Below are 144,179 nucleotides of genomic sequence, written 5' to 3' on the forward strand. Positions count from 1 at the left end.
TAACTTCTCTATATGTTGTAAGTTTATCATGCTTATTGATAATAAAAAGTAATAGAAAACGATCAGGTTGTACCATTCGGTCATTTGTCACGAAGTACATCTATTCTTATCAAGTGTGGAATACATGATACTGTCAAATACTTTATATTCATTTGCAACTACGGTAATTTTCGCTGAAGGAATGATTCAGTGAAAATAAAATCCAGCAAATATACTTTTTTTCTTATATTTTAGATTCAACTCCTCAAAAATCAGTAAAAATGTATTCCATACAAATAACCCAAAAAGTCTTTTCATCGAAAAAAAAGTATTTTACAGTATAATATCATAAATATGTGTTTGATAATTAATGTACTGGTGTAGAATGCGGTGGCCCTGGAACATGTACACACATATTACTCTATTCTGAAACATGCTGACACACTTAAGTTGATTGGTAAGTTTGAAGTTTATACGTATTAATACTTAATAATTTTGCTCATTTGTCTTAATATGCTTTTTTTGTTTACGTCACAAAGCCTACAATACTGGAAATGTTGCATGGTTTGTCATTGCTGAGTCTAACTTAACAATGTTATGCAGGTTTAGGGCCAATGAAACAAGACAGAATAATATACTCTATCATCTGATAATGTACATAATGCAACGTCCAAATATGGACAATTGTTATAATAGGTATTTAAATCTGGGGTGATGTCACCTACTTTGTTACAGTGGTTCTTGGAACGATTTGGACAGTTAGTTAGCAAGATGGCATGTAATGTTGCAAAACACTTTGCTTTTGATTTTGATTTAAAGTCTTCACTATTTTATGGGGAATGTCAACATCGTGATTTGCTAATCAAGTGTATGCATTCAAAACTATCCTTCCTTTCCTGAGTATCAGAACTTGAAATAAATAAATATGTTATGATGTATATACTCGTATAAAGTTTGAAAATGATTGGTCAAGACATATCAGAAATATGGCTCTTGAACAGCAAAAAAATTACCTCGGTAAATGCCCATGCACAAGTCGGCCATTTTTAATCTGAAAAATCAAACTACATGCATCAAGATTCCATAATGTCCGGTGTATGTAACTAGTTTGTAAGTTTGATTGAAATCAAGATCTTTGTCAGGAATGGCAGAAATACTCAATTTAGATGAATATTTCAGCCAAAGTCAGATTCAAATAGTTTGCTCGGTAAACTAGATCCAAACATGGAATACTATGACACTATAAAATTTGCAAATTTCAATCATTTGCTAAATTCAAACCAAAGAAAATATACGTTTAAGATAAAACAATCAGACATAAATACTTAGAAAAGAAATTAAGTTTTTATTGAAGAAAACAAGACCAGCGTGTTCATACATAAAAGCTTTTATAGTTTCTGCCGCCATTATCAAAGCAAACTTTGTTAAATACATGCTCCTAGAAAACAACCCCAGTAAATATCGAAATTTCACATCTTTAAAACAAGTGCCAAGCATATTGCACAGTTTATCTTTACATGCCGACACTTGGAACCAACATCTGGTAATGAGCCAAATGCTGCATATTTTGGCACATTCTTTAAAATATGTAAAACTGAGACAAATTGAACATGTCTCCACCAAATAAATAAATTCTGAGTACATAGTCACATATGCAAATAGATAGAAACTAATAAACGATTCTTCTAGCAATGTTCATTGTACTGCATTTAGTACGTACACAAACATCTTTTTGGTTCAGTATTACATCAATTAAATAATGTGAAGAATTTAGCAATAAATATATCTCATTGCCTTTTAATTTTTATATTAAGTACCGGTAATACATTTTGATAGCTTTTCAAACCTTGTAATAAATATGCAAATCATTTATAAGATTCTGCAATGCAAAATGTACAAAATCTGATTTGAATTGTAGTAGTACAGACATACGCACTGTAGAGCGACAAGAGGTCCCTAACGTGCTCCACACAATACGTAGTATGCAGTATTAATACATAGTAGAAATAAGTCAATAATACAGTCCTTGTTTTAAACAAAAATCATATACATGTGTTCTGCAGGCATGATTGACAAGGACTGAACTCATAAATGTACAATGAATGTAGTCTTCTCATCAAATCCAAACCTATTGTGCTTTTAGGACAATATGGGTCACCAGTCGGCCATATTATCAATCAAAACCTAATGGGTTTCTAAAACAATAAGGGTCACCAGTCGGCCATATTATCAAATCCAAACTTGATTGGTTTTTAGGACAATAAAGATCACCAGTCGGTCATATCAAATCCAAACTTAATGGTTTCCAGAACAAAAGGGTCAACAGTCGACCATATTATCAAATCTAAACCTAATGGGTTTTTAGGACAATGAGGGTCACCAGTCGACCATATTATCAAATCTAAACCTAATGGGTTTTTAGGACAATAAGGATCACCAGTCGGCCATATTATCGAATCCAAACCTAATGAGGTTTTAGGACAATAAGGGTCACCAGTCGGCCATATTATCAAATCTAAACCTAATGAGGTTTTAGGACAATAAGGGTCACCAGTCGGCCATATTATCAAATCCAAACCTAATGAGGTTTTAGGACAATAAGGGTCACCAGTCGGCCATATTATCGAATCCAAACCTAATGAGGTTTTAGGACAATAAGGGTCACCAGTCGGCCATATTATCAAATCCAAACCTAATGAGATTTTAGGACAATAAGGGTCACCAGTCGGCCATATTATCAAATCCAAACCTAATGAGGTTTTAGGATAATAAGGGTCACCAGTCGGCCATATTATCAAATCCAAACCTAATGAGGTTTTAGGACAATAAGGGTCACCAGTCGGCCATATTATCAAATCCAAACCTAATGAGGTTTTAGGACAATAAGGGTCACCAGTCGGCCATATTATCAAATCCAAACCTAATGGGTTTTCGGAACAAGAAGGGTCACCCAAAAAAACAAGTATAATGCAATTAATAGAAAAGTTAGAGGCAGAATTGATAGCCCCAGTGCACCAGCCATGATGGAAGGCAGCTGTACAATGTTAGCATGCTAGCCTTAACAATTAATGGCAGTAAACAATAAAATACTGGTTTAATCAAATCAAATAAATAAATATATAAATTTGGTAGTCAAATCATAATAATAAAATGTGGTCACATAATATTATCATAATTATGTCACTTGATATCAATATAGTCACTGACAATATCAATACAATGGTCACATGATATCAGTGCAATATTAATATGATCACAACATTAATGTGATCACAACATTAATGTGGTCACAACATTAATGTGGTCACAACATCAATGTGGTCACAACATCAATGTGGTCACGACATTAATGTGATCACAACATGAATGTGGTCACAACATCAATGTGGTCACGACATCAATACAATGACCTCACATGAAATCAATATCATGTGGTCACATAGTATCAACATAGTTTGGTCCCATGATGATATAAACCTGTCACATAATATCAACATAATGCAGTCACGTGATATGGTCACATGATAATGATATCTTATATTCAAGAACACACAAATGTAATGGTTTTGGTAGTAAAAGTTGAACTGAAAAAGCTGGTATGAAATTGGAATTAAAAAACAACACTGAGTATATTAAACTGCAATGCATATATTAAATATAAATAAAGAAATACAAAGTTTGGTTGTAAAGAGATAAATTAAGTGTCAAATATATGGAATATTTAATAACTTAAGCTGACAATGTACATGCTTGTTCTGCACTAATTTGGCTTCTCAAAATCTGAATATTTAAACTATCCACCACCAGTTCCCTTCTTTTTATCAGAAATTTACAAAATAGTCTCATTTATAGTCTGCACTTTCCTTCAGAAAATTGGCACAAAAATAGCAAAATTTTTTGAATGAAAACTGAATTATGATCTGATCTTTAAATGTAGGGCATTAGACCAGCAAGTCAAAATTCTGTTAAAAAACTGTTATTGTACAAATTAAATGGCGCAGACATATCTCTGCGCTATCACACAAATATGTCATATTATTATTATTATCATCTTTTGATAGGAATGATGTCTATTTGGTCAAAGATGATAGCATTGCAATTATTAACAAAAGATTGAATGCATAAAAAGTTATGCGATGATCACATCAACTAACCAACCAGTCATCAAACATGGCGACGAAAAATAATCTGCAAAATATTGCATTATCACAAACAAAATCCAAGTTATTTCTGTTTATGTTACACCCTGTTGGGTTGTTCTACATCATTGAAATATGTATTATGTTTTGCAAAGAGCACATCAACGCAGCAAATCATGCCATTAGGGATGTACTGTGAAGGAGGGTTGGAAATTGTTTCTGATCTCAAAATACACTATACAAATGATCTCGTTCATGATATATATTTTTTTTATCTGTAGATCGTGTGATTTTATGCATCACATCACTAAAATGAGACAAATAAAATCCATTGTGAAAAAAACATTCCATAAAGACTGTTTTTAAAAAACAATCCAAGCCAAGTTGTGAATGTTATGTTATCTGTACTGTCCAATCAAAATCTTATTATAATTTATTTCCATAGAAACATTGGAGATTACAAGTTTTGTGTTGTCGACCGCTCACGTTCTAAATCAACACCTAGTAAGCAGAGATAATAATGTTCCACGAATGAGTATATTCTTTGAAACAAAGTCCCAAAGAAATTCATTTGAGAAATCAAAATAAACACAAAAACTTGGCTTGTAAAAATGTAAAATGTAAAAATAATATTATTTCCTTCTTTCAGCTAGGTAAAATACTTGTGCTGTAAAAGCCATAAGAATAGTCATCTTTAACTTGTAGTACGATGTTACCCGTAATCTAGGCATTATATTCACATTTCTCACTCAGGTGTCCACGTTTCTCGGTGAACTGGGCACACTGAGAAACATTACTTTATAAATTCATGCATTTAATATTCAAGTACACCCCATTGATGACGATTGTATTTCTAAGTGTTGAATTTGTTTTTCCTCAGCTGAACGAATAAAATATTAGGGTATAATATAAATAAATAAGATTTTTTACATCAGAGAAATGAAATTCTATTTAACAATTGATTCCATCTCTTTGTAGACATTTTCACACTTGATACAAACTCATGATTACAGAACTCACATGATTTTACATTCATCATCTTTAAATATTCCAGTTTCGCAGACTATAAAATTCATTCACAAAAAAGTCATAATTATCATTAGTGACAAATATTTTCAAAAATTCATCCATTTTCAATTACTCAAAGTCAAAGATTCTGGTAGCAAATCTGAGAGTTGCTGTAAATTCCTGTCCAGAAAGTACCAGGATGTAAAAGTACCAAGATGTAGAAGTACCAGGATGTATGACCTTTGGTGCTAAAAATAAGTTAATTGACTACATTGTGTATGTGACTGAAATCAAATATTAGTATTTTTATAAAGTACCAGACTATGAAAAATACTGAAGTCAGCCTCTTTAAGTAAGATGACATATGTACATCATTTCATAAAAAAGTCCAGGAAAATGTACAAATAACTTACCACCAAACATTTCTTAAAATGCATTTAAAAATGGTTTGTTTATATATTAAAACACTATTCTGTAAGTACATTTATAGACAAATTATGAATCTATTCTTGTTTTTCTATGTCACTCTAGCAGGGGACGGAAGGTGTATCTTTTGCCCCCAAAATGACTGGGGCTTACCTCTTGTCCCACCCATGACTGGGGATTATCTCTTGTCCCACCCATGACTGGGGCTTACCTCTTGTCCCACCCATGACTGGGGATTATCTCTTGTCCCACCCATGACTGGGGCATACCTCTTGTCCCACCCATGACTGGGGCTTACCTCTTGTCCCACCCATGACTGGGGCTTCCTCAAATCCTACCCAAGACAGGGAATTGCCTTTTGTCCCACCCAAGACTGGGTGATACTGTCCCACACAAAACTTAGGGTTACCTCTGACCCACTAAAGACAGGGGGTTATCTGTGGAGTGACATGTTAACAACATTAAACAGTGAAAATAACTTAAAGTGAAAACAACAAAAGTTAAGAAAACAACATGGGTTACAGTGAAAACAACATTGTATAAAGACAAATTTGTATCACTGTTATAAATAAAATGAAGATGAAAAATTTGACTGCCCCTGAGTTCCCTCTCTTCATAATTCTCATACGACCTAAAATTCTGAAAATAAACAACATATTTTATAAATGTTAGACATATGGTATAAGGATATTGAAGCAGCAAGTCTCTAAACATGGTGGAAAAGTAGACACACAGCACTTCAGTTTGTGAGTAATTGGACACTGAGCCAACCAAGCACCTCAGTCTGTGAGTGAGTGGATACTGAGCCAACACAGCACCTCAGTATGTGAGTGAGTGGACACTGAGCCAACACAGCACCGCAGTCTGTGAGTGAGTGGATACTGAGCCAACACAGCACCTCAGTATGTGAGTGAGTGGACACTGAGCCAACACAGCACCTCAGTTTGTGAGTGAGTGGACACTGAGCGAACACAGCACCTCAGTCTGTGAGTGAGTGGACACTGAGCCAGCCCAGCACCTCAGTCTGTGAGTGAGTGGATACTGAGCCAACACAGCACCTCAGTCTGTGAGTGAGTGGACACTGAGCCAACACAGCACCTCAGTCTGTGAGTGAGTGGACACTGAGCCAACACAGCACCGCAGTCTGTGAGTGAGTGGACACTGAGCCAACACAGCACCGCAGTCTGTGAGTGAGTGGACACTGAGCCAACACAGCACCTCAGTCTGTGAGTGAGTGGACACTGAGCCAACACAGCAGATCAGTCTGTGAGTGAGTGACACTGAGCCAGCACAGCACCGCAGTCTGTGAGTGAGTGGACACTGAGCCAGCACAGCACCGCAGTCTGTGAGTGAGTGGACACTGAGCCAACACAGCACCTCAGTCTGTGAGTGAGTGAACACTGAGCCAACACAGCACCTCAGTCTGTGAGTGAGTGGACACTGAGCCAACACAGCATCTCAGTATGTGAGTGAGTGGACACTGAGCCAACACAGCACCGCAGTCTGTGAGTGAGTGGACACTGAGCCAACACAGCACCTCAGTCTGTGAGTGAGTGGACACTGAGCCAGCACAGCACCTCAGTCTGTGAGTGAGTGACACTGAGCCAACACAGCACCTCAGTCTGTGAGTGAGTAGACACTGAGCCAACACAGCACCGCAGTCTGTGAGTGAGTGGACACTGAGCCAACCCAGCACCTCAGTCTGTGAGTGAGTAGACACTGAGCCAGCACAGCACCTCAGTCTGTGAGTGAGTGCCACTGAGCCAGCACAGCACCTCAGTCTGTGAGTGAGTAGACACTGAGCCAACACAGCACCTCAGTCTGGGAGTGAGTGTACACTGAGCCAACACAGCACTGCAGTCTGTGAGTGAGTGGACACTGAGCCAACACAGCACCGCAGTCTGTGAATGAGTGGACACTGAGCCAACACAGCACCGCAGTCTGTGAGTGAGTGGACACTGAGCCAACACAGCACCTCAGTCTGTGAGTGAGTGGACACTGAGCCAGCCCAGCACCGCAGTCTGTGAGTGAGTGGACACTGAGCCAACACAGCACCGCAGTCTGTGAGTGAGTGGACACTGAGCCAGCACAGCACCTCAGTCTGTAAGTGAGTGGACACTGAGCCAGCACAGCACCTCAGTCTGTGAGTGAGTGGACACTGATCCAGCACAGCACCCCAGTCTGTGAGTGAGTGGACACTGAGCCAACACAGCACCGCAGTCTGTGAGTGAGTGGACACTGAGCCAGCACAGCACCTCAGTCTGTGAGTGAGTGGACACTGAGCCAGCACAGCACCTCAGTCTGTGAGTGAGTGGACACTGAGCCAGCACAGCACCTCAGTCTGTGAGTGAGTGGACACTGAGCCAGCACAGCACCTCAGTCTGTGAGTGAGTGGACACTGAGCCAACACAGCACCGCAGTCTGTGAGTGAGTGGACACTGAGCCAGCACAGCACCTCAGTCTGTAAGTGAGTGGACACTGAGCCAGCACAGCACCTCAGTCTGTGAGTGAGTGGACACTGAGCCAGCACAGCACCCCAGTCTGTGAGTGAGTGGACACTGAGCCAACACAGCACCGCAGTCTGTGAGTGAGTGGACACTGAGCCAGCACAGCACCTCAGTCTGTGAGTGAGTGGACACTGAGCCAGCACAGCACCTCAGTCTGTGAGTGAGTGGACACTGAGCCAGCACAGCACCTCAGTCTGTGAGTGAGTGGACACTGAGCCAACATAGCACCTCAGTCTGTGAGTGAGTGGACACGAGCCAGCCCAGCACCTCAGTCTGTGAGTGAGTGGACACTGAGCCAACATAGCACCTCAGTCTGTGAGTGAGTGGACACGAGCCAGCCCAGCACCTCAGTCTGTGAGTGAGTGACACTGAGCCAACACAGCACCTCAGTCTGTGAGTGAGTGGACACTGAGCCAGCACAGCACCTCAGTCTGTGAGTGAGTGACACTGAGCCAACACAGCACCTCAGTCTGTGAGTGAGTAGACACTGAGCCAACACAGCACCGCAGTCTGTGAGTGAGTGGACACTGAGCCAACCCAGCACCTCAGTCTGTGAGTGAGTAGACACTGAGCCAGCACAGCACCTCAGTCTGTGAGTGAGTGCCACTGAGCCAGCACAGCACCTCAGTCTGTGAGTGAGTAGACACTGAGCCAACACAGCACCTCAGTCTGGGAGTGAGTGTACACTGAGCCAACACAGCACTGCAGTCTGTGAGTGAGTGGACACTGAGCCAACACAGCACCGCAGTCTGTGAATGAGTGGACACTGAGCCAACACAGCACCGCAGTCTGTGAGTGAGTGGACACTGAGCCAACACAGCACCTCAGTCTGTGAGTGAGTGGACACTGAGCCAGCCCAGCACCGCAGTCTGTGAGTGAGTGGACACTGAGCCAACACAGCACCGCAGTCTGTGAGTGAGTGGACACTGAGCCAGCACAGCACCTCAGTCTGTAAGTGAGTGGACACTGAGCCAGCACAGCACCTCAGTCTGTGAGTGAGTGGACACTGATCCAGCACAGCACCCCAGTCTGTGAGTGAGTGGACACTGAGCCAACACAGCACCGCAGTCTGTGAGTGAGTGGACACTGAGCCAGCACAGCACCTCAGTCTGTGAGTGAGTGGACACTGAGCCAGCACAGCACCTCAGTCTGTGAGTGAGTGGACACTGAGCCAGCACAGCACCTCAGTCTGTGAGTGAGTGGACACTGAGCCAGCACAGCACCTCAGTCTGTGAGTGAGTGGACACTGAGCCAACACAGCACCGCAGTCTGTGAGTGAGTGGACACTGAGCCAGCACAGCACCTCAGTCTGTAAGTGAGTGGACACTGAGCCAGCACAGCACCTCAGTCTGTGAGTGAGTGGACACTGAGCCAGCACAGCACCCCAGTCTGTGAGTGAGTGGACACTGAGCCAACACAGCACCGCAGTCTGTGAGTGAGTGGACACTGAGCCAGCACAGCACCTCAGTCTGTGAGTGAGTGGACACTGAGCCAGCACAGCACCTCAGTCTGTGAGTGAGTGGACACTGAGCCAGCACAGCACCTCAGTCTGTGAGTGAGTGGACACTGAGCCAACATAGCACCTCAGTCTGTGAGTGAGTGGACACGAGCCAGCCCAGCACCTCAGTCTGTGAGTGAGTGGACACTGAGCCAACATAGCACCTCAGTCTGTGAGTGAGTGGACACGAGCCAGTCCAGCACCTCAGTCTGTGAGTGAGTGACACTGAGCCAACACAGCACCTCAGTCTGTGAGTGAGTGGACACGAGCCAGCCCAGCGCCTCAGTCTGTGAGTGAGTGGACACGAGCCAGCCCAGCACCTCAGTCTGTGAGTGAGTGGACACTGAGCCAGCACAGCACCTCAGTCTGTGAGTGAGTGGACACTGAGCCAGCCCAGCACCTCAGTCTGTGAGTGAGTGGACACTGAGCCAGCACAGCACCCCAGTCTGTGAGTGAGTGGACACTGAGCCAACACAGCACCGCAGTCTGTGAGTGAGTGGACACTGAGCCAGCACAGCACCTCAGTCTGTGAGTGAGTGGACACTGAGCCAGCACAGCACCTCAGTCTGTGAGTGAGTGGACACTGAGCCAGCACAGCACCTCAGTCTGTGAGTGAGTGGACACTGAGCCAGCACAGCACCTCAGTCTGTGAGTGAGTGACACTGAGCCAACACAGCACCTCAGTCTGTGAGTGAGTAGACACTGAGCCAACACAGCACCGCAGTCTGTGAGTGAGTGGACACTGAGCCAACCCAGCACCTCAGTCTGTGAGTGAGTAGACACTGAGCCAGCACAGCACCTCAGTCTGTGAGTGAGTGCCACTGAGCCAGCACAGCACCTCAGTCTGTGAGTGAGTAGACACTGAGCCAACACAGCACCTCAGTCTGGGAGTGAGTGTACACTGAGCCAACACAGCACTGCAGTCTGTGAGTGAGTGGACACTGAGCCAACACAGCACCGCAGTCTGTGAATGAGTGGACACTGAGCCAACACAGCACCGCAGTCTGTGAGTGAGTGGACACTGAGCCAACACAGCACCTCAGTCTGTGAGTGAGTGGACACTGAGCCAGCCCAGCACCGCAGTCTGTGAGTGAGTGGACACTGAGCCAACACAGCACCGCAGTCTGTGAGTGAGTGGACACTGAGCCAGCACAGCACCTCAGTCTGTAAGTGAGTGGACACTGAGCCAGCACAGCACCTCAGTCTGTGAGTGAGTGGACACTGATCCAGCACAGCACCCCAGTCTGTGAGTGAGTGGACACTGAGCCAACACAGCACCGCAGTCTGTGAGTGAGTGGACACTGAGCCAGCACAGCACCTCAGTCTGTGAGTGAGTGGACACTGAGCCAGCACAGCACCTCAGTCTGTGAGTGAGTGGACACTGAGCCAGCACAGCACCTCAGTCTGTGAGTGAGTGGACACTGAGCCAGCACAGCACCTCAGTCTGTGAGTGAGTGGACACTGAGCCAACACAGCACCGCAGTCTGTGAGTGAGTGGACACTGAGCCAGCACAGCACCTCAGTCTGTAAGTGAGTGGACACTGAGCCAGCACAGCACCTCAGTCTGTGAGTGAGTGGACACTGAGCCAGCACAGCACCCCAGTCTGTGAGTGAGTGGACACTGAGCCAACACAGCACCGCAGTCTGTGAGTGAGTGGACACTGAGCCAGCACAGCACCTCAGTCTGTGAGTGAGTGGACACTGAGCCAGCACAGCACCTCAGTCTGTGAGTGAGTGGACACTGAGCCAGCACAGCACCTCAGTCTGTGAGTGAGTGGACACTGAGCCAACATAGCACCTCAGTCTGTGAGTGAGTGGACACGAGCCAGCCCAGCACCTCAGTCTGTGAGTGAGTGGACACTGAGCCAACATAGCACCTCAGTCTGTGAGTGAGTGGACACGAGCCAGCCCAGCACCTCAGTCTGTGAGTGAGTGACACTGAGCCAACACAGCACCTCAGTCTGTGAGTGAGTGGACACTGAGCCAGCACAGCACCTCAGTCTGTGAGTGAGTGACACTGAGCCAACACAGCACCTCAGTCTGTGAGTGAGTAGACACTGAGCCAACACAGCACCGCAGTCTGTGAGTGAGTGGACACTGAGCCAACCCAGCACCTCAGTCTGTGAGTGAGTAGACACTGAGCCAGCACAGCACCTCAGTCTGTGAGTGAGTGCCACTGAGCCAGCACAGCACCTCAGTCTGTGAGTGAGTAGACACTGAGCCAACACAGCACCTCAGTCTGGGAGTGAGTGTACACTGAGCCAACACAGCACTGCAGTCTGTGAGTGAGTGGACACTGAGCCAACACAGCACCGCAGTCTGTGAATGAGTGGACACTGAGCCAACACAGCACCGCAGTCTGTGAGTGAGTGGACACTGAGCCAACACAGCACCTCAGTCTGTGAGTGAGTGGACACTGAGCCAGCCCAGCACCGCAGTCTGTGAGTGAGTGGACACTGAGCCAACACAGCACCGCAGTCTGTGAGTGAGTGGACACTGAGCCAGCACAGCACCTCAGTCTGTAAGTGAGTGGACACTGAGCCAGCACAGCACCTCAGTCTGTGAGTGAGTGGACACTGATCCAGCACAGCACCCCAGTCTGTGAGTGAGTGGACACTGAGCCAACACAGCACCGCAGTCTGTGAGTGAGTGGACACTGAGCCAGCACAGCACCTCAGTCTGTGAGTGAGTGGACACTGAGCCAGCACAGCACCTCAGTCTGTGAGTGAGTGGACACTGAGCCAGCACAGCACCTCAGTCTGTGAGTGAGTGGACACTGAGCCAGCACAGCACCTCAGTCTGTGAGTGAGTGGACACTGAGCCAACACAGCACCGCAGTCTGTGAGTGAGTGGACACTGAGCCAGCACAGCACCTCAGTCTGTAAGTGAGTGGACACTGAGCCAGCACAGCACCTCAGTCTGTGAGTGAGTGGACACTGAGCCAGCACAGCACCCCAGTCTGTGAGTGAGTGGACACTGAGCCAACACAGCACCGCAGTCTGTGAGTGAGTGGACACTGAGCCAGCACAGCACCTCAGTCTGTGAGTGAGTGGACACTGAGCCAGCACAGCACCTCAGTCTGTGAGTGAGTGGACACTGAGCCAGCACAGCACCTCAGTCTGTGAGTGAGTGGACACTGAGCCAACATAGCACCTCAGTCTGTGAGTGAGTGGACACGAGCCAGCCCAGCACCTCAGTCTGTGAGTGAGTGGACACTGAGCCAACATAGCACCTCAGTCTGTGAGTGAGTGGACACGAGCCAGCCCAGCACCTCAGTCTGTGAGTGAGTGACACTGAGCCAACACAGCACCTCAGTCTGTGAGTGAGTGGACACGAGCCAGCCCAGCGCCTCAGTCTGTGAGTGAGTGGACACGAGCCAGCCCAGCACCTCAGTCTGTGAGTGAGTGGACACTGAGCCAGCACAGCACCTCAGTCTGTGAGTGAGTGGACACTGAGCCAGCCCAGCACCTCAGTCTGTGAGTGAGTGGACACTGAGCCAGCACAGCACCCCAGTCTGTGAGTGAGTGGACACTGAGCCAACACAGCACCGCAGTCTGTGAGTGAGTGGACACTGAGCCAGCACAGCACCTCAGTCTGTGAGTGAGTGGACACTGAGCCAGCACAGCACCTCAGTCTGTGAGTGAGTGGACACTGAGCCAGCACAGCACCTCAGTCTGTGAGTGAGTGGACACTGAGCCAACATAGCACCTCAGTCTGTGAGTGAGTGGACACGAGCCAGCCCAGCACCTCAGTCTGTGAGTGAGTGGACACTGAGCCAACATAGCACCTCAGTCTGTGAGTGAGTGGACACGAGCCAGCCCAGCACCTCAGTCTGTGAGTGAGTGACACTGAGCCAACACAGCACCTCAGTCTGTGAGTGAGTGGACACGAGCCAGCCCAGCACCTCAGTCTGTGAGTGAGTGGACACGAGCCAGCCCAGCACCTCAGTCTGTGAGTGAGTGGACACTGAGCCAGCACAGCACCTCAGTCTGTGAGTGAGTGGACACTGAGCCAGCCCAGCACCTCAGTCTGTGAGTGAGTGGACACTGAGCCAGCACAGCACCTCAGTCTGTGAGTGAGTGGACACTGAGCCAGCACAGCACCACAGTCTGTAAGTTAAAATAATGCTAGTCTGGTAAACTGTGCCATAAATAAAATGTACTTACTTGTTAATGACTATAAAAAGAACCACTGATATAAATGTGAACTTCGATACCAGCATAAAAACACTATTTTTCCTGTAATAAAAGAGAACATGGTTGTTATGCAATTAATTTCAGTTGAATTCATCTTACTCAAAATTTACATTAATGACAGAATGCGACCCTGTGCATTGTACGATGGGATCAAACCCAATGCAATACATGATGGGATCAAACCCAGTGCAATACATGATGGGATCAAACCCAGTGCAATACATGATAGGATCAAACCCAGTGCAATACATGATGGGATCAAACCCAGTGCAATACATGATGGGATCAAACCCAGTGCAATACATGATGGGATCAAACCCAGTGCAATACATGATGGGATCAAACCCAGTGCAATACATGATGGGATCAAACCCAGTGCAATACATGATGGGATCAAACCCAGTGCAATACATGATGGGATCAGACCCAGTGCAAGACATGATGGGATCAGACCCAGCGCAATACATGATGGGATCAAACCCAGCGCAATAGATGATGGGATCAAACCCTGTGCAATACATGATGGGATCAAACCCAGTGCAATACATGATGGGATCAAACCCAGTGCAATACATGATGGGATCAAACCCAGTGCAATACATGATGGGATCAAACCCAGTGCAATACATGATGGGATCAAACCCAGTGCAATACATGATGGGATCAAACCCAGTGCAATACATGATGGGATCAAACCCAGTGCAATACAATGATGGGATCAAACCCAATGCAATACATGATGGGATCAAACCCAATGCAATACATGATGGGATCAAACCCAATGCATTATATGATGGGATCAACCCAGTGTATTGTATGATGGGATCAACCCAGTGCATTGTATGATGGGATCAACCCAGTGCATTGTATGATGGGATGAAACCCAGTGCAATGCATGATGGGATCAGACCCAGTGCAATACATGATGGGATCAGACCCAGTGCAATACATGATGGGATCAGACCCAGTGCAATATATGATGAAATCAAAATATAATAACTTACTTGTTTTCACTGGCACCATTTATTTGTTTTCCTAGACCATCAAGCACATTGAGTCTTTCGTCTCTGTTACCCATTGCCCGCCGCACCCAAGTATCTGGATTGTTTGCAATGTCTTCATTTGGCATTTTATGTAAATAATTTCTTTTCAAGATATGAACTCCTCCCTCATTTCCATAGTTATCATCTCCTGGCATGTTGGCTACTGCAACATCATTGCCATAAAAATCTTCAAAGGGTTCAAGGCTTGTGTCAACGTCATAAAATTCACCACTTTCAGGTAGTCTGGTGATCTCTTCAACATGCCATAAACTTAAAGGTGTATCTATGACAGAATTAAATGAATTTGAGTAATACTACATGTCTGATGAAAATATGATGTTTACAAGATTTCATTGTACTAAGTGGGATGTTTACAAGATTTCATTATATTAAGTGTGTACAAGATTCCATTGTACTAAGTGTGGTGTTTACAAGATATCATTATATTAAGTGTGTACACGATTCTATTGTACTAAGTGTGTACAAGATTCCATTGTACTAAGTGTGGTGTTTACAAGATTTCATTATATTAAGTGTGGTGTTTACAAGTTTTCACTGTATTAAGTGTGGTGTTTACAAGACTTCATTATATTAAGTGTGGTGTTTACAAGTTTTCACTGTATTAAGTGTGGTGTTTACAAGATTTCATTATATTAAGTGTGGTGTTTACAAGATTTCATTGTACTAAGTGTGGTGTTTACAAGATTTCATTATATTAAGTGTGGTGTTTACAAGTTTTCATTATATTAAGTGGTATGTTTATAAAATTCCATTGTATTAAGTGTGGTGTTTACAAGATTTCATTGTATTAAGTGTGGTGTTTACAAGATTTCATTGTACTAAGTGTGGTGTTTACAAGATTTCATTGTATTAAGTGTGGTGTTTACAAGATTTCATTGTATTAAGTGTGGTGTTTACAAGATTTCATTATATTAAGTGTGGTGTTTACAAGTTTTCACTGTATTAAGTGTGGTGTTTACAAGATTTCATTATATTAAGTGTGGTGTTTACAAGATTTCATTGTACTAAGTGTGGTGTTTACAAGATTTCACTGTATTAAGTGTGGTGTTTACAAGATTTCATTGTATTAAGTGTGGTGTTTACAAGATTTCATTATATTAAGTGTGGTGTTTACAAGATTTCATTGTGTTAAGTGTGGTGTTTACAAGATTTCATTGTGTTAAGTGTGGTGTTTACAAGATTTCATTGTATTAAGTGTGGTGTTAACAAGTTTTCATTATATTAAGTGTGGTGTTTACAAGATTTCATTGTACTAAGTGTGGTGTTTACAAGTTTTCATTGTACTAAGTGTGGTGTTTACAAGTTTTCATTGTATTAAGTGGTATGTTTATAAAATTCCATTGTATTAAGTGTGGTGTTTACAAGATTTCATTGTGTTAAGTGTGGTGTTTACAAGATTTCATTGTACTAAGTGTGGTGTTTACAAGATTTCATCGTATTAAGTGTGGTGTTTACAAGATTTCATTGTATTAAGTGTGGTGTTTACAAGATTTCATTGTACTAAGTGTGGTGTTTACAAGATTTCATTGTATTAAGTGTGGTGTTTACAAGATTTCATTGTATTAAGTGTGGTGTTTACAAGATTTCATTGTACTAAGTGTGGTGTTTACAAGATTTCATTATATTAAGTGTGGTGTTTACAAGTTTTCATTATATTAAGTGGTATGTTTATAAAATTCCATTGTATTAAGTGTGGTGTTTACAAGATTTCATTGCGTTAAGTGTGGTGTTTACAAGATTTCATCGTATTAAGTGTGGCGTTTACAAGATTTCATTGTATTAAGTGTGGTGTTTACAAGATTTCATTATATTAAGTGTGGTGTTTACAAGATTTCATTGTGTTAAGTGTGGTGTTTACAAGATTTCATTGTGTTAAGTGTGGTGTTAACAAGTTTTCATTATATTAAGTGTGGTGTTTACAAGATTTCATTGTACTAAGTGTGGTGTTTACAAGTTTTCATTGTACTAAGTGTGGTGTTTACAAGTTTTCATTGTATTAAGTGGTATGTTTATAAAATTCCATTGTATTAAGTGTGGTGTTTACAAGATTTCATTGTGTTAAGTGTGGTGTTTACAAGATTTCATTGTATTAAGTGTGGTGTTTACAAGTTTTCATTATATTAAGTGGTATGTTTATAAAATTCCATTGTATTAAGTGTGGTGTTTACAAGATTTCATTGTGTTAAGTGTGGTGTTTACAAGATTTCATTATATTAAGTGTGGTGTTTACAAGATTTCATTGTACTAAGTGTGGTGTTTACAAGTTTTCATTGTATTAAGTGGTATGTTTATAAAATTCCATTGTATTAAGTGTGGTGTTTACAAGATTTCATTGTGTTAAGTGTGGTGTTAACAAGTTTTCATTATATTAAGTGTGGTGTTTACAAGATTTCATTGTACTAAGTGTGGTGTTTACAAGTTTTCATTGTATTAAGTGGTATGTTTATAAAATTCCATTGTATTAAGTGTGGTGTTTACAAGATTTCATTGTGTTAAGTGTGGTGTTTACAAGATTTCATTGTATTAAGTGTGGTGTTTACAAGTTTTCATTATATTAAGTGGTATGTATGTTTATAAAATTCCATTGTATTAAGTGTGGTGTTTACAAGATTTCATTGTGTTAAGTGTGGTGTTTACAAGATTTCATTGTATTAAGTGTGGTGTTAACAAGTTTTCATTATATTAAGTGGTATGTTTATAAAATTCCATTGTATTAAGTGTGGTGTTTACAAGATTTCATTGTATTAAGTGTGGTGTTTACAAGATTTCATTGTACTAAGTGTGGTGTTTACAAGATTTCATTGTATTAAGTGTGGTGTTTACAAGATTTCATTGTATTAAGTGTGGTGTTTACAAGATTTCATTATATTAAGTGTGGTGTTTACAAGTTTTCACTGTATTAAGTGTGGTGTTTACAAGATTTCATTATATTAAGTGTGGTGTTTACAAGATTTCATTGTACTAAGTGTGGTGTTTACAAGATTTCACTGTATTAAATGTGGTGTTTACAAGATTTCATTGTATTAAGTGTGGTGTTTACAAGATTTCATTGTATTAAGTGTGGTGTTTACAAGATTTCATTATATTAAGTGTGGTGTTTACAAGATTTCATTGTGTTAAGTGTGGTGTTTACAAGATTTCATTGTGTTAAGTGTGGTGTTTACAAGATTTCATTGTATTAAGTGTGGTGTTTACAAGATTTCATTGTATTAAGTGTGGTGTTAACAAGTTTTCATTATATTAAGTGTGGTGTTTACAAGATTTCATTGTACTAAGTGTGGTGTTTACAAGTTTTCATTGTACTAAGTGTGGTGTTTACAAGTTTTCATTGTATTAAGTGGTATGTTTATAAAATTCCATTGTATTAAGTGTGGTGTTTACAAGATTTCATTGTGTTAAGTGTGGTGTTTACAAGATTTCATTGTACTAAGTGTGGTGTTTACAAGATTTCATCGTATTAAGTGTGGCGTTTACAAGATTTCATTGTATTAAGTGTGGTGTTTACAAGATTTCATTGTATTAAGTGTGGTGTTTACAAGATTTCATTGTATTAAGTGTGGTGTTTACAAGATTTCATTGTACTAAGTGTGGTGTTTACAAGATTTCATTGTACTAAGTGTGGTGTTTACAAGATTTCATTATATTAAGTGTGGTGTTTACAAGTTTTCATTATATTAAGTGGTATGTTTATAAAATTCCATTGTATTAAGTGTGGTGTTTACAAGATTTCATTGCGTTAAGTGTGGTGTTTACAAGATTTCATCGTATTAAGTGTGGCGTTTACAAGATTTCATTGTATTAAGTGTGGTGTTTACAAGATTTCATTATATTAAGTGTGGTGTTTACAAGATTTCATTGTGTTAAGTGTGGTGTTTACAAGATTTCATTGTGTTAAGTGTGGTGTTTACAAGATTTCATTGTATTAAGTGTGGTGTTAACAAGTTTTCATTATATTAAGTGTGGTGTTTACAAGATTTCATTGTACTAAGTGTGGTGTTTACAAGTTTTCATTGTACTAAGTGTGGTGTTTACAAGTTTTCATTGTATTAAGTGGTATGTTTATAAAATTCCATTGTATTAAGTGTGGTGTTTACAAGATTTCATTGTGTTAAGTGTGGTGTTTACAAGATTTCATTGTATTAAGTGTGGTGTTTACAAGTTTTCATTATATTAAGTGGTATGTTTATAAAATTCCATTGTATTAAGTGTGGTGTTTACAAGATTTCATTGTGTTAAGTGTGGTGTTTACAAGATTTCATTGTATTAAGTGTGGTGTTTACAAGTTTTCATTATATTAAGTGGTATGTTTATAAAATTCCATTGTATTAAGTGTGGTGTTTACAAGATTTCATTGTGTTAAGTGTGGTGTTTACAAGATTTCATTATATTAAGTGTGGTGTTTACAAGATTTCATTGTACTAAGTGTGGTGTTTACAAGTTTTCATTGTATTAAGTGGTATGTTTATAAAATTCCATTGTATTAAGTGTGGTGTTTACAAGATTTCATTGTGTTAAGTGTGGTGTTAACAAGTTTTCATTATATTAAGTGTGGTGTTTACAAGATTTCATTGTACTAAGTGTGGTGTTTACAAGTTTTCATTGTATTAAGTGGTATGTTTATAAAATTCCATTGTATTAAGTGTGGTGTTTACAAGATTTCATTGTGTTAAGTGTGGTGTTTACAAGATTTCATTATATTAAGTGTGGTGTTTACAAGATTTCATTGTGTTAAGTGTGGTGTTAACAAGTTTTCATTATATTAAGTGTGGTGTTTACAAGATTTCATTGTACTAAGTGTGGTGTTTACAAGTTTTCATTGTATTAAGTGGTATGTTTATAAAATTCCATTGTATTAAGTGTGGTGTTTACAAGATTTCATTGTGTTAAGTGTGGTGTTTACAAGATTTCATTGTATTAAGTGTGGTGTTTACAAGTTTTCATTATATTAAGTGGTATGTATGTTTATAAAATTCCATTGTATTAAGTGTGGTGTTTACAAGATTTCATTGTGTTAAGTGTGGTGTTTACAAGATTTCATTGTATTAAGTGTGGTGTTTACAAGATTTCATTGTATTAAGTGTGGTGTTTACAAGATTTCATTATATTAAGTGTGGTGTTTACAAGATTTCATTGTGTTAAGTGTGGTGTTTACAAGATTTCATCGTATTAAGTGTGGTGTTTACAAGATTTCATTATATTAAGTGTGGTGTTTACAAGATTTCATTGTACTAAGTGTGGTGTTTACAAGTTTTCATTGTACTAAGTGTGGTGTTTACAAGTTTTCATTGTATTAAGTGGTATGTTTATAAAATTCCATTGTATTAAGTGTGGTGTTTACAAGATTTCATTGTGTTAAGTGTGGTGTTTACAAGATTTCATTGTATTAAGTGTGGTGTTTACAAGTTTTCATTATATTAAGTGGTATGTATGTTTATAAAATTCCATTGTATTAAGTGTGGTGTTTACAAGATTTCATTGTGTTAAGTGTGGTGTTTACAAGATTTCATTGTATTAAGTGTGGTGTTAACAAGTTTTCATTATATTAAGTGGTATGTTTATAAAATTCCATTGTATTAAGTGTGGTGTTTACAAGATTTCATTGTATTAAGTGTGGTGTTTACAAGATTTCATTGTACTAAGTGTGGTGTTTACAAGATTTCATTGTATTAAGTGTGGTGTTTACAAGATTTCATTGTATTAAGTGTGGTGTTTACAAGATTTCATTATATTAAGTGTGGTGTTTACAAGTTTTCACTGTATTAAGTGTGGTGTTTACAAGATTTCATTATATTAAGTGTGGTGTTTACAAGATTTCATTGTACTAAGTGTGGTGTTTACAAGATTTCACTGTATTAAATGTGGTGTTTACAAGATTTCATTGTATTAAGTGTGGTGTTTACAAGATTTCATTATATTAAGTGTGGTGTTTACAAGATTTCATTGTGTTAAGTGTGGTGTTTACAAGATTTCATTGTGTTAAGTGTGGTGTTTACAAGATTTCATTGTATTAAGTGTGGTGTTTACAAGATTTCATTGTATTAAGTGTGGTGTTAACAAGTTTTCATTATATTAAGTGTGGTGTTTACAAGATTTCATTGTACTAAGTGTGGTGTTTACAAGTTTTCATTGTACTAAGTGTGGTGTTTACAAGTTTTCATTGTATTAAGTGGTATGTTTATAAAATTCCATTGTATTAAGTGTGGTGTTTACAAGATTTCATTGTGTTAAGTGTGGTGTTTACAAGATTTCATTGTACTAAGTGTGGTGTTTACAAGATTTCATCGTATTAAGTGTGGCGTTTACAAGATTTCATTGTATTAAGTGTGGTGTTTACAAGATTTCATTGTATTAAGTGTGGTGTTTACAAGATTTCATTGTATTAAGTGTGGTGTTTACAAGATTTCATTGTACTAAGTGTGGTGTTTACAAGATTTCATTGTACTAAGTGTGGTGTTTACAAGATTTCATTATATTAAGTGTGGTGTTTACAAGTTTTCATTATATTAAGTGGTATGTTTATAAAATTCCATTGTATTAAGTGTGGTGTTTACAAGATTTCATTGCGTTAAGTGTGGTGTTTACAAGATTTCATCGTATTAAGTGTGGCGTTTACAAGATTTCATTGTATTAAGTGTGGTGTTTACAAGATTTCATTATATTAAGTGTGGTGTTTACAAGATTTCATTGTGTTAAGTGTGGTGTTTACAAGATTTCATTGTGTTAAGTGTGGTGTTTACAAGATTTCATTGTATTAAGTGTGGTGTTAACAAGTTTTCATTATATTAAGTGTGGTGTTTACAAGATTTCATTGTACTAAGTGTGGTGTTTACAAGTTTTCATTGTATTAAGTGGTATGTTTATAAAATTCCATTGTATTAAGTGTGGTGTTTACAAGATTTCATTGTGTTAAGTGTGGTGTTTACAAGATTTCATTGTATTAAGTGTGGTGTTTACAAGTTTTCATTATATTAAGTGGTATGTTTATAAAATTCCATTGTATTAAGTGTGGTGTTTACAAGATTTCATTGTGTTAAGTGTGGTGTTTACAAGATTTCATTGTATTAAGTGTGGTGTTTACAAGTTTTCATTATATTAAGTGGTATGTTTATAAAATTCCATTGTATTAAGTGTGGTGTTTACAAGATTTCATTGTGTTAAGTGTGGTGTTTACAAGATTTCATTATATTAAGTGTGGTGTTTACAAGATTTCATTGTACTAAGTGTGGTGTTTACAAGTTTTCATTGTATTAAGTGGTATGTTTATAAAATTCCATTGTATTAAGTGTGGTGTTTACAAGATTTCATTGTGTTAAGTGTGGTGTTAACAAGTTTTCATTATATTAAGTGTGGTGTTTACAAGATTTCATTGTACTAAGTGTGGTGTTTACAAGTTTTCATTGTATTAAGTGGTATGTTTATAAAATTCCATTGTATTAAGTGTGGTGTTTACAAGATTTCATTGTGTTAAGTGTGGTGTTTACAAGATTTCATTATATTAAGTGTGGTGTTTACAAGATTTCATTGTGTTAAGTGTGGTGTTAACAAGTTTTCATTATATTAAGTGTGGTGTTTACAAGATTTCATTGTACTAAGTGTGGTGTTTACAAGTTTTCATTGTATTAAGTGGTATGTTTATAAAATTCCATTGTATTAAGTGTGGTGTTTACAAGATTTCATTGTGTTAAGTGTGGTGTTTACAAGATTTCATTGTATTAAGTGTGGTGTTTACAAGTTTTCATTATATTAAGTGGTATGTATGTTTATAAAATTCCATTGTATTAAGTGTGGTGTTTACAAGATTTCATTGTGTTAAGTGTGGTGTTTACAAGATTTCATTGTATTAAGTGTGGTGTTTACAAGATTTCATTGTATTAAGTGTGGTGTTTACAAGATTTCATTATATTAAGTGTGGTGTTTACAAGATTTCATTGTGTTAAGTGTGGTGTTTACAAGATTTCATTGTGTTAAGTGTGGTGTTTACAAGATTTCATCGTATTAAGTGTGGTGTTTACAAGATTTCATTATATTAAGTGTGGTGTTTACAAGATTTCATTGTATTAAGTGTGGTGTTTACAAGTTTTCATTATATTAAGTGGTATGTTTATAAAATTCCATTGTATTAAGTGTGGTGTTTACAAGATTCCATTGTGTTAAGTGTGGTGTTTACAAGATTTCATTGTATTAAGTGTGGTGTTTACAAGTTTTCATTATATTAAGTGGTATGTTTATAAAATTCCATTGTATTAAGTGTGGTGTTTACAAGATTTCATTGTGTTAAGTGTGGTGTTTACAAGATTTCATTATATTAAGTGTGGTGTTTACAAGTTTTCACTGTATTAAGTGTGGTGTTTACAAGATTTCATTGTACTAAGTGTGGTGTTTACAAGATTTCATCGTATTAAGTGTGGTGTTTACAAGATTTCATCGTATTAAGTGTGGTGTTTACAAGATTTCATCGTATTAAGTGTGGTGTTTACAAGATTTCATCGTATTAAGTGTGGTGTTTACAAGATTTCATCGTATTAAGTGTGGTGTTTACAAGATTTCATCGTATTAAGTGTGGTGTTTACAAGATTTCATCGTATTAAGTGTGGTGTTTACAAGATTTCATCGTATTAAGTGTGGTGTTTACAAGATTTCATCGTATTAAATGTGGTGTTTACAAGATTTCATTGTATTAAGTGTGGTGTTCACAATATGTCAAAACAAAACAATTTATTCAGAACTCTTTTCACCGGTATTTGGAAGAGTGTTTTTTTAGGCAAGACGCACTGTGAATGAAGCTTGCACACAAATAAATCTACACATTTTATTTTATCTGGTCTTGAAAAATCAACGTAAACTGTCAATCCTAAAAATATACAGCTTGAAGGGAGGGAACGAGATTGGTTTGAATCACTGTTTTTATGCAAATTCGTGCGGCCATCTTGGGACACACTGTCTATTGTCTAAACTTTAAAACCACAAAATTGGGCTTTATGCGGACGGTTTGGGTTAACATAGGTTTGCCCCAAGTGTTTGAATATGAGATCACCCCTTAGAACTTGTAAAAGATAAAATAGCACACAATATATTAATGCACAATACAGACATGGCATGTACCTGACAGCGCATACATAGCAGCAAGAACAGCAAGAGGGACACTTAAACGATTGTAGACAGCAAGAATCAAATGCTCATAAATAAGCCTGTCACTGCAGGACAACTAAGAATTAATTGTACAACCAGGAAAATATAAAATACATACTTTTCACTGTTTTTACATCTGTAGCACGAACGATATAAACACTTGCTCTGTACTGAAATGGATCAGATACTCCTTGCTGGGTGAAACTTAACGTCCATAAACCTTCTTCAATGTATCCACAGTGAGAGAATGAATTGGTGAATGTTGTGGTGTCGGGTGGAGCCTAAGAAAAAAAACATAGAGAAACTATTTAAGCCTTGTCCATCTACTAAACTATGACATAAAAAACATAGAGAACTTATTTGAGCCTTGCCCATCTACTGAATTCTGACATAAAAAACATAGAGAAAGTATTTGAGCCATGCCCATCTACTGAATTCTGACATAAAAAACATAAAGAACTTTTTTGAGCCTTGCCCATCTACTGAATTCTGACATAAAACATAGAGAAATTATTTAAGCCTTGCCCATCTACTAAATTCTGACATGAAAACCATAAAGAAACTATTTAAGCATTGCCCATCTACTAAATTCTGACATAAAAACCATAGAGAAACTATTTAAGCTCTGCTCATCTACTGAATTCTGACATGTTGTGATATGTCTTTTTTTTTTTACATCTGAGATTTAACAATTAGCGACTTCTGCTGGAAATTCAGCAGGTGTAGCAATTATTCGGTTTTCATTTTGAGAAATCATTTTTAATTGTTCCAAAATAAAAAATTTAAAACATTATAAAAATACAGTTATGAAATAAACAACATCAATTTGGACATAACATGTCTGACAAATAGAATATCTGAAATTTTGCAATAAAATGAACACATCCACTGCATGTGTAATGACGGACACAATTTGTAATTGCTTGATATGGCCATATTGTACCCACAATCCCCTGCAACTATTGCGTAATTGCCCCCATCTGAACATGAAGACAAAGAACAAAACAGACACATTTTGTTTCTAAAATACCGGTATGTCATAATGACATGCAAATTGTTCACATACTTTAGTTTTTTTGCCAAGTGTTTCCTTTTCGGGCGCCGCTCTGCTGTGTGTAAACTTCATAGTTCTCATACACCGTGCTTTGCCAGATGGCTCAATAAGGGTGGCATTAAAATCTAGGGTTTCCGTTCCAATTAGAGGAAACCTGGCATAGTTGTAGTTTTTATTGCGTGGATTGACTCCATAGCCTATAATAAAAGAAATATGTATTTCAAAGTGTAACAGTCATGACATCGCATCCAGTCAAAAAAAACGTCTCATTCATTGAGAGTGTTTGTTAGCAATGAGATATTTCTAATACCAAATAATAATATTTCTAATACAACTGAATCAAGCAAGTTAACAAGAATGAGAAGAACTGCTTGACCATCAACGCCCACTATCATATATTGTGAAAGTGTCACTTGTAGTGATAGTATGTAATGTTCAGTCACATGAACAGGGTTAAGATTGCTCAATACAGTTTCACAAAAGTCTTTGGGATATTGTTTATATTTTGCGAATAGATTGCTTACTGCCTTTCAAGATCATATGTGGAAAAAAATGATGGTACAAACATATTTTTTTGTGATCAACATAATATTACTGTATATAGATTAATACGTGGGACTCTATGGAGGGAAAAGTTAAAACATGACCTGTTTTTTTATTTTTAAAACCCAAAGTAATGAAACAATAAGTCTAGAACTCTATTTTGAAAAAAAAATTAAAAAATAGGACCTATTTATGAAAATATGATGGTTGATAAAACGTTTCTCATGCACACAACAAATCTTGCATTTCCACTTCAAACCCAACAAGTTTGGGAAAATGTATCAAGCAATCTTAATTAATAATACTATTACCCAGCTGAATCAGAATTTTTTTTTTAAATTTGTAAAAGTGAGAATTTCACCCATGTCCTTTAAACAGGGAGTCGTAACAGTAGCTGTTCACTCACAAACTCAAATTACGAAATCAAGAAAATTTCTATTGTCGACAATTTAACATTTTAATTTAACATTTCCAAATATTTGACTCACGTTTCAAGGTGTTTTCATCACTGCACGCTAGATTACGACCATCCTCGTCTTCATTCCTGGGAATCCGAAACAAAGCGTTCACGTATATGGTATCAGTGGATGAAACATCATATGGCACAAACGTCTGTGCCACCTTCTCCATCACAGATCCAACGGTCCTACGAGTGAGAACCATTATCAACGAGTATACATGTACATACATTCCAATACAGATACCCTATTTATTTTTATTTTTATTTATTTTTAGAACATCACTAAGTAGTGTACAAGCCAGAACACTTGTTTGGTAAGATATTAAACAGTGGTTGTCACGCCGCGTCCTATTCGATATGGGACCCCCATTGATTGTTTACACCAACCACCTGCCTTTCAGTTACATCAAACTCACACTGGGTTATGTGCAGACTTTTTTACAAACAGTGTAAATACTATATTGCAATCAAGCGAGACAATGCTCGAATTTCACAAATTTCGAAAGTCAGTGAAGATCAAGAAATTTGTAGCAGTAATAATTACACTGGGGCAAAAAATTCTACTGTAACTACTGTAACACTACCATATTTGCTTTACTGTAAAATACTTTATTTTCGCTTGGAATAAATTTTCACTGAAGGAATAATTCAGTGAAAATAAAATCTAGCGAATATACCTTTTTTCCTATATTTAACATTCAAGTTGTCAGAAATCAGTGAAAATAAATTCCATACAAAACACCCAAAAATCTTTTCAGCTAAAATAATGTATTTTACAGTATTAGTATGTGTGTAGTGCATGCTTTTTATGCAAATGAGAGATGAGTCTATGGTTGAAAAGTCACATTACAATAATCCAGCATACAAGAAATGTGATTTTTGGCTTATGTGTCCTTCTATATAAAGATGCGCTTCTAACATAGCAAATACGATATCTGTCAGTTGATTTATTTAACGATGAAACTGTCTCTAGTAATGTCTCTGTAAAGATTTTAACTTGAAATTGAAATTCAAAGTGCTTGGAACAGAAAACTGAAAAAAAAATGTTTGGTGTCTCACACAGCATATAAGCAGAGTCTCTATTTTTGACATTTTTATGTAAAATCAATATATACAAAGTGACATGAATACGTACCATCCGCCTTTACCAGCAGCTTTCACGACAGTAGATAACTGCAGCGCCCTCAGGTGACCATCACTAAAACATTCTGAATGTGCCTTAGGAATCTAGGAGTGACAGACACAGATTATCACGACTTAATAACTGCATGTGTGTAAAAGATGACAATGTTATTTCTTCAAGCTAGTCATTAAGTCAGGTTGCCATAGAAACATACTGACATTATGTCCTGCTGTGAAGTTTGTGAAATGATAATACGGAGAATGAAAGTTATAATACATATTGATTTTATATTTAGTAAAAATAAAATGACGTACCACAGAAGATCGAAGTAATTTTGCTGAGCCGTTAATGCTGCCATCAAACTCGATCTGAAGAAATAAAAAAAATTTATATGAAGAATTCGCATTCAATTCAAATAGCAGACACAAGTCATGGCAAGACATTACAGAGTCACTTTTTTTAATAGAGATCAAAATGTCATTCAGTCAGTCATTTTGAATGTGATGTGAGAGAAAAAAATGACACACATCAAGCTTCCAAAATGTCCGTACCAAGTTGGAACGAAATCCATCAACACATAACAGTAGTTTTTAAGACAAAAAGGACACCATTCTGCCATCTTGAATTGGATCGTATATCAATGGATGTGCATAATATACGGTATGATATGCATAAATGAAGTTTGAATATGATTGGTCCAGACATGTCCAAGATACAGGTGGCAATGCACTGACAGATGCACACACGTATGCATGCATGAACACAGAAGTCAATCTAAAGGCCTTATTTGGGGGTCTGTCTAAATGGGTTCAAATCGGCAGGTGTCTTTAGAACTAGGATTAGGATTCTCGTACAACTTTAATTAAGTGTCAATTTCAAAAATCCAAACAGTTGCAGAAAACACTGGCCACGGCATCCAAGTGAATAAAGACGTCTGTATGTGATATATTACGACATAAAAATAACACAGTGCTGACAAAAAGGTCAGTCACATTTACCAATTAAAACTGTGTTATATTGACTAGACAAGCTGCAGGAATACGTCACATGCAGGCGCTGTCTTGTTTTACAACAAACCTATCACCTAAAAATATCTGACAAAATAGTGAAAAAGCCTCAGGGAATAAACCAGCTAATGAGGGACACTAGTGATTTTTGTCATTCATACTAGTACGAAAATTGTCTCCGTGCTGACCCCCCTCCTAATTTATGGTTAGTCCCTCAGGCCCAGAATCAAATGAATAAGCAATTTGTCTATTATAATGTTCATTATGAAGTAATAAATCAATTTGTAATAAACTAATAATCAATCAAATGTTCCATTATGAAAAGCACAAATAGTAACTGACAACCCATATACATGTTTATGATCATTTAAATATTCATTCTAGAAAGCTTTTAATATGTATGTGTCTGGAATGGGGTCTATTTTTGAACAAAAGTCTCTGAAATGGGATACTTTTTTTTTGAGTCAAAGTGTCCGGAATATGTCTCTTTTTGACCAAAATGTTAGCATTTATTATTGAATTATAAATATAGACATGTAATCCTGAAAAATTGATAAAATCTGTGTTTATTTTGGCTGGAAAACATCAATAGAATCATAGAATATGGATAGGGATCTGGAGGTAATTCATTTTTCCATGGTAGTACTATTTGGTTTTAGCTATGAGACAGTTTGGAACTGTTCTGCTGAATGTTTTAGTTAAACCAAAAATACATTCTAGGAAACTACATTTTGTAGTAGATGTCATTTTAATTTTATTCCATATTTGTTAATTTTTTTAAAACAATATGAATAGTATCTATCTATGAAATACATGTAAACATACCAAAAATTATAAAATATTGATCACTCTTATGATCAAAAAAAAAATAACTAACTGTTTGTCCTAGTTTTTTTTTTAATAGTTTTATTTACCTTCCTGGTACTTTTAATGTATGATGAAAAAACTCATAATATGTAGCACTACCAAAACAACAAAATTCTATGAAATAAATAAAGACCAAAACTGACCACTTTCAAATCAAGCCAGTATCTAACTTCATGTACAACAGCATTTCTTGTACCAAATAAAGGTCGACAACAGGCGTTGCTATGATAAAACTGAGGAAAAAGTCTCCATTTCTTTATCCCTTCAAACTTGACTTTCTGCTTCCATAGGCTGCCATAGCGATGAGCTAAAGTCACTTCAACCAAATCACTGTAACAAAAATTTGAAAATATATACAATGTACTTCACTGAAGTTTACAAAGACTCTGACAATCCAGTAACTTGTGAGAATTTATTAATAAAATGAGAACGAAACATGTAGATAGATGATTTTCACAGCTGAGAAATATATTTTGAAAGTTGACATACTTATTTTGACATTGTAGTTTCACACTAAAGCATGAACAAACACTCAGTGTTATATTCATACTCATGAATGTAATTCCTTCTATTTTGCAACGAAACCTTTTGGCATACAAGAATAAATAAGCTTTGGGTTAGAGAGCTTCCAATTTCAGCAAAATACGAGCATTTAGAGGGAGTACTCAGCTGGGAAAAAACTTTTTCATTATTTTATATGTAGTTGAATCGGTTTAATTTCAGGCACATCAAACTGACAGACAGACGGATCAATGGAAACAGATCAACAGAAACAGACAAATGAACAGGCGATTGGATAGACATAAAAAAAGAATGAAAATATAGAAAAAAAGATCTACAGACAGAAAGAAGATAAAACAATCTGCAGTGACATACATTAAAATGTCTTTTCCAAGGACCGCTTGTAGATTATCGTAGAATCCATACTTTGCCCACTGTAGCGTTTGTTGCCGTACTTCATTTGTGACATCATAATCAAACTTTCTTGCAAACATTGCGTGAGTAGAGCTGGCCTGAATTTTTACCATATCAGCTATTTCAAATATTCCTGGTCCCTTCAATGTTACATAAACCATTTATGTTAAGTTTTGCATGGATGAACAAATTAATGACAGTAGAAATCAAATAGTTCACCATTGATGAAGAGTCGTATATCACGATCAGTTTTAGGTTTTTCTTCAGGAGATAGTTCCATAATTATGCGGATGTATTCTTGTTGCTAAAGAAAATGTGACACATTTTTGATAACAGATTGATACTATTTTTCAAATACTGTTTCTTACAATAACACAATATTATCTTGGATTTTACAATCTCTAATCTCTAATCATCAAATTCATTTTTTTTATAATTTAAATCTCACAGTAGTTGCAAAGAAACTCTTACAAAAAATTCTTTATATTTTCAATAGAATTTTTAGATTTCCCATATAATTCTATACATTTCTGTAGAATTTCAATAGAATTTCTAGACTTTGCATAGAATTTCAATACATTTTTTCGATGACTTTTTTTTGTGGATTTTCAATACATTTTCTGTAAATTTGTGTTGATGTTCTATGGAATGAATATAGATTCTCTGTAGAATTGACTTCTTTTCAGAATTTCAATGACATTTGGTGAAATTGGTCAGGATCGTCAATAGTCACTGAATAATATTGATCATGGTCCTAAGACAAAGCAAAGGTTACCATGGTTTCGGTTAACATACCTGTCCACAAAAATCAATATCATCTGTATGTCGACAGAATCCAAATTCATCTCGACTGTCAAAGTTCTTCAGAAAATGTAGATGACCAGGAAGATAAGTATTTCTGAAAATAATGAATAACCATGGCAACATGATGGTAAAGTCAAGACAGAAATGCTATAAAACCATTTATTTACACTGTCATTTAATTTCACTATTTCGATGTTTTGAGTAATTTCACGGAATTTTAAGTTCATGAACTTGGCTGGAAAACAATGAGTTCTATTTTTATCCTGTTGTTCACATGCATTTTACATAACAGTGAAAATAGCAAAACTAAAGCTACATGTAGGTCAATAAAATGTGCTTAGTGAGATGTGGTATATAAAGAAGTGTACATACCTAAGATGTGATATCATGAGAGGTGTGATATAAAGAAGTGTACATACCTAAGATGTGATATCATGAGATGTGTGATATAAAGAAGTGTACATACCTAAGATGTGATATCATGAGAGGTGTGATATAAAGAAGTGTACATACCTAAGATGTGATATCATGAGAGGTGTGATATAAAGAAGTGTACATACCTAAGATGTGATATCATGAGGTGCGATATAAAGAAGTGTACATACCGGTACCTAAGATGTGATATCATGAGAGGTGCGATATAAAGAAGTGTACATACTTAAGATATGATATCATGAGATGTGTGATATAAAGAAGTGTACATACCTAAGATGTGATATCATGAGAGGTGTGATATAAAGAAGTGTACATACCTAAGATGTGATATCATGAGAGGTGTGATATAAAGAAGTGTACATACCTAAGATGTGATATCATGAGATGTGCGATATAATAAAGTGTACATACCTAAGATGTGATATCATGAGATGTGCGATATAATAAAGTGTACATACCTAAGATGTGATATCATGAGGTGCGATATAATAAAGTGTACATACCTAAGATGTGATATCATGAGGTGTGATATAAAGAAGTGTACATACCTAAGATGTGATATCATGAGGTGCGATATAATAAAGTGTACATACCTAAGATGTGATATCATGAGGTGTGATATAAAGAAGTGTACATACCTAAGATGTGATATCATGAGGTGCGATATAATAAAGTGTACATACCTAAGATGTGATATCATGAGGTGTGATATAAAGAAGTGTACATGCCTAAGATGTGATATCATGAGAGGTGTGATATAAAGAAGTGTACATACCTAAGATGTGATATCATGAGATGTGCGATATAATAAAGTGTACATACCTAAGATGTGATATCATGAGGTGCGATATAATAAAGTGTACATACCTAAGATGTGATATCATGAGGTGCGATATAATAAAGTGTACATACCTAAGATGTGATATCATGAGGTGTGATATAAAGAAGTGTACATACCTAAGATGTGATATCATGAGACATGTGATATAAAGAAGTGTACATACCTAAGATGTGATATCATGAGACGTGTGATATAAAGAAGTGTACATACCTAAGATGTGATATCATGAGATTTGACATCATGTAACTTTCATCAGGAATAATACAAGTTTGTGCAAAATATTGGAGCTTATTATTGTTTGGACCACGGTCTTCAGACACAATAAATGAGACAAATTCTCTGTAAAAAGAAAACATAGCGTAACTATTGTAACCTTGTCTATTGAAAACCTAGATTAAATAAAGGTATGGATAAGCAGCAAACTAACGATTTAATTTTTGTTTTTCATGGAGAAGGTGAATATGAAAGTTCTGAAACAATGCAATAATATTAAATTATCTAAGTATATTAAATGGAAAATACGGGCTAAAAAAGACAATTAATTAATATCTATATTCGTAAAATAATATACTGTATTAACCTCAATGTTCCTCATAGAATAATATAATTTGAATTGGATGAAAGTTCCTGAAAAATAATGATTCAGCAACATATCTAAGAAAAATCAGCAAGAAAAATACTAGACAATGTGTTCCTGAATTAATACTACATATACTATATTAATCTACATGTACCTTATAAAATAATATAGCACAAATTGTAAAAAAGTTCCCAAATAATAGTGCATTTAAGCAAAATAAAATACTAGCCAGATTTGAAAAAGGTGGGAAACACTGCACTTGTCACTTTTTTTTTTATATATACTTAACATTTTGGTTTACTAGACTTATCTAACAGACCGATCTTGGAGACTATAATACTGTCATTAAATTCTCTTTAACAGCAGTATAAATGTCTTCATTTCAGCAAATTTTACCCCAAATCTTGACTAGTTACATCAAAATTAAACCTGGTTGACATTTGATAGCGATTGACAAGATTCCGAAATTTGACAATTTTAAGTGACATTTAAATATATATAAAACATGTACCATAATCAGACTTGGCTGAGGTTCGAAACTGGTTAATATCCAAGTTTGTCACAAGAAAGTTTTATGACAGAGTCAATGACAACAGCAACAACAAGGACAGACATTTCCTCCCCTATATCTTGTCTATCATCTATAATGATTAGACAAGGTAAAAAATAGTTTTGAAAAGTAAGGGAGCTACACATACAATCTTTCAACACTCCCACATGCTACATTATTTACTGAATATGAATATTCTAAAAAAAATTAAAAAAAATAAATACCATTTTTAGAAAATTCTGTGATTTATATTGCATATACACTCCTAGAGATTGTTCTACTCCATACAGTTAAATTTCAATTGGTTTAATAGCCATGCAAACAACAAATTAAATTGAAAAAGTTATTCAAATTTTGAACAAGCAGCCTCTCGGCTGAGATAGCTCCGCTGTTAGCAATGCACATTTCAATTAAAGAACAGAAGATATCATTAGAAAATGAACAATATGCATAGTATCAATGCTATGGGACTTGCTGTTTTCAACAAGAATTCAAAAATATAATTTTTCACCATAAACGATTGTGGTTTTTAACAAGAAGTCGAAAATATCACTTTTTACAAAAATGACAAAAATATTCATCAAAATTAGAGAATTGAAGATATCATCATGAAATGAACAAATTTGAGAGTGGTCCACATGTAGTACATATATATGTAATATCAAAGCAATTGGACTTGCGCTTTTTAACAAGAAGTTGAAAATATCACTTTTTACCAAAAATGACAAAAATATTCACCAAAATTAGAAAATTAAAGATATCATTACAAAATGAACAACTCTGAGAGAGGTCCACATGTAGTACCTATATATGTAATATCAAAGCAATTGGACTTGCGGTTTTTAACAAGAAGTTTAAAATATCACTTTTTACCAAAAATGACAAAAATATTCACCAAAATTAGAGAATTAAAGATATCATTACAAAATGAACAAATCTGAGAGAGGACCACATGTAGTATCTATATACGTAATATCAAAGCAATTGGACTTGCGGTTTTTAACAAGAAGTCGAAAATATAATTTTTTACCAAAAATGACAAAAATATTCACCAAAATTAGAGAATTGATGATATCATTACAAAATGAACAAATCTGAGAGAGGTCCACATGTAGTACCTATATATGTAATATCAAAGCAATTGGACTTGCGGTTTTTAACAAGAAGTTGAAAATATCACTTTACCAAAAATGACAAAAATATTCACCAAAATTCGAGAATTGAAGATATCATTACAAAATGAACAAATCTGAGAGAGGTCCACATGTAGTACCTATATATGTAATATCAAAGCAATTGGACTTGCGGTTTTTAACAAGAAGTCGAAAATTTAATTTTTTACCAAAAATAACAAAAATATTCACCAAAATTAGAAAATTGATGATATCATTACAAAATTAACAAGTCTGAGAGAGGTCCACATGTAGTACCTATATATGTAATATCAAAGCAATTGGACTTGCGGTTTTTAACAAGAAGTCGAAAATTTAATTTTTTACCAAAAATGACAAAAATATTCACCAAAATTAGAGAATTGAAGATATCATCATGAAGAAGAAGAAGTCGAAAAAGTAAAACATTGACACGGACGACGGACGACGACGACGGACGACGACGACGGACAATCACTCATATGATAAGCTCCGCTCGACAAAGTCGACAGCGGAGCTAAAAACACTCTAAAGCAACTTAATACATAGTAGGACCAATAGTGTAGAGTTTTAAACAAAAGAGAGAAATACATTTCAAGGCATTTTACACTTGGTCTATATTAGAGCATGACAATGATAATTTGAAGTTGCAATGTGAGTTTATTTTGTTTGTAGCTAAAACACACCTCACCTCACCTCACCAAATAGCCATAATCCGCCACCCTACCCCCATCTCCAGCCCTCCCCCGCCTACACACACACACCCACCTACCTACAGTGTTATGAACAGTATACCATTCTTTATATCATAAAACAGTACACACACAGATGTCATTTTACATTGCACTCTTGATAAGTGTCTGTCAATGTTTCGAATGTAGTGTATAAAAATAAACATGCCATGATTGTCTTGTCATAAGCTTCGTCTTTCAACAAGGGTCATTCCGGGGTCATAACATGATAAAGCATTGAAATGAGTGGATGTATAGTAATATCATCGTTTGATAACCATGATTTCCTTAAATAAAGATACCGGGTACTAGCTGTTCACTGAAGTACATGTATTGACAACAAACAGCTTTGACAGTTATAATGTACATTCCAAGTAACTAGAAACTCACATATTCAACCAACCGAAATCAGTATGCACAGATGACGCAATCATTATTGTTACCATGACTACGCAGTAAAGACAACATCCCTGCCACATCACATAATCAAATGTCATGGAAGTGATCAGAACAAATTGTGACACTCTCTGAGTCAATTAATCAACAAACCACAATTGTGAAAATGTGAAACCATTAACCAGCAGACCCATTAGTTTAATAATATCTCCATGGAAACACAACAAAAGTAGTAGGACTCGTATAACTTCCTAAGTTTCGAGATATTATGAAATACTGTCACCATGGAAACCATACAATTGTATTTTTTCATTTTCTGTATGCCGATAGCCAATATTTTGAATAAGAAAAAATAAAAAAAAAATAGAATAATTTTCAAATATGGTCAGAACCTCAAAATCAGAAGTTGATGCGCATTCAACCTACCTTGCATATACCCCCCACTGAGATGCACTATGCATATCTGCCCACTGAGGGCGCTCTCCTCTATAGGATGCATTGTAAACATGGGCATCGCAGCTATACCAGTCGGTGAAGTCGGTGACTTTTGGTACCCGATCTCGCCACCTTCCATTCTTTCTAAGAAATGTGTGACCTGTAAACAAAAGATGAGCCAAGTGACATTCATTTTGGAATTAATCATTTTTGGGGAGTAATACAACGATGAAATGGAAATTATTCACAGGGTTTTAGTTTTTTCTTATTTCGCTGACTGGAAAATGCGCTAAATTAAAACCCACTGAATATGTAAAATTTAGCATAGAACACATTATCTAAATGATAAAACCATGAATTTAAAACCCACTGAATATGCCTGAAATGGTAAATCAGCGAAATTTAAACCCAGCGAAAATTAGTCATTTCACAGTAATAACAGAACATGTCTATATATATATAAATATTAGTGTACTTCCATGAAAGAGGAAATTTTGATCCACATTATTCACAAAACTATTTTTTTTTTGTACCAGATGTTCCATGATGAACAGAACAGGTGCAGCATTATGATGTCATGTCTAATCTACTGCAGAGTTTAATGGCTAATGCCTCTTCCTTTGGGGGGTGCCTAATTAGTAGGCTACATGTAACCAGCAGCTGTTGACATATGTCTACTTACAACATCTGCTCAACTGTTGAATTTCCAATACATTTGCAGAAAACTGCTCCGTCTTGCAGGAACTACCTACCTCTAGCTGGTGCCAGCAATGCAGCCACGTCATCTACATTCCTTATTGGTAAATCAGCGCCACTTAGATTAATAACAAAGTCCCAGGCTCCCATTCGTAATAGTTCTTCAAAACACTAACAAACAGAAAATAAAAATAAACCATTAATCTATCAACATACATTGTGACTTTAAATTGAATGAGTTATGTCATGACATAGTCCCTGTTAGTTCAATGGTAAAGAAAACTGAAATGAGTCAGCCATCTTCAATCAGAACATGAAACAAATCATATGACGATTATATTGTAAAGTTTGATTGTGATCAGTCAATGTATGTCAGAGACATGGTGCTATTTTTCAGCTAATTTTAATCTGATCTAAGGTCATGTTATAAGTTCAATGTAAGTACCAAGATGAACAATAGCTATCCATGTATAAACAAGATCTGGGTTAGGAATGGCAGAAATGCTTGATTTTGATATATTTTTAACATTAAAACGGTAACCAAGCAGCCATCTCGAATATGATGATATATATACATAATTATGTATAACCCCTGGTATATAAAGTTTGAAAATGATCAGACATGTCAGAGATATATACAGCATTTGTTTGAACAAAATGGCCACCAGTTGGCCATTCTGAATCTGATCTGTAGAACAAAATTCGCTTCATAATCTGATTCAAGATGGCCAAATGTTAACAGTTAACAAAAACCTGCATTTCTTTTATTTTTAGATTTTGATCCTGTATGGATTTTGTTCAAACTTAGAACATACATTGGAAATCTTGGAACCTTGTATGTGTGTATGAAGTTTTAATGTGATTGGCCATTGCATGACCAAGATACAGGTCTAAACAGATGAACTGATGAACACATGAATGGATGCACAGAGGTCAATCCATAAGTCATCATTTTCTGATTGCGTATGAACACGGAGGTTTTCTTTTTATCTTACATATTACTTGTAATACTGGAAAATGAGATGGGAGTATCACATTTATTTTGTAGGTCTCAAAATAAAATTGAAACGCTTTTGTTTATACTTCTATAATCAGTCAAATACAAAATAATAAATAAATTAAACCAGCATTTAATAAAAATTTTTGTTATTGTTGTAGTTTTTCTGAAACAGATGGCATCACAGTTGAGTAATCAACCACTACAAACAAGCTTTATAAAGCTGGTATGTTAGAATTTACTGTAAAACCTGTCTTTCAACTAGCATGTTGTTTTACCTAATCTGCAATTTCCACTAATTCAAGATGTTGCAGATTTAAAATAAAGTATATTTTCACAATTAGATTGTTGGCACTTAAATTAAGATTCTGTTAATTCTTGCATTGATTCAAATTTGCTAAAATTACATGTAGCTACAGTCAAACCTCGATTATCCCAACACCGATTATCCGAATTATGGATTATCCGAACATGTTTCCAAAGTCCCATAAGTAATTTATTTGTATGTACCAGTATTACAATAGGTTGTACAGTAAATAGGGTGTCTATATAATAGTATGTTATTTCTTACCTCCAATTCTGCTCTTACAATCTCATATGAACCCCATGATGCAACAAATGACCTATGCCTGGGTAATATGTGAATGTTCTTATAAGACTGGGTCCTTTCTATGAGGTCCTATAGAACAACAGTCAAAGAAAAAGAAAAAAAGAAATTACATAGGTTATTTATTGTAAAAAAATTACTGAGGTTATTTATTGTAAAGTTATTATTGCAGATCTATAATCAGAACATGCCCTGGAAACACTCAGATGTGAGGACAGCAGTTGCTAGGTGATGGTGCAGTTTCCTTGAATCTTGCCTCAGAGATAATGTGACAACAGTGTGTGGGGAAACACCATATAACGAATTGACACTCACTTGTCGAATCTCTTCTGCTCTCTGATCAACATGTACACAGAAAAAGAAATGTGGTCGGTAGAGAGCTTGCAAAAGTTGGATCTAACAAAACAAATAAACAGAAACTGATTTATGATTATAGTAATATATTTAATAATATTGTACATATATATAATGCTTTCATATGCAATTAAAGACGTCTGCCAGATTTGTTCAGCTTCAATTTATCCATTTCCATTTAATTATATATAGATATTGTTTTGGTTGCATCTAAAAGCTTTTTTTTTGAGTCATGAGAATATTATTTGAAATATTTAATAGATTCCGTGGATTGAGCAGTGTTTCGTATTACAGCAACATAAACATTTGAACACCATTCAAAATGTTAGCAAATGAAATTCAAACAAACAAATTTTGGGCATTGAAAATAGTATTGCATTTTTTTTACAAATTTCTCATCAGTTGAAGACAAAATTTTAAGTGTCTGATTGGACACATGATTCAATATGATTAGATTAGATTCTACTTGATTAGATTAGATTCTACTTGATTAGATAAATTCGTATTTCAAGCTTTCTTGATGGGTGTTGACTTACCACAGTATCTGGGTACTCATGTACAATTAATGCAAATCCCAATCTGGCTGGAATTAGACTTGCATATGGACTGGAAATTACTGAAAATAACAGAAAATTAGGTTTATTTATACACCAAGAGAAAAATAAATCATTATGGAACATTCAGTCCATCCAGAATGTATCAAGGTGGTAAACAATGATGGCTGAGTCTTGACAATGGTTACTATTTTTTATTTTAATTTTAACACTTTGTTTAAAGAGGGTAGGCCAATATACATTAAAGTAATGTAGAAACAAAATATACAAACACAATATACACACTATAGGCTTGAGCCATTTACAACAATTTTTTCAAGATATATTTTGTAAGTTTTCTTAAAAATGCCTAATGAGGCTGAATTTCTGATATAGGATGGTAAGTTACTCCATTCCATTACCCCTCTATACCAAAACGTCCTCTGGGGCCATGGATGTTTTCCATTTAGAAATGCATAAATTATTTTTAAGAGAGCAATGTGTACTATACTTGTGGGCTTGGGAGATGGGACTGAACATTTCGCTTATATATGAAGGCGCCAAGCCATTGGTTGCCATATACATTACGATACCTAGAAAATATGAAATTCTGTAATCGATAGGCAAGATACTATGTTTTTTTGAACAGCTCAAATGACAATTGGCTAAACTATGTTGATAAAGTGACGATGCCAGTATCGCTGACTATGGTGACTGGAAATATATGGAGACTATAATGTATGGTTACTATGGCGATGAGAGACACATGCATATGTGAAGACGTACATATAGTTCTTAGCTATCCTAGAGTAAAGAATAATTTAAATTATCCAATATATTAGTGCCATATTGCCTTCTGTAGACAAAGTCTGTATATATGCTGCGATTGTTTAAAATACACAAGTAAAGCTTTGTTGTGATGTGATTAGAGCGCCCTCTATAGATGCAATAATATGATATCTTTTTCTTGGGCAACATAAAAAAAATATTCTGTAACATTGGCTAACATCAATAGTATTTGTACAATAAAGAATAATTTATAAAATATATATCTAATCAGATTAATCTGACTTTGTGAACTGCAGAATCAGATGTCTGATCAGATTTTTAAAAATTAGACATGTTTAATTTCATTAAATTAAATCTGATCTGAGATGTGAACATCTATTTTTCCATCAGATTAATCCTATCAGTTTGGTCAGATAAATGGAATAGAGTGTAAGCTAGCCTTAAAACAGAAAATATAACTTGATATCAAACAGGCTTCACGCAATGATCAACTAATCTCAAGGTGAACAGTTTCTCTCATTGTTCAACCAATCGTAGCTGGGTGTGTGAGACATCTCGTATGCAACTTAAACGCAGCAGAACTTACGTTTTAAATGCTCTGTTAAGTCAGGTCTGTGTCCGGGCTCTGGCAAACTCTTGAAAGAAAATTTAAGTTTGTCGGTCATTGAGAGAGACTGTCCATCCTGAAGAATATAAAATATACAAGTCCCTAATTATTAATATGCAAATTAGGGATGACGTCAAAAGATCGATGTCGGATAAAAAACTTAATTCCTTTAGTTTTTTTCCAAACCCCCCTACTGAAACTTAATTGATAAATATTGGTCATGGCGTCAGACTACATTCACCATTAAATACAAATTGATAATCGGACAGTAGTATTGCATAGCAGTTAGTTGTCGGGTGGGTGTAAAAAGATTTTACAAATGCACCTCATTTGACGCACAAATTTACATTCGAACCAAACCATTTTTTTTCCCTTTTCGGTTATTTCTGTCCATGATTGGATAGAAAAAAAAACGAACTACAAATACTCCAAGATTTTTTTTACTTCATTAAAAAATAAAATCGTTTTTGTAGGATGGAAACTTATTGAGGCCATCCTCAAACTAAAGCAAATAAGTTTTTTATCTGACATCGATCTTTTGACGTCGTCCCTTAGTCATTAAATATTCACAATGTAACAGTGTCCTTGTAATAAAGTCTTAATACCAAATGAATTTGAGATCAACAGAAAAAACATAAAACTAGCTAATAATGTTATTAATATGTAATTTACATACAAATTGTTATATGCACAGATTTCAGCCAAAAACAGATTTGCTAATCTCAAAACATCTATTATAAGTACATTTTGTACATCTGACATTTCAGTAAAATACAACTGGCGCCTCTTCAAATAACACCCAATACCTCTGTATTGCATCGCACGTCCACTCAAAGAAAACACAAAATACTGTTTACCTGGGGATGTTGTAGTAATACCGGTGGTACACACCCGCCATCTAAATTGTAATGGTAAGAACAGTAAGATTCCAAGATTTCTTTTCTACATCCAGAACTGGGAACTCTACAAAAAAATAAAACGTATTTCAATAATTGTATTTGGTAGATGTCTTGTTGAAAAGTACAAGTATCAGAGATTGGGATTAAAGTTAGAGTTACAGACTGAAATACAGAATTTAATAATCTGTCTTTACCATGGATAGCATTGTGTTAAAGTGGGAGGGTCGTCAGCTGCACACGTGCGGAAATTGAGTCCCAAGCGACGATAACAACACACACTAAAAAAACGCAAAGGCTCATGGGTAGACACTTGTTTGTAAACAATGACACGCTATGGCCATCTAACGCATGTGCGGGTGACAACTCGCTGCTTTAATACTGTTAACTGCTTTAATTTCACGAAAGATGATTTTTTAACAAATTTCATGCATTACGCTAGTCAGCGAAAATCAGGAAACGTTGTAGCATGATGATGAAAATCAGGATTTCTACAACACAAAGTGTCAACAGCTTTCACAAAATTTTGTCTTCAAGAATGCCATAAAATCTTTAAATCAGGAAAAGCAGCGAGAATCAAGTGGTTAACAGTAACTGTGCAAGGAAAAATCACTTTATTAATAGATGGTTTTGTGTTCACTGCCAGATCTCATGTAATGCATGAAAGCAGACTGAAAATTTGATGCACAAAACCAAATAATTTAATTCTGAAAATAATTTTTTTTTTTAAAGTTCAATGTCAAAATTCTGACTTTTCAGAGGAAGATGGCAATGAGATACTTTTACTTCATCAAAATTGACCATTATCAAATGTATATAGCATATAAATATACTTTTGTTTTGAATCGCACAATGTTTTGACACAACTAGAATGCTATGATTGTTGTTTTCACTGTTTTATGTTTGATTTCATGCAAGAAGTGAAATAAAAAAATTTAGAATTATTTCAACATATTTCAATAATTGTATTAGGGAGGGGGGACAAATGGAATTAAACAGAATCATTGAGAAAAATGTTAATAGCGGTTTTTGATGAAGAAAGTAAAAAAACGTACCTTCCAATAACATTCCACAACGTGTTTGCAATATCTAGTTGTGGAGGCGGAGGATTCATACACACACCACCATATCTGAAATGAACAAAATTGCATATTAATAATAAGATCATGCATACCACACTTGATTTGCAATATGAATACATGTATCAACCCCAGAAATTGAACTTCAGAATTCTAAGAGTATCCAATTTCAGAGAAAAAAAATCAAAAATTGCTTTGGACTGATTAAAAATCTGAATGAAATAGTTAACAATTTTGAAGAGCAGCAAAGCATTTAGGCACTGGCCTAGGTGGCCTTGGTGAATTTCAAGACCTGATATATTCAATATTCCTAATTGAATGGTATCATGCATCTATGAACATTTCACCATTGATGACATAGTCCCTGTCTTTAAAAGTTTACAAAATGTTCAGAGAATATTAAAATTGTATTTCTACTATCATACACACAAATAAAAGAAAAAAAACCCATAAATTATGACATCTTAGTATCCATTCGTATGTATATTACAAGATACAAAACTGAAAAAAAGTATGTATAACAAGTCAACTTCTATTCTCTGATTATAACAGAATTCATTATTTTTGCAATAATTTGTTCTCCTGGCCAACCAACATAATGGCCAATGGAAGGTTTCTACCATTTGGTCTATATTTCAAAAGGTAACGAAAAAATCTGTATAAGAATTTGCTCCTATTCCTTCTGAAAACTGAGAACCGAAATTTCTTTATTTCTCAGATATGTAGACGCTCTAAATAGAAGCCCCATCCTCTGTGTTACATTGTACCATTTTAATAAAAGTTGCAGCTTCTAATACAGATTGTATAGATACATGTACCTAGTGACATACGGTGAAAAAATTATATTTTTTAAAATTATGTTATCCCAAAGTGATAAAAATTTAGTTTTGCAAAATAAATCATTTCTAAAATTAACTATTTTGAACTTGGCCAGCTTTCTCAAAATATGGCACTGTACAAGAGAATGCTGATTCATGTTACCATGGAATTATAACCCCAGGATTTTACAAAAAATAACATGAACATTGTCATGCGATTAACCTTTACTATAAGCAATTATTAATATATATATATATATATATATGTATAAATATCACCCTGTCCTTTGAGAGAATGTTAACAAGTTCGTATAGAGTGATAGCAGGACTTGGACGGGCATGTTTGCTGAAATGGTCTTGACAATGTCTCGTCCATTATTACGTACATCCCCATCATTTAGAAAATATAAATCCCCGCAGTGCTAAGTATTGAATGATGAGAACGGTCTATGGCAAAATGACACACAAGGTAAAAGCCGAACACATTATCATGTCTAGACCATTATTTGTTATAAATCATCATCAGAACTTTAAACAAATAGTTACTTTTTGAGGCTTTTTGTTGAATTTCCTTGCAAATATAGGTTTATATTATCGTGTGATAATGTAAATCTATGACGCCATAAAAAGCTCTAATTCTGATAGATATGGTAATTCATTAAATGCAATAATGGACAATGCTTTGTCCTTTATTCCCTGAACAACTATTGATGCCGGTTTTCAGTGACATTTCAGCATTATCAGTGGTTCCAGCAATTGTCACAAAATAAGTAATATATCCAATCTCATGCCCTTTGTTAATAAAAGCTACAGCTTTTAATACAGATTTTACAGAACTAGTGTCAGCCAATCAGAACAATGCAAACATGTGACATCACAGTATGATAAAATTGGCAGAATGCCAATGTCAACTTATCCATGCTTCCAAGATTACTATATGTATAAGATCATTTATGAGATACAAATTACATCTGTCTTAAAGAAAGCATTCATAAAACAAATTTTTTTAGATTTTGATGCAATTTATTAAATCTGATGAAAACGAGAACTAGACCATGTGAGCTGATTGGTACAGCTATACAATAATTTGAAAGCTATTAATATCAACTTCAGTTGCCTAGCAACAAACATTTCAGTAAAAACAGTATAATAATCCATGATTTCCATAGTTTTACATGAAAGTATGTAGCAATAAATGTAACCGAATCACGTACATAATGAAGTGTTTATTATATGCACTAAATTTTTCAAATCCACAAAATGACTGACAAACTCTTCGATAACCTTTTGAATGCAAGTCAAATTATAACACCTTTCACAAAACAATCCTGAATACATTGTTTAGTTGTGTTTTCAGTAATCTTAATCAACACCAGTAGCACATGGGGGAAAGTAAGTGCATTGACCCTAAATTAAGTGCATTGACCCTAAATTAAGTGCATTGACCCTAAATTCTTAACAAAACTGTAGAAAAATATGTAGAATGGTGCACCGTAATTCGGGCGGAAAAATTATGTCACCCAAAAGCATTTTTTAATATTTAGCAATTAGAATTCCAAAATGAATTAAGACTTAAAGTGATTGGTGGTAGTAAACCGAGAACCAATGATTCTAAACTAAGAATGCATAACTATTACACAGCAATCTCATTTGTATGGGAAAGTATTCCCGTGGGTGTGATTAGCAAATTACTAAGAAGGAAGATAGAAATAAAGGTTAGATATAGGTGTACGCACGCAGGCTAAACAACTTCCTAGGTGTTGATTGGTGATTCTACTTGCATGCCAATTACACCGGCTTATGGGCGTAATGTTAATGTCGCTGATTGGAGCACTTCATGGGAAACATGGTTTGTTACTTTAATATATACATCGTCTTTCACAGCGTCAATACGTGCATTGTGAAATATATAGGTAACAAACAGTTAATTGTGATGTATGTGGGCGCTATTTTAATGTTCAATTTAACAGGATTTCAAAACACTGCTGACATTTGGGCCTCTCTATTGTCGTTATTCTGAACACGACTAAAGGTTTTAGTTTAAATCAATACGTTTTTACTAAGAACATGAGTATTGAACAGATAAAGCCGCGTAAAGAGTGCTGTCATTTCATAGATTATAGATTCAAACTCAATTTTCAATTCCAAATAAAAACATCTTCCAATTCAAAAAACGATAAATTAGTTAAACACTAATAAAATATGAAATAGATATGGCACTAGTAATTCCAAATCACTACCAAAAAATGAGTACACCCCTCCCCCATTTAGAATATTTTATATTTCTTTTCCCACTAAAAATAGTGAATTTCAATGCTTGAGGAATGATTTTGTTTATTTTTACATAATAGTTTTAGCAGCAAAGATTTCAATAATTAACATACAATTTATTCCTAATCCTAATTAAAAACCAGGTTGATATTTAGATTGCAGACAGATATTAGACAGATTCCCAGACAGATAAGACACATGCAAATGCCAAAAAGTTCAGTTCGGTTGATGTAGCATTGTATTTTAGAAGCCATAGCGCTCAAAGTGATAGCGATGGACTTAAGTCATTCAAGTTCTAGTGGGTAATTATTAAACACAAACAATATAGATCAAAATACAGGTCTTTAATGTAATTTCCAGCGTTAGTCTCATCATAATTAATTCAAAAGTAATTTGCAAATTAATCCAGTTGAAGAAATGACTTGTAATCAGTTGTAAATAGCGCCGCTCCATTAATTGACAAAATCTTGTATATGATGTTTTCATTATATTGTCATAGTTTGAAATAGTGCATCAAACCTTGAACATTTGGTTTGCCGATCGCCATAGACAGCATATGTATATTTTGATATCATGTATCAGTATTGTAAGGTATTTTGCATCGAATATATCCTAGCATACATCATTTATGGTTATCTGTTGCACTTCCGGGACCTATTTTTGTGCTTTCAAGTCACATTTCAAATAGAGAGTTGAAACATGTGTCGCACAAATTAAGTATGAATTTGGGAGAGAGAGAGAGAGAGAGAGAGAGGGGGGGGGTAAATTTGAATGCTTTTTAGTGTTCATGTGAGTATGCTCAGTTTGCAAGTCATGTTGAAGACTTACAGGACGGCAGGTACATTCTAGCTTTAAAGCTTCATCTTTTTGTCAAGCTTGATTTACATGTTCCAATACTAACGTATTATATAGGCGGGGGTGACAGCGTAGAGGTGATATAAACATTACAATAGCTGCAAGCTACGTGCACTTATGTGCAACGTTTTTAGGGCTTACATTACCCGCATAGGGAATATGATTATGACACGTACTATCAAGAGTATACATGTGTAACGTTTTGAGCTAAATCAATGGATTAAGTTTCATGCCTAAGTGTCTATGTGTTTGTGTGTGTGTGGGGGGCGGGGGGTTAGTAACTGAAATATATAAAGTTTGAATACGAACAGATACTAGTAGTGCATAACAGAAATATGGCTCCAAAACTGCATGACACAAGTCAGGAAATGTCAGAGGTACATGTACAGCTTTAAAACAAAATGGCCACCAGTCGGTCATTTGGAAGTTGAAAAAGGTCCCATAATGTCTGATGTTTATTCCGAGTTTGAACAAAATCTGTTCATACGTAGTTCCAGAATGACAGAAATGCATGATTTTGATGAATTTTTCAGCACAAAAATTACCACCTTGGCTTTATTGTAGCAAATCGTGAAACGATTGGACGAAAAACACAAGTCATTGATTTCAGACTATGTCCAACATGGACTAACATTTGTATGGCCACCAGTCAGCCATTCTAAATCAAGTGGTCATAACTAACTTTTTACTGGCATGTTTGAATGAAATCAGCCAAGATATCATAATCATAATATATGGTCAGAAATTAAACAGGATATGCTAATCATGCATTTTTAGTATCCAAACCAAATTTCATTTGTCCAGGCTCATGTACAGAGATACGGAACATGAAACGAATCATCATCAACATGTATATCAACATGTATAATGTTTGTATCAAATTTGAAAATTGACAAATCCTGCCTAAGAGACCACATTTTCAAAAAAACAAGATGGATACCAGTTGGCCATCAGATTATGGAACATACTGACATGAATATGTATTCCTATATGTATGATGTATGTGCCAAATATGAATGAAAAAGGGTTTATAAGCCTTGGGGATATACCGTAGTATGGTCGAAAAAGCAAGATGGCAGCCAGTTGGCCATCTTTAATTTGATTGTAAAACAAAATGTCATGGACATGTAATCTAAAATGTACAATGTATGTACCAAATTTGAACAAAAAATGACAAAGTATGCATAAGATGCCACATTTAAAGAAAAAAATGGCTGCCAGTCGGCCATCTTTGATCCGGATGTGAAACGAATCGCCATAGACATGTATCCTAACATATATAATGTATATACTAAATTTGAACAAAAACTGACTAAACGGATGGACTGATGAAGACTGAATTCGAATGAATTTGTTCGAACAGGGACTAATAAATATGACTTCCAAGCATAAATGTATACCCATAAAAATTACGTTGGTCCACAAAAACACATGTGCAGACAGAGGGATAGATAGTTAACTTAATAGATGCAGTTTTTGGATGAAGACTAATAGGTTTAGATGAGGGAGACTGTCTGCACATTGAGCTTATTGTAAGTGTGATGACATCTAAGGCGGCATGCACAGGGAATATCTAGACACGGTTGAATTCCTTAAAAAAAAACGATGTGCGATTCTCATTACAGAGGCCACATGAAGGTTAATTATAACTACACAGATTCACTTAAGTATACACTGTACATGTATACACAGTAATTCTTACTAAAATCAAGTATATACATCATATGACACGATTTGTATATTAATGAATGAAATGAAGCAGAAAATACAATATATACAAACGGTTTTATTAATTTAATTTATACTGATATGGTGCAAAATTGTGCTAGTATAAATTGTGTTAGAGAAATTGAAAATTGGTCTCAGCTATAATATATTCGTTTGAAAGTATCATATCATGTATTTAATAATTCAGTTCAAAGCAGGTGTAGGTGCTCATATTTTCAGTTTAGGTTGGTAAATAGATCTGTATGGGCTCTGTATGGGTTCTAGATGTGCTGCTTGGTTGTAACATACTCATATGTACGAACAATATTATAAAATTTACACCAGAGTTGTTCTGATGATCAATTGCATCAGACACTAAATATGGGAAAAAAAAAAAAAAATTGCCGTTCTGCGGATTTGTACTATCTATCATACATATTATCCAGAAGCTGACACATAAGCCTATGTTAATATGCATAAGATTATCCGGTGCAGCTTATGAAGGCTCAACAGGGAAGACGGAAAAATGAGAACTGTTTTCAGACTGTAAAACAAAATGACAATGCTTGACATTTGAAGTGACAAATTTTATTAAGTGAAAGCGATGATGGATTGACCAAATGAATCTAAATACTCTTTAAAACCTTCAATTCTGATTTAGTCTGAATGTGCACTATTAAAATAAACTGCACTTTTCAAAGACGAGGCAGTTGTCATTTTTAATGCTTATTTCATGAGCATACAATGGCATTCAGAATAATACACAGTGAGGGTAGGTGTTTATTAACACAGTAAGATTTAAAATTGCCAGGAGAGCAGTAGATCATTAGTGACAGATTAAGTTTAATCGGATTTATTGTATTGTGCTAGTTTCCATTTATAAATAATCTGACAAGATTATCAGTTTGATTTGTATCATTAGAGGTTTCAACTTCATTATAAACACTATGTTGTCTGATCAGTAAGGTAATCTATACGGACACATCACTCATCTGAATTATCTGTATTTTGTGTAAGCTGTCATGCAAGTACTTTAAGCGTTACTGGGAATTAACCTTTTCAACACAAGACTTTCTTACTTTCTGCACTTTTTTTCTTATATTCTTCAATATTTCTGTGAATGAACCCTAATTTTCGGTTTTACTCAAAAAATTTGGCTATTTTTGTCCCAATCTTCTAAAGGAAAGTGTAGACTATAAACAAGACCATTTTGTGAATTTGTGATGTCAGAGAAGTGGTGGATGACAAATTCAAATAACATATTTAAGAATCAAAATGACAGCTAAACTTGTATTGGATACCTAAACCCTAATAACCAATAGCCCTAATAAGCTAATAACCAACATGTTTTGAAATATCACAGCAGCTGGGTAAACTGATCCAATATCATCAGTATGGTTGAATAGGGTTCACGTTGGCAACTAACTCGCACAATGATACTATTTATTAGCTAATTTATTTCAAAAACTAGACAAACCATTTGTTATTTGTTTTATTTTGTGTACTTGTACTTTTCCATTGTCATCTATAGGAAGTTTATTGTAATATGTGAATTTAGGCAGAAAAGAAATCAAGTGACAGGAATTTCTGTGTATAAAATGTATTTGAAAATTCTAGAAACACACAATTGTCAAACTAGCTGCTAGCTATAGAAAAAGTTAAATGATGATAAACTGAAATGATCAATGCTATACAAATACACTGGCACTAAATAAATACTGTAAAACCATTAATTTTTCCCTTACAAAAGTTTCCTATAGGATTTTTAAAATCTTATAGGATTCTAAAAAATCCTATAGGACTTTTCATGAAATCCTATAGGACATGTATAGTCCTGTAGGATTTTATGTAAATTCCTATAGGAATCAACAAGTCCTATAGGACTTTACACTGCCAATCCTATAGGACTGGTGTGTGAGATCATAAGTCCTATAGGACTATATAATTCCTATAGGCCTTTACACTGCCAGTCCTATAGGACTGGTGTGTGAGATCATAAGTCCTATAGGACTATACAATTCCTATAGGACTTTACACTGCCAGTCCTATAGGACAGGCGTGTGAGATCATAAGTCTTATAGGACTATACAATTCCTATAGGACTTTACACTGCCAGTCCTATAGGACTGGTGTGTGAGATCATAAGTCTTATAGGACTATACAATTCTTATAGGACTTTACACTGCCAGTCCTATAGGACTGGATATTTCTACATGTAGAGTAAGTTACCTAGATTCATATCACTCCCCTACAAAAATATTACATACTGTCATAAGATGTCAACATTTTTTCAAATTGAACTTTAGTCAATCTCATTACAATAAGTTGTATTGTACGGCATGTTTTTTTATTGCATTTATATTTGTTTTTATCCATCTTGCATCTTCAAAAACTCCCAGTAAATGATTAATATATTAAAATAAAATTTTACTTTAAAAAAAAAATTATTAAAAAAATCAGATTGATATGCGTTATTTCTATAGACTTTTAAAAGTTTTGTCAGCACATTTTGAAAAAAATATAAACAAATACTGATGAAAAATCATTTGTAAAAAATTAAAAATATCCATGTTTAGTTTAATTTTCCTTTCAACTTTCCAAATGTCTATTTTTATCACACAAAAACAGAAAGTCTCTAGTTTTTACTGAATTGTTAAAACTTCATAAAAAGATTTGAGTAATTTTAGAACAAATAACCATGATTTTAATATTCTTGGGATCAGCTTTATTTTAATTCATATTTGGCAGATTAGAAGAAAAACATAAGTAAAGCGTTTTGAGAAATTTTATAACTATTAAATTATTGAGAGACAGGTTACTGAACACAGAGCCTGAACTTCCTGTGACCACAGATGGTGTACTACCATCAGCCTCCTTCTGAGTGTTTTACCCATCATGCACTATAAGTTACACATTGTTTGTGCCAGTGACTGTGGACCATGCTGTCACAATGACCTTGTAATATGGAGAAACTGATGTAATTTTACCTAATTTTTGGACCAAGAAGACTATAAACTTGTAGAGAACATGTGAGTAACATAATTATGGTATATCTTGGTGTTTTTAATGTGTTTTTTAGCTTCAAAAAACACAAACACAAAAAGGTACTGTGACTGTGTACTTAAGGATTAGTAACACTGAATTAATTAACTAGCTGACTGTTGACCTCAAAAGTATACCATTTATCCTTTAAATTTAAAGACAGTTGTGATCATGATGGGGCTGGGATGTACATAACCATTTGCAATTACAAATATTTCAAGGTTTCTGATCATTTTTCATAATTTAACTTTTGTTGTCTCGGCTCAATGCTGCGCGTACCGCTGTTATCATATGAATGTCTGACTGACGATGAATGTAGGTAGTACTCTACCATTAGACAAAGTGTTCATGTACGTGCGATGGGAGTAAACTGTATTTATAATTTATTTTTTCCATCAAAAACATTAGATATACATGTATTTCATTATACATATTATGAAAAGTTTGAAATAGTTGGAATTAATGAGTTAGTGGACTCGGACACTATTTCTAAAAGTAATCAGTATCGCTGGTATTTCAAAATAGTTATTTGTGTGTGCATCTGGTGGTCACTCAGTGCATGGCTTTTTCTGGGGGGAAATTCACTCATAACAGCAGTGAATTTCAATATTATATTCTAATATTTACCCCGTTGAACCAATTTTGATTTCTCTAACAACTTTTAATTTTGGGAAATTATAATTAAATGCTACCATTTTTTTCATATTACTAGTAATTTTTTTTACTAAATTTGTGAAAGCCAAATTTAGAGGAATGCATTTAATAAAATCAATGAAATTCATGTAGTATTTAAAAACATTACACACATATGTACCTTCAAATTTTACTGTTTTAGCATATTTGCTCCATTAAGTAATGAATTTGCTTATAAAAAATACAGAATTTTTGTCTATGGCAAAATAAGTAAATTTTAATACACAGCCAATGCAATGTTGGGTTTATATGCACTTCTATTGGGAATACGCATCTAATAGTGCATATACAGTAAATGGTAGTTTTTTATCTACTGTAAAATACTTTATTTTAGCTGGAATTAATTTTCGCTGAAAGGGCCTTTTGGGTATTTTGTGAGGAAATTATTTTCACTGATTTTTGATGAGTGAGTTTGAAATACAGGAAAAAAGTTATATTCGCTAGACTTTTTTTTCACTGAATAATCCCTTCAGCGAAAATAGCAAACATTAATTGCAAGTGAAAATAAAGTATTTCACAGTATTTGGAATATTTTAATGAAACATTTGAAACAAATTCTTTTTTGTATTACAGGTCCAATACTCAAATCCTATGAATGACATATCTCACAGAAGACTGCATTGACAATATTTTATTTTGTATTTCTTTATCACAAATTGAACCTTCTGACCCAAAATGAAGACTCTCTCATGTTAGAAATCATTAAATTTGAATTGAGGGTTCTGTGCTTTTTTTTTAGAAACACAATATGCATACCAGTATTTTTGTAATTGTACTTTTTATACATTTATTTTTTAAATTGTCTGGATACTATGTATCACTCAGTGTACATCATTTTATTCCAAGGCAGTAAACTTTTATTTTATTTCAGTGTACATTTCTTGATTGACTGAAAAGTTTGTAATTGCTGGTTGAGATTGTTCACTGTTTTGTTTTTCGGAATTACTCTGTAATATAAACTAATTTTTATGAAAAAACTCTAGTACTTAGAAACAATGACAATGAGTGGAGGAAATTACATTTATTATTCAAACTGTCATCAACTTCATTTTATATATATATATTTTCATTGCATTTCAAGAAATGTTGTGCAATATATAATTATTTATAGTAATAGTTTTATCTTTTTTTATATTTTTCTTACAATTGTATTAAATTTATGTCTGGCACATGTTAAGCAATAAAATACTCTTGTTTAACTAATTTTAATTTATAATGTTATTTATGTAAGTGATTGATGGGTTCTTTCCCCAAAAGAGCTGGAACCTCCAGGAAATATATCTAGGATTCCTATAGGACAAATTCATGTAGGATTCCTATAATATTTTGATACAAAATCCTATAGGACAAAATCCAATAGGATTCCTATAATATTTTGACACAAAATCCTATAGGATTTCTATAGGACAAAATCCTATAGGATTTCTATAGAACAAAATCCTATAGGATTCCTATAGGACAAAATCTTATAGGATTCCTATAATATTTTGACACAAAATCCTATAGGATTCCTATAGGACAAAATCATATAGGATTCCTATAGGACAAAATCCAATAGGATTCCGATAATATTTTGACACAAAATCCTATAGGATTCCTATAGGAAAACACGTGTCAAAATATTATAGGAATCCTACAGGAATTTGTTCTATAGGATTCTTATAGGAATCCTATAGGAAACTTTTGTAAGGGTTACTTTTTATTTTTATTTAATTCAACCTTTTCACCACCAGACCTTCTTGCCTAAATTGTTTTTTTTTTACTTTTTTCTTACATTCTTCAATATTTCTAGGAATAAACCCTAATTTTGGGGCCAACAGACAAAATTTGAATTAATTTTCAGTTTTTATTCAGACAAATTTAGCTATTTGTGTTTCAATCTTCTGGAAAATGCATACTATAAACGGGACTATTTTGTGAATTTGTGGTGAAAAAAGGTTAAGTTTACATAGTGGATAACAATGAGTTATGTAATTAATTTGTTCACAAATTCACATGTCACAATTACAATGGGATCGAATTCACACTATCTACATGTAGTTGATTACATATTTTATCTACTTTCATTGTGCATAAGGAATATGGCAACGTAAATGTAACTGCATGGCTGAAACATTAATAGGTATATTCCAGTCAATTTAGCCTGTTGACACAAGCTATAGGGCATATGGTATCATATCAGTATCTGTATTGAAAAACAAATCTCTATTAATCCTGCCATCTGTCGACACACAGATATATGTACCGCCGATGTGTATTTTGGAGTAATTGCAAAATTAGCATTTACAATACTAGATCTTGGTACATGCCGAATAATGATCATCCTTCAGAAACTATCACTGTTGCATTTATTGGAACCCACTAGGTCATGCCAAAATTGAGCTTTCATGTGTTCATCTGTTAGTTGGCATGGCGATATACATGTCCTAAAATGTGTCTTTGCTGTTGTTGCATTTATTTTTAATATGTGCCAAAGAATGGCAAAGAACAATCCGCAGAATAGCTATCCTATCATGGGTCTTGTAGCATTTCAAATTGAAATAGATTACATTAGCTACCAGTAGTATATAAATACATAATGCCAACAACATTCAGCATTTATTTTGTTCATGGCAAGCGCTGGAGTTCAAGCCACTACATTGTTTTGTACAGTGTGGACACGTACACAGAGTACCATCCAGCAAAACCAGTTGCTTCTAATTTCCTTTCAATACTTGAGCTATCAACTTAAACCATAATTTCATCTTCTCTCCATATAAGTACCATTATGATATTACTTTGGGATCTGAACACAGTTTTCTAGACAATCAAGCTAGCTACACTTGCATGAATTGCTATGTTCTCACAATCAAGTTCTCTTTTTCAGCTTTCGTGGAGTGCTCAGACATGCCAATTCAGTTAGTGCTGAGTTTGATCTTGGCTCTCTATTGGGATCAAAACTGATCAATTACACACACATTTTAGCACGCATTGGCCCAGTCACAACACGCAGCTATTATATTTTATTAAAGTAAGAATTCAAATCCAACTACAAAGATACACGGAAATCACCGCAATATATTTGTTTTTTTCATGTTATACAAATAACCTATTTAACATAGATAGTTCTGTCAATTTGATTAAGCCATGGTTCAAATAAAGTTAATCTGACGGCTCATTTTCATATTTATTTTATTTGCGACTGGCTAAATAAATGGCTAGTATAACTAATGTTTTAAATCCAGTATTTAGGCAAGAGTTGACACCGTATTGGTATTCAAATAATGCTCCAATTGACGCATGATGTTGGCATTTCATGTAACCCTTCAATAGTTCAAACCACATATGGAGAGAAAATAATTAAATATCGTATTTTATTACGAGTGAAATTTGAGGTCATAGTTCTTTACCACAGAACAAATGAACCATGTGAATATGATACTCATTAAATATAGATTCTGAGTATTAATTTGTATAAATGTAACCTCCTTATTTGGTTTTAATATTTGAGTCACATTGTACATCATGGGTACTGTGCTGTCCAAGCGTAACATCACTACTGGCTTTACACGTAACTAGCTCTGCCTTTTCATCATAGCCATCAATAATTTCAACTTTTTTTGTACTATTCACTGATCACATACATGTATTTACAAATTAGGCAGATTACTCAGAATAATTTAAATAATGAATGTATTTTTTTTTCAAAACAATCTGAGCTAGCTTTAAGCAAGCTAAATATGAGAAGGTGAACTAGACAGGAAGTAATCTATGCTATGTATGTAGGACAGTAATTGTTCTATTAATGCTATGTATGTAGGACAGTAATTGTTCTATTAAAAGCGTACTATAGTTAATGACAGTGAATGTGACATTATTATTGTGCATCATGGGTATTCAACCTAAGAAATAAGTGCAACAAATTTATCACAATTTTGTTTTCAAAAGTGTCATAAAATTATTGATTTTGACACATGTCATTTCAACTGTTCGGATTTTATTTTTGATTAAGAACAAAATATTTTGTTGGAAAAAAAACTGCCTAAAATGGTGTAAAAATAGACATTTTCGAAAGCTATGTTAAAAATTATTAGGAACTAATGATAAATGATTCAAAAAATGACGTTTGACTTGTGTTTCGACTTTTGTGCAAAAAATTACCATATATTTTTATGTAGGTTTTGTGAACAACAACATTAAATAAAAACATATTGTAATTGCAAATAATCAAAGAAATTTGTTTTAGAGGTAGCTGCACACGCTGTGAAATGTAATTCACACATGTTGGATACATGGCATGGAACTCATTGAATATACAATGAACATTCAGTAGTTAAATGCAGTTCTATACTGGAAAAACACTTCTAATAGAAACAAACTTTACCATAGGCAAGTATATGACCTGGGATACATTAGTTGAGATGAAACAAGAAATTCTCACTTTTCATGAGAAAAAATATAGCATAGACAATACAAGAACTTAATTTTTATGCACTTAATGAAATTATGAAGGGAATATCTTGAACATTTTTGTGAAGTCATACCTTTGGTATGATGAAGAATAATTTTGTTTTGTTGCTATGGTTACAACTGAGAAATGAAAGAATACACGCACAATATCAGAAGATAGTTTCATTGCAGCATGTATAGAGATGCTGGAGATGAAGAGTTACCATGGTAACATCATCACCATAGCGATGATACTTCCTTTTTTTAATGATCCAGATCTCAGGTGGTATATGCAGCGGCAAGATTTACGTTTGCATCCTGTAAGGCATTTGTACACAGTGAGAACAGGAAACTCTGGCATCTTCTGCGTAATAATTGTTTTTATAAGGTCAAACTGATGCTCAGTAAATGTGTATTGGGGGGAGGGGGGATGAATACTTAGAATAACTGTTGAAATGAATAAAAATGCCTGAAATTAATATTTAGCAAAATCGAAATACAGATATTTCCAGATTCTGAATTCGATAGTAGTATTTAAATACTGAATACTCTGATTACGTTTTATTTTTGCTCTTTTACAGCATCAAGGGATATTCATTTTTATCTTAGTGAAATGTAACGTCATTAACATATGTTCATATCCCTATCGGTACCTTTAAGCCAAATAGGAATCAAAGATGGAAATCCCAATACAGTATGTTCCACAAACATAGGGATTAAGAGATTAAATTTTATCTTTCGTTTGAGAAGGGCTAGGGATTGTTGACTTGCTGTGGCCTAATCTATCCACCCATATTGCAGTCGCAATAGCAGAACTGGAAATACCACAGCATCTGTGAAGTTTTAATTTTTTAAGAATAGAGAAGCAGAGAATTGAGTGATAATGGTTCCTGATACACTGTTTGCATTTTCTGCATTTTCTTTAATTACAGACCTTGAAACCAAAACTTTAGGAAGATGTATGATAAAATAAAGCTACTCCCCTCCACAGTTTGTAGCAATCTGAGATCATTCCTACTTTGTAGTAGTGTTTTAGGACTATTGTGCAACACATTTGTCGGCATGAATGCACACTTACGTATTAGAAGCACATGTCCAATAGAAGCGCACCAAAAATACCATTTATTGTATGTTGGATAATTTTGACGATAAACGCAGCTCTGTCATTGATGTCAGCACATGTGCAACTAAAACAGCAAATACAGTATTTGCGAAATACCTGAAACTTCTGAATCAGCTAGATTCTGAATTACTGTAGGTAAGAGATAAATCTTAGTGAATTCACGCCTGTCAGAATACTATTCAAAAGCAACACACGATTTAAATTGGAATCCAAAATAATCAGACACGGAGAAAATCATTTAAATTTGAACATGTAATACCTATACTTCCTCAATTTGCTCAACTTCAGACAATTAAATATTTCCCATCACAGTCCCAAGTCTCCAATAAATCTTCAGGAATGATCTCAGAGTGCATTTTACTGACATATAAGTCTGGGCTTCCCAAGGTGAATCATATCATATCGAAAGTAAAATACACGCAGACACAAAGTTCAAACTATGTGCCATCAATAACAGACAAAATATAAATCACTCAATCAGGCATTTTTATGGCAGAAGCTTTATCAATTTATTTTCCAATTTTATCATGGCTTTGGAGTTTGCTGGAATTCATAAATGATTTATGAATACAAGGTGACTTAAGATAGTATAAATCACTTTATTTTTATGAGTCTGAGAAATCATAATATTTTGTAGCAGTGATAAGTGGCAATTGAAATATCAGAAAATTCCATATTTATGCAAAATAGGTATTTAATATGCATGGATTTCAACCCTAAAGTTATCAGATCTATGGATAATATAAAAGCACCTATGTACCAACAATTATGCGATATCAGAAAATAATCTAATTTATGCAAATTTATTCCAAAGAGCTCCAGATATGTTTGTGGAACATCTATAAATAGGCTAAATCATGCAAATTTGGTAATTACTATGCACCGAATCCAACCTCGAATGAATTTTGAATGAATGAATGAAGAAAATTTTGATATTTAATAATCATGAATATAAACTAAGAAATAACCAAGTCTGTGGATTACCCTGGGTCACTTATGTACCAGGTTTCATTGAAATCTGCCAAAAGCTAATCTGGTCCACACATTGTCCTAGCGCATCTGCATACCAATGATTGGTTTTTGAGATATCAGTGAGAAAGCTGAAAATTGGCTAAATTATAATGCAAATTAACTAAATATTATTAAAATAATAAATCAAAATACATGTCAGAAATATTATGTGAAAGATCAGAAGATGATATAAATATCATGTCAAAACACAATAGAACCCTTTGTGTTATCTAAAAGGCAATATCCGTTACACAGGATGTGTTTCAGAATAAATGAAACACTGTACATCAGTGGAAATATTAGGGACATGGATAATCAAAACATATGCACAGTAAGCTAATATCTTAGTTATACAAGTTATTTTTTTTGGGGGGGGGGGAAGGGGGGCATTGAGGTGATTTTAATTAATTACTGTGTGCAAAAATCCATTGACTTGTTTTTAATGTTTTTTCATTTTTGTTTGCAAACTTTTGTTGAGGTGATAGGAGAACAGTTGAATGATAAATTGAAAGATTATGTTTGATGTGCGCATGTATGAATCATCCACTGCACTGTCATTTATTGTGCAATGTTATCTAAATACTTAATAGTATCAAGAAAATATGTTTGTGTTCTATAATATAAATAAAAACAACTATCGGTACATCCTATCAAATAACTTGTTAATTCAGAATTAATCACACGAAGAAATTTGTATAGCTACATGTATGGAGATTTTTTAAATAGGTTACCATGGCAACCAATTCTTTGCTTTGCTAAAAAAAAATAGGCATGCTTGATAGGCATGTTCATTTTCATCATTTACCGATAAATTCAAAATCTGATAATAATATATCCATTGGATTACTGGAAGGAATCGTGATTACTAGTATTCAGTATTAGTGTAATGGTTTTATCACGGTAGTTTTGATGGTTTTGGCCACTGGTGGCATAGGTTATTCTTGAAGGAACAAATTAGAAAATCAGTTCTGAATTCACTGATGTCTGTTTGCTTTACTCAAACACACCTTAAAAGCACAAGAAACAATCTTGGCATAATAATCCTGTAACATACAGTTAATAAATGTAGCCCTGGTATCTCTGTCGCACCATATTTGTTATTACCATAATCAGTTACCTCATTTTATATTTTATTATTATTGAAACCTTATTATATTTCCTGTAACTTCATTTCTAATGTAACCAAATTAGAAATGTAAAAATTTCTGAATGGTTGGGATAAAATGTGAATAATGGACAGAATACAATATAAATACACCACAACCATTCATGTTTCTGCACGTTCTCTGCACTTATATCACAAATACACAAACTAACATGCAGCAACAAGTTTTCGTATTTCAATATGACTAATTATAATGTAATAGGAAGTAGATTTCATTTTTAATTACACATCATTAGTTATAATGATACATAATAACGTGTTGTACATTTCTATATTCTGTATATTATAGTGTGTTATTTACCCGCACCAACTACAATGTATTGGCAAAGCATCAAAACACTGTTTTATTTCATTTTAATTCTGATATGCATATTAAACTCACAGTTGCCATAACTACAGAGATAAGTTACCCTTGCAATGTCCCTTGTAATTTATACATATTGCAGACAATCTTCAGCATCAGGGTTTCTCTTGTATGGTACAACTAAATTATGATATATACAACTCTTGGTACAGAAATAAAATTATAACCCTGCAATCACCATAGCAACAGTACCAATAATACTAATTTATGGAAGTTAGATTTGTTCTATATTGTATAGTTCTGAGTGCACTTGTAAGTAATATTATTATATTTCCAATAAGTCTTGATTTTACTCAATTGATGATAACCCTAAAGGTATTAGTATACTGTAGCGGGGAAATAGTTATAGTCTTTAATAGGTGATTTTCCATTCAACTGCGAGATTTGCGAGTTGCGTGAACGACGTGCTGGACGTCTGCCGCAAAAATCGATTTGATTTTGAATTCGAATTTCTTCACATCGAAAGACCGATCTTTGACAGGAGAATATTGAGTTTGAATACCCTTACTTCATCGAAATTGACCATCATCAAATGTGTACAGCACATTATTAAGCATGGAAATATCCCCCAAAAATATTTTGCATTTGTTGAATCCCAAGTGATGTTTGTTGCACTACGGCTATGACCTTTGTTTATCCTGTTTTTACGTTCGATTTTACGCATACAGTGAACAGAAAATGATCTATTGCAGCAGATTTAATATATCAGTGGTAATTGACTGAGATGCGCAATTGTCTGAGTTTATACCAACATAGAGTTATAAAAGTTACAAAAATGACTATACCCATATTTTAGAAAGTGGGTGCCACTTTTGAGAAACCACGCCCAAGTTTCACCTTGATGTTCAATTAACAGTTAACAGAACATTTGTCTTTGTTGAAAGACTCGTAACTCAAATAAATAATTCATTAAACTAAAAATAAAACACAGTGAATACTTAAGCTCTATACAGTATTAAAGTTGATATCTGCATTAAGTGTTTCAGCGACTGACATTGTCACTGCACTGTTATTGGCCTAAATCAGGGGCATCATTTACATAAAACAGGATGTACGTGGATTGTCTCTAGAGCGTACCATTGGTATAATAGAACACTTTGACTGTTGTCGTCAATATCAAGAATTATTTTACGCTTAGCTCTGTAACCTATGAGCGTAACAATAATTTTTGTTATTGTACTGTTTGACGTACCCTTGACCTCCTGTAAATTTTTATCAAGCGCAGATCAGACTGCTCTGTTTTGTTTTTTTTTGGTCACAATGAGGCGCATAATAAGGTTGTATAACTACAGACATTTACGCTCTCGTACAACACATGCTACAGTTATTGTCCTTATCAATATATGTGCCCTCGCCTCATGATACACTCAAAACATCAATTCTGTTATTTTGCGAATAATCTAGTACACAATGTTCTTATTTGGTTTCTTTGATCCGATAGTGAAAATAATATAGCAGCTACAATACATATGAATAGAAGTTTTCCAGGACTCTTAAGTGCCTTGAGAAAAGCTGATGACAGACGTAAGGATGATAGACAGGTAATATCAGTCAACTCGATATTGCTGACAGCAAAGCTACTGGGGTAAAAAAACAAGCAGCCTCTCGGCTGAGATAGATCCGCTGTTAGCGATGCACATTTCAATTAAAGAACAGAAGATATCATTAGAAAATGAACAATATGGATAGTATCAATGCAATGGGACTTGCTGTTTTCAACAAGAATTCAAAAATATCATTTTTCACCATAAATGATTGTGGTTTTTAACAAGAAAATATCACTTTTTACCAAAAATGACAAAAATATTCACCAAAATTAGAGAATTAAAGATATCATTACAAAATGAACAAATCTGAGAGAGGTCCACATGTAGTACCTATATATGTCATATCAAAGGAATTGGACTTGCGGTTTTTAACAAGAAGTTGAAAATATCACTTTTTACCAAAAATGACAAAAATATTCACCCAAATTAGAGAATTGAAGATATCATTACAAAATGAACAAATCTGAGAGAGGTCCACATGTAGTACCTATATATGTAATATCAAAGCAATTGGACTTGCGGTTTTTAACAAGAAGTCGAAAATATCACTTTTTACCAAAAATGACAAAAACATTCACCAAAATTAGAGAATTAAAGATATCATTACAAAATGAACAAATCTGAGAGAGGTCTACCCAAGGTACATATACACCAAGTATCAAAGCATTCAAGCTTGTAGTTTTCAAGAAGAAGTCGAAAAAGTAAAACATTGACACGGACGACGACGACGACGGACAATCACTCATATGATAAGCTCCGCTCGACAAAGTCGACAGCAGAGCTAAAAAAGACTATTTCCCCAACTACTGCACTGACCAAATCACTTGGTTAAAATATTCATATACTTGACAAATCTGGAGAATTATGTAACAAATGAAATAACACAATTATAATTTCTGAAATGAATTGATTTTTTTAAAAACCGTACATACATGCATTGAATCCTGAGTTAGCTGATACTACGTTACTATTAAAGATGCAGAAATAATCGAGTGGGGGAAAAAAAAGAGTGCCTAGGGCAAAACAAGAGTATTAGAAAAAAAACGATGTATGCGGTATATATTCTGAGGATATCAGTGAAACTTGAACGCACCTGTACATTTAATTAGCATGGAAGAAATGTACGTGTTCAATTTACTTCAAGATTCAACTGAGAACCCTCAGGTGGTAGATGTATAGTTTTATTTGACGACAGTACACATTAATCTGTGTACTGATATTTGATATCAGTCTCGTATACCTAATTTATTAAAGCAATGAATGCATGATTCTTTTCCAAAAATCAGAACTCAAGTTTGGAGACAGTTTTACAAAAGGATACTTTAAGTTAATATGAATTTGATGATGAGAATAAAAAGCTAATGAGTAAACTTCATGTTCGTTTCATGAACACTTGTGAGTTGCATGAACCACAGGTTGTCTGTTTTCGTCTGTGATAAAATGTGTGTCTAAAACTAAAAAAAAATGATCACAAAATTTTGTTGAATCTGAATTATGAGATTGTGAAGGCACTGGTAAACACTTTTCAAACAAATTTTCTTAGTAATCATTATTTTGTGCGGAATAAATTTGCAGTATTTGTGGGTGATGACATTTTGCAATAGTCTCTAATGAAATGTTAATTCCTACAAAATTTCCTTGACATTTGTGATCAAAGAAAGCTTAGAAAGAAACTCCCGTGTGCTGAAGGTATTGGTACATGAAGTTACCACATGTGCTTCTATTAGAACAAATACAGCATTTAAAAATATAACTGCAAGCAATGATCTGGAGGGTTCTAAATAACTATGGTTTAACAATTATAAATATTTAATGAAATAATGAACCATATATGATGAGTTGATATGTTAGTTATATATCTTGTCAGACGAAGAAATTATAGCACGAGTTGTCCCTTATCAGCAACAGTACTTACCGGTATATCAAATTGATTTCAACCCCAAACAAATCAGGTTTGTGCATTATCCCAGGGCATATATGTACCATGTTTCATTAAAATTCAATGAGAGGTTATTTAGAAATCAGTGGAATAATCATGGAACAGCTAAAAGTCAGCTAATTATCATGCAAATTAGGTAATTAATATGCATGGTTTTGAACCAAAACCTCCAGTTTGACTCCAGTGTGTGAAGCAAAAATAAAGTGATTAACAGTATTTCACAAACTACATTTTGTAACAACCATTAACGATCACCAACATAATCCAAAATTTATAATGTAAAAATGTTATACAAACATTGACGCTCTCATTCAAAAATTATTACTGAATAATCAAAGTCACTTGAAAGCCACATCACACACAGACATTGTTAACAATAGGATTAAAATGGTCACAACTGCAGTGCAGTACGTGTCCAATGTTCTATTATTTCATTTAAATGAACAATAAACGATAATAGAAACTAAAATTAGTACATGTAAAATACGTGAACATTTATTGAATATTTTTATATATTATAGATTAAATTATATTATATTTTACAACTTATTTTCTACCAGTTTTATTGGCATTTTACTGGCTAATATAATTTATACCGAAATTAACATTTAGTGAAAATATATAAATATATGTAATAAAAAATATTTTAGAATCGGTGTACATATTCATGTATACCTTTTAGGTTAATGAATTATAGAATCTAAACAGAAATAAGTGTCAAGAAGACATCAGTTATCAGTCTTGAATATTGTGAAGTATGCCTTCTCATTGGAACTAGCGCGAGTACTAGTATATTACGCATAAACAAGCTTTTTATTTGTTATTTTGATTCTAACAGCACCTTACATTTCACATTAATGTCAGAAGACAATGCTAATAATGATATTTAATCAAATAATGGCTGATTTAATTTATTGTAGCATCGATACAACATCGAGGAAATTTGCAAATATGGAACAGATGTGTCAAAATTAATTAATAATTGCAATGTCAAAACGCATATATGTTTGCTATTTGCTGTTTAGTCAATCACATTGGTGGAAACATCCTACAAACAAACAACTTCTAGAGGATTTGAATTGAATAGAGCAAACATCCAATCACAAATCTGAATTTCAGTATTTGGGTGAGTTAACACGGATTGGAAATAAAAAACTACATCAGCAGTTGATGGGTTAATGTAAATCATTGTGTTTTAGCCTTTTCACCACCAGTTCCCCCTTTTCATCAAAAATTCACAAAAATAGCCAAATTTTTTGAGTAAAAACGGGAAATTGACTTAAATTTCGTCTGCTGGCTCCTAAATTAGGGTTCATTTGCAGAATTATTGAAGAATATAAGAAAAAAATACAGAAAAATTTGGGCAAGAAAGTCTGCTGGTGAATAGGTTAAAATAACTGCAGTGCAGCCACCAGTTTATTAATTAATTAAATTCCTTTTGGTGCAATAAAAAATTACCCTAACATCACAAGCAACCAAGACCAAGATTAAACTGCTTAATTTGATGTACTGATGTGGGCGTCTTGGAATCAATCTATTTAAGGCAATGAAATTAATCTGTGCTGCATAAAATATTGCAAATTTGTATCGGATGCCAACAAGCGTTAAAAACAGTTATAGAAAAACGAATGTAATAAAACAGCAGTATATTGACTTGAGATAATATTATGACAACATGATCTCATCACATATGCATAAACAAATTATAATAATTAAGAAATCAACGTACAGAGCACATTTACATATCTTACACATCGAACGGAACTGATATATTATGAGCAATTCGACACCCGGTCACTTTAATTTGCCCATTTCATACATCATAATGTTTTGAGTAAATATGAGATATATCTTCACTTCAAGTGCTTTATATACAGATTGGGTTTTGTTTGCATAAAAGTACAATCTCCTAGAGGAGCAAGAACATCTTCAGAAAAGTTTAAAAACTGAACCATATATCCAGAGACATAATCCAAAACATTCTGTATTCTGCACACATAAGAGTTGATACAAGATAGATATCCTTCTGCCAATCACTTGGAAGCTTATATCATACTGCATATGGTGAAATGCATTCTGGGAAGGTAAGAGCATCTCTTGGATAACCTAAAGCTATATAGCTATCATGTACATTATAGATCACGTCCATCCACCCACTCACGCCACCACCCACCCATCTGACATCTACCATAATCGGATATTTAACAGAAAAGCCATCAAATCAGCGATGAAATTTGACTAAGGCAATCTCACACCGGGGATTTATGAAAGATTTCAGAATTATATTACATAACTAAATTAGTGTAATCTGTTTCTATGCTAAAACAATTTCAGAAATGTCAGTGTGACTTCAAATCATAAACACAAACATAGAACATTTTCATATAAAAGCTATCGTTAAAGCATATTAGCCCAATTCCTACACTATTACATTTTTTTTTGTATAATAGATTTTTTTATGAAATAAATACAATAAATAAATAATAATTTTTTTATGAAATAATCATTTAACATAATTCCAAAACTGTTCATTTTGAAATCCCGCCTTCCTCCAAAAGCCCAAAATATTTCATATCCAGTAAAAACAACAAAAGTTGATGACCTGTATCCAAATTAATGATTATGTAATACTTATGAAGAAAAAAAATACAATTTTAGCTCATATTTAATGGCTTGAATATTCATGTAAGACCTTAAATTATTAAAGTGCAATATTTCACTACAGGCATTCAATGTATTTTATTTTAGTAATACACTGTATTGAAAACTGCACGGCCTGATAATGGTAACGCTTTTATTATTAGTATATACCATATGTCATAAAATGTTACCTATCTGCTACGAAAACAATAAAAGTGAATGTTTAGTGCGTACACATGAGCTGAAGAAAGCTTGTCTAATATTCCTTCACTCAACTGAGTCTATTAACAATATCAATTGCCAAGAGTGCTATGGTAGGAGCTGATAGGTTATTATTCTCAGGGAAAAAGATATGAATAATTGAAGAGGCCGACAACGTGCACAATGAATGTCACCACTGGCTACCTGCACATCATGTGGTTTCTTCGATACAGTCTCAAATATCTCGGAAATTCATTAATCCGATAATATTGGTGAATTTCAAGGTTTAGACATAACATGAAGAAACAGAGAAACAGAAATGAAGTCTGCTGTGAACCTGCAGACGTATATGTGAGCATATCAGGCTTAGGAAAAGAGCAATGCTTCCAGTAGTGATAAAGAAGAAAATGACACGTTTATACAAAAACAAGAATTCAGTCAAATTTCTTTGTAAAATATGAAAATCAATAGGCTTGGGGAATAGACCAATTGAAACTTGTCCTCATCATAATGTACAAACAAAATTGAAATGAAATGAAATGAGTGTATAGAAGTTACTTAGTCGTAACAAAGACAACTGATGCCAGTCATCAGCTATCTTGAATCCTAGATGTAATATGTATAGTCAGTTTGAATGAAATCGGTATACACTTGTCAAAGATATTACTCCACAGAATAACTTAAAATAAAATCAATCAAATTCGCAAAATGCCTTGCATCAAGAGTTGTATGTACCAATGTTAGAGTGAAATCTGTCCATGCATAATCAAGATGCGGCTCCTGATTTAGATGTATTTTAGCATTAAAATGGCTGCTATTCAGGAATCAGATTGCTGAACAAATTTATGTGCATATTATCTAAGATGTATGTTTGAAATCTAATTGATCGGTCTAGAAGAGCATACTTCAAAACAATATGGTTACCAGTCAGCCATTTTACATCCAGTCTGTTAAAAAAGATGGTGTGGATCAAGGTCCCATGATATTTAATGTGTGTACCAAGTTTGAATAAATTCTTTCTGCATAACAGAGATCTGGAATCAGAGAAACGCATGATTTCAATGATTTTTTTAGCACAAAAATGTCCACTATTTGGTCATTTTGAATTGAAACATGAAACAAGAAATTGTGCACATGTGTAACATTATGTACATGTATGTATGTAGTTGGAGGGGATCATGAGGTAAGCAGCAGTGATGGGCTGGGTTGATCTAACATAGATTCAAATTTCCAAAATATCATAAACAGAATGTAGAATATTTGTAATATTAGACAATGAATGCTAAAGATAATCATGTAAAAATTCATAAGTATTGCGTCATGTATGATTCATAGTGTGCGAAAAGAAATATACAGAATTACAAAAACAATCTTTCATCCTTTCTCGACACTCTGACCCGGATTAAATGAAATGCATTCATTAATGACTGAGAAATAAATTGTCTAACAGCGATGAATGTAATTAATATTTAACCGTGATATGAAAATCGTTTTTCTTGTTTGACATTTCACTATAATCTTATATTTGAATGCCAATTTTAATACATCACTGTTATTGCATTTTGTGAAGAAACTGACAAGTTACGATTCATCTTCCGTTAAAAGTGAAACATAGCAAACAAGGTACAATGATTAATTGAGTAAGATAACTTTTTTCACACTTAATTAATAATAATTAATCCATAAATGCGACAAATTGTTAAACTGAATTATAGTACTGATATATGTTATCTGTGCAATCTCACTGATCTCATTTGTATTTTCCACACAGACACTGATGGAACGTGTCATTTGTTTTTCCACTTCACCTCCCACGCTCTCAGATGTACTTACGAGAAAAAACACTACGGACCATGGTATAAAAAAACGTGGGATACAGATAAATGCAATGCCAGCATATCAAAAATTCACAACTCAATTATTCAGTATTATTTGATTTTAATATTTATATCAGTGTATCAATGTTTTATTGAATTTTCCAACATTCATGCATTTACTGACTCAATATGTTATTGTTCAGGCTTCACTGACTACCATATTTTCTCTATTAGACGAGTATCTCAAATGAACTAGAAATTGCATATACCCCGGTATTGTATGTTGATCGATAAAATATGGTTTAGGTTGACCATAGTCACATCAAACATTTCCAGAAGCACCTACCAATAGAGGAAAAAACACAGCACACTCAGTAATTGGCTTCTCCAAAATATGTTTTGCATATTTTTTAAACAAAAATTGACATTTTATATTTTTTGGCAGATTGGACAATGTTAACTGTAGCGGATAATAAATTTGACAACTTTTACTGATTTCAAAGAAAAATTGCAATTCTTGCATTGCAGTATTTTATTAAACATCAAAATTGGTAGCATTTTGAAGAATCACTAATCACAAAGTATTTTACATATGCATAATTTGTGGCTTACTTTGCCTATAATTGTTGTATTTGCAACTGGAAATCGTCGATAAGTGTCTCAGTTGTCTGACCCACTTTTTCAGAATGATCAGCAAATTTTCCCCCATTTCTTCAAAATCCTGGATGAGACACTAATCACGTAATCCGATCTACCAGATTGCCACATGACAGACTCACCTTAGCAGGCAGAATGTCACATGACTGGCACCCTAACTGGTTGCAGAATGTCGCAAGACTGATACCCTAGCTGGCTGTAGAATACCACAACTGACATAAGTTGGCAGAAATGTGATGTGGGATATCTTTCGGCCACATTAATTTTCACATGTAACATTATCTCACGCGGGATTATTTATTTGCTTTACAAATTTACGTAATTTTTAATAATTTCTTTATAAATGAAATTTGCATACAATGTAACATACTGTAAAAATACTTTACTTCGCTTGGAATTTATTTTCGCTATTTTTGCTGAAGGAATGATTCAGTGAAAATAAAATCTAGCGAATATACCTTTTTTCCTATATTTGACATTCAACTTGTCAAAAATCAGTGAAAATAAATTCCCTACAAAACACCCAAACAGTCTTTCCAGCGAAAATTAATTCCAGCTGAAATAAACTATTGTATAGTACGTATCTCAAGAGTGTTACATAATATGGGACAGATAAAAAATGTATACATTCTTGTTGTATCACGCAGTTTGATGCAACATATTGCTGAACTCTTTTCGTAGTAGGCTTCACGTGAAGGTTGCCTGGAGCTTCTAGGTTTCAACACAGTCCAATACCTTACAGCTAGAGATTGTGTGGAAAATAACTCAACTTGGCAAGCATGTGTTTTTTTATTTTTTGGAATATTATTCAGAATTTCTAAAAAAGTGGGTTAAAATTTAAAACAAATATCAGTTTAATTGCATGACATAGAACACCATGGCATCAGCTCAATAAGCATGTACAACGATATCTTCATATTTGGTGTTCTTTCTACAGTAGTTATATTTTTAACACTGTGCTGTTTCAATTTTTTTGGACTGTGAAAATATGCGCGTGATAAATATAAAATCGAATGATAGTTTATCTTACTTTGACATAAGCAGAGACTCACAACCAGCTCAGCCCAGATTGATATCAAATTCTGGCAGTACGGTAGTCACTCCGCAAATGTCAACCTCTTAAAGAGAAGATATTGTAGGATTCTTATATAGTTTATTATTGGGTAAAGGTTTGGAAGAAAAATTAAAAAAAAATTTTTTTTATGAATAGTGAAAATTTTTTGGCACTTTAATATATGAATTTCACTTCACTGACAAGGCTAATTTTATATTCGATTCAAGCACACGTGTAGCCGTGTCGTTTTTATTATACTGACCGGTCATTCATTATGTACATTAGGGATTAGAGTAGTGTTTAAATACATCAGTATAAAATGATGTATCATCTGAATAAAATGACTGTGGCTTTCTTTTATCCACAGTCACTACAGCTGGTGAAGTCACTGATATTTTAAACTAATCAGTGATTGAAATTAAAGGTCTTATAATGAACAGTCATCAGTGTATGTAGATCTGACATGTGCTGAATTTAATCACCCTATATGTCCATTAGTAACCTCAAATAGATCTAATGAGTAAATTTAATGGTTGTTCATTCCTGTGTGACATGTGAACCTGAACACGCTTAGTATTGTACATTTCATATACTGTGCTTCACTCATATTTCATAACTGGCACTTTACAAAAATTGGAAGAATCTGACAAAAAAATAGTGTTTCCAAGTAATTGCAAAAAAACAATGCTAGGTGAGTAGGTAGAGATTTTTATTTGATTATCTACAGATGTGAACAATGACATCACAAAATACAACATTGGTAGAATAATTAAATTTGATTTATTTTATTTTATTAACTATGGATATACAAAATGACAACTAAGTTAGTTTTCAGAATATATTTCCTTAATACAACTTAGTGCTAGTAAATAAATAATTCTGAGTCATTTGCATAAAATAAATCTTTTCAATCCCCTCCCCTCCACCTGCAAAAATGGGTGGGTAAGATTACAGGAAACACAGAATTTAGTTTATTAGGCCTCAAGTGCATTTGTCATTTTGTTTTTACTATTTATTTTGAAACGAAATGACAAACATGGTAAAACCAAGAAAATAGCCAGTAATATGTCAATGCTAGTATTACAAGGTTATCATCTGATATCAAGAGGTGATTTTGCATTCACCTTGAGATCTCGCATATTGCGTGAAAGGGCGGACGTCTGTCACTATTTGATTTCGAATTTATGTTTTATTTTTATAGCTCAATGTCGTAATGGCAATCCTTGGGAAAGGAATATTTCATCAAAATTGACCATCATCTAATGTGTAAAGCACATTATTAATCCGGGAAATACCCAAAAATATTTACGCATTTGACGAACCCCACGCGATGTTTGGAAGCCACTACGACACTATGACCTTTGTTTGTCTTGTTATTTTGTTCGATTTCACGCATAACACAGGATCTCGCAGGCAACAGAAAATGGTCAAGCTAGTATAAACTGAAAAGCTACAAGCCAAAGATGAATGGATAATACTGCTAATGAATGGCATGAGTATTAACCAGTTCTATGAATAAGCGATAAAAGGTGATAATCGTTTTATAACATGACTGACCCAGAGAACTAAAAAAATAGACAAAGCAGAATTTCACGAAACTATGTTTACAAATCTTATGCTAATTTTTGCTGCTACTGCATGATATCTAATCTTGTCGCATTTGTCGTTACGATCACAAATGGTTAGTTATGGGCTGAAATATTACTTTCTTACTGATGAATTTCAGTCAATACTATTACAAGATGTTTTCATATAAATAATAATTGTTACCCAAATTCTCTTAACACTGCAATGAAAATGACATAGCCGCACAATTTGGTATTTCCCATTACATGCATACAGTGATGACATTCAATATCACTATTGTGAGGTTTATTATACCTTAGGCCAGACTTTTATTATCCCTTGTTTCGCGAACCAGCCGATTGAACGGGAGCCGAAAATGAAATAAAAATAAAATTTTATTTCAGCGTAATTTCTCGCGCCCGCCGACTTGTAAGTGCAAAAAAATGCTAAAAAAATATTATTTTTATCTTCATTTTTTTACCGCCGCCACATAACAAATCCAAGTTGCATTTTCGTGGGAGTATCATGATCAAAGTACCAAAGTCTCGCGCAGATGAGAAAAAACAAAGTTATACATGGAATACAATTTTATTTCATTTCTTTTCTCCGATCAATGATCTCACTTACAATTGTTTGAGAATCACACAAATCTAATGAAAAAAACAAATTAATTTTTTTTTTTCTGCTCTCTTCAAAAAAATTGCCTTATAGAAACGCGAGAAACAAGTAATGAAAAAAGTCTGGCCTTATCAGTTAGTTATATTTAAAAAGTACATCAGGAAAACACACTAATGATTAAATGCGCCAAACTCAAAATTTACATCGACTGAGCATGTTACTGAGCATATATGCAAGGCATTATGGGAGATAAAATCCCAATGCGATTGGATAAGAAAATCAAATTAGAAATTAAAATATTTGAATTGTTCAGCCCGAGTCATTGAACACAATATCTCAAGATGAAGAAATACCTTGGGAAAATAATGCAGAGACAAAGACAAATCGGAAACATTGCCTTTTTTCAAAATATTGTTCAATAACCCCACATTTTCTGTGCCCTGTCACATCACGTTTGATAAAATCATCCTTATCACACTGTGACTTGTGTCTGACTGACTTAAAATCAATGAATAAAAATACCATATTATTGTTTCCTTGGATCATATTCACTTAGAAAATGCCCTGTCAACATCAATCAACTTGTGTAATCCATTTTTGAAAACACAATGTTATCAAATTCATTCAAAACCTACTTTCACTACATTTTTATTTTGAAATTCATTCACAGACATTTTTTTACATGCGTGATGTAATTCTTCGAACGAAAACGCAATCTAGTGTGCCAAATATTTTCTGTCATGTGAACAAAAACTCAAATGGAGTATTTACTATGTGTGAACATTAATTTACAAATTATCTGTTTTAATAACTTATAGATTATAGCAATAATTATTGTTAAAGAGAAATGCTAAATTCCTTAATAAACCCTTGTAGAGATGTATATAACTGTTGTTCAGTAACACAGGTCATCGATCAATTAATCACGTGACTTACACTGTGGCGAATGACAATTAATTTCTTTGAGAAAAGGACAAAAAAGTACTAACTCCCAAAAATCACTATGCCATTTTTTTTTTAGAAACAATGCTTATTAAAACACCGGTCATAAAGTGTCAAGACAGAAATCAGACAATTTAGAATCGTTGTTTTCAAAACTATTTCAAAAACAGTGCACAAAAATGACACTGGTTCAACAACTGTGACAGCACTACACATGGTAACTCTTTCGTTAGCCTCAGTTAATCCAATTACAAATTACAGTAATAACCAAGCTTTACAGGAAAGACTAATTTTCTTTGTTGTTTGCCCCAGGCTCTATAGTTACTGCAATATTGGAATCTGATCATCGTAATGTCTGTTTCATTTATTACATATGAGATACGATATTACCTTACATATATATATATATATATATATATATATATATATATATATATATATATATATAACACTATACTGTGATTCAACCAGTTATACCAACCAGACTTGCTACATTAAGACCTGGGAAATTTACAACCAGGTCAAATAATCACGTCATTCGGACACTAACATCGAAACATGAAACGTCTCAGCTTCCTGCCACATTCCTTGCCAAAGGAATTAATATAGGTACAAGATCCCTCAACTGTTTTGTTACTGAAAACATTTGTATTACAAACGTGTTTGTGCAGCGGATGGTTGGCTGCGTTTATAGCCAGGATAAGAAGTGAAGGTTTCACAAGGCCCGATGGTACAAATGATGGGACATCAGTATTCTGTAAAAGTACTATAAGCACAGGGAGAAATAATTTGATTTGCTAGTAACCACATATGGTCTGTTGAAGATTAAATATGACGCCGCTTTATATTATCTGGTGCATATGCGCGCAAAGCTAAACAGAATCTAATTAATTGTAAGTAAAAATAATTATTGAGTTTTATTGAGGGAGTCAACAAAAAACACATGACCAACTCCAAGTCATAAGGCATGATCTAAAATGAATGATCTCAATTTCAAATCGCTTACATAGACATACCATAAAGTACCATAATTCTTTTTTTCGGTTTCTAAAAACGAACTGTCGACTTTGAATGCCGTTTGGTTTAAATTTGGCTTCGTGTTACATTGTACATTCAATGTCATCTCCACGTCATGATTTGATGTGTCCCACAACCATTGAAGAATCAGAATTGCCAACAAGAATTATCATCATTATCCCCAGATATCATTATCTCTTGGTTGTTGTACTATGAGCAACTAAAATTAAGAAGAAATTACTAAAAATTATCAAAACATATTAGTAATTGCTTCCATAGCCTCTATTAATTTGAGCCTTGTACTTTTATGAGTTAAACAATTCAATTACATTCCATTTCATAAAGATATGAATGTTTTTACAAAAAAATATTTATAAATGTATTATATATTCCAAATGACGATTGAAAAACTTCTTGACCAATCAGCACGCCTAGCGAAGGTGTACCACCAATCTTTTGCGTACATGACAGAAAGATTGCCCAATGATTTAAACAAACTTGCAAAGACTTATGGGTAATGAGCATTACCAAATAGCTTCCATACCCAAAGTCATTTTTTGAATTTGAATAAAGCTCAAGGTTCTCCAAGGTCTTCTGAAGAACATTTTTTAAAAAACCTGTTCATGCCTCCATGAAACAGAGTTTAATGACAGAGTCCTTGTTATTAAATATAAATATCCTGCTAGGTTCAATTAGGCACACCAAGCAAATTCAGTCAATTAACTTTAGGCCGTACACATTTTACCTCGTAAGTGATCGGTCGCTTTGGCTGTTAACATTTAATAGGTGTTTCCAGTTTGATCAAGTCTGAGACAATGGACAGAATATTAAACACATCTCAATGTATTTACCATGAATATTAACTTAACTACCTGTAAATGTAGTGAGACAACACCACATATATCTAGGGGTATACAGATAACATCAAATAAAATACTGTCATGAGTAGAGATTATTAATTATAAAGAGAAAATTACTAATTGACTAATTAAATTATACAATTATAAAAAGACACACAATGAAGTTTTAATTATATATATAAAGTACAGGAAATTAGTTAAATTATCCAACACAAATATGCAAATGAGAGTCTTTATTCTATACTTTCCCGCAGTGCAGTAAAACAATTTATTTTTTCAGGCGTTTAATTTCATTATTTTGATATTTTGATATAATTTTGTTGAGTTCTTGAACTTGGCAGTGAAACAATGAGTTGTATTGTTCACGTGGAGTCAATTCAGTTGATTTTACATACTAGTGAAACCATTCACGACGTCAAACATACACACTGCCACATTGCTTACAGTCAAACTATACATAAACACACAAGTACATAATATGCATCCTCTAATAAAGAAACAAAATATTCATCTTGAAATACCATATTTTGAAAGTATGCAGAAAAGCCCCAATCTGAAAAAAATTGACTTACATGTGTGTACTGCACTTTCTGTAGAGTGACCAACTGCTGAGAAAATGTTTCACTGTGCATCAACTCTTCAAATTGACATGATTATTTCAAATTGACATGATTATTTTAAATTTATAAATTCCATGTAGAGGTCTGAATTGGCAAGCTATACATTCTTATTATTGATGCTATATACTCCACATTTCTTATGTTCAGACACCACGTTGATACATGTACAAGAATTAAGCCTTAATCACTGATATTTACGCATAGATTATCCCCATCACACTGGTAAAATCAACATAAACGTAGTTGAGCTCGCATCAACACTGTCTAACTGTCACGGTAAAAGCAATACAACATTGTAGTTTACAAAGCTTTTACCTGTTTCCGAGCTGTACTGACACAGTATTTGCTGGATCAATACAAAGCGTCTATTTAATTATCGATATAAAAAAAAGCTATATCGATATTATATTTGCGCCTGCAAACAAGCGTACTAGCATTTGATTGTCACATGCCTCAGTTATTGCTAAAACTAACCTACGCGAATATTCAGCCTAAAAAAAAAATGACAGTCCATCTCCACAGGGCAAATATACCAAATACGTGGGGATTCTGACCTGTGGGTGTAGTCTAGTTAATTACAGACGATGAATCGGAAGATGGAAAATCAATATACTTTGCTAGGTTGGTGGGCATCAGACTTGTTGACAGTGCAGAATACACTAACTTTGATGATCGTCAAATATAAAATACACATGTTTTATTCCAGATTGACAAAATGTCACCATGTTTAACAATCAATATAGTAAATAATCCCTGTAAATTTTCATGAAAATACAATTAAAATTGGAAATATGAATATTAATTTGTGTGATATTAAATTAAATATCATATCATATTTCCTAATTTGGCCAAAATTACTGGATTGTTTGAAGACGGGTGACTTATCAGGAAGCGCCTCAGTCGATCGATTTTACAGACGATTTTATACATTATCATACATGTACAACTAAGATTCACACATTCGTGTTTGCATCGTATATTTTCATCATTTTCATTTTGGCAGAACTCACTAAATCAAATAAAATTTTGTATGCACTGTAGGAATGTGAAAACACTGACAGGTTGTGTGAAATATGAGCTGTATTGTATACAATGTACTGGTATATGAGGTACACAATATTGGCACTACGTGAGAAATGAACGTACCGACCACTTGACAAAGATACTTTAATTACAATCGTCATTGGAAATTACTTTTTCTACTCAGCTTATACCAAGAATATACAAATGGAAATCAATTACACGCTAGTTAATTACAGATGCAGCCCCCCTACCCTCAAGGCTTGCACTGTAATGAATTGAGCGACCCTCATGACATGACTGCAACATATTAAAAAAAAAACATCAGAATAATAGACCATTTTTTGTTCACTGCGAGATCCCGCGCTATGCGTGAAATCAAACGTAAAAACAGGACAAACTAAGATTATAGCATCATAGTGGCGACAAACTTCATGTGGGATTTGACAAAAGTATTTTGGGGGATATTTCCATGCTTAATAATGTGATTTGATCAATTTCAATGAAGTAAAGGTATTCAAACGCAACATTCCCCTGTTAAAGATCAGCCTTTCGATGTGACCTACAAGATAAAGAAATTCAAGTTCAAAATCAAATCATTCGATTTTACTGGCAGACGGTCGGTGCACGTCTTTCATGCAACTCACGAAAACTAGCAGTTGAATAAAAAATCACCTATTAAATTAACTTCAATATTAATATGTCCATCATTCATTTACTTTACAAATATTTTTTTGATAATATGAAGGTATCACAAGAATATGGCAAAGTTTGCACAAAGGCAGAATAGTGATGACATCGACCAATGAGTAACATATCCTGTACCGTCTCATGATAACCTTATTCAATACTATTACACATTTTCACTGACATATAGGATACAACACCTTGAAAGGACAACAACAAAACACATCATAATCTTTATTAAGTTAGCATAATTCTGTTTCAGTCATACACAACATTGATGTTGCATGTAAATATTCGTAAACAAAGCAAAAAAGTTTGAATGACCTATCGGTAATTGTGAGATGCAAATATATATTTTGAAGTATAGCAAAGACAGGTTAGTAATACTATGAGGTTATTACGAGGATACCTCAAAGTATGCACAAAGACAGTACAGCTGGAGTATCGACCGACGCGCAGCGAAGGACGATGCAACGGCGTACTGTCTGAGTACATATTTTGAGGTATCATTGTAATAATCTTATTATTATACATCTTTTCCTTCAAAGGATACATCATGAGCATGCCGAAACCAAAAAAGTTTAGAACAGAATCAGCAAACTTCTTTGTGTGGAGTCCGGTCAAACTCTGGTACCAATCATGTTTGTTTTTATTATTAGAGGACGCTTACATGCGTAATCATTTCATATTTGGAATTCGTATTTCCTTATATGGTAAAATGAAAATACCCGTTAAATACCGCAAAATTACGGCACGCTGTAACTTATGACGTTACGGTGACAGATGTACTGTATAATAATAAATTGTATTGTTTTGATGTTGACTTTATTATGAGCAATTTGCTTCCTTCATCTGCTATAAAGACAGATGTACTCAACTCTCAACACATTCTCTTCATATACATGAAAAAAATATCACCCCCTCCCCCCCAAAAAAACATTCAAAAAGTATTTCATTTAGAAGAGGGGGTCAATTTTTGCGATTGAAAAACAAAATTATGTTTTTTTCTGTTTTCAGTGCGTCAAACGTCTCCAAAATATCAGCAACAACATCTCAAGCAATTTTATAAACTTAGGTCACAGTGAATACTAGCATCCCTGCAAAGTGTAAATTACCAATATAATAATAATGTCATATTTCATTTGATTTTTTGCCAATTACATGTTTCTAACTTCTTCATTTTGTAAAATAGTCAACAATTCTATAAATAGATTCGTAATTGAACCCAGTCTAAGACGAAATTCGCTGTGTTTCCGGAGTATTTTCCATAATTACTTGAATTCACTCACAAAAGGAAATTATTTGACTATAAGTAGTTTTGCAGTCTACTTTATTTAATGCTTGTTACAGCCGAGCAGACAAATTATATTTATATCAATGATGATGAAACGTAGATAGGCGTCTCTTGTAGCCATGTTTGGACATACCAAAGTTGCGGCAATCCAGCGCACAATGAAATAATGATATCATTCATATAATGTCAGTTTGTAGAGTTTCTGTACCAAGATAATAGAGCAGACACAGATAGAATCCAAATGATAGAGGCTCATTAACATGAATTGATATAAATCAACAAGATAAGTTGATAGGTTAGATTGCTAATAAGTGTTCATGTCTTATTGAATATTATTATTAAACATAGTTAAATTATTGAAACCTTGCCTATGAGCAATAGGGCATTCATCCTCAGTCCCTCTTTGATCTGTTTTTTATGTTTAATTGAACAAAAAAATCGTACTTGTTTTCTTGTATCATACTTTTTTTTAATATCTTATATTTATTTTTTAATAAAAGAAGAGATATAGCCTTGTGATGTTTTGGGGCAAAACATGGCAGAAATAAGTAAAGCCTTGACAAAAACTAATGATTTGAACTGTTGAATTATTTTTTCTTGTGATGTCACATAGAATAAACAGTGATTAATAGATTATGATTTGATTTTATTTCATTTATTTCACTTGCACTTCATTTACTTTACTGTTAATGTATTCATTATTCACTGGCTTTTAATTTCGCTATTTTTCGCTGATAAGTAAAATTTGCTAAATTAAATCTTCGTGAACATGTAAAATCACTTATTGTTTCATTGACAATGCTCAAAACATCAAAATTAAATTAAATGTCAGTGAAAATAAATAGTTTTACAGTATATCGATACCAATATTCGGATAAAGTAACACTATTATAACATATACATGTACATGTAGCAGCATGCACAAATAAATTGCCTATATGTAAAAAAAATGCCTTCACATAAATAAAAGTACCCAAAATTTATCTAAGGTGTTTTTTGGAACAAACTGACTACGAGTCAGTTAAAGGCAACAAGTCAAATCAACATGCAACTGAAAACAAATATGATTTGTCTTCGTACCAAACAGTCCAGGCATTCCGACAGATGATGTCGGACACTCACACGAACTGAACCAAAAACATAATTCCCCATTTTAGAGTACGTCCAACAGGGATAATAAACATAGCTACATGTACTATCATGAATTCTATGCTTTCGATAAAAAAAAACATTTGTTCCAAACATCTAGCTATTTCGAATTACCAAATATTATCTGCTATATTATAGTAACTATCATAACTGAGAATTATTTTGTACAAAGTTGCTAATAATCATTATTATACAACTGTCACCTTAATGCCATAAGTTACAGCGTGCCATAATTTTGTGATATTGCACTGGGTATTTTCATCCTACCATATTAGGAAATGCGAAATATAGTGACCTTCTTCTATTCTTATACTTCTCATACTCAATATTCTCATTCTCGTATTATTATTATTATTATTATTATTACTCAAAGCAATCATCTATATTGGACTGCCTTTATTAATACAGAATCTTTTAAAATCCGAATATTTCCACCACCCAAGAGACTTCCACCAAACAGTCACCTCGTAAGCATTGTTAGCAAACACTACGAAATGCATACGGAAACAAATTGGACGCTCGCAAACAATATCCTTAATGGAACTCACTTCAGCTGTGACATATAAATAATTAATTTACTTTATATATATAAATTTTGACTCAAACTGATTATTATTCTCATAAAAACTTACTTTGAAATCCAAACAGTTTGGGGGAGGGGTGTCTCATATGGTCCTCTGTGGATATTGTTTACAGAATGACGGGGTCAAACGATTATTACAACGCATAATGTAAAAGACTATGAAAAGAAAGTAGACAAAGTAGGTACCGTACTTCTTGTTAATAGGGTTTCCAACAGCTTTTCAACCATACTATGCGAGTTAAATTTACAAATGAAAGAGACTGATGCCTGGGTATAGTTACTACACAGGTAAAATTATCTGTATATGTTTTGAGTCAGAATGTGATATAGTGGAAAACATGAATAGCCTAAAAAGTTGGTCATTATTATAAAATCTTGCGAAAAACAGAACTGCATGACACAACCATAGTTTAACGCATCAAACATATCAAATACGGACCACGTGAACAGATGAAAGAACATTTTCAAAACTATCTTACTTTGCCGTGGCTTTTTGGTGATTTGTTGTGAATGGTATGCAAGTTTACTCCCTGAACAAAGTCTTTCAACAGGTATAAAAATGTCTGTTGCCATTCTAGCATTTGCATGAATTGGTTCAGTCTTCATGCATAATTAATCACAATAACACCACGGTATAATTAAAATTTTCATGCCACAGTATACTGCACTAGCGAATGGAAAATGGTCTATTGATGCAAGTGTTCATTTTGAATCATGACAAAACATGACTTTGATGACCAAAGAGTTCAACCGAGTTAGTTGGAGCAAGGTAACTGAGTGAACTCTTACTGAAGGACACGGTAATTTAAACATGTGAAATAGGACAACAGGTGGGGTACCTCACTATATTGGTTAAACTAACAGTTGTTATAATGTAACTTAATACTAATCATGTCTAGTTTTTACCTATCCACACATTACATAAAACAACAAAAGAATAACAAATGACCTTTGCTGAACTTTGCAGTACGTGCATGTGAAGGAGGGTGTATCATAATTACTCAAGCAGTGTATTAAAATGTATTTGTTAAACATTTTCATATCATTTTTTTCAATAAAATTGACTTTTTTATCATTTCGCTACACATATGTCTGAGCTGGCTTTTAAGGCAATGTATGCGATGCCTCAGAATTGCGTTGTGTAAATCGGCGTTAAAATATATCGTCATCTCACCATTATAGTCGTCATCCTGGTATGTACATGTATAGTAATTAAACTACTGTTTTAATTAATAATAATAATTTTATTAATTAAATTAATAATAGCTAATTTAACTTAAGTTTTAAATACAAGATTGTGCCAATTAGCAATTATCTGTATTCTATTCATACAGTAACACCAACTGAGTGGATTTCAAAATACCATCAGATAATCTGTTATCAGCAAAGAGATCTCTGGATAACAATCTACCAGCGTAAATTATACCATACAAATTTGTACAGTGTTTTTGTCAAAATAAAGACTTAAGTGAGTGTTTCTTTACTTCTATTTTAGTCTTCTATTTTTAATGATGTGTCTCAGAATGTGTTATCACAACATGGATGAGATATAATTAGAGAGTGGAGTAAACCGCCAACATCAATACTTAATATCGGAATAACATACTACCTACAAAGGTTGATACTTAGAGGTGTTCTCAAACTTTCAAAATTCGCCAAAAAACAAAAGGTATTTTATGTACAAGATTACACATGTGAAAGTAGGATTCTTTTAAATAAATTAAAAAAAAATTTTGTTTAAACTGCAAAACTTATAAATCAATATTGGCCTCAGAGAATACCGTGATAGACACACACACCCCCCACCCAAAATAAATTAACACCCCTCAGACGACATACAGAAATTATAAGTGCATATGACCTTCCATATTTGCTCTATCAGTAGCTTATGTAAATTATAAAAAACGTTAATGATTCAGTATATAACAAATGTGATTTTTTGTTTTCAGTGTTAAATTCCAGTAAGTAAAATCAAGGAATGTCATCGTAGTATTTTCATATTGTTATACAATAATTACATACAGTTATAACAAACATGAATTGAGTTTACAATCATACTTAAATCAACTACAATTCTAAGATAGTACAGTACATCTATTAAACTAAAATCTTTATTATTATTTTAAGCGGGAAATATCAAAATATATATATACCATATTTTCCCTATAAGATGCAGACATGCTTATGTTAATTACAGAAGCATTTCCACGGTAAAAAATAAGTAATAATTTAATAATTAATACAAAAAAGCAATTTTAAAGTTATATGCACTTTTATAGAAGATGTGCTTCTAATAAAACATATACAGTAAGTCAATTTGCTTTTTACAATTTTCCATTTCATCAAAAGAAAATCGCTCGTAGACAAATATCCTTCCTGTAGGTTGCTTGTAGTATGTTTCATCTGCAGTCAACTGTAATTTGATCTTGGCTTCAATCTTAGTTTATAATAATAATAACATAATAACTTTATTACACTACTAAAAACCTTCAGAGGGTTTTTGTATGGTAAGGAACATAAAAACATACAATACATAAGAGATAAAAATAAAATGTTAGTAAAATAAAAGAAAAAAATAAATTAATTACTTTCTGTGGTTTTAAAAATTGTGCTCTTTAAGTATTTTGCTAAAGCTATATTATTCTCCATAATCTTTTTAAATATGGAATTCACATCCATTGTGTAAATATTTATTGCACACTCATCAAACAGTTTTTTTCTTTGTTCTATATAGCCAGTACAAAATAGCAGGAAATGTTTTTCATCTCCTAATGCTTTAGTGTTACATTTATTACAGTGTCTATTTTCTAATTCTATTTTGGGCTTTGTTCTTCTACCTAATCCTATTTCTAAGTTGTGGTCACTCAGACGGAATTTTGAAAGCATTTTCCTGAGGCTGAAATTTGAAATGTTTTGCAAATAATTTTCCATATTATAGCTTACTTTGAATAGTTTGTATGTTCTCAGTTTTGTTCCCCTATTTTCATTGGTTTCACTGAAATTTAGTTCTTCTCTCCATCTTTGAATATAAATCTCAGATAGTCTGAGTTTTACTTTTTTTAGTATTTGATTCCAATTTTCCATATTGTGATCATTTTTTATTTTAATTAGATCATGTCCCAGTGTAGCATTAATAGTCCTTACCCAGTTTGAATTAATTTTTATCATTTCATCCAGGGCTAATTTTAAAATGTGATTATCTGGCAGACTATATAGTCTATGGCAGTATTTAATTTGAGCCAAATTAATTTTTAATTTTACTGGTAACCTACCAAGTTCTGCTTTCAAACCACTAATTGGCGTCATTTTACTCACTCCTAGGATAAACCTGTAAAAATGACTGCAAACTTGCTCTAAATGCTCTATAATGTTGTCTACACATAATACATTGGATATTTCAAATTATTGATTGCAAACATAAAAAATATTAGAGAGAGAGTTGAGTTTAGATTTCACACATGATAACGCTATGTTATACTAATATTATATTATATTACTATTTATTAATTGTGTTTAATTGTTATTTCCTGAACATTATATTTCTAATGGTGGTAATAATGTCAGGAAATTATCATAAATCATATTTAGGGTAATTTTATTAAGTTGCAGCTAGTTTCTTTCGTTATATTTACTGTAAAACATCGACGTGCAAAACGTTGTTGACACCTGCACTTTAATACCACCCATAATTCTCTATGTTTACTCGATAAAAGAAACTTACCCAGCCTTGTAAGCGTCTTCAGGGCACGTCAATCCGAAAATGTCTTCCTCGGGAATATACACTTGCACTAACGACACAGCCTGATCGTCAGTGTTATCATCGTTGACATAGATATATAAAACTTGGTCTCGCCTTTTTCGAACGCTCTCCGTAATGTCAAAGTCGGTGTTTGCGTTGCCGGTGTTAAAACGCATGTATTTCGCAAACATTTCGTCTTTCACGCAACTCACTCTTAGCTCGAGCAGTTTTCTCTGACCTGGCATCGGGTCGTTGGCACAGGTGTCGATGGTGATTTTGAAAAGGCACGCCTGGTGCCCAAGGCAGAAGAGGACGGGATCGCAAGTTGAAAGGTAGTCTCCGGGATCTGAGTTCAAGTTCCAGAAACCTTTAGATTGTTTGTCAGTTGAGCGCCTCTTCAAGACGATTTCGCGTTCATTGCTCGTCGCTATTACCGGAAGATCGTTTAGTTTGAAATGCTGCATGGAATTCCCAAAGTACTTCTTAATTCCAGAGAAAGCAAATCCTATTTCCCCAATAAAGGATCCACTTGGACACAGGATCGCAGCTCTCTTGTTTTCTTGCCATTTGTATGATTCCTCCAGAAGATCTGCATTCATACGTTGATCGTATTTTACTTTCGGTAGGTCAGCGAACATCGCATGCTCTCGAAACTGTTGGGCACGTTCATCGCCATTTTCTCGTGCTTTCACCGGCAATCTCATTGCAAACAGGGGTTGGATAGCCAGCACCACTGTAACAACCAGTAGAAAAACTACTAGATAACATACTTTCCACATGGCCAACTGAACTGGTATAGAGCAGAAGGACGCACGGTTTCATCGCTAAGTGATCGTACCTTTCATGTTTTGTGTGTTATGTGTATATATACACTACTACGTCACCACGAGCATTTCGCTTCGATGTCGTCAGAGGGCGTCCAATAACAGAGCTCGTCATGATCAAGAGTCATAATAACCCTGGGCGTGACTACTTAAAACTACTTATATTCGACCAAACTATAATATTTATTATAATAGTAATAAGCGTGTAGTATTCACACGCTCTAGTTCACTGAGCAAAAAATATACGCATTATGCAGAAGTGTATGTTAACTGGTTTGTTAAATATGATAATGAGTACGTATTTTGCGAAAATTTCAACTTCTAAAATACACATGTATGTACGGTAGTTCTCCAGGCATCTTCTTCCAGGGGTCCGAAGTAGTCCAAACTCAATAAATTAAACAGTTCTCAAAAGAACAATTGTGTGTACCGGTATTTAATTAAATTTGTCCTGTTTATACCATCATCTCTATTTATTTTATCGGCGATCTTATTTAATTTCTGTTTATCTTATATGTTTACAACCCTCGTCTTCATGCAAATTACAGTCCCTGTGGGTAATATCTTTTCAAGAAAATAAATTGTACATTTTGCATAATTATTTCTACCAATACGTATATATTTTAATTTTAGTAGACCAGTGCGAGTGAATATCGTACATATTCCAATTTTAATGCAAAATGTGTCGTTCTCCAAATTTGTATTATCGGAATAGTCATTTTTTTCGCAGAACCACAGTCCAACAGAGGGATTATGGCAGAACAATGAATCTGTGGTCTATTATGTAATCTTGATTAGACTATTTATGCTAATTAGGTCAGCTGACTTACTTTCTTTCTTTTTTTTTTAAATTTTTCCCAGGTCACTATCCCTCGGGGACTGTGCCCAGGTCAACAAAAATGGCTGATGTACAAAATATTCTTCATTATGAGAAAGGGTCTCATATGAATTGTAACTTTTGTATATAGCTAATTGTTGGTTAGAAATCGACACAGATCGTGGATCACCTCATCACGTGACATATAAAGGATGACAGTTTCATTTCTATTTTTTTTTAGGAAAGAGACACAAAATGTGCGAAGTTGCCAACAATCACAAATTATTGATTCATGAAAATCATCATAATTATGTCACAAAAATTATTTTTGTTATAAACTATTATGACTATAACACGGGGAATGATGAAGTGTCATGCCACCAGATAAAACTAAAATTTAGTATCGCTGTTTTCAAAACTATTTCAAAAACGGTGCACAGAAATTTAATCGATACCAGTATTACAAATAACATATTTTTTGATCGCTTTAGATAATCCAATTATATATTTAGCGTAAATACCCCCTTTTACACGCGAACATATAGCTGATTTGATAACCACGGGCCCACATTTGCCAAATGAGGTTTTCGTTGTTGATAAGTACTTTCGTACAGAGTTTAACAATTTTACGCATATTTCGGGGTCAACCCGTCCAAAGATTTGTAGACAAATAATAGTTATTAAATGACACGTTTCCGGTTCGTCACATTATGCAATCATGTCTTTATTATAGACGCCTGATTCAGACTTTTTTTTACCATAACATTTGTTTTATCTGTTGTTTCAAGCATGCCGTTACGACAAATAAACTAATACGTTGCATAGTAAGCTGGGCCTCAATAATTTGTTTAGAAATACATGAAGTAGAAATGGTGTCATTAGCGTACATGTCTAAGGCACAACCAGAAAAACAATGGTGGACCGAGTACTGAACCTTGTGCTGTGGTATAAGCCTTACTTGATTGGCTTAATATAAAGAGACTGTTTCCAAACACGTCCGCTGATGTCGATCTTGTAAAATAAAAAGAAACCGACCTGTATGACTATGTGAAACACTTTGATGATAAAATGTAAACTTCTAATAAATGCTACGACTCGTTTTTTATATAATTAACGTCCAAAAATAACTCAAATTCGTCTGCAACCGAAATCCACTTGTTTCATTTTTTTATGATTGTAAGCTTTGCTATGAATAAACCGACCGAACAATCACAACTTGCCACATTATTACCCAATCCGAATTCTAACAGTATTGCTGTGGTTATTCGCAAATAATATTAATGCTCTATTGTACACGACGCTAAAGGGTCTGAATTGATGAAAGGCGTTGTATGGTTCCACGTGGTATGGTTCGACCATTCTACACGACGCTAGAGGGCCTGAATTGATGAAAGGTGTAGTATGGTTCGACCATTTGAAAATATGGGGGTAGCTAAAGAATTGGTTGAAACAAAATTGCAAGCTAAACAGCATGTACAAAAATGTACGCAAGGTGTTGCAGGAAGAAAATTTTGGCACATTCAAGAAATATAAAAATGTACAGATAAGACAACGTGAAAAAATGTTCTAGTCACACTCTTACAGCCACCCGCGTCATTTCAAATATTTGAGCGAATTATGAACAGTGTTTTAAGTATGACCAGGGAGCGCTCCATCGTATGATACTGTCAACTATGGCATTTAAAGGGTGGCAGTCGTCGCGCCGCGTCCTGTTCGATATGGGACTCATAGCGACGTATACAACGCGTGTAAAATACATTGTTTATTTACATGAATTCGAACACGCGCTGCGCGACGACCACCGCGCTTTAAATAAATACTAAACTTTGGATTTAATATATAATCATATTTATTTTCGTTCAACGTAATTGCAATATTTTTTTTTCGTACAACATTAATTGAAAAAATAAATTCTGTAATCACAGGCTAGACGTACAACGCAATCAAAATATTTTTTTCGTACACTGTAAAAATGTGTAATTTTTCTCGGTACGTACAAGAAATTACATCGAAATAAAAAAAGTCGTAAAGAATAACCCAGGGAAATTACATTTTCGAAACTGTAAAACATCTAGATGACACAATTCACTGCAAAATTCTATTTTCACTGTAAACTGTAAAAACGTCTTTTTTTCTTGTAAATTGTAAAAAGCCCTTTTTATTTCCCGTAAAACTGTACCAGCTACCCCCTTGCCCCCCCCTCTTTGCTACTTGGACAATTCACGATGAATTTTTTTGAAATTTTTAAAAGTCTAATACATCGTAACAATGAGGGTGTAGGAGTGGATTGCATATTGGCAATACACACAATCTGCATTGGAGACTAAACTCAACGATCTGTTTTAGAAGTCTGACAATAATTGTGAAACTTGTTGCCCAGAGATACTGTAGCCGTTAAAATAATTATTTTACACGCAATGGTGTAAATGTTTACAGATTTCTTCTACAGTCGCATCTATTGTAAACATACCAATCAGAAGGTATTCCATTGACAAACATAACTGTTTATATGTATTCACTGTCTGTTTACAAATAAGCTGTACTTTAAGTGCACCCAGTGATAAGATACAATAAACAGATACGGTATATCATTTAAGCACTCCAAAGACAAATATTACATATTTACATATTACATATTACATATTATTATCTTGGCATCATTTGGATTTTTTTATAAATTGTAGAAGTTTATGTTGAATGGTTGATGGAAGGTTATTTCAAAATGGCTAAGTCACTCGTAATTTTGTAGTTTGTGCACAGTTAACAAGAGAATACCCATGATGCTCTACTTCATTTTATATTTTGTTATTTTCTCTATTATGAATGCTATAATGCGAATATGTATAATATCTGCGAACATATTGCTGGTGTACAGAACGGTGTTGGGTGGTTCAGTGATTTGGGGGGGGGGTGTAGCTTGCTAACTTGACAGTGCATGATTCATTTGTTTGTTCGTGGTATTTTATTGCTGGCATTATCTTTATCTAGCTCAACTAGAATGCATTGTCACATCCTTAAAATAAATAAAGTAGTAAAAAAGTTTTTATATCCAAGCTTATTTGCTGTAGAATGACGCCCACATATCCCGGGGCTACCACATATACGGATGTTTTGACAAAATCCATACCCATATAGATAATTTGTTAAACCTATGTTTATACCAAATACAGACAAGATAACACTTTGTTACTTGATTTAATTTGCCAAATGTGAAATCATCTTTCATCTTTTTCCTTTCCTCAGACCATCAAAAACCGTGGATCATGTGTCCATCTGCTACTTTGTATTTGAGGACTTGGGATTCAAGACTGTGACGTCGATATGGAATAGGACCCATATTTATACCTAAGATCTTGAAAAACATAAGCCATTTCAATGACACGTCACAAATAGGTAATTTCTACATAGTGTCCGACCACATAGCATTAGAATTTAACACACTACAGAAATGTATATCAAACATGAATATTGCCATAAAATGTGGATTTTTAAAGGTTGTCATCTGATATCAAAAATCTGCAGGGCACTTTACTCCAGGGTGGCCAGGGTATTCACCAGTATTTTGGGTGGGAGTACTTCACACTAAGTTGAAAACTGAACCAAAAAACATTTATGTTGAGGGTCATTTTTGCTCTATTTGAAGTTTTTCTCAAAAAATGGCCAAAGATAGGCACGACTGTGAAAATGAAAGTTGAAACAGCGATGCATATTTCTATACTTCAATGAGTATACCCCTGTACAAGAGGGTTGCGACTATCACTGTGGGAACTGTTGTTCTTGTAAACAGCGCCACCTATAGTTGACATAACAACTAAGTACGAGTTTCCAAAAACACGAGCTGAAAAAAGTACAAGGTGCTTTGGAACACAGGAATTAATATATTTACACCATACATTGTTTATGCTGACTACAAGATTGTAAACCACTAACATGTGATATTCATTCAGTGATAAGTTCTAAGTAGCAAAGTAAAATTTTGTAGTCCAATTTTAGCATACACTCTGCAGACACCCCCCAACATGTGTATGCCTGTCTCATTTACTTTTCAGTCAACTATGAAAAGGGTAACATAAATGAAAATGTAGAATGATTGATAATATATCTACCTTTGAAGTGATTAAATACTAAGTATTGGGGAAATGATTGAGGACTACAAATATTTTACTCTCTCAATACCTTGTGATTTTCATTATGGGCAAGATATGATGTTGCAAACTGTCTGAAAAATATTTTAAAAAATTTATAATTCGTGTTTTTGCAGCAATAATGTACACTACACCCACTGAATCACAGATAGGGTACTCAGTGATTCCACAGACCAAGCTCACTGCCCATAAGAACACTTTTAGGGCAACTGGCATTTTTATGTGCCACCATGTAAGACGACAAAATGAAGACAATAATAAAATAATAAAATCTTAAATATTCTGAAAAAAATGTGCTTTATTTACAATTACAATTTTTGTTTGATCATTTGGAAATGGAACCATATGAATATTGGGACAATTGAAAAAGAACATGATATCCTCGTCTGTTATTAAGTATTATAACAAACATTGTAACCAAGCTACAAACACTGCCTACTAACATATGATATGTATAAAAGAAAAAGTGGCATATTTATAACTACTGGTTAGCTACTATCACTGCAGAATGAATTTTACACCAGTGATTGTCTACAGCATGTAGAATATACAAATTACCACTGGTATTACAGTCTTCATTTTAAGAAGTCTAAAAATTTTCAATAAAAAAAAACAAAACAAATAAAATTCTGCATTTGCATTTGCGAATGCATTTGCCATGTAAATTCTTAAATATTCTTATAACATTGTATTTGACATTCAAGAATTCCTGTAAATTATAAGCTACATAAAAATGAATGTACAATAAAACAAGCATGTGGCTGTAAAATTGACCCATACTGCTCAACAATATTTATAAATAAGTAATGAAGTATAATGACGAATATCAATTGTTTTCGGTGGAATGCAAAACCGTCTTCTGACAGATATAAGAAATCATGGTAGATACACCATTTTGAATGCAAGGGAAAATAGTTTGTGCATGGTTCATTTTATCATTACAAATTAAGAAATTGAATTATGATAAACAGGAAAGTATCAATTTATTCTCAGCATTAATATTGGCTGTTACATTTGAATTTAGAATGCTTTCAAATAGGAAGTCTCTATAAACATTAAAGTTGCACTATGTCCTAACATTTTGGAAAAATTGTTTACACAATACGTAAATGAAACCATAACAAAACTCAGTAGTTAGTGAGTATGGTGTTAGTGGCGATGAGGCAATCCTGTAGTACCATGCTTTGCCACTTCCCTATAGTTATATGGAAATTCCATAGTACCATGCCTCACCACTTCTCTATAGTTATATGGCAATCTCATAGTACCATGCCTCACCACTTCCCTATAGTTATATGGCAATCCCATAGTACCTCGTCTCACCACTTCCCTATAGTTATATGGCAATCCCATGGTACCATGCCTCACCACTTCCCTATAGTTATATGGAAATCCCATAGTACCATGCCTCACCACTTCTCTATAGTTATATGGCAATCCCATAGTACCTCGTCTCACCACTTCCCTATAGTTATATGGCAATCCCATGGTACCATGCCTCACCACTTCCCTATAGTGATATGGCTATCCCATAGTACCCCGTCTCACCACTTCTCTATAGTTATATGGCAATCCCATAGTACCCAGTCTCACCACTTCCCTATAGTTATATGGCAATCCATGGTACCCTGTCTCACCACTTCCCTATAGTTATATGGCAATCCCATAGTACCCTCCCTAACCACTTCCCTATAGTTATATGGCAATCTCATAGTACCATGCCTCACCACTTCCCTATAGTTATATGGCAATCCCATAGTACCCCGTCTCACCACTTCCCTATAGTTATATGGCAATCCCATAGTACCCTCCCTTACCACTTCCCTATAGTTATATGGAAATCTCATAGTAACCCCCCCTTACCACTTCCCTATAGTTATATGGCAATCCCATAGTACCCCGTCTCACCACTTCCCTATAGTTATATGGCAATCCCATAGTACCCTCCCTTACCACTTCCCTATAGTTATATGGCAATCTCAAAGTACCATGCCTCACCACTTCCCTATAGTTATATGGCTATCCCATAGTACCCCGTCTCACCACTTCCCTATAGTTATATGGCAATCCCATAGTACCCTCCCTTACCACTTCCCTATAGTTATATGGCAATCTCATAGTACCATGCCTCACCACTTCCCTATAGTTATATGGCAATCTCATAGTACCATGCCTCACCACTTCCCTATAGTTATATGGCTATCCCATAGTATCATGCCTCACCACTTCCCTATAGTTATATGGCAATCCCATAGTACCATGCCTCACCACTTCCCTATAGTTATATGGCTATCCCATAGTACCATGCCTCACCACTTCCCTATAGTTATATGGCTATCCCATAGTACCCCGTCTCACCACTTCCCTATAGTTATATGGCAATCCCATAGTACCATGCCTCACCACTTCCCTATAGTTATATGGCAATCCCATAGTACCATGCCTCACCACTTCCCTATAGTTATATGGCTATCCCATAGTACCATGCCTCACCACTTCCCTATAGTTATATGGCTATCCCATAGTACCATGCCTCACCACTTCTTTATAGTTATATGGCAATCCCATAGTACCATGCCTCACCACTTCCTTATAGTTATATGGCTATCCCATAGTACCATGCCTCACCACTTCTTTATAGTTATGTGGCTATCTCCCATAGTACCCTGCTTTACTTCTTCCCTATAGTTATATGGCAATCCCATGGTACCATGCCTCACCACTTCCCTATAGTGATATGGCTATCCCATAGTACCCCGTCTCACCACTTCTCTATAGTTATATGGCAATCCCATAGTACCCAGTCTCACCACTTCCCTATAGTTATATGGCAATCCATGGTACCCTGTCTCACCACTTCCCTATAGTTATATGGCAATCCCATAGTACCCTCCCTAACCACTTCCCTATAGTTATATGGCAATCTCATAGTACCATGCCTCACCACTTCCCTATAGTTATATGGCAATCCCATAGTACCCCGTCTCACCACTTCCCTATAGTTATATGGCAATCCCATAGTACCCTCCCTTACCACTTCCCTATAGTTATATGGAAATCTCATAGTAACCCCCCCTTACCACTTCCCTATAGTTATATGGCAATCCCATAGTACCCCGTCTCACCACTTCCCTATAGTTATATGGCAATCCCATAGTACCCTCCCTTACCACTTCCCTATAGTTATATGGCAATCTCATAGTACCATGCCTCACCACTTCCCTATAGTTATATGGCTATCCCATAGTACCCCGTCTCACCACTTCCCTATAGTTATATGGCAATCCCATAGTACCCTCCCTTACCACTTCCCTATAGTTATATGGCAATCTCATAGTACCATGCCTCACCACTTCCCTATAGTTATATGGCAATCTCATAGTACCATGCCTCACCACTTCCCTATAGTTATATGGCTATCCCATAGTATCATGCCTCACCACTTCCCTATAGTTATATGGCAATCCCATAGTACCATGCCTCACCACTTCCCTATAGTTATATGGCTATCCCATAGTACCATGCCTCACCACTTCCCTATAGTTATATGGCTATCCCATAGTACCCCGTCTCACCACTTCCCTATAGTTATATGGCAATCCCATAGTACCATGCCTCACCACTTCCCTATAGTTATATGGCAATCCCATAGTACCATGCCTCACCACTTCCCTATAGTTATATGGCTATCCCATAGTACCATGCCTCACCACTTCCCTATAGTTATATGGCAATCCCATAGTACCATGCCTCACCACTTCCCTATAGTTATATGGCAATCCCATAGTACCATGCCTCACCACTTCCTTATAGTTATATGGCTATCCCATAGTACCATGCCTCACCACTTCTTTATAGTTATATGGCAATCCCATAGTACCATGCCTCACCACTTCCTTATAGTTATATGGCTATCCCATAGTACCATGCCTCACCACTTCTTTATAGTTATGTGGCTATCTCCCATAGTACCCTGCTTTACTTCTTCCCTATAGTTATATGGCAATCCCATAGTACCATGCCTCACAACTTCTTTATAGTTATATGGCTATCTCCCATGGTACCCTGCTTTACTTCTTCCCTGTATATATATAGTAATCTCATAGTACCATTAGAATCATATTAAAGCTACAAGCTCTATATAGCACAAGATAAGTGCTGTATTACTTTCCAAATGGTACAGTTCTACCACTAGGTTTGAATGGTACAGTCGCTACAGGAGTCCTAATAGTATTCTTTTCTATTTCTTGCTGCTTTTCTTTCTGTTGTTGCCACTTGTCATATGCCTTCAAACTCTCCTCCTCTTTCTTCTTCTTTTCCTGCTGTGCTTTCCTCTTGTTCTCTTTTTCCTGTTGCTTTTTCTCTTCTTCCTTTTTTTGAAGTTCAACTTCTTTATTAGAATTCCTGCAATGGTACATATAATCAGATTTTACATAAAAAAATGTTATTTCCTTTATTTTGCCATATGTGAAAGGACGAAAAATATGAAATAAAAATCACAATTCATAAACAAAATGTATTTTATCATTTTTTTAATGACAGTTGTTCTCAAACAACAGTTTGACAGTGAGCAAAAGAAGTCCATATACTAGTGGCTAATAATAAACGATTAATTATAGACAAACTTTGAGATGAAATTGTCACTGCTATAAAAACAAAAATAAGCTCACATGTTAAAAATGTTTAAATCACAGTTGTCATGGAACACTGATGTATAGAACACATACCATTTTTTAAAACAACTCTTCGATAGTTTCTGTTTTTCATTCTGTTCTTCTTGTAATTTAATGCGTTTCTTTTCTTCTTCCCGTTTCTTCTTTCTCTGTTTCTCTTTGAGATCTTCATCTTTAGTCGATTTCCATGAAACGTATGTCTGTGAATAAAGCAGTTACCCATTTAACACATTTGTTGCAGTGCAGACAGCAAGAAATGAACATGTGGACATACATTTGTTTGACACAGAGTAAAAAACATAATCACCATATTACTTTTATCACAAACACACAATAAAGATTTTTGAACAATTCACCATTGTATTTCACAGTCAATAGATTTCATCATATTTCAAAATTTGTAATTTTGGTTGTCACAATTTATTCGAAAAATGATAATATTCATTTCTCTATAAAATAAGCATTAACAGTTCAGTTCAGTTCAGTTTTTCCAATGTTTTACTTTAAATACATATTTTGTACTGTCTAAAGCCAATCAAAATTTGACCAAATCAATAATTAAGTGACATTTTTAATCAGTTAAGTGTCTGCGAATGAGCAACTCAATCATGATCGACAAACTAATGTCAATTTACCTTTTCTGATATTGATTTTTTATCAGATTTCTCTTCTATCTGTTTCTCTCTTTCCATCTCTTTCTTTTTAGCTTCTTTTCTGACCTGTTTCTTCAATTGTTCGTCTTTCTTTTCTTTCCAGCATCGATAAGATAGCTCAGCTTCAATTTCTTTGTCTTTTTTTTCCTGGAATGATGATTGATCATATATCATATTAATATTGGATGAAAAACATATCAACTAGCGACAGACAGTCTGCATTGGCAAAGAAAAATGTCCTTATTATTGAAAAAAGGACTATATTTGCTTTATTTGAAGTGCATCTCCAATAGAATTGCGCATAAAAATCTGCACACACAAAAATATTAAAAATAAAACCTGTTTTCACCATAAATACACTCCTGTCATTTACTAATATAGCAAATATGGTATGAATTTCTACAAATTATAACGCCAGTATTTATTTATTTATTTATTTATTATACCATATCTCCTCTATTTGTCGCGCATACAATTATGTAAATGAGCAAGATATATCTATGGTCAAAATTATTTAATTACGCAGCATACAATATAAGCAATTTAGACAGAGGGTTCTCCGAACCCGTCTATTCACATAGTTCATACCCACCATAGACTCCGGTCAGTCAAAATGACTATTTTGAACTGTAGGCATTAATCAGCGATTCTGCCGGTGACGAAGAGATAGAATCTAGGTCAGGGGAAGCCCCATGACCCCAAGATTCTCTTCCCTTACGTTACAAACCACGTGACCGAGGCCATATGGCAGCGCCATTATCGGCTGGACAATCACTCTGGTTCCTTTCTCTCCGTCACAAAATTTGACAGCCTGAGGATGACGATCGGGTATGGATCGTGTCCTGGGATTTGGTTCTAGGCGAGAAACCTGATTTGTGTCTTTAGCACAACTTGATTGTCCATAACGGCGGTACATCATCCAAGCCCCCAGCTCTGGCCGACGCCTACCTGCTTAGAATGTCGAATGCCGCCCAGCAGCAACAACCCAAACTAGAAACTGAGACAGGAACAAGCAGCCTATTGGCTGAGATAGCTCCGCTGTTAGCAATGCACATTTCAATTAAAGAACTGAAGACATCATTAGAAAATGAACAATATGTATAGTATCAAAGCAATTGGACTTACAGTTTTTAACAAGAAGTCGAAAATATCACTTTCTACCAAAAATGACAAAAATATTCACCAAAATTATAGAATCGAAGATATCATCACAAAATGAACAAATCTGAGAAAGGTCTACATGTAGTATCTAAATATGTAATATCAAAGAAATTGAACTATTGGTTTTTAACAAGAAGTCGAAAATATCACTTTTTACCAAAAATGACAAAAATATTCACCAAAATTATAGAATCGAAGATATCATCACAAAATGAACAAATCTGAGAGAGGTCCACATGTAGTACCTATATATGTAATATCAAAGCAATCGGACTTGTGGTTTTTAACAAGAAGTCGAAAATATCACTTTTTACCAAAAATTACAAAAATATTCACCAAAATTAGAGAATTGAAGATATCATCACGAAATGAACAAATCTGAGAGAGGTTCACATGTAGTACCTATATATGTAGTATCAAAGCAATTGGACTTGCGGTTTTTAACAAGAAGTCGAAAATATCACTTTTTACCAAAAATGATAAAAATATTCACCAAAATTAGAGAATTAAAGATATCATTACAAAATGAACAAATCTGAGAGAGGTCCACATGTAGTACCTATATATGTAATATCAAAGCAATTGCACTTGCGGTTTTTAACAAGAAGTCGAAAATATCACTTTTTACCAAAAATGACAAAAATATTCATCAAAATTAGAGAACTGAAGATATCAACATGAAATGAACAAACCTAAGAGAGGTCTACCCAAGGTACATATACACCAAGTATCAAAGCATTCAGGCTTGTAGTTTTCAAGAAGAAGTCGAAAAAGTAAAACATTGACACAGACGACGACGACGACGGACAATCAGTCATATGATAAGCTCCGCTCGACAAAGTCGACAGCGGAGCTAAAAAAGCAAGTGATCCAGGCAGAGCTCGCTAGATTTTATCTCCAGGCGGAGGCGGAGAAAAATCAGAGTGATTGTCCAGCCGTTAATGGCCTTGGTCATGTGGTTTGTGACCTAGATTCTATCTCTCCGTCACCGGCAGAATCGCTGATTAGTGCCTACAGTTCAAAATAGTCATTTTGACTGACTGGAGTCTATGGTGGGTAATTGAATGTAATGAATTTTAGTATATGTGTTTATGTTTCTTGGAGATGTACTTCTTGAAGAGAGAATACAGAATTCTAAATGACTACTGACTACATTAACATAATTTTGAGATAACAAAAGTGCTTTGTACAGTCAAACAACAGTGTTAACGACCACCTGTAAAGAGTGACCACCTGCTTATAGTGACCACCTTTGTGCAGTCCCTTCGCAATTTACATGTTGAAGACACTGTATATAGTGACTACCTGTCTAACGAGACCAGCGACTACCCTATTGTAAACCTATTCACACTTAAACGGTCGCAGCAAAATAAACAATAGCTACTTTCGAATCGCTAATAGGAAAGTGGTCACATGTTAGGTTCAGATTACCGAGTACGCAATCTTTCAGGCTAATCGGGCGGGGTGTCCATCGCAACTTGGGTTGTGAAGTTGCGAAAGAGTCACGATGAATATCATCTGAATTTAACAATCTGGAGACTGGAAAGATGTCATCAGCATTTTAACAACAAATTAAAACAGTTTTATTCAAAGTTTCAGAGACACTTCACTGGACTGCCTCGCACTTGAAAAGCAAATTCCTGCCGTATCGTGAACAAAGAAAAATGAATCAGTTTTATTAAATGAGTGATGTTTTATTTACCTTGTCGACATGAAATATCCAAACAAAATAATAAAACATTCTTTTATTTCGTTTTCATTGCAGAATTGCAAATTTTGGCCCCCATGTTGTTTGTTGTTGATCGTTATAAATTATGCTAATCCGACTCGCGCATGGGCAACACGTATTGTTACTAAAGGGTTATTTCGGGGCCATTCTCAATGAAAGATTTTCTATTTTGAAACTCTTTCTAAATAAATAATTCGCAACATAATCAAAATGTGCATTTTGATACAGTGTACAACACTAACGATGGGAGTGATTATCGCCTGTGATGAAATATGTGTAAGAAACTGGAGAATAAGACTGCATGGCGAGAGTGTGAAAGACCGAGCTGGAATGCCAATGCGGCCGATTGTTAACAATTGTTGCATTGTTCTTAAGCATGAAATACATGAATGAATCCATGGGCTGAATCACTTAGCTCCAGCAAATTTACATTATAATTTATAGTAAAAAAGTAAAATTGTTTAATTATCTAGATGAAATTGAATTACTTTCACTAAAAATTACCTATTTATTGTACAATATGTAGGTTTGTTTATTAGTAGCTTATGATCTCCCTTAAAATCCTCGCCCTAATTAATATTCAAGATTGAATGAATAAATTAGGCCACCTCCATATAGAGACCACCTGTCTATAAAGGACAGTTTGGCTCAGTCCACTGACTGTCCTTTATAAACCAATTTGACTGTAGTTGAAGTGCATGCATGGGAAAGTTTTATTACCAGCTGTTTCTTTTTATTTTCCTCCTCTTCAGCCTGTTTCTTTTTCTTTAAGTTCTCTTTAGTTTGCTTCATCTTCGTATAATACCAGTCTTCATAAATAGCATTCCTGATAGAAGTGGAATCTTCAAAACACTCAGATCTAGCTGATAGATCGGAGATACTGGATCTGGCTGACAATGATTGTGATAAACGACCACTCGCTGATAACGGCCTGGTACGGATCTTAGGTTCTATAACACGTCTTGGTGTCCTTGATCTAGCAGGGCTTGGTTTTTCCCGAGCATTCCTATTGTAAGATAAGTATGATTATAAAAACATAGAATTTACTGATTTGCTAATACAATCTATTTGCTAGTCTGATAAAATACTGTAAATTGTTTTAATTTTTCATTTTTTACAATTTTTGCATGACAAGGAAATATCCTATAGGGTAACTTTTAATGGGTTCTTTAGACAGGGGGTCACAGTGACATTTGTAGTTACAGTGCAACTTTTAATGGGTTCTTTAGACAGGGGGTCACAGTGACTTTTGTAGTTAAAGTGCAACTTTTAATGGGTTCTTCAGACAAGTGGGTCACAGTGACTTTTGTAGCTACAGTGTAACTTTTAATGGGTTCTTTAGACAGGGGGTCACAGTGACTTTTGTAGCTACAGTGTAACTTTTAATGGGTTCTTCAGACAAGTGGGTCACAGTGACTTTTGTAATTACAGTGCAACTTTTAATGGGTTCTTTAGACAGGGGGTCACAGTGACTTTTGTAGCTACATTGCAACTTTTAATGGGTTCTTTAGACAGGAGGTCACAGTGACTTTTGTAGTTACAGTGCAACTTTTATTGGTTTTTTTAGACAGGGGGTCACAGTGACTTTTGTAGCTACAGTGTAACTTTTAATGGGTTGTTTAGACAGGGGGTCACAGTGACTTTTGTAGCTACAGTGCAACTTTTAATGGGTTCTTCAGACAAGGGGGTCACAGTGACTTTTGTAGTTACAGTGCAACTTTTAATGGGTTCTTTAGACAGAGGGTCACAGTGACTTTTGTAGCTACAGTGTAACTTTTAATGGGTTCTTCAGACAAGTGGGTCACAGTGACTTTTGTAATTACAGTGCAACTTTTAATGGGTTCTTTAGACAGGAGGTCACAGTGACTTTTGTAGTTACAGTGCAACTTTTAATGGGTTTTTTAGACAGGGGGTCACAGTGACTTTTGTAGCTACAGTGCTACTTTTAATGGGTTCTTTAGACAGGGGGTCACAGTGACTTTTGTAGCTACAGTGCAACTTTTAATGGGTTCTTCAGACAAGTGGGTCACAGTGACTTTTGTAGTTACAGTGCAACTTTTAATGGGTTCTTCAGACAAGTGGGTCACAGTGACTTTTGTAATTACAGTGCAACTTTTAATGGGTTCTTTAGACAGGAGGTCACAGTGACTTTTGTAGTTACAGTGCAACTTTTAATGGTTTTTTTAGACAGGGGGTCACAGTGACTTTTGTAGCTACAGTGCAACTTTTAATGGGTTCTTTAGACAGGGGGTCACAGTGACTTTTGTAGCTACAGTGCAACTTTTAATGGGTTCTTCAGACAAGTGGGTCACAGTGACTTTTGTAGTTACAGTGCAACTTTTAATGGGTTCTTTAGACAGGGGGTCACAGTGACTTTTGTAGTTACAGTGCAACTTTTAATGGGTTCTTTAGACAGAGGGTCACAGTGACTTTTGTAGCTACAGTGTAACTTTTAATGGGTTCTTCAGACAAGTGGGTCACAGTGACTTTTGTAATTACAGTGCAACTTTTAATGGGTTCTTTAGACAGGAGGTCACAGTGACTTTTGTAGTTACAGTGCAACTTTTAATGGGTTCTTCAGACAAGTGGGTCACAGTGACTTTTGTAGCTACAGTGCAACTTTTAATGGGTTCTTTAGACAGGGGGTCACAGTGACTTTTGTAGTTACAGTGCAACTTTTAATGGGTTCTTTAGACAGGGGTCACTGTGATTTTTGTAGTTACAGTGCAACTTTTAATGGGTTCTTTAGACTGGGGGTCAGAGTGACTTTTGTAGTTACAGTGCAACTTTTAATGGGTTCTTTAGACTGGGGGTCAGAGTGACTTTTGTAGCTATAGTGCAACTTTTAATGGGTCTGGAGGGTCACAGTGACCTTTGTAGCTATAGTGCAACTTTTAATGCGTCTGGGGGGTCACAGTGACTTTTGTAGCTATAGTGCAACTTTTAATGGGTCTGGGGGGTCACAGTGACCTTTGTAGCTATAGTGCAACTTTTAATGGGTCTGGAGGGTCACAGTGACCTTTGTAGCTATAGTGCAACTTTTAATGGGTCTGGGGGGTCACAGTGGTTTCAGTACTACAGGGTTATTAGGATGAATGTTGCAATATGAAAGGAATCCTTATGTTAGTGAGTGATTAGAAGCAGGTAGCTTATGAAACGCCAACAATTTGACTGTCAAATCATGATTATTGGATATTGGACATGGTTTTACTTTTCTGAATAATCATAGTGTTGACTGAAAAATTCATGACTGGAATGTGAACAAGTAAAACTATGCCTCCACAAAAAATCAAACTTGGCCAAAAAAAATATTTAATAATATACCTAAGTTTCAAATAGACTTGAACATACTGTTTGAGTTATTGTAACCACAAGCAAAAAAGAAACAACAAGCCATGCATGGCACAGTCCCCGTTAGTTATCGAATTTAAGATATATAGTTTTGTTTATAGTAATATAGCTGGAATATAAACATGTCAGGAATATGATTATGATGATTGTTTAACATTCAAATGATTGACATTTGTATCTGATCGTCAAACGAGTATTGAGAGATATTACTCTGGAACAGCATTAATTAAAACCAAATCAGCCATTTTGAATACATATATAATGAATATTTAAAATTTGAACATAATCAGTCACAGCAAGTCATAGATATGGCACTAGAACCACATTCATTAAAACAAAATGGCCGCCAGTCGGTCATTTTGAATCTTATCTGAAAACTAAATGATGTGCATCAAGGTCCTATAATGTCCAACGTATATACCAAGTTTGAACAGCCTGTAAGCAGCCGAGAAATGCTTGATTTTGATGATTTTTAGAACAAAAATGGCTGCCATTTGGCCATCTTGAATCAGATAGTGAAACAAATTGATGTGCATATGTATAATATCATGTATGATGTACGTGTGAAGTTTGATTGTGATTGGTCCAGGCATTTCTAAGATACAGGTCAGGACGCACGCACAGACGGACGAAAGCACAGACGCGCGCACTCACAGAGGTCAAAACATAAGTCCCCGTTTTCGAACGAGGATAGATATCTCACCCCCTCATTTGACTTGTAATATAAGCAAGGTAAAAAGTAATATAATATGACAAGCAGTATTGTCACCCTTTATACAGTCAATGATCGGTTCAATACAAGTAGCTTCTGTGCACATTATAAAGTAGTCGTCCACTAATGATAATCTCTAACAGGATTTAGCATCATTAATAAACAGTACCGGTATGGATTGGATTTATAAATACTAGTAGATCCACACTGTGTTATTTTCCTACTACATAGTCAACTACTCAACTACTCACTGAATAATAACATTTAAGCAGGATTAGTGGCTTCTTTCATAAAAGCCCTAAGTAATATACAACATAAAAATTTGAGATGCAGTAATAACCACATACCTAAATTCTTTTTCCTCATCGCTATCAGTAGTAATGTATCTCATTCTTCTAGTAGAATTATTAATATCAACACTCTGAAAAATAAACAACGTTAGAGTTAGCTGAGAAAGAAAATGAAAAATGTTGAACTGAATATTTAAACCATAGAATCAGACTCATTAACCTCTTGTCATAAAGTCACAAAATAGTCCTGTTTATAGAAAACAAATTCTTTGAGTGAAAACTGAAAATTGACTCAAATTTCGTCTGTTGGCTTTAAAATTGGGGTTCATTTCCTGAAGAATAGAAGAAAAAAAGTGCAGAAAAATTTGGGCGATAAAGTCTGGTGGTGAAAATGTTACTGTGAAATACTTTATTTTTGGTTGGAATTAATTTTCGCTATTTTCTCTGAAGGAATGTTTCAGTAAAAATAAAATCCAGCGAATATACCTTTTTTCTTATATTTTACATTGAACTCGTCAAAAGTTAGTAAAAATAAATTCCATAAAAAACATTTAAAAGATGTTTTCAGCAAATATTAATTCCAGCTAAAATATAGTATTTAACAGTAAAACAGTACCACTGGTGATGTGCAAGCAACATCTTCAAAACAGATAATTTTAAAAATAATAACATCATAAACAGAATACAGGAATTTTCCTGATTTTGGTGAATTAAAAAGGGCTTATGATAGATGACTTCTGTTTCCACAAATACTATTATAGAACATAGAAATCATAAATGTACTAGGTGGTCTTACCTTTTGCTTTCTACCACTAGGGGGTCTCTTTGATCCCACTTCCTCCAATTCATCTTTGAATCTTAACGTTGTTGGTGATGGTGAGCGATTTGATTGTGACCTCATTTCAGTTTTGCTGATAGGACTTCTTCTATCAGGTGATCTCCTGTCATGTGATCTATCAGGGGATCTCCTGTCATGTGATCTATCAGGTGATCTCCTGTCATGTGATTTGTCAGGTGATCTCCTGTCATGTAATCTATCAGGCGATCTGTCATATGATCTATCAGGTGATCTTCTATCAGGTGATCTCCTGTCATGTGACCTCTCCCTTCTTCCAAATGTGTCCTCGTCGGAGGATAATCCAAACACTGTAAAGAAACATACACAATGGTAAATCATTCGTCAAAAAAAAAAATAAACAGGAAAGGTCAATATGAAACAGAAGCTGCCATCTTTGAACTAAAAAAATCCAGGACTTATGCATAACTGAAAATAGTCAAGAAATGCATATGCGATATGTAAATAAGTTTATGAAAAGAGACGTAATACAATATAACTGCATTTCTGTGTTTTTCTAGTTGGAACTCTTATCAAGAGAATACTGCATAAAACTTACAAGTACTGCCTTTTGTTTTCTTTTTCTCTTTATAATCTTTTTCTTTTGCTTTTCTGGATATACTTCTAACCTCTTCATCTTCTGATTCATCACCACTTGTTGATGGTAATCTCTCTTTTCTTCTAGATGGTGGTGACCAACTGCTATCACTCTGTAACCCTCGTTTAGGTTTTATTATTGTTGGTTCATCTTCCTGTCTACCAGGAGATCCTTCTCTTCGCAGTGGACTCGTGCGTCCATGTGTGTTCATATCTCCTGCTGTTTTTCGTCTGAGTTCAGGTGAGGATTTTTTTTTTCCAAACAAATCTTTTGTTGCTGCTTGCTTCCCAGATTCTAATGGTGTATCTGTTTTAGTTCTAGGCGATTGTTGAGGTGTGCCTCTGGAGCGGGGTTTTGGTACTGGAGATGACCTGCTCCCATCTCCCAATAAATCCAGTATACCGGTAGATCTACTTTTGTCAGCTGGAGATGTTGATTTATTGCCTCTCTTCTCATCAGGTGACAATGACCTTTCACGAGGTTTCTCATCTAGTAAAAATGATGATTGGCTTTTCTTCTCATCCGGTGAAAATGACCTTTGGCTTTTCTTCTCGTCTGGTGAAAATGACCTTTGGCCCTTTTTCTCTCCTGGTGAAAATGACCTTTGATCCCGCTTCTCCTCTGATGTAAATAATCTTGGACTCTTCTCATTTGGTGAAAATGACCTTTGACCCCGGGTCTCCGACGAAAATGACCTTGGACTTCTCTTCTGATCAGGTGATGGTAACCTAGTTTTCGTTTTGGGTTTTTCATCATCTATTCGTCGCTGACTTCTTGGACTTGGTGTGGGTGTTGAATCTTCTTTCCTCAGAGACCTAGGGGAAGGCTTTGGCGACACTTTTTTAGTTGAAACTGCCTCATCTGGTTTCTTGTATTTTGTATCTTTTTCGTCCTTGGTGTCTTTGGCTCCAAATGAAGGTGGTTGCCATTCCTTTTGTGGCTGCTTCATGGTCTGCATCAAAGGTCCCCCTCTGTATTTAGCCGATCCTGGTCTATCTTTCCTCTCTTTTGAAGTCTGATTAAACTGTGCCAACAACTCTGTAATAAATAATGACAACTATTCAATAATGATGACAAACGATGTAACACCAAAATTGTTGTGTAATGATTCATTCACATACATGCATGTTATTCATATTTGAAGTTTTTATTGAGAAAGAAAAAACTGTTATAGTTTCACCATAAGCAAATGATTTTGGTCACATGTAAACGCTTGATGCGAAACAATATTCACCATGTTTTTCCATGCACACATGCGATCTTTAGATTGATTTTAATGGCAAAACAGCATAATTTTTTTTTAAAAAAAGAAATTGTTTTTGAAAGATAGACTGAGCATTGAAGATGAATCTAACACTTTTTACCGTGATAAGAGCTCATTGTCAAAACGCAGTTTACCCATTCACGCTACCCACAATAAACATCCTACTCTTGAATAGGCGTTAATGACTATGGAAAACCTAAATTAGAATTAATTTAGACATCAGAAAAGATTGAAATGTTCAAAAACAATTAGAGATTATACACAAAATTAGAAATTATACAGTATATGTCATGCACCAATAAAACAGTCCCTCAGGTCTAAATATTGTACTGTATTCGCAACAATTATAATAATCAAACGCCGTTTGCGAAATGCCGCGGTATCTCAAGAGTGAGATAAAGGCCAACCTGTGAACATGTAAATGTCACAGGTCATTCCAGAGCTGTAAGTTATCAAGTTTTACAGAAAACTAAATCACAGAACACTGTGGCTATGTTCACAGCACTGTGGTTAGTTTACAGAAAACTAAATCACAGAACACTGTGGCTAGTTTACAGCACTGTGGTTAGTTTACAGAAAACTAAATCACAGAACACTGTTGCTAGTTTACAGCACTGTGGTTAGTTTACAGAAAACTAAATCACAGAACGCTGTGGCTAGTTTACAGCACTGTGGTTAGTTTATAGAAAACTAAATCACAGAACACTGTTGCTAGTTTGCAGCACTGTGATTAGTTTACAGAAAACTAAATCACAGAACGCTGTGGCTAGTTCACAGCACTGTGGTTAGTTTATAGAAAACTAAATCACAGAACACTATGGCTATGTTTACAGCACTGTGGTTAGTTCACAGAAAACTAAATCACAGAACACTGTGGCTATATTTGCAGCACTGTGGTTAGTTTACAGAAAACTAAATCACAGAACGCTGTGGCTATGTTTACATCACTGTGGTTAGTTTACAGAAAACTAAATCACAGAACACTGTGGCTAGTTTACAGAAAATTAAATCACAGAACACTGTGGCTATGATTGGTTAACAAATGTATGATGCTGCAATGCCTGTCTATCAATCACTATTGCATCACTAGTGAATATCTCTACAATGTTGCACACAGTCCACTTTTACCATGATATATACAGACCCGTCAGAAAGTATTTACTTACCACACTACAGGCAGCTACTACCTACGATATCATACAATAAAATAAACTCAATAACGGTTTGAATAAATATATTTATATATCTAATAAAATATGCGTTTTTACACACAATAAAAACAACAAAATTGTCAATGTCATGCAGGATTGAATAAAAACGGCAGTCTGAACGAAACAGTGAAAAAACGTTCGAATTCTCTATGAAGAATACTGTGTAAACGCAAGCTCATGAATATTCATGAAGACATAGAACGCGGCGATTGTCAATAATGCGTGTGTCCACCTCTTAGCTGGATGACTTCTCTGAGTCGTTTTGGCATGGTATCGATGAGTTTCCGACACATGTTCACCTGGAACTATCCCCAAGCTTCCATTAAACTCACGTATAAATCCTCGATGTTAGCAACTGGTCGGGAATGCACCTCTAAATCTATCAACTCCCAAAGGTTCTCAATGGGGTTCAAATCTGGAGACTGTGCAGGCCAATTCAAAGTGGTAAAGTTGTCGAAAAAATATCTGTACTCCTGTGGATTATTTAGAAAATCCCTCACTGCCAATGCTGTGTAAACGGGGGCATTATCCTGTTGGAAATGAAAATTGGGTCCAACGAGTCTTAGTGCCGACGGTATCATTTCGTTTTGCAGGATATCCAAATATTTCCATCGGTTCATGGTCGTCGGTACACGGACCAGCGACCCTAAGCCGGTAGCCGAAATACATCCCCACACCATGACGCCACCAAATTTTATTGTAGGTTTAATGCATTTCAGCTCGTACTCTTCACCTGGTCTCCGACGTACAAATAATCTTCCACGGCTACGAAACACCGTAAACTTGATTCGTCCGACTAGATAACTTGAGCCCACTGCGCCGGAGTCCAGTCGATGTGTTGCCTGGCAAATTGCAACCGCGCTGCGATGTGTCGAGGTTGTAGTTTTGGTTTCTTTTTTGCAACACAGCCGCGAAGATTACCATCCTTATATAGTCATTGATTTTATAGTGCTCAAACTCAATCTTTTCCCAGTGAGTTGATAAAAATTGGCACGCAAATCACGGGCGGTGTGAAACCGATTCGTTAAACTAGACCTGATGAATAGCCGGTCTTCGCGTTGCGTTGTACGCCTTGGTCGACCTGATCGACGACAATTGCCCATACTACCTCAAAGACGAAGTTTTCGCAGGTTGAAACGTATGGAGCCTTCAGAAATTCCCAGTCTTCTTGCAATTTCCCTATTAGAAACTCCTTCTGTATACAGTGCTTCAATGTTCCCTTTAGTAAATTCTGACAATTCTCTAACTTTCGGCATGGCTCAATGTTTGTAAATAAAAATGATGTATCTGACACTATGACCTCAATAGGAATATTCATGAACTACAACTGACAGGTATTCCCGCCCAGAAGCGCGTGTTGAAATAATTTCAGCTTCCCAATTGGTTCAAATTAGCATGAGAAAGGACACGACTATCGCACATGTTTTATGGCGCGAAGTTTTAATGAGATGCAAATTATATGCAAATGAGCGCGCTCCCATAGAGTTAACCATGGCGATTTTCGCTCACTGAAAAAACGTCTACATACAAAAAAACTAAACACAAATCAACCATTTTATTTTGACTAAAATGCACTAGTTCTTCTTAAATTTAGTATATTTTAAAGTCAACACATCATGTTACCCGGAATTGTTATTTTTAGTTACGAAAACGATCAAATGACAGGTGCGTAAATACTTTCTGGCGGGTCTGTATATTGTTACAAACAATGAGGTGCTAATTTTATAAAATTTACTAGTATTGTTTATATACCGCTACCACATCATGGGACTGGGTTAATTGTATACAAATTCTAATCCACGACTGGCAGAATGTGTCCCGATCGGTAAGTAATTATAATAACAATCAGAAAATTGTCCTGGTCGAAAGCGTTTTTTGTGGTGATCGCTAAATTTGAGTGCTGGTAGGGACCGACCTCCGCCGACCAGCGTGGAGATATCCCTGCACAGAACGGCAAGTCTCTCAAGAAGATTGTATTATAATTTAGGCAAAAACAATCAACTTAACTTTAGTCACTAATAACTTATACTAATTTCTGAAATCCTATACTCTAAGTTGCCACTTCATGATGAACTATTCAACTACTGTAAAATGACTAATTTTCACTGGGTTTAAATTTCGCTGATTTACCATTTAATTAATGTAATCTATGCTAAATTTTACATATTCACTAGGTTTTAATTTTGCGCATTTCCAGTCAGCGAAATAAGCAAAATTAAAACCCAGTAAATAATTAATCCTTTTACAGTATGCATATCAAATGCTCTTTCTAATGCATTGTGGGTGTAACATTGAAGAGAACATCTACGCCACAACGGTGTTTGCTCATATGAAGGAAACATTCACAAATTACATTGTATATGTAAAAAAAGCCTAATTGTGGTGCAGGGATCACATCCATGATTATTATGAGAAAATGTAAAAATACATGACTAACTGCAGTCAGTTGATAAACCTGTTGGCAGGTTTCTTATTTTGCATTCAGTCAGTCGACTTTTTAAAACTAATAAGTAGAATCAACTGACAACAGTTGGTTGTATAAGTTCGTCTTAACAGTATCTTACAACAAAAATAGTGTGTCACACAGTGAGATGCACTGGGGAGCATTGCCAAGATGTAGGACTTCATTATCAAAGTACCTTTGAGGAATATTTTCAATGTTCTCTTCAATTATAGACAATCATATACATAAAGAGCTAACATGTAGATCGACTCCCCTTTGTAATAATTATGTTTGACATACCGTCCTCACTACCGATGCCATCATCACTATCATCACTGATATCAAGATCACTAAATCCAGCACTCAGACCTCGTTTCTTTCTGTCTTTCAATGAATTTTCTAGCTCTTTCTGGAATGAATTCTTTGTTTTTCTTCTGTAAGTTGGACTCCCTACAATTAAAATAACAATATCTCAGTTTCAGTCACAAGAAGTTTGTGTCATGACAAATAAAGAGGCAGGGTAGAAGGGTGACAATAATTTTCCTAATGACAAAAGCATGAATATGAATTATCATTTTTTCTGAAGGCTCAATGGTAGAAAAAAGTTGATTTCATTATAATTAATTTCAGAATACAATTGCAAACAATATTTTTTTTTGAAGAAGAGAAATCATTATTATGGCAATAACATTAAAATGACTTTTGCTCACATTTTCTTGTCAATGAGTAATTTTGTATTCATCATAGAGCTGTATCAAAGATGTTCAATACAGTTGCACATACACATTGAGAAATTTCTCATTATTGGTACATTTGTATAATGGAAAATTATTCCATTTTAATTTGTTAGCAATAATAAAAAAAATGGAAGTCGTCGACGCAGTTTTGAGAAAATCACATGGTATATTACACAGTTAAGAGAAGAAGTAAAACGTGATCTTTTCAAATATGAAAACAAATTTTGAAACTTGGGCTAATAATATGATTTTTAGAGAACAAAATTTCTACAAATCAATAAATGACATTGTTGAAATGGTATGCAAGTTTTAATAGTTAGCACCACACTAGTGTGCTATTTCGAAAGAAATTATTTTCGCGTTCACAAAGAGTGTATGACGTAGAAACTATAACTACCATATTCAAGTATATTTGAGTATATGTTACCTGAAAACTTGAGATTTTCTATTGTTTTGCACCAAATTTCAAGTTATTCTCAATACATAAGAAGAGGAAATAAACCAAAAAAATAAAACATGCTTGGGTTTCTCCCAATTAGCATTATGCTCAACCTCAAACAAGCCTATATTTGAACTACCAGTAGCATGGATTGTGGATTCTCTTGTGCACACTCACTATCGTATGCTGATTCAAAATTGAAACTGTATCAAACACCCTTAAAATAATTTTCATGACTGTAGTATCTGCTTTATTCATGGCTTCATGTAGCTGATAAATGAATAAATGAATATAACTCACCATCACCGCTGCCTATCCTTGGCGTTACTGATGGTTTGTCTTGTACTGATGATTTGTCTGGCATGATTTGTGATGGCACCGATATTCCTGAAAGATATTCCTGTTTAGAAGTATGTATAACCTAGAAGGAGTGGGATGTGGACTGGAAATAAAAAGGCCGAGCAAATTTTGCAAATTTGTTCATTCCATATAAAACTGAGGTAAAATGTGTGGCACTGACTGAGACGATAAGGGGTAATATATCAGCATGTAGATATAGTTGGAAATAAAATATTGCTTGAAAAAATATTGAAGTAGATAGTTAGAGTTTTATTGACCAGTGCTACTGCACAACATATTTATCATGTTGTTAAGGTAATAATTTCATACAAAATGACGCACACTTTGGGGAGGAGGGCTTATTCACTGACTGTTAAATCTATGGTTCAAGTGCATTTGATAAGACACAATTAACAATCAAATTATGCACTACCGGTACATCTAAGTCTTTCCAAAGACAAACAGTTTCATTTTTCAAATATTGAGTACTGGTAGCATTCAAAAGAAATTAAATTTTTTTTAAATAGCTATAGTGATTCAAAGTGATGAAAAAATGTTTTCATACGTTATTATTTGAAAATATTAGAAAAACAAATGATCAGAATGCCTTGAATTTTACAATATGGTTTTACTTCATGCAGTTTTTCCCAAACTACTTTTTACATTAAACACACATCAAACAATAATGAAAATGGTTATTTTTTACCATATTTAAAAATTGTGTAAATAAATTGGTTACATATGTAAAAAAAAAAAAGGGATGTAGATATAAGAAGAATACTGTTTTTTATGAAATAATATATATATATCAAAATCATTTTTGCCACAGATTAATTATTTAAAAGTTAATACTCTTAGTCATGTATCAGACCACTGCTCACTATCATTAGCTATCAAGACTAATTTTACTCTAAAAAATAGCAATGACATTGCATTAAATCCATACAAAAAATACATTTGGAATAGCACATCTAAAGTTAATTTCATTACACAGCTTAACTCTGAAGAGTCAACTAATAAAATGAAAACTTTTCTGCTTAAAAACATTTTAGATCAGAATAATGAAGCTATCCCAGCATTCAATAACATTATGTATAGTGCATGTGATAAAGCTGTGAAATTTATTAAAATTAAGACTAGGAAAACAAATCAAAGCGGTATACGTAAAAAACAGAAATGGTTTAACGGTGATCTAGAGCAAGTGCGTAAAAGCCTAAAAGATATTTCTAAACAACTCGACAAATTTCCATTTGATCAAAACTTGAGAATACAGAGAAAAAACTTGAACAAAAACTACAAAAAACTAGTTAAATTTAAGAAAAATGAATTCAAGTCGATGTTACTTCAAAATTTAATGAATTTGGAAAATAAAAACCCAAAAGATTTTTGGGAGGCTATTAAAAATATTAAAGAGTTCAATAGCGCTAACAGCACTAATCATTTACCCCCAATTCAAACTACTGACTGGACTGACTATTTTTCAGCACTGTTAAACATTAAATTTCAACCATTAAATTCTAATTCAGAGATTGATTCTGAAGTTAAATATTTTGTCAACAGCTTGAACAAAAAATCCAATGGTAATCCAGATCTTGATAAACAAATTACCAACAATGAAATCATTACTGCAATTAAAAAAACTAAATGTGGTAAATCAGCAGGTCCTGATTCTATTATCAATGAAATGTTTAAGTGCTATAACCCATTACTATTAGCTTGTATTAATAAACTATTCAATCAAATTTTATCAAGTGGATGTTTTCCAGCAGAGTGGAATACAAGTTATATAGTCCCTATTCACAAATCTGGAAACATTTCAGATATCAATAATTACAGGGGAATAGCCCTTTCTAATGGTACATCTAAAATTTTGAATAGCATTATTCATAATAGAATTCAAAATGTTCTTAACAATAATAATTTCTTACAAGATTCTCAATTTGGATTTAGAAAGAATAGGAGGACAACAGACAACATCTTCATTCTTAAGTCAATTATCAATAAATATACAAATAGCATTGGGAAGAAATATCCTTATGCCTGCTTTGTTGACTTACGCAAAGCTTTTGATAGTGTTTGGCGTGAAGGGCTATTATTTAAATTAGGGAAAGCAGGAGTAACAGGAAAATGTATAAATTTGATTCAATCAATGTATTCAAATACTAGCTATGCTATTAAGACTGGTCAGGGGTGCACCAAACCATTTGTATCATCTAGTGGTGTTAAACAAGGATGCAACTTAAGCCCATTATTATTTAACATATACATCAATGACCTATCTGACAGTCTTAAAAAATCTGAGTCTGTCAGTCTTAATGGCACCAATATTAATTGCCTACTTTTTGCAGATGACATTGTCATTTTTTCAAACACAAGTACAGGACTACAAGATAATCTTAATTTGTTTAAAAGCTACTGTATCAAATGGAGACTTGGAGTTAATATTAACAAAACTAAAATTATTATTTTTAATAACAGGGGAAGAAAGATAGATGGCAAATTTTACTTAGGAGACCAACAGGTAAAAGTTGTCCCAACATATACCTACTTAGGTATCACTTTTCAAAGTAGTGGTAATTTTACAATTGCTATCGATAATCTAGTCAAAAAAGCAATGCGTGCAATAGGTGCATTAAAACAAACACTTAGCCTACACAATTATATAGTTTCGCCAAAAAATGCTATTCAGTTATATCGCAGTACAATCCTACCCATTTTATTATATGGATCTGAGATATGGGGGGCTTTTACTTTCAAACTTGTTAAAACAAAGAATAACGAAATAACTGAAGACAATTTTATACAAAGTCTGTTTAATGACAAAACATACTTTGAACAACTCCACATTAAACTTTGCAAACAGATTTTAGGTGTTAATAATAAGGCCAGCAATGCAGCAACTAGAGCTGAACTTGGTAGCTATCCTCTCATTATTGACATTAGTTCACAAACATTGAAGTATTATGAAAGGCTAAAATCAATTAAACATAATCATCTTCTGGACTGTGCTTTTAATACTGACAATAAAATGAACGGTAATTCATGGACAGCATTTGTTAAAAGATTATTCACATTAACTAAAATTAGCGATGAATCTAACACTATAGAATTCAAAACCAAATTCAAACAAGTTTACTATAATAAAGTCTGGTTGCCAACGGTATTTAAACCAGAAAAGAATAAGCTACGTACTTTTAACAAGTTTAAACAAAATTTTGAATTTGAACCATATTTAGAACAAATCAAAAATGTGCAACACAGGGTCAGTTTCACTAAGTTTCGCATTTCTTCTTCAAAGGTTTTGTTTTCTATGTAATGAACAGGCTATTGGGGATGAATTTCATGTATTACTCACATGTAAAAATAGTCAGATTGTACAAGCTCGTACTAAATTTGAAGCTGAATTAGCAATTTATGATGATAACATTTGCAAGTTATCAACTCATGAGAAATTCAAGTGCTTGCTAGGCACTAAAGATAGCTTCATTGTCAATTGCTTGGGAAAATTTATTGATTTTATTTCTAAGCTTTAGTTTAGTCTATTGTTTTATTTGTGTTTTTTCTTGACCATTGATTTATTGTATGTTTTTTTTCATTCATGCTAAATTTTGTGTCAAATAAAATATCTATCTATCTATCTATCTATCTATCTATATACTATATCCATAATATATGGATTGCCAAATAATTCATACTGGAAAGATAAACGAGCAGTTGATGACATGTGTTCAAATCAATAATTATTTAACAATTTTGAAATTGATGAATTCTGACCATCAAATACTAAATAGTAACAGAACTCCAATAAAGCTTTCAGACAGTGTCTGAGGTAGTGGAGGGACATGGTCTCGGTGGGCTAGGTACTTCAAGCGCGATCCAAGGATATATTGGTACTTGTATACTGTCCCAGTCGTGGCAACTTTATCGTTTTAACCACAGGGAGCCCAGGAACTATGATCAACTGTACGCACTCCCTATGAGCGCGCGGGGGGGGGGGGTGTTTACCGGCTGGTATCTAGGTAAAATATAGGCAAGGCTTTGGCGAAATTTGAAAAAGCAACCAATATTCTCCAACCTGGTATTTTTTTATAGATTTTATTTTTCATTCTGTTTGTCTGTTTTTTCCAGTTTAAAAAATATGAGCTGGCTAGAGCCTTCATTCCTTGTCTATATCTTACACTAGATACCAGCCGATACACCCCCCCCCCGCTCATGGGGGGGTACAGTTGATCATAGTTCCTGGGCTCCCTGTGTTTTAACATGAAAATCCCTTGAATTTGTGTATTATCTCGAATTGAGATTTCGAAAAAATATATACATGAAATTTCCACGACTGAGTCTGTCAACGGTACGGTGTTGTGCAAGCATTGCAAGGTGGGTGGTGAGGTCGAGGTGTACATTGTGTAAGGTACAATCTGATACTTTCACTATCGAATAACCGTCGGTCAGCCATGGCGACACATTTCCAACCAGTAACAATGAATAAGCAAGATAACTTCAACGACAATAAGGCAGCATTTTTGTTTGGTTATTTGAATCCAATAATACAGTTATTTTAACAAGAATTTAGTAAAAAGAGACTGTGTAACTAGGGACGCCGAGCCCAGTGCAGATAGCTGTCGCCATTGTTGACAAATACTGACTCAGTACGGACGATGTTTTCAAACAAGTACAAACCTGATTGTCAGTATTTTTTACCCGTTTCTGGAATCAGAATGTCAGTAATATGCTATACTCCAAATCCAATAAATATCAGATAGATCCACATGTAAGAAGAGATAGAATTACAGTAATTTATCCACAAATCAGATGGTTGTCATTTCCAAACCGCTGGTATTTAAAACCAACGCCATACTCGATGTAAACCCCAACGTTATTGGCTTAGTTCTGAAGGGCGCCCTCGAACTGTTTGAATATATTTATTGTAACATTTCACAATAAAACAACAATTTATTTGTTTAGCTGTCATTCGTAGCAGAAATACTATTAAAATAATCTGACTTTTGATTTCAGGACAAACACCGGTCGGAAGGTTATAAAAATGCCTGTTCAATATAAAACGCTTCAACCAATCAACGTGGATCTTTCTTAAACGTTTCGTAACAAACCGGAAGTTGTGTGCAAAGCATTGTGGGTTATATAGTACCCGAACTTGAAAAAAACATATATTAGTGTATATACGGGGGCAATGGGAATAGCTGGAACAGGTTACAGGAAATAAAAAGGCCATTTTACGTTTTCAAGGAAATAAAATGAATAAAGTAGCTGATTACATTTTACATATTGCCCATATCTACGAAGCCTACTCGTGATTTCAAATACCCAGAATTTATTCATTTTTTAAATAAATTGCCACTTCTGGGCAATATAAGAATTTTGACTTAAAAAAAGTTGGGGGTCACCAGGTTAAGTTTTGAAAAAATCATGGTTTATTTTAGTGAATGGCGTCCATTTTGGTAGTATTATAGTGCTTTTACAGTAGGTTTCTATGGCAGAGATATTATGCCATATCTCAAATTGCAGGCTGGTGACATAGATCGAGACGGAAACAATAAAAATTGCAAATGATGGGGCACTTTTTGTTTTCCTGGGTGTCGAAAAATGCAATTTTTGTTCAACATTGCGCTCTATGAAATTGTTCTAAAAATAGCGATTTTTGAAAAATATTAGGACAAGTTTCCTCAAAATACGTCACTGTAACACACGAAAGAATGCTATTTTATGGTGCCATGGGACAATAGCTCCATGATTTTACATAATAAACCAATGAACACTGTCATGTGATTTATGACCAACTTTCTCAAAAATGATGAGTAGGCTTCTACCATAAATTTCAGTATTACGAAAATAAATACATTTGATTACAGCATACGTAAATACCCCTTGCCGACCCTCTGCATATGGTTGATATAGCTATCCCAAATATTGATTCGCCGTTCCCTGAAATGTTGTACCGTGAAAAGAGCTTGTTTTGTCATGTTTTGAAGGCATGTGAGCCTTCGCAATAGTGACAGCAACATTTTTTGTACGGAACTGAAATGGTTTTAAAACCATTCATTTTTGTTATGTCGTTTGATGTGAGATTTTGTAATTTATTGTAGTTTACAATATCCTGAATTAAAGAATAATAACAATAATTTGTAATTTGTAAAAAAAAAAAGTATAACATCGTTAGATGTAAGGTAATCTTCAAAATGATATATTTTTATTGCAAGTACTAAAGTGACAACGTCTATATTGGCTTTTCTGAGCAATACATCTACTACGTGACCATTCTAGGTTCCTTAATTGAAGGGCGGCGGTCGTCCGCAGCGCGTGTCCAAATTTTATATAAACAATGAATTTAAACCTTTTCACCATCAATTCCCTCTTTTCATCAGAAATTCACAAAATAGTTCCTTTTATATTCTGCATTTTCCTTCAGCCTGAAAATGTTTTTTTTTTAGTTTTAAACTAAAAAAAATTGCTGTCGCCCACAAAATTAGGGTTCCTTTCCAGAAATATTGTGTGTAAGAAAAATATTACAGAAAAATTTGTTTTTTTTCTAATTATTCAAACTACAGCAAAATAATTACGGCACGCTGTAATTTGTGGCTTTACAGTGACAGATGTATACTATATATATATATATATATATATATATATTTGTTTAAATCAACATAGTAGACAGTAAATGTGAGTCAACCTCGGACGCATCTCAACTGACATGTCACTTGTTTACATATTTTTTGTTTTAATCATTTAATTTGTCTTAAATTGCACTGAAAAAGGAGTTGTTCCCTCGGTTTGATATCTAAGTATACATAAGCCCGGCCATAAACTGACCAGTTCATTAATTAAGTGAGTTTTTCCACATAATATAGTCAACTAAAAATCTTCTCCAGGGATAATTGCTGGACTCCAACTCCAGCATCATCCTGAAAAAAAAAACTATCTAAGTTTTAATACTAAAGTGAAAGAAAAATACTAGTACAAATTTGCATAGGAAAATTGACAATTATAAATACAGCAACTTTACGTAGTGATAACGTATAAATCATGCGATTTTCAAGGAAATAGACCCTATTGTCTAGAAACATACATATACTCTACCAAAGCCTTTAACAGAAGTGATAAGTGTATGTATAACAATATTGACAATGCATTGCAATCCCAATAAATGCTAACACGTGTGTCAACATGTGTACAGGTACTGCGATCGCGCCCTCAAACCAAATTGTAACTGCCCTTTCGTTTTTTGTTGAATAAAAAAACGAAGATGGCGGCTTCCGCAAGTTTGGTGTCTCGGTTCCGTGCTTGTTTGGCGTCTGCCGTAGCAGGGGATGTTTTAGGAAGTGAATTTGAAGGAATTTCTGCAGTTTCATTGAAAGCAGCAACACAGCATGTTGAGAGGTTTTCTTCGAATACAGGTAAACGCTTTCACGACAGACATCCGTAAAACATTCACGCAATTAACTTAAAGTAAAGTAAATATAGGCACTGTTACTATAGGGTTATACAAAACGAAGACAAATATATATCTAGATAAAATAGACTTGTATTATACAGTCTTCCCTACTTCCTAAGCCTGTGGTGTGTGGTGTCGCCCAAAAAAAGAGAAGGGCAATTTCCTAGATTTGGAACTGCAGTTCTATATAGATTAGTTCTAAGTAGATTATTTTTATTTTATTTTATTTTTTTAGTGTATTAATACTCAATACCTTTACTCTATGTGGGAGTACGTGTTGATAAATAAATAAATAAAATAAAATATATAGCATTTGTTTTTGGTTTGTATTTCTGAATTTGATAAGGTGTGAGATGCTGGTTTTCTTCTATTTATACACACTTAAGTACGTGTAACCGACTGACTGTGTAATTAAATAGCCATCAATTTTATTTGTATATCCCATGTTTTTTCCCTAATCTTGTAATAATAATAATAATAACCTAATAATAATAATGATCATAATAATTAAAGTGTGTTCTCCCTATTCATTATTTTTTTGCATCCTCAAAACAGCCTGGTATTTTCATTGCAAAGTTCCAGGGTTGTTGCAAATGACTAGTGCCTTATAGCATACTACAGTACATTTATAATTAGGAAATAACCTTCTGGTAAAATGGGTTGGAAACAATTGCTGTGATATAATATTAGTATTATTTTCCTGTAATTTTTGCAAATGTAAACAATGAACAAAAAATGAAATAAATCAGAAACACAAAATCAAACTGGAGCAACACATTCTGGACAGTCCAGAGTCCAATAACATGAGGCATAGAAGTAGCATATTACCATTTGTCATTTAGTGTGAGAGTGTAAATTCTAATACATGTTTATTTTTAAGCAGTTTACTCACCGGTGGTATAATTTTTAATCTCTCAGACAAGATAAAAAAAAAAAAGCTTTGAACTTGATTGCAGATATTGTATAAATGTGAAAATGTTGACTTTTATTTGTGATGAATGCAATATATTTCTATTACTGTGGTTTAGATTTGTGATGACTATCATACCCTTTATTTTCCAGATGAACGTCAGCTGGAATTCACAGATGACACAGCCATGGCAAGATCTATCTGTGTGTCATTAATTCATAATAAAGGGTACAATGCAAAACACATGGCACGAAGGTACATACAATACATTGTCATATTAAAGTTTCACTCTCAGATGATTCCTCTAGGTTTATTGGCATCTTTATATTATTGAAATGAATTTAGGGGCTGTATTTATGGGCATTACAGCAAATATTTAATTAATATACGTCTTATTTTTTGCTGCATTCTTTTCATTTGCTTTTGAACAGTTTTCCAGTCTACATGGGCTCATAAAGATTTGCCAGCGACGAATCTACGGAATACTCAAAATCAGACAATCAAATATTTCACACATAATAATGCCAAGACCTCAATAAAGCGTTAGGGAGGATTTCAGAGTGAAACTTGAACCCCATTATTTCCAAGTGCCTGGAAACTGATTTCCAAATATGCTCAAAATAATTCCATCTAAACTTATTTACTGAAATCTGAATTGTGAAAATAAAAATAATGTATAAGGTTGGATGGAATCTATCAATCATGTTAAAACTACTTGCATTTGGATTTGACCAATTTGATGATAAAATGGCCACCTGTCGTCCATCTTAGATTAGATCTCAAACTAAATGAGATGTTAGGGGTATTCCACAGTGCAATGTCTGTATGTCAAAGACTTCTGTATTCATTTCATCACAAGAATCAGACTGGCATTGACTGATACCATACATCAAATAAACATTCCTATTTTATTTTTGAGAAATAGTTGTTGACAGATTAAATTATCAGAACTTCACAAATCTGAAAGTTGCTTCACATAGAATATTTTGTCATATAGTCCATCTTCAGTGGCAGATCAAAGAATCTTGTGTGCAATTCAGTGACTTGGTGATACCCTGAAATGCTAAAAAATCAATTACAACCAAATCCACAAATGTGTTCACTTATTGGCTACTGATGCAAACATCTTATGAATACCATGGATGTACATATATAAATTGACATATTGAAGGCTTCAAACACAATTTTGATACAACTTCAATACAACTTTAGTATTCATATGTCACAATGTTTCATCTTTGTACCAAGTTAAGTATTGTCTCTTTGACTTGACTCTTTATTTGTAGGTTTGCAGAGGAGTACAAGAGACAACCTCACCGGGGATATGGAGGAAATGTTATATCTGTATTTGAACAACTCTTAGATGAATCCTTGCTGGATGTATATGAACCATCTCGTAAACAGTTTGATGGAAGCGGTTCCTATGGTAACGGTGGTGCAATGAGAATAGCTCCTGTTGCGTTGTTTGCCTATAATGATTTGAATGCAATGAAGAAGGTAATACAACAGAGGCATTATCGTCATCTTTATAAGTATCTCTTAATTAATTATACAATTTAAACTGAAACGAGAAGTTTCAAGATCATGTATAGTACTCCCTTGGTTTGGCGCCCTAAGCTATTGATGTGTGAATACAGTATGCTCATCAAAGTATGCATGATGTAACTTGTGTACAGTATGGAATCCATATTTTTATGGAAAGATGTACACATACATTGCAATCCTGATTCAACTCAAGATGGCTGATTGGAAGCCATTCTGTCTTACTGCTGCAGAGCCATATCTCTGACAATCTGACACTGTTCATACATACTACATTATGAGAAAAGATTCCATAGTACACATGTAAATTTAAATTGTTCTGAAAAGTAGCATTACAGTATAACATCAACAAACTTGGCATTAAATTGTCTCTATCCATCATATTTTGTGAGCTTGCCAACTTAGTCCATCATGTCTTGTGAGCTTGCCAACTTACATGTAGTCCATCATGTCTTGTGAGCTTGCCAACTTAGTCCATCATGACTTGTGAGCTTGCGAACTTGGTTCATCATGTCTTGTGAGCTTGCCGGCTTAGTCCATCATGTTTTGTGAGCTTGCCAACTTAGTCCATCATGTCTTGTGAGCTTGCGAACTTGGTTCATCATGTCTTGTGAGCTTGCGAACTTAGTCCATCATGTCTTGTGAGCTTGCCAACTTAGTCCATCATGTCTTGTGAGCTTGCGAACTTAGTCCATCATGTCTTGTGAGCTTGCGAACTTGGTTCATCATGTCTTGTGAGCTTGCGAACTTGGTTCATCATGTCTTGTGAGCTTGCGAACTTGGTTCATCATGTCTTGTGGGCTTGCGAACTTGGTTCATCATGTCTTGTGAGCTTGCCAACTTAGTCCATCATATCTTGTGAGCTTGCCAACTTGGTTCATCATGTCTTGTGAGCTTGCGAACTTGGTCCATCATGTTTTGTGAGCTTGCCAGCTTAGTCCATTATGTTTTGTGAGCTTGCCGGCTTAGTCCATCATGCCTTGTGAGCTTGCCAACTCACATCTGGTATTCAGGACTGGTCACTCATAAAATCCGTTACTGATACATGTTTTCTTCACAGATAGCCAAGGAGAGTACACTATTAACACACTCCAACTATTTAGGCTACAATGGAGCATTACTCCAGTGTGCTGCAGTCTACTACATATTACATAGTTCACAACCCTTTGATGTAGATAACTACTTAGATCAGTTACATCAGTTTATGCATGACTTAGAAGAGGAGACCAAACCAGAGTAAGCTGTTATTTTGTTGTACTTCCTAACAGCCACCACCTTACCACACACATATCACACATCATTATTTTGCGTAAAGAGGAAGCTGTCAATCCGGGGAATGCATCATATTATCATATCCTACTGATGTAAAACCTAACTCATCGCATTTATTTTGTGTGCATTTAAGTTCACAAAATCTATGATTGAACAGAGTTATTTAAGATAATTGTCTTTTACATGCAAGCTAAATTTCTAGTTGTACCATAGACCCATGGCCATAGTACTGAATAAATCATTTATTGTCAATTTCATTTTTATAAATGAGGTTACATATCTGTAAAAATCACTTACACTTGTTTGTAAATTTGGTGTTGTACATGAATGCAGAGTTTAACCGTTTCACCACCAGTTCCTTCTTTTCATCACAAATTAACAAAATAGTCCTGTTTATAGTCTGCACTTGCCTTCAGAAGATTGGGACAAAATAAGCCAAATTTTTTGAGTAAAAACTGAAAATTGACTCAAATATTGTCTGTTGGCTCCAAATTTAGGGTTCATTCCCAGAAATATTGAAAAATATAGGAAAAAAAGTGCTGACAAATTTGGGCGAAAAAGTCTGGTGGTGAAATGGTTAAATGACAGTTAATGTTGTCAACATGTATGTGTGAATGAAAAAATTAATCTAATATTTTTGAATATTATTCAGGTAAAATATGTTGAAATATGACTAATAAATTATGTCCAATGCATGGACAGATAGTGTGATGATGATCATCTTAGATATGTGTAAGGCACCTCACAACCATCTGTTATGTTCACCACACTACTGTACTTCAGATGGATAAAATATGCTATACATTGTTGTGGGAGATGCATTGTCTAATTATTCTATTAATTTTGCTTACATAATTTATTACAGAACTTCGTACTGTGTGAAAATAAAGAAAATAAAAGATATGCTTCAAGACAGTACTCTATCTAATGCAAAGGTTGTAGAAACACTAGGTAGGTTTTTATTTTCAACATTGCTTGTTTCACACCCTCATTTTTTATTACGTATGAACAAATTTGACTTTTTCATTTTTTATGATCGATATCTCATCTCCTGAGAACGCTGAAGCGTCAAACAACTTAAAATAAAATTATTACAACATTATTATATCCAACACAGATTACCATGTTATAGTTTGGGAAAAATATCTCTCAAGAATTCTTTTAGAATCTATTGTTTTTATGGTTTGGTTTACACAATGTCATTCATTTCAATAAAAAATATCCTGTAGGAAATCTCCACAAGGAATCTTAAAAATGTTTTGTAGCAATGGTATGAAGCATATCTTCTGAACTCTGTATGACATTTGTCATTTGTTGTTGAATTATGTTATTCCAACTTAGTGATAACTTCTTGACTTACATGGCTGACTAAGGTTATTTCAGTGGTGAAAATGAAGACCTTTTCAGTGGTGAATAGGGATTGGATAAGTACACTAACAGAACATTATGACACCTTGACGCATGTTTGTTTTATGTATTTGATTAAAAATGTCTGATGAATGGCCATATCCGACACTGATTCTGCTCATACATATTACATCATGAGAAAGATACACATACAATGCTATCCTTATTCAATTCTAGATGGCTGATTGGTGGCCATTCTGCTTACCGTTGCAGAGCCATATCTCTGACATCCCTACACTGATTCTGCTCATACTGTGTACATACATATTACATCATGAGAAAGATGTACACATACAATGCTATCCTTATTCAATTCAAGATGGCTGATTGGTGGCCATTCTGCTTACTGTTGCAGAGCCATATCTCTGACATCTCTACACTGATTCTGCTCATACTGTGTACATACATATTACATCATGAGAAAGATGTACACATACAATGCTATCCTTATTCAATTCAAGATGGCTGATTGGTGGCCATACTGCTTACTGTTGTAGAGCCTAAACTCTGACATGACTACACTATTTCCATTCATACTTTGTACACACAATGTATTTTTTTTTAACTGATAGTTTGAAATGATTAATAACTGACTGACTGATTGTGAATGTCAATGTTGAGAGTTGTTAAAATTCCTTTTTTTCATGCTGCAGGTTTGAGTCTACAAAAAAAGAAAGATTACAGTACATGGCATGTGGTGGCGCTCTTCATACACTGTCAAAAAGTGCCATAAACTACAGCCCAACTTTTTTTGTAATGAACCATGTCAAACTGGAAATGTTAGAAATATTGATATAACAATTCCATCAATGTTCAGATAGGCATCCAAGCACATCTGAATGCAGTTGACTTAAATCTTCTGGATTGTGATATTGTTTGTGTGCTGTTTTTTGTGGGTGAATTGTGGAAGTTTTATTTACTCCAAGTTGTTTTCAATCCATGATTAGTTGCTCTTTGAGCCAGTTTCATGAGCTTTTCACACTTAGCATGTTGCAATTCCAAACCTCCAGTTTTGCTTGAAACTTTTCCTGTTTCGTTTTGAATATGTATGTGTGCGAAACACTACAATAATATTGACCAACACACCCTCTGTATGTGCCAATCTTGTCAACAGCATTCTAATTTATCTTTTAGTACTACACTGTCATCAAAATCAAAAATATTCCCAATTGACTTTTTTTTTAACTTTTCTCTGTATATTTGTATGGCATATTTGTAATTTGTGTTTAATATTTGCTAAAAAAAGTAATCACAATGAATACCATCCATCCTAGTAGGTTGTTGTGATGATACTAGGAGTTGAAAGGATTACTGTATCAGTAAGGGTGAGAAAAAAAAGATTAAACAAAATCCCTTAATACTATTATTATTATTATTGTTACTGGTATAAAAGAATATGTGACAGCAGTAGCAGGTATTCATTCTGTGGTTTGTGGCATTATTTAGTGTTGTATATCTACCTGATATGTAATACCAGCTTAGTAATGTACTCTGTTAGTTTGTGATGAATGAGTTGTATTGCATAAGTCTATTTCTGTACATATCCCATCATGCCATGCCCTCATTCAAATTGCCACCAATTTAACACACACAACAGTATACATGTGCACGTCATTATGTAAAATTGTTATTTGATCCAATGTGGCCTTATTTGTGATGAAAACCATTATGGCAATTTGCCAGTCATGCCTGATTTAATTGCATTTCTATTTGACTAAAGACCATACTGGTGCACATTGAGAAAGGTCTGTTTGTTGTGTGCTAATGTGTCTGCATTTTCTCATTCCTAGGAATGCCATGATCATCAATTTTCATTGTGTGCCTGTCATTATGTGGGGTGGGGTGGGGTGTTATTTGTGACGTCAGGTTACGCAGTAAAATCCTATAATGCTACTATTTGTAACTGCCCTTTGTTGCAATCATTGTGATTGGATGTGGTTTTAACTCTAACACTTTGAGCACCATATTTTTTTCTGACAGAAACATTTTTTCTATATTATTTTCAAATCATTTCTTAAATTGTACATCCCATATGTATACATTACTACTACATATGTGCTGTATTCACTATACTTTGCATAATTCTGTATACATCACTAATAGGTATGCTGGTTTCATTATTACTGTTATAAATTACAACCGTCAGAATTAAACAAATTTAGTCCAATTTGCGAGCTTTTCGTGAAATGCTCGAATTTACTTGCAAGTTATCGTGTGCTAATGTAAGACTGTGACCCTGAGCTGTGACATCATAAAAATTAGTGGTGATTTATGTTGATGTTTATAGGATGTATAATGAATACATATATCCATTAGTGATGTATACATATGGAATATATAATGAATACAGCATATATCCATTAGTGATGTATACATATGGGATGTATAATGAATACAGCATATATCCATTAGTGATGTATACATATGGGATGTATAATGAATACATATATCCATTAGTGATGTATACATATGGAATATATAATGAATACAGCATATATCCATTAGTGATGTATACATATGAGATATATAATGAATACAGCATATATCCATTAGTGATGTATACATATGGGATGTATAATGAATACAGCATATATCCATTAGTCATGTATACATATGGGATGTATAATGAATACAGCATATATCCATTAGTGATGTATACATATGAGATATATAATGAATACAGCATATATCCATTAGTCATGTATACATATGGGATATATAATGAATACAGCATATATCCATTAGTGATGTTTACATATGGGATGTATAATGAATACAGCATATATCCATTAGTGATGTATACATATGGGATATATAATGAATACAGCATATATCCATTAGTGATGTATACATATGGGATATATAATGAATACAGCATATATCCATTAGTCATGTATACATATGGGATATATAATGAATACAGCATATATCCATTAGTGATGTATACATATGGGATGTATAATGAATACAGCATATATCCATTAGTGATGTATACATATGGGATGTATAATGAATACAGCATATATCCATTAGTGATGTATACATATGGGATGTATAATGAATACAACATATATCCATTAGTGATGTATACATGTGGGATATATAATGAATACAGCATATATTCATTAGTGATGCATACATATGGGATGTATAATGAATACAGCAAATATATCCATTAGTGATGTATATATATATGGGATGTATAGTGAATACAGCATGTATCCATTATTGATGTATACATATGGGATGTATAATGAATACAGCATATATCCATTAGTGATGTATACATATGGGATATATAATGAATACAGCATATATCCATTAGTGATGTATACATATGGGATATATAATGAATACAGCATATATCCATTAGTGATGTATACATATGGGATATATAATGAATACAGCATATATCCATTAGTGATGTATACATATGGGATGTATAATGAATACAACATATATCCATTAGTGATGTATATACATATGGGATGTATAATGAATACAGCATATATCCATTAGTGATGTATACATATGGGATGTATAATGAATACAGCATATATCCATTAGTGATGTATATATATATGGGATGTATAGTGAATACATCATATATCCATTAGTGATGTATACATATGGGATGTATAATGAATACAGCATATATCCATTAGTGATGTATATATATGAGATGTATAATGAATACAGCATATATCCATTAGTGATGTATACATATGGGATGTATAATGAATACAGCATATGTCCATTAGTGATGTATATATATGGGATGTATAATGAATACAGCATATATCCATTAGTGATGTATACATGTGGGATATATAATGAATACAGCATATATTCATTAGTGATGCATACATATGGGATGTATAATGAATACAGCATATATCCATTAGTGATGTATATATATGAGATGTATAATGAATACAGCATATGTCCATTAGTGATGTATATATATGGGATGTATAATGAATACAGCATATATCCATTAGTGATGTATACATGTGGGATATATAATGAATACAGCATATATTCATTAGTGATGCATACATATGGGATGTATAATGAATACAGCAAATATATCCATTAGTGATGTATATATATATGGGATGTATAGTGAATACAGCATGTATCCATTATTGATGTATACATATGGGATGTATAATGAATACAGCATATATCCATTAGTGATGTATACATATGGGATGTATAATTAATACAGCATATATCCATTAGTGATGTATACATATGAGATATATAATGAATACAGCATATATCCATTAGTGATGTATACATATGGGATGTATAATGAATACAGCATATATCCATTAGTGATGTATACATATGGGATGTATAATGAATACAGCATATATCCATTAGTGATGTATACATATGAGATATATAATGAATACAGCATATATCCATTAGTCATGTATACATATGGGATATATAATGAATACAGCATTTATCCATTAGTCATGTATACATATGGGATATATAATGAATACAGCATATATCCATTCGTGGTGTATACATATGGGATGTATAATGAATATAGCATATATCCATTAGTCATGTATACATATGGGATGTATAGTGAATACAGCATATATCCATTAGTGATGTATACATATGGGATGTATAATTAATACAGCATATATCCATTAGTGATGTATACATATGAGATATATAATGAATACAGCATATATCCATTAGTGATGTATACATATGGGATGTATAATGAATACAGCATATATCCATTAGTGATGTATACATATGGGATGTATAATGAATACAGCATATATCCATTAGTGATGTATACATATGAGATATATAATGAATACAGCATATGTCCATTAGTGATGTATACATATGGGATGTATAATGAATACACCATATGTCCATTAGTGATGTATACATATGGCATATATAATGAATACAGCATATATTCATTAGTGATGTATACATATGAGATAGGTATGCTGGTTTCATTATTACTGTTATAAATTACAACCGTCAGAATTAAACAAATTTAGTCCAATTTGCGAGCTTTTCGTGAAATGCTCGAATTTACTTGCAAGTTATCGTGTGCTAATGTAAGGCTGTGACCCTGAGCTGTGACATCATAAAAATTAGTGGTGATTTATGTTGATGTTTATAGGATGTATAATGAATACATATATCCATTAGTGATGTATACATATGGAATATATAATGAATACAGCATATATCCATTAGTGATGTATACATATGAGATATATAATGAATACAGCATATATCCATTAGTGATGTATACATATGGGATGTATAATGAATACAGCATATATCCATTAGTCATGTATACATATGGGATGTATAATGAATACAGCATATATCCATTAGTGATGTATACATATGGGATGTATAATGAATACAGCATATATCCATTAGTCATGTATACATATGGGATGTATAATGAATACAGCATATATCCATTAGTCATGTATACATATGGGATGTAGACTAAATACAACATAGTTGTTTTATGTCATTTTCATTAATAGTGTTCCCATTTTATTTCAGGTCATGGTATAGCAGCCTATGAATCAGTACCAACAGCTATTCATGCATTTATTCATTGCTTGGAACCAGTTAAAGATAGGAATAGTAATGGAATATTACGAACTATAATTTATGCTATTACTTTAGGTGGAGACACAGATACTATAGCCACCATGGCAGCCGCCATTGCTGGTGCATATTATGGGATGGAGCAAGTTCCAGATGCTTGGAGCAAAAGTTGTGAAGGCGTTGATGATGCTATAGAATATGCTGATCAGTTATACAAATTATGTAATAATAACTAAATTTCTCAGTCACAGTTTCTAAAAAAATTTTTATTTGAGTCACAGCTGTTTTTATTATTTAAAAAGTGGGCAGGACACACACGATAGACTAAAAACAGCAAAATGCTAGATAAAAGGGACTAGTAGTAGTCAACACTACTAGTAAAATAAAACCAAAATAAAACAGGACTTGGCTTAAAAAATTTTTTATTATTGTCAAACCTCCCTATAGGCTGAATAGGAATATAATAAAAAAAAATATCAGTAACATGAGATATTGAGTGCAAGGTATGTATGAAGACAGTACAGCAAGAGTATTTACCGGCAACTTGCCGGGCGTGACCGTGTACTATCTTCAGGCATACTTTGTGGTATCCTCTTAATAACCTTATTATACATATTTGCGAACCAACCACTTGATATAGGAAGCCCATAACTGAGCAAAATAATGAAAATAATTATTATGAAACTTTCTTGCTATGATTTTCATTGTCGAGACCTCAGACATCTTAGAAATACTGCGTAATTGTTCATATTTGGAATGCACATTTCCTAATATGGTATGTTGCAGGTATCCTGTGCAATACTACAAAATAACAGCATGCTGTGACTTATGGCGCTATGGTATCAGGTTTATAATAATCATAATAATTATGTATCACATTACACTAAAAGAATATTTATTGCCTTACTATGAAGGGGGGGGGTTACTGATTCCTAAAACAGTGTCCTGTTTTAGGGATGAGTTTCACACGATGGATGACTGCTCAGATAACAACAATTTATATAATACAAGTTGTTTCAACTATTGATTACTAGTACGGTAAAATCTGTATTAGAAGCCGCATCTCTAATATATAAGTCGCATCCATTCTTTTTGAATAATTGAGAACCAAAAATTCACCATTTCTCATATGTGTAGTTGCTCTAATAGAAGCCACATTCCCTCTGTTGCATTGTACCATTTTAATAGAAGCCGTGGTTTCTAATACAGATTTTACAGTACATACTATTCCGATTTTAAACATAAACAACCTATATAAAAGTGTTTGGCCTACTCCAGTACTCTGTGAAACCCCTGTAACTATGTGAATGACAATGACTTGTTAATAATTTTCTGAAACTCTGGACATTCCGGTTTTATACTCATTTGATTTTTAAATAATTTTACTTTGGGAAAGCTTACAAAAGTTTCACTATGTTTTGTTTTGTAATCTATGTTGTGAGTGGGGGAAAAAGTTGGTTGGAATGTCATGTTTGTTAGAATGACATTTTTACTGTAAATTAAAACTACGGTACATTTTAGTTAAAAATTGCCTAAAAAATCAAATTACAAATAATGCAAAATTTGTGGATTTAATTTAACCTGTAATTTTACCAAGATGTGTGACCTTAGGTCATTCATGTACCAGAATATGTGACCTTAGGTCATTCACGTACCGGTATATGTGACCTTAGGTTGTTCATGTGCCAGGGTGTGTGACCTTAGGTCATTCACGTACCAGTATAAGTGACCTTAGGTCGTTCATGTGCCAGGGTGTGTGACCTTAGGTCATGTAATTGATAAATTTGTATTTGCTTATATTTTTTTAAACTAGACACTAGATATGCGGCAAAAAATTGCACAGAACTGATGTAATAAATATTTGCAAATTAAATACAATTCGATCAAACTCTGGTTGAATAATTCCCTGGTCCTAAAATTTAGTTTTAAATTTCATCTATAGCTTTGTTTGAAAACTGTGTGTAATTATGTTTGATTTATGCGGTGTGTATAAAAAGATTGTTTATGTATCAAATATAGTAATAGAGATTTGATTTTTTTTTATAACCGAATTTCCACTTGACAAAATTCACACTGAATGGATTCTTTTATGACCCTTATTAAATTCCAAATGGCACCTTTTGTGAGGTAATCATATTACGTATCAGTACTAAACTCCTTCTTGTCACTCTTGCAATTTTTAATCCAATTTGGGTTCTTGGAAAATGATTGAATCTCGTATTACACTTCACTTTGCCTGTAAACATAAACACTAAGAAAACATTAATAGAAGGGCCAGACATCCTGTGCAAAGTCTCATACAATGATGTGTCTGATTATGCAAGCATGTATCAATATCCTGTGCAAAGTCTTGTACATTAATGGGTCTGATTATGCAAGCATGTATCAATGTTCTGTGCAAAGTCTTGTACGTTTAATGGGTCTGATTATGCAAGCATGTATCAATGTCGTTTGCAAAGTCTTGTACATTAATGGGTCTGATTATGCAAGCATGTATCAATATCCTGTGCAAAGTCTTGTACGTTTAATGGGTCTGATTATGCAAGCATGTACCAATGTCCTGTGCAAAGTCTTGCACGTTTAATGGGTCTGATTATGCAAGCATGTACCAATGTTCTGTGCAAAGTCTTATACGTTTAATGGGTCTGATTATGCAAGCATGTATCAATGTCCTGTGCAAAGTCTTGTACGTTTAATGGGTCTGATTATGCAAGCATGTACCAATGTCCTGTGCAAAGTCTTGTATGTTTAATGGGTCTGATTATGCAAGCATGTACCAATGTCCTGTGCAAAGTTTTGTACGTTTAATGGGTCTGATTATGCAAGCATGTACCAATGTCCTGTGCAAAGTCTTGTACATTTAATGGGTCTGATTATGCAAGCATGTACCAATGTCCTGTACAAAGTCTTGTACGTTTAATGGGTCTGATTATGCAAGCATGTATCAGTATCCAGTGCAAAGTCTTGTACGTTAATGGGTCTGATTATGCAAGCATGTATCAGTATCCAGCGCAAAGTCTTGTACATTAATGGGTCTGATTATGCAAGCATGTATCAATGTCCTGTGCAAAGTCTTGTACATTTAATGGGTCTGATTATGCAAGCATGTACCAATGTCCTGTGCAAAGTCTTGTATGTTTAATGGGTCTGATTATGCAAGCATGTACCAATGTCCTGTGCAAATATTGTACGTTTAATGGGTCTGATTATGCAAGCATGTACCAATGTCCTGTGCAAAGTCTTGTACGTTTAATGGGTCTGATTATGCAAGCATGTATCAATGTTCTGTGCAAAGTCTTGTGCATTAATGGGTCTGATTATGCAAGCATGTATCAATGTCCTGTGCAAAGTCTTGTACATTAATGGGTCTGAATATGCAAGCATGTACCAATGTCCTGTGCAAAGTCTTGTCTGTTTAATGGATCTGATTATGCAAGCATGTACCAATGTCCTGTGCAAAGTCTTGTACATTAATGGGTCTGATTATGCAAGCATGTATCAGTATCCAGTGCAAAGTCTTGTACATTAATGGGTCTGATTATACAAGCATGTATCAGTATCCAGTGCAAAGTCTTGTACATTAACGGGTATGATTATGCAAGCATGTACCAATGTCCTGTGCAAAGTTTTGTACATTAATCAGTCTGATTATGCAAGCATGTATCAATGTCCAGTGCAAAGTTTTGTACATTAATCGGTCTGATTATGCAAGCATATACCAATGTCTTGTGTAAAGTCTTGTACATTAATGGGTCTGATTATGCAAGCATGTATCAATGTCCAGTGCAAAGTTTTGTACATTAATCGGTCTGATTATGCAAGCATATACCAATGTCTTGTGTAAAGTCTTGTACATTAATGGGTCTGATTATGCAAGCATGTATCAATGTCCAGTGCAAAGTTTTGTACATTAATCGGTCTGATTATGCAAGCATGTACCAATGTCCTGTGCAAAGTTTTGTACAGGACTCGAAGGTGACGGGAGAGGGGGGCGTGGCCCGGTTTTGGAATATCATTGACTGTTTACCCAATTTATATATCCTTTTCACTTGATTTTTTTCCATAATGTTGTTTATCAATAAATTTTGCACACAAAAAAGTCAATTGGCCCAATTCAGTTACACTTTAATGGGTCTGATTATGCAAGCATGTATCAATGTCCTGTGCAAAGTCTTGTACATTAATAGGTCTTATTATGCAAGCATGTACCAATGTCCTGTGCAAAGTCTTGTCTGTTTAATGGGTCTGATTATGCAAGCATGTATCAATGTCCTGTGCAAAGTCTTGTACATTAATGGGTCTGATTATGCAAGCATGTACCAATGTCCTGTGCAAAGTCTTGTACGTTTAATGGGTCTGATTATGCAAGCATGTATCAATGTCCTGTGCAAAGTCTTGTACGTTTAATGGATCTGATTATGCAAGCATGTACCAATGTCCTGTGCAAAGTCTTGTATGTTTAATGGGTCTGATTATGCAAGCATGTATCAATGTCCTGTGCAAAGTCTTGTAAATTAATGGGTCTGATTATGCAAGCATGTATCAATGTCCTATGCAAAGTCTTGTACATTAATGGGTCTGATTATGCAAGCATGTACAGTAAAACCTGTCAAAACCGACCCCTGGATAAACCGACCTACTGTCAGAACCGACCGATTTATGTAGTCCCGAAATTTCTCCATAGACGCCTATGTTAAAACAACCTGTGAAATCCGACCACTGTCTACTCCGAACACCGACCGCATTGATCGGCCCCAAGTCCAATATTCACACTGAATACATCGACCATCCGACCAGTTGCACCACGTCCGCTGTCTAGTAATCCGGTCTGCCCGACCTAAAAAGTGTGCATTGTGTTGAATTTACCGTGAACGTCACAGAAACAATATCAAATCTCACACTACAAGTAACGTCCCGTGTAAAACAATAGCAACTGATTAAGTTTTTCACACCACACGCCATCGCATCGCGTGATGTCTGGACAGTGTAATGACCCCGGATATAAACAAATGATCGGGGTCATCAACTTCAATTGCGGTGAAGCACACTGCATTATCACTTCTTCAACGATCAAAACATTGAGTTTTCTTCTTTCCATAACGATTCTGATCGACAATTTTGTGCTTTCGAATGTTTCCGTAAACCTTATTTAGCATGTTGCAGAGCCGCAAACACAGTGTAGCGTTGTAGAATACCTCCACTTTGATGAACGTATACTGACTGAAGCAATGTATGACGGCGAGTGGGAGCAACAGATTGTTGAGAATTTTATTGCAGACAAAGAAAACCATGAATCTACAGACAACGATAGTCAAATTATTGACCCCCACGATGACCGTGACTTGACGCATGGCGATGTGCTAGACATGTTAACAAGATTACAAAACTTCGCAATAAACAAAGACTCCAGCTACTTGACAGATATCCAAAATTTCATAATTCGAACGAACAAAATCGTTGAAAAAAGATGTTCTTTAAAGCGGTGAAAACTTGATGATTTTTTTACATCGTAATTTGATTCATTGACTTAACAGCAAAATCAACTGTCTGCATAAATTATAATAATTACATGTAGCTCACGTGAACTTACGTTGTGATGTCATTCAAAATGGACGCCTTCAGTTACGATACGCGATACTTACCCGGTCTGTTCCAACAGTTATTTTAATGTTTATTGATTTCATGTACATACCATAATATTCTTGTCTTGTTTGGTAAATTATTTTATTGAAACAATACAATAAATGTAAATACATGTATAATCACCGGAGGCAAACTCTGGTGTCTTTCATTTGTCCCGTGTTTACAGCACATGTAATTGTTGTTTCAATCGAAGTTATGCCCACCCTGAATAAACCGACTCCCTCTGAAAACCGACCATAGATCCCAGTCCCAGTCCCAGTCATGGTCGGTTTTGACAGGTTTTACTGTATCAGTATCCAGTGCAAAGTCTTGTACATTAATGGGTCTGATTATGCAAGCAGGTATCAATGTCTTGTGCAAAGTTTTGTACATTAATGGGTCTGATTATGCAAGCATGTATCAATGTCCTGTGCAAAGTCTGGGACATTAATGGGTCTGATTATGCAAGCATGTACCAATGTCCTGTGCAAAGTTTTGTACATTAATGGGTCTGATTATGCAAGCATGTAACAATGTCCTGTGCAAAGTTTTGTATATTAATGGGTCTGATTATGCAAGCATGTACCAATGTCCTGTGCAAAGTTTTGTACATATAATGGGTCTGATTATGCAAGCATGTATCAATGTCCTATGCAAAGTCTTGTACATTAATGGGTCTGATTATGCAAGCATGTAACAGTATCCAGTGTAAAGTCTTGTACAATAATGGGTCTGATTATGCAAGCATGTACCAATGTCCTGTGCAAAGTCTTGTACGTTGAATGGGTCTGATTATGCAAGTATGTATCAATGTCCTTTGCAACGTCTTGTACATTAATGGGTCTGATTATGCAAGCATGTATCAATATCCTGTGCAAAGTCTTGTGCATTAATGGGTCTGATTATGCAAGCATGTATCAATGTCCTGTGCAAAGTCTGGTACATTAATGGGTCTGAATATGCAAGCATGTACCAATGTCCTGTGCAAAGTCTTGTCTGTTTAATGGATCTGATTATGCAAGCATGTACCAATGTCCTGTGCAAAGTCTTGTACATTAATGGGTCTGATTATGCAAGCATGTACCAATGTCCTGTGCAAAGTCTTGTACATTAATGGGTCTGATAATGCAAGCATGTATCAGTATCCAGTGCAAAGTCTTGTACATTAATGGGTCTGATTATACAAGCATGTATCAATGTCCAGTGCAAAGTCTTGTACATTAACAGGTATGATTATGCAAGCATGTACCAATGATCTGTGCAAAGTCTTGTACGTTTAATGGGTCTGATTATGCAAGCATGTATCAATGTCCTGTGCAAAGTCTTGTACATTAATTGGTCTGATTATGCAAGCATGTATCAATGTCCTGTGCAAAGTCTGGTACGTTTAATGGGTCTGATTATGCAAGCATGTACCAATGTCCTGTGCAAAGTTTTGTACATTAATGGGTCTGATTATGCAAGCATGTACCAATGTCCTGTGCAAAGTTTTGTACATTAATGGGTCTGATTATGCAAGCATGTACCAATGTCCTGTGCAAAGTCTTGTACATTAATCGGTCTGATTATGCAAGCATGTACCAATGTCCTGTGCAAAGTTTTGTACATTAATGGGTCTGATTATGCAAGCATATACCAATGTCCTGTGCAAAGTCTTGTACATTAATGGGTCTGATTATGCAAGCATATACCAATGTCTTGTGTAAAGTCTTGTACATTAGTGGGTCTGATTATGCAAGCATGTATCAATGTCCTGTGCAAAGTTTTGTACATTAATCGGTCTGATTATGCAAGCATGTACCAATGTCCTGTGCAAAGTTTTGTACATTAATCGGTCTGATTATGCAAGCATGTACCAATGTCCTGTGTAAAGTTTTGTACGTTTAATGGGTCTGATTATGCAAGCATGTATCAATGTCTTGTGCAAAGTCTTGTACATTAATGGGTCTGATTATGCAAGCATGTACCAATGTCCTGTGCAAAGTCTTGTACATTAATGGGTCTGATTATGCAAGCAGGTATCAATGTCTTGTGCAAAGTTTTGTACATTAATGGGTCTGATTATGCAAGCATGTATCAATGTCCTGTGCAAAGTCTGGGACATTAATGGGTCTGATTATGCAAGCATGTACCAATGTCCTGTGCAAAGTTTTGTACATTAATGGGTCTGATTATGCAAGCATGTAACAATGTCCTGTGCAAAGTTTTGTATATTAATGGGTCTGATTATGCAAGCATGTACCAATGTCCTGTGCAAAGTTTTGTACATATAATGGGTCTGATTATGCAAGCATGTATCAATGTCCTATGCAAAGTCTTGTACATTAATGGGTCTGATTATGCAAGCATGTAACAGTATCCAGTGTAAAGTCTTGTACAATAATGGGTCTGATTATGCAAGCTTGTACCAATGTCCTGTGCAAAGTCTTGTACGTTTAATGGGTCTGATTATGCAAGTATGTATCAATGTCCTTTGCAACGTCTTGTACATTAATGGGTCTGATTATGCAAGCATGTATCAATATCCTGTGCAAAGTCTTGTGCATTAATGGGTCTGATTATGCAAGCATGTATCAATGTCCTGTGCAAAGTCTGGTACATTAATGGGTCTGAATATGCAAGCATGTACCAATGTCCTGTGCAAAGTCTTGTCTGTTTAATGGATCTGATTATGCAAGCATGTACCAATGTCCTGTGCAAAGTCTTGTACATTAATGGGTCTGATTATGCAAGCATGTACCAATGTCCTGTGCAAAGTCTTGTACATTAATGGGTCTGATAATGCAAGCATGTATCAGTATCCAGTGCAAAGTCTTGTACATTAATGGGTCTGATTATACAAGCATGTATCAGTATCCAGTGCAAAGTCTTGTACATTAACGGGTATGATTATGCAAGCATGTACCAATGATCTGTGCAAAGTCTTGTACGTTTAATGGGTCTGATTATGCAAGCATGTATCAATGTCCTGTGCAAAGTCTTGTACATTAATTGGTCTGATTATGCAAGCATGTATCAATGTCCTGTGCAAAGTCTGGTACGTTTAATGGGTCTGATTATGCAAGCATGTACCAATGTCCTGTGCAAAGTTTTGTACATTAATGGGTCTGATTATGCAAGCATGTACCAATGTCCTGTGCAAAGTCTTGTACATTAATCGGTCTGATTATGCAAGCATGTACCAATGTCCTGTGCAAAGTTTTGTACATTAATGGGTCTGATTATGCAAGCATATACCAATGTCCTGTGCAAAGTCTTGTACATTAATGGGTCTGATTATGCAAGCATATACCAATGTCTTGTGTAAAGTCTTGTACATTAGTGGGTCTGATTATGCAAGCATGTATCAATGTCCTGTGCAAAGTTTTGTACATTAATCGGTCTGATTATGCAAGCATGTACCAATGTCCTGTGCAAAGTTTTGTACATTAATCGGTCTGATTATGCAAGCATGTACCAATGTCCTGTGTAAAGTTTTGTACGTTTAATGGGTCTGATTATGCAAGCATGTATCAATGTCTTGTGCAAAGTCTTGTACATTAATGGGTCTGATTATGCAAGCATGTACCAATGTCCTGTGCAAAGTCTTGTACATTAATGGGTCTGATTATGCAAGCATGTATCAATGTCTTGTGCAAAGTTTTGTACATTAATGGGTCTGATTATGCAAGCATGTATCAATGTTCTGTGCAAAGTCTTGTACATTAACGGGTCTGATTATGCAAGCATGTACCAATGTCCTGTGCAAAGTTTTGTACATTAATCGGTCTGATTATGCAAGCATGTACCAATGTCCTGTGCAAAGTCTTGTACGTTTAATGGTTCTGATTATGCAAGCATGTACCAATGTCCCGTGCAAAGTCTTGTATGTTTAATGGGTCTGATTATGCAAGCATGTACCAATGTCCTGTGCGAAGTTTTGTACATTAATGGGTCTGGTTATGCAAGCATGTACCAATGTCTTGTGCAAAGTATTGTACATTAACGGGTCTAATTATGCAAGCATGTACCAATGTCCTGTGCAAAGTCTGGTACATTAATGGGTCTAATTATGCAAGCATGTACCAATGTCCTGTGCAAAGTCTTGTACGTTTAATGGGTGCAAGCATGTATCACTGTCCTGTGCAAAGTCTTGTACATTAATGGGTCTGATTATGCAAGCATGTATCAATGTCCTGTGCAAAGTCTGGTACATTAATGGGTCTGATTATGCAAGCATGTACCAATGTCCTGTGCAAAGTCTTGTACATTAATGGGTCTGATTATGCAAGCATATACCAATGTCTTGTGCAAAGTCTTGTACATTAATGGGTCTGATTATGCAAGCATATACCAATGTCTTGTGTAAAGTCTTGTACATTAATGGGTCTGATTATGCAAGCATGTACCAATGTCCTGTGCAAAGTTGTGTACATTAATGGGTCTGATTATGCAAGCATGTACCAATGTCCTGTGCAAAGTCTTGTACGTTTAATAGGTCTGAATATGCAAGCATGTATCAATGTTCTGTGCAAAGTTTTGTACATTAATGGGTCTGATTATGCAAGCATATACCAATGTCTTGTGTAAAGTCTTGTATGTTAATGGGTCTGATTATGCAAGCATGTATCAATGTCCTGTGCAAAGTCTTGTACATTAATGGGTCTGATTATGCAAGCATGTATCAATGTCGTGTGCAAAGTCTGGTACATTAATGGGTCTGATTATGTAAGCATGTATCAGTATCCAGTGCAAAGTCTTGTACATTGATTATGCAAGCATATGCCAATGTGTTGTGTAAAGTCTTGTACATTAATGGGTCTGATTATGTAAGCATGTACCAATGTCCTGTGTAAAGTCTTGTACATTAATGGGTCTGATTATGCAAGCATATACCAATGTCCTGTGCAAAGTCTTGTACATTAATGGGTCTGATTATGCAAGCATATACCAATGTCTTGTGTAAAGTCTTGTACATTAATGGGTCTGATTATGCAAGCCTGTTGCAATGTCCTGTGCAAAGTCTTGTACGTTTATTGGGTCTGATTATGCAAGCATGTACCAATGTCCTGTGCAAAGTCTGGGACATTAATGGGTCTGATTATGCAAGCATGTACCAATGTCCTGTGCAAAGTTGTGTACATTAATGGGTCTGATTATGCAAGCATATACCAATGTCCTGTGCAAAGTCTTGTATATTAATGGGTCTGATTATGCAAGCATAAACCAATGTCTTGTGCAAAGTCTTGTACATTAATGGGTCTGGTTATGCAAGCATATACCAATCTTCATGCAGTTGGTCCTCCTTTTTACTTTGTCTTGTCAATGAGCTTGAATTTAAGAAATAATGCTTTTCAAAAATCTCAATTTTTATTCTTGGCATGCAAGTCGACACCAATAACCAAGGTATATTTAGTTGAGGAGTATATCAGAGTAAATATTTATTGTAAATAAAATTGAAGCTTAATGTGGTATTACATATCTATAATCCTAACCATTATACCAGTTTGTGTTAGTTAGTAACCACCACTATGCCTAGTTATGATAGTTTGTGGCAGTTACCAGCATGCTTGTTTGTGGTAGTTTTAATCACTATTGGTGTATGTGGTAGTTGTATTAATCAGCATCTCTGTTTGTATAACTGGCGTGCATGTGTGTACTAGTTACTAGTAGTAACTGTGTAGTAATAACTAGCATATCTATGTGTGGTAGTTGGAATAATTAATTGTTTACTTGCATATCTGTTTTATATCTGGTAATTATAATCAACATACTTGGTGGTATGTAGTTCTCACCATATGTGTGGTAGTCAGTAATCACCACTCTGCTTTTTTTGTGGTAGTCATACCCATCATACATGTTACCTGTGTGTGCTAGTGATAACCACATTACATATGTGCGGTGGTTAGTGGCCACCACACGTTTTGATGGTAGTTATTTAACACCACGCTTGTTTGTGTTGATTATAAGTATCAGCATACTCATTTGGGATAGGTAGTTACCATCATATTGGTTTGTGGTAGTTATAAGTGTGCCTTGTGCGCCCCCTCTTATTCCACCACTGTATAAACCCGTACATTACAATGCTGGACAAAGTCAGCAGAGCTTATCAAATGAATGATTGTCCGCCGACGTATATATACAGTACATGTGGACCTCTCTCAGATTTGTTCATTTCGTGATGATATCTTAATTCTCTAATTTCGATAAATATTTTGGGTAAAAGTGATATTTTCGACTTCTTGTTGAAAACCACAAGTCCGATTGCTTTTATATTATACATATAGGCACTACAGGTGGACCTCTCTCAGATTTGTTTATTTCATGATATCATAAATTCTCTAATTTTGTTTGATGGCTTCGATATTATACATATAGGTACCTCATGTGAAACGATCTAAGATTTGTTCATTTCGTGATGGTATCTTCAATTCTCTAATTAAAATGTGCATTGCTAACAGCGGAGCTATCTCAGCCGAGAAACTGCTTGATGTATTACAGTTCTGTGAATACAACTCTTCCCCCCTAGCATTTGAAATAGTGAAAGCTTATCACAAAACTCCTCACAAAGTATTGTAAACACATTGCTATTTTTTCAATCATTATTTAAACCAATGGTGTTGTTTACTGTACTTTGCTGGTGCATGATGGTCTATGTAAATTTTAATTAGTTTCGTCAAATACAGCTGTATCTTACAAATCTTTGTTGTATTTCCTCTGTTATTGAACTGATTTGTACCCCTGAGGCTATGTTATATTTACACAGGATGTGTTCTCACATGCACTAGAGTGGAATTTCTTGGCGTACATCGTGCGTAGTCTGTGACCATCCTCTAGTGTACATAACCACTCATTAGTGCGTCTCACACGAGCATTCTGGTCTAAGATCGCTGATTGGTCCATCGGATGCATCCATTCTCCGTCCCAGATTCCCTTGCGCGCTTTCAATAAAGTACGTGTAAAAGAACCATCTAATAATACTATATGCTAAAAAATCAATGTTATTTTGAGTTTTCAGTATTTCGATACATTGGCCGCTGATAACTTGCCACCTGTGTGATATTTGGAGTCAAATATACAATACCAGAGGTACATTACTTGGGGTTTGCAACGCGCATAGTACTGTATGGTGACATCAAGCCAAGATCCTATTCAAGTCTCATCTCGTAGATAGCGAGACTGATGCTCCGATCTTCTGACATGACATAGGCGGTTTGTAAAAAAAACAATAAAACATGTATTACTACATTCATAGTGAAAAAATGTAATACATCGAAAATGTACAGAAAATATAGTTATCGTAATCCGTCATATCGTGAGCAGCTATTTTGATCCACCTGGACATCCCAGTATCCTAGTTACCTCGGGCATGCGTTGGAACGCTTATTCTAGAGCGAGATTAAAACGGGATCTTGGTATCATGTCACCGTAGTTGCAAACCCCAAGTAATGCACCTCTGACAATACTTAATAAAAGTTTCTTTTCGACCTGGAAGGTGTGCTCCATTTTTTCAGTTCATGTGAGTTTAGGAAAAGCACGAATCACGTAGATACACGGAAAACAGCGAAATGAAGAAATCTTTTCTTAAAAAAAGGGGGGGCTGAAAACTCTAAGCCAGATGTTTCATCGAAAGGGGATACATTTCTTGGTATATTGACCGTGAAGGGAAAAAGGTTATTTTGGAATTTGCAGAACAAACTTGTATTTCTTATAGGTTGCCAATGCATATTGTGACATTCCAGTTGAACAACTGATTACATTTGACTGGCTGCATTGGTGTATGCGGTTGAGTACTAGCAGGATATACACATATATCGGAAAGAAGGGGTAAACAGGAAGGTTAAACTATGCAAATTGGGGTCAATCTTTAGACACTTAGAGAAGTAAGCTACGAATTAGACTTGACCTTGATTCCACTCCATTAAATAAATCTCACCCTTGAACTACAAGAGTAGTTGTTTAAATTAACTTCCAATATTTAGAAATGTAAACATTACTCGGCGAAGAAAATTAAATCTTGAACTTGCGTATGCAAGTAGGGGTGCTGTCTAATACTCAATAATTTATCACCAAAGCTCGCTAATGGCGCATGCAGAGAAACACGTGGGTGGTCGGATCAAATCACGGCAAACGGGTGAAAAACATTAAAGCTGTCACTAAAATTATCAGATAATTTACAAAAAATTGCTCAACACCTGTAGATAATGGGAAATTGTATTCATTTGGTCTGATATTAATAAGGACATTATAGAAATATAAATTAAACGTGTTGCTTCAACGCTGTGACGAGGTGGAACGGCGTTAGGTTTTCCGTGTGCTACGACGGCTTGTCGACTAAACCAGCGCATTTCAGTTTTTGTTGTCGGGGTAAACCAACAGTATACGAGACTACCTTCGTCATGCTTTTACCCAGTTTCATCTCAAGCAGTGCTGCCGAACCCGTCTAAAGTTTAGATCATTCAACCGCTTACTTGTTTCCCTCTATAGGTGTTCGATATTTTTATTTAGTCAAATTACAGTGTGAACATCGAGTTGCAATGGCATACATCTGCAATGTTGTCGACACTACACAAAGACCGTGTAATGTATATTACTTTAAACAACCGCTACATAAGACCAACATGTCGACATTGACAATAGAACTGCAGTTTAGTTAGACGTTTAATTATAATAGTATTGAAGCACGGAAAGCATCTTTATTGTCGGTTAGGTTGACATAAACATAAGTCGCAATGCGATAAATGAGGGTTAAGTGGGTGTGAAATAAGTGTAACTTGCGGTAGTAAACAACGTGCTTTCACAGTTAAGTGAGACTTGTACGATCCGTAACATTAATAACTTATTTTTAGAATGCTTTTCATATTATCTACGGTTATATATGATCTAAGATCTTCATCGGCTGTATTAGCATAAATAGTTGGGAATATATATTATATATAAATTTATGGGAAAAGTCAGTGTACATTAAAACATTGATTTTTGGTCAAATTTATACACGTTTCTTCGATTTGAGAATATATTGAATCAACTTCAATTTGTATAAAAACGGACCCTTGTTTAGTTTAGTTTAGTTAAAAATCACCTGTTGGCACGCATAATGTTCGTATACCCCGGGGTCATACTCTGGTAACAGTTGGGTGCCCAACCTTGAAAACAGGTTTCCAATTTCGCCCCTAAACGTGCTCCTTTTGTATTCCATTTAACACTCTTTTAGGTGTGTAAAATGGGGCACTTTTTACCTTCATACGCACAAAAACTGTCTTAAATTTACACTCTCCGTGAGGTTCTTGGGAGACATGTTTAGGATTAAAAAATGAGATTTACAGTTTGCGTTTTCTGGCGAAGATGTCCTGAGAAAATACTCAAAATGTTTGTCCGGAGTTTAATAATTTAAAAACGCGTCTATTCATTGCAGATTTCCCCCTAAGTATACAAATCACCCAACTTACTTCATCCAATTGCTATCTACCCCCAAATTTACACTCAAGGTTTGCCTTTTTACCAGAGTGCCCCCGGCGTACAACATAAACCCGCGAGAACCGGATAACACACATTCCGTAGTGTGTAAATTTAGGGATATCTGCTTCTTCTCAGCCGGGCCTGGTTTACGTGCAGTGAAGGCATTGACTTGTCTTATAATGCCATTGTGATAGGAGGATGATCACACGGGCAAGCATGAAATATGATTTCTGTGACAGAATGCGCTACGCTGGCGTGTACCCTCGGCACTTCCACTTTCAATTTGCACGTAACAAATACATCGCCACCCGTGAAAGATAAGGTTAATGATTTCATTGAAAAACCGTCCACTTTAGGCGCAGATAGATGACAAAATACACTATATGTAACGTCGGACAGTACCACGTTTACAATAATAACAACAGTAATGATAAGCATCGGCGACGCATTTAAAAAAAATAAAATATTGGCTTTTCTCTGTGAAATGTGTACGATGTTTTTATTTAAATTTTTTCTGCTGTTTTCCCGCTGGGATTTTTTCCGTACAATAGCCACCCCCTCTAGAAACTAACAATTTACATTCCACTCAAGTAAGATTTGTTCATTCAGTCTAGGCAGTTAGTTCGCTTAGCCTGGCGTGCCGGGGTGTTTAACAAGCCTCGAGGATAAGACCTTCGCATATCGGGTAATGGAAAACGCACCCACTACACACTGCCTCTAGCAGATCTCGGTGGCGGATATAGTATTAGTATGGAATATCATGCCTGTTCGACATGTGTCCTGAAAACGAATACAGTTTATTCTCTTTCATAATCTAAACATAGAATGCAGCAATTTGGTTAGTTTCACCAGTTACGAATCCTAATTAATGAAAAATT

General features: G+C 34.7%; 3 protein-coding genes across 3 annotated transcripts; 1 reads left to right on the forward strand and 2 right to left on the reverse strand.

Moving 5' to 3' along the window:
* Nucleotides 1-1,301: 1,301 nt before the first annotated feature.
* Nucleotides 1,302-84,729, reverse strand: LOC102808919 (uncharacterized). Its single transcript, XM_085504842.1, has 21 exons — nt 83,806-84,729; nt 42,373-42,447; nt 41,279-41,384; nt 40,401-40,497; nt 39,029-39,108; nt 38,454-38,534; nt 38,103-38,210; nt 36,591-36,705; nt 35,830-35,998; nt 32,206-32,334; nt 30,711-30,813; nt 29,877-30,055; nt 29,144-29,330; nt 27,441-27,494; nt 27,139-27,230; nt 26,032-26,189; nt 25,013-25,197; nt 24,065-24,227; nt 14,758-15,079; nt 13,724-13,795; nt 1,302-6,191 (listed from the first exon to the last, which is right to left on the reverse strand). The coding sequence occupies exons 1-21, from the start codon at nt 84,600-84,602 to the stop codon at nt 6,071-6,073; spliced, it is 3,393 nt and encodes a 1,130-aa protein (XP_085360968.1). The 5' UTR covers nt 84,603-84,729; the 3' UTR covers nt 1,302-6,070.
* Nucleotides 84,730-89,889: 5,160 nt separating this feature from the next.
* Nucleotides 89,890-114,927, reverse strand: LOC102808331 (uncharacterized). Its single transcript, XM_085504233.1, has 10 exons — nt 114,722-114,927; nt 110,006-110,092; nt 108,830-108,979; nt 103,573-104,649; nt 102,975-103,324; nt 102,236-102,309; nt 98,546-98,831; nt 94,918-95,082; nt 94,337-94,482; nt 89,890-94,013 (listed from the first exon to the last, which is right to left on the reverse strand). Exons 2-10 carry the CDS (start codon nt 110,067-110,069, stop codon nt 93,773-93,775), a joined length of 2,553 nt encoding a protein of 850 aa, XP_085360359.1. The 5' UTR covers nt 110,070-110,092; nt 114,722-114,927; the 3' UTR covers nt 89,890-93,772.
* A 2,367-nt stretch (nt 114,928-117,294) lies between these two features.
* Nucleotides 117,295-130,377, forward strand: LOC102808800 (ADP-ribosylhydrolase ARH3-like). Its single transcript, XM_006819494.3, has 6 exons — nt 117,295-117,453; nt 118,554-118,656; nt 119,688-119,898; nt 121,004-121,179; nt 122,081-122,166; nt 128,194-130,377. Exons 1-6 carry the CDS (start codon nt 117,303-117,305, stop codon nt 128,475-128,477), a joined length of 1,011 nt encoding a protein of 336 aa, XP_006819557.1. The 5' UTR covers nt 117,295-117,302; the 3' UTR covers nt 128,478-130,377.
* Nucleotides 130,378-144,179: the final 13,802 nt, after the last annotated feature.

Source organism: Saccoglossus kowalevskii, chromosome 10 (assembly GCF_978046115.1).
Source record: "Saccoglossus kowalevskii chromosome 10, keSacKowa6.1, whole genome shotgun sequence".
Taxonomy (NCBI): Eukaryota; Metazoa; Hemichordata; class Enteropneusta; family Harrimaniidae; genus Saccoglossus; species Saccoglossus kowalevskii.

Excerpts from the sequence above, each read along its gene's own strand:
- LOC102808800 (XM_006819494.3), top strand. The coding sequence starts at position 117,303 with ATGGCGGCTTCCGCAAGTTTGGTGTCTCGGTTCCGTGCTTGTTTGGCG. Across the intron at positions 117,454-118,553 it reads GAGGTTTTCTTCGAATACAG|ATGAACGTCAGCTGGAATTC; the intron begins GTAAACGCTTTC and ends TTTATTTTCCAG. Across the intron at positions 121,180-122,080 it reads GAAGAGGAGACCAAACCAGA|AACTTCGTACTGTGTGAAAA; the intron begins GTAAGCTGTTAT and ends AATTTATTACAG.
- LOC102808919 (XM_085504842.1), bottom strand. The coding sequence starts at position 84,602 with ATGTGGAAAGTATGTTATCTAGTAGTTTTTCTACTGGTTGTTACAGTG. Across the intron at positions 30,814-32,205 it reads CTCATGATATCACATCTTAG|AAATACTTATCTTCCTGGTC; the intron begins GTATGTACACTT and ends CATTATTTTCAG. Across the intron at positions 27,231-27,440 it reads AATTACTTCGATCTTCTGTG|ATTCCTAAGGCACATTCAGA; the intron begins GTACGTCATTTT and ends TGTCACTCCTAG.
- LOC102808331 (XM_085504233.1), bottom strand. The coding sequence starts at position 110,069 with ATGCCAGACAAATCATCAGTACAAGACAAACCATCAGTAACGCCAAGG. Across the intron at positions 103,325-103,572 it reads GAAAACAAAAGGCAGTACTT|TGTTTGGATTATCCTCCGAC; the intron begins GTAAGTTTTATG and ends GTTTCTTTACAG. Across the intron at positions 94,483-94,917 it reads AAAAATCAATATCAGAAAAG|ACATACGTTTCATGGAAATC; the intron begins GTAAATTGACAT and ends CTTTATTCACAG.